Below are 127,843 nucleotides of genomic sequence, written 5' to 3' on the forward strand. Positions count from 1 at the left end.
CTGTGTACATTAATGCAATCATGGGGTACAATGTGCTGGTTTTATATACCATTTGACATTTTTTCTTTTCTTTTTTTTTTTTTTTTAGAGACAGTTTCACTGTACTGCCCTGGGGTAGAGTGCCGTGGCGTCACACGGCTCACAGCAACCTCTAACTCTTGGGTTTACACGATTCTCTTGCCTCAGCCTCCCCAGCAGCTGGGACTACAGGCGCCCGCCACAACGCCCAGCTATTTTTCTGTTGCTGGGGCTGGGTCCAAACCCGCCACCCTCGGCATATGGGGCCTGCGCCCCACTCACTGAGCCACAGGTGCCGCCCCCATTTGACATTTTTTCATCAAACTGATTAACGTAGCCTTCCCCTCATTTTCTTAGTTACTGTGTTAAGACATTTATACCCTACACTTAGTAAATTTAACATGTACCCTTATAAAATGCACTATGGGTGTGTTCCCACCAGTTACCTTCCCTCTACCCATCCTACCCCCTCCCTTCCCCTCCCTCTCCCCTTTACTCTTCTTGGCCTATAGTTGGGTACTTTCATATGAAAGCTATAAATTGGTTCCATAGTAGGGCTGAATACATTGGATACTTTTTCTTCCATTCTTGAGATACTTTGCTAAGAAGAATAAGTTCCAGCTCCATCCATGTAAACATGTAAGAGGTACATGGGAGATACATGCCTCCCAAGTAGCCTCTTTCTTTAAGGCTGCATAATATTCCATGGTGTACATATACCACAATTTATTAATCCATTCATGGGTTGATGGGCATTTGGGCTTCTTCCATGATTTAGCAATTATGAATTGGGCTGCAATAAACATTCTGGTACGAATATCTTTGTTATAAAGTGATTTTTGGTCTTCTAGATACATACTTAGTAGAGGAATTGAAGGATGGAATGGCAGGTCTATTTTTAGAGATCCCTATGTGATCTCCAAACCTCTTTCCAAAAAGGAATTTTATTTTGTTTAGTATTAGTATTTGTATTAGTATTAGTATTTGTATTAGTTTGCATTCCCACCAGCAGTGTAGAAGTGTTCCCTTTTCTCCACATCCACACCAACATCTCTGGTTTTGGGATTTTGTGATGTGGGCTACTCTTACTGGGTTAGATGATATCTCAGAGTAGTTTTGATTTGCATTTCTCTGATGTTTAAGGATGATGAGCATTTTTTCATGTGTCTGTAGGCCGTGTGCCTATCTTCTTCAGAGAAGTTTCTCTTCAAGTCCCTTGCCCAACCTGAGATGGGATCACTTATTCTTTTTCTTGCTCATATGTTTGAGTTCTCTGTGGATTCTGATTATTAAACCATTGTTGGAGGTATAACCTGCAAATATCTTCTCCATTCTGAGGGCTGTCTGCTTGCTTTACTTACTGTGTTCTTGGTGGTGCAGAAGCTTTTTAGTTTGATCGGGTCCCAGTAGTGTATTTTTGGTGTTGCTTCAGTTGCCCGGGGGGGGGGGGGGTGGGTGGGTGGGTCTTTATAAAATATTCACCCAGGCTGATTTCTTCAAGTGTTTTCCCTGCACTTTCTTCTAGTATTTTTATAGTTTCATGTCTTAAGTTTAAATCTTTAATCCAGTGAGAGTCTATCTTAGTTAATGGTGAAAGGTGTGTATTTATTTATTTATTTTATTATTATTATTTTTTTGAGACAGGTTCTCACTATGTCACCCTGGGTAGAGTGCCATGACATCACAGCTCATAGCAACCTCCAACTCTGGGGCTTAAGCGATTTTCTTGTCTCAGCCTCCCAGGTAGCTGGGACTGCAGGTGCCCACCACAACACCTGGCTGCTTTTTTGTTTCTGTTGTCATTGTTGTTTAGCAGGCCCAGGCTGGTGTATGTGGCCAGCACCCTAACCAATGAGCTATAGGCACTGCCTCGGCTATTTTTTGTTGTTGTTGCAGTTGTCATTGTTATTTTAGCTGCCTTGGGCTGGGTTTGAACTCACCAGCCTCGGTAGGCACCCTACCCACTGAACTGCAGGTGCCGCCCATAAATATAGTTTTAATTATTGTTTTTAGACTTAATAAATTTTATTAACAAAGAACAAATCTAAGTATTTTAATTAGATTTGTTATTTTAAATAATGTAATATTATTATAAGTTTGTAAGGATCCATTTGAAGGCCATTTTTCTCCAGAGTTAAGATGACAGATGCATTGGCCTGGCCATGTTACAATAAAATTGTTACTGTCTTTTAGTTATAGGTGGGTACCCATCTTGAGATTAATTAGATATAAAGTATGTCCCAATAGGCTGTTGTTTGACTGAAGCTTGAATTTTTTTTTTTTTTTAATTTTATTTATTTGCTTTTTTGTTTTTGTAGAGACAGAGTCTCGCTGTACCACCCTCGGGTAGAGTGCCGTGGCATCACACGGCTCACAGCAACCTCTAACTCTTGGGCTTACGCGATTCTCTTGCCTCAGCCTCCCGAGTAGCTGGGACTATAGGCGCCCGCCACAACGCCCGGCTATGAAGCTTGAATTTTTATAACATACACCAGATATAGAAACACTGAATTCCAACATTTGAATTAATGAGAATTAAAGTTTTTAGTGCACAATCAAAATAAAGCAGGTGGACCACAGTGATGGGGACAACTGGTGTGTGAGAGGAGAATTCCAAAACTCTCAGGAGAAAGCTCCTGGCAGCTCTGCTAGGAGTGTTGGAGCACTGTACCCCCATCCCCACCATCCAGGTGACCACCAGGCTTCTCCTGCAGCACTTACATAGCATTTACAATTTAGGGGAAGGAACCTTTATTTTATTTTATTTTATTTTCTTCTTCTTTTTTTGTAGAGACAGAGTCTCACTTTATGGCCCTTGGTAGAGTGCCGTGGCCTCACACAGCTCACAGCAACCTCCAACTCCTGGGCTTAAGTGATTCTCTTGCCTCAGCCTCCCAAGTAGCTGGGACTACAGGCGCCCGCCACAACGCCCGGCTATTTTTTGGTTGCAGTTTGGCTGGGGCCGGGTTTGAACCCACCACCCTCGGTATATGGGGCCGGCGCCCTACTGACTGAGCCACAGGCGCTGCCCCTTCTTCTTTTTTTTTTTTTTTTTTGAGACAGAGCCTCAAGCTGTTGCCCTGGGTAGAGTGCTGTGGCATCACAGCTCACAGCAACCTCCAACTCCTGGGCTCAAGCGATTCTCCTGGCTCTGCCTCCCAAGTAGCTGGGACCACAGGCACCTGCCGCAATGCCCAGCTATTTTTTGGTTGCAGCCGTCATTGTTGTTTGGCGGGCCCGGGCTGGATTTGAACCACCAGCTCAGGTGTATGTGGCTGGCGCCTTAGCTGCTTGAGCCACAGGCGCCGAACTGGGAAGGAACCTTTAATTGCCGGCATGAATTCAGGTGCCTTAAGGTGTGAAATACTGAGTGTTGGAGAAACAGCTTTTTCTAAAACTTTATCATACTTTTGTCCTTCGCTTAATAGCAGCTGCTGCATAGTTACAGTTATAACAAAGGGTACAAAGAGTTAATGATTGTACATCTCAGGAAACCAGGGTGCTGTTGTCTGTTACATAGTTGTTTTCAACTTTATTTTAGCTCAGTGTAGAGTTTGTTTTGATCTTTGGGGGAGGATTTCTTTTGCAGCTGCCCGCTGCTTTCTTTTGCAGTTTTCAGGGGCAATCACTGATTTATGTTAAGAAATTTGTTTTTGAGGGCGGCGCCTCTGGCTCAAGGAGTAGGGCGCCGGTCCCATATGCCTGAGGTGGCGGGTTCAAACCCAGCCTCAGCCAAAAACCACAAAAAAAATAAAAAAAAAAAAGAAATTTGTTTTTGAAAGTGTTAACAGGCATAGGCCTCCAATTCAGGAACTGAAGGTGCTACAGAGACAAATTCTTTGAGGGGCAAGACAAAGCAGGTTTAGGCAGATTAAAAATCTGAAGTCCACCAATAGCTACCAGCCTGGGAGGGTCAGTGTTTTCATCTGAGGTACGAGAGGAACGGTCCTTTCCATATTTGCATTCCTCATCTTTTTTTTTTTTTTTTAATTGTTAAGTCATAGCTGTGTACATTAGTGCAATCAAGGGGTGCAATGTGCTCGTATCATATACAATCTGAAATATTCTCATCAAACTGTTCAACGTAGCCTTCATGGCGTTTTCTTAGTTATTGTATGTAGACATTTGTATTCTGCATTTAGTGAGTTTCGCCTGTACCCATTCTAAGATGCACTGTAGGTGTGGCCCCACCCATTACCCTCCCTCCACCATAACCTCTCCCCTCCCTTCCCCTTCCTTGGCCCTTTCCCCATAGTCTTGAGCTGTAGTTGGGTTGTAGCCTTCATGTGAAAGCTATAATTTAGCTTCATAGTAGGGCTGAGTACATTGGATACTTTTTCTTAGATTCCTGAGATACTTTGCTAAGAAGAGTATGTTCCAGCTCCATCCATGTAAACATGAAAGAGGTAAAGTCTCCATCTTTCTTTAAGGCTGCATAATATTCCATGGTATACATGTACCACAATTTGCTAGTCCATTCGTGGGTGGATGGGCACTTGGGCTTCTTCCATGACTTAGCAATTATGAATTTGGCTGCAATAAACATTCTGGTACAGATGTGTTTTTATTTTTTTTTTTTTTGTAGAGACAGAGTCTCACTTTACTGCCCTTGGTAGAGTGCCGTGGCGTCACACAGCTCACAGCAACCTCCAGCTCTTGGGCTTACGTGATTCTCTTGCCTCAGCCTCCTGAGTAGCTGGGACTACAGGCGCCCACCACAACGCCTGGCTATTTTTTTTGTTGTTGCAGTTTGGCCGGGGCTGGGTTTGAACCTGCCACCCTCGGCATATGGGGCCAGCGCCCTACTCACTGAGCCACAGGCGCCACCCCAGATGTCTTTGTTATGTTGTGATTTTTGGTCTTCTGGGTATAAACCTAATAAAGGAATTATAGGATCGAATGGCAGGTGTATTTTTAGGTCTCTAAGTAGTCTCCAAACATCCTTCCAGAAGGAACATATTAGTGTGCATTCCCACCAGCAGTGCAGAAGTATTCCCTTTTCTCCACATCCATGCCAACATCTCTGGTTTTGGGGTTTTGTTATGTGGGCTACTCTCAAAGTTGTTTTGATTTGCATTTTTCTGATGATTAAGGATGATGAGCTTTTTTTCATGTGTTTGTAGATCGTGCGTCTGTCGTCTTTAGAGAAGTTTCTCTTTAAGTCCCTTGCCCACCCTGAGATGGGATCACGTGTTCTTTTCTTGCTAATACCTTTGAGTTCTCTGTGGATTCTGGTTATTAGACCTTTATCGGAGGTATAACCTGCAAATATTATCTCCCATTCTGAGGGCTGTCTGCTTGCTTTACTTACTATGTTCTTGGCTGTGCAGAACAGGTCCCAGTAATGTATTTTTGATACTGCTTCAATTGTCTGGGGGAGTCTTCCTCATAAAATATTTACCCAGGCCCATTCCTTCAAGAGTTTTCCCTGCACTTTCTTCAAGTATTTTTATAGTTTCATGTCTTAAGTTTAAATCTTTTATCCAGTGAGAGTTTATCTTAGTTTATGGTGAAAGGTGTGGGTCCAGTTTCAATCTTCTACAGGTTGCCAGCCAGTTTACCCAGCACCATTTGTTAAATAGGGAGTCTTCCCCTCTGAATGTTTTTAATTGGCTTGTCAAAGATCAAATAACAGTAAGTAGCTGGGTTCATCTCTTGGTTCTCTATTCTATTCCAGACATCTACTTCTCTGTTTTTGTATCACTACCATGCTGTTTTGATCACTATCGATGTATAGTACAGTCTCAGGTCTGGTAGTGTGATTCCTCCTGCTTTGTTTTTATTGCTGAGTAATGTTTTGGCTATTCGAGGTTTTTTCTGATTCCATATAAAACGAAGTTATTATTTTTTCAAGATCTTTAAAATATGACATTGGAACTTTAATAAGAATTACATTAAAATTATATATTGCTTTGGGTAGTATAAACATTTTAACAATGTTGATTCTTCCCAGCCATGAGCATGGTATGTTTTTCCATTTGTTAACATCTTCAGCTATTTCTTTTCTTAAAGTTTCATAGTTCTCTTTGTAGAGATCTTTCATGTCCTTTGTTAGGTATACTCCCAAATATTTCATCTTCTTTGGCACTACCTTGAAAGGAATAGAGTTCTTGACTGTTTTTTCGGCTTGGTTATTGTTGGTATATATAAAGGCTACAGATTTATGGGTGTTGATTTTGTAGCCTGAGACATTGCTGTATTCCTTGATTACTTCTAAAAGTTTTGTAGTAGAATCCCTAGTGTTTTCCAGATATACGATCATATCATCTGCAAAGAGTGAAAGTTTTGATCTATTCTGACCCTATGTGGATACCGTTGATCGCCTTTTCTTCCCTAATTGCGATGGCTAAAAATTCCATTACAAGGTTAAAGAGCAATGGAGACAATGGGTAACCTTGCCTGGTTCTTGATCTGAGTGGAAATGATTTCAATTTAACTCCATTCAATGTGATATTGGCTGTGGGTTTGCTGTAGATGGCCTCTATCAGTTTAAGAAATGTCCCTTCTGTACCAATTTTCTTTTTTTTTTTTTTTTTTTGTAGAGACAGAGTCTCACTGTACCGCCCTCGGTAGAGTGCCGTGGTGTCACATGGCTCACAGCAACCTCTAACTCTTGGGCTTAGAGCGATTCTCTTGCCTCAGCCTCCCAAGCAGCTGGGACTACAGGCGCCCGCCACAACGCCCGGCTATTTTTTTGTTGCAGTTTGGCCGGGGCTGGGTTTGAACCCACCACCCTCAGCATATGGGGCCAGTGCCCTACTCACTGAGCCACAGGCACCGCCCTGTACCAATTTTCTTAAGTGTTCTGATCATGAAGGGATGCTGGATATTATCAAAAGCTTTTTCTGCATCAATTGAAAGAATCATACGGTCCTTATTTTTTATTTTGTTTATGTGCTGAATTACATTTATAGATTTATGTATATTGAACCAGCCTTGAGACCCTGGGATAAATCCCACTTGGTCGTGGTGTATAATTTTTTTGATGTGTTGTTGGATTGTGTTTGTTAGGATCTTTTTTTTTTTTTATTCTTGGGAATTCATTGAGGGTACAATAAGCCAGGTTACACTGATTGCATTTGTTAGGATCTTATTGAGTATTTTAGCATCAATATTCATTAGTGATACTGGTGTATAATTTTCTTTTCTTGTTGGGTCTTTCCCTGGTTTGGGAATCAAGGTGATGTTTGCTTCGTAGAATGTGTTGGGTAATATTCCTTCTTTTTCTATATTTTGGAATGGGTTTAGTAATCTAGGTACTAGTTCTTCTTTAAAGGTTTGGTAGAATTCTGACGTAAAGCCATCTGGTCCTGGGCTTTTCTTTTTAGGGAGATTTTGTATAGTTGATGCTATTTCAGAACTTGATATAGGCCTGTTCAACATTTCCACTTCATTCTGGCCAAGTCTTGGTAGGTGGCATACTTCCAGGTATTGGTCAATTTCTTTCAGATTTTCATATTTCTGAGAGTAGAGTTTCTTGTAGTATTCGTTAAGGATTTTTTGAATTTCTGAGGGGTCTGTTGTTATTTCATCGTTACCATTTCTGATTGATGAAATTAGAGATTTTTCTCTTTTTTTCCTAGTTAGGTTGGCCAAAGGTTTATCTATTTTATTGATCTTTTCAAAAAACCAACTTTTGGATTTATTGATCTGTTGTATAATTCTTTTGTTTTCAATTTTGTTTAGTTCTGCTCCGATTTTGGTTATTTCTTTTCTCCTGCTGGGTTTGGGGTTGGAGTGTTCTTCCTTCTCCAGTTGCTTGAGATGTCCCATTATTAACTTCCTCTCTTTCCGTTTTCTTGAGGAAGGCTTGCAGTGCTATAAATTTCCCTCTTAGGACTGCCTTTGTAGTATCCCAGAGGTTCTGATAATTCGTGTCTCGATTGTTGTTTTGTTCCAAAAATTCGGTGGTTTCCTTCATAATCTCATCTATATATCACCCATCTATCCTTCAGCATAAGGTTGTTTAGCTTCTGTGTTTTTGTATAGGTATGCAGGTTCCTGTTTTTAATGAGTTCAACTTTTATTCTATGATGGTCTGAGAGGATGCAAGGAATAATTTCTATTTTTTTAAATTTGCTGAGGTTAGATTTGTGGCCTAGGATGTAGTCGATTTTGGAGTATGTTCTGTGGGCTGATTAGAAGAATGTGTATTCAGTTTTGTTGGGATGAAATGTTCCGTAGATGTCTGTTAAGTCCAGATGTTGAATGGTTAAGTTTAAATCTAAAATTTCTTTGCTTAGCTTCTTTTTGGAGGATCTATCCAGCACTGCTAAAGGGGAGTTAAAATCTCCAACTATTATGGAACTGGAGGACATCAAGTTGCTCATGTCTGTTCGAGTTTCTCTTATAAATTGAGGTGCGTTCTGGTTGGGTGCGTAAATATTAATAATTGAGATCTCATCATATTGAGTATTACCTTTAACAAATATGAAATGTCCATTCTTATCCTTCCTTGTTTGGTTGGTTTAATGCCTATTGCGTCTGCGAAAAGGATAGAAATGCCTGCTTTTTTCTGCTTTCCATTTGCCTGGAGTATAGATGACCATCCCTTTACCTTAAGTCTATATTTGTCTTTTAATGTAAGAAGCGATTCTTGTATGCAGCAGATATCTGGCTTGCGTTTTTGTATCCAGTCAGTCAACCTGTGCCTCTTTAGAGGACAATTTAAACCATTCACATTAATTGAGAATATCGATAAGCTTTTTGAGAGTCTGGTGGACATTTTTAATCCTTTTGCGACTGTGGAAGTTGGAATTTGATCAGAGTTTTCTGGGTGGGTTTACTTTTGTGGTGGAGGATTACGCTGGTCTTTATGGAGGATAGGTCTGAGAATATCCTGGAGAACTGGTTTCGTTATGGCAAAATTCTTCAACATGTGAATGTTGTTGAAGTATTCAATTTCTCTGTCATAAATGAAACTCATTTTAGCTGGGTACAGGATCCTGGGTTGAGAGTTATTTTGTTTTAGGAGATTAAAAGTCGATGACCATTCTCTTCTAGTTTGAAAGGCTTCAGCAGAGAGATCTGCAGTTATTCTAATATTCTTGCTTTTGTAGGTGATGGTTTTCTTTCGTCTGGCTGCTTTCAGAATTTTCTCCTTCATATTAACTTTAGTAAATTGCTTCTGATGTGTCTTGGGGATGTCTTATTTCGGTTGAGTCATGCTGGAGTTCTGAAACTGCTATCTGAATTTCATAATCTATTGGCATGTCTGGAAGGTTCTCCTTCATAATCTCATGGCGAAGAGATTCTGTACCTTGTGAAGTCACTTTGTCGCTTTTGGGGATCCCTATAAGATGAATATTGGTTTTCTTCGAATTGTCACAGTTCTCTGAGAGAGTGATCTGTTTTTGCTCTCCATTTCTGTTCCTCTTGGAGAGTTTGGGAATGTTCGAAAACTTTGTCTTCAATGTCAGAAATCCTTTCTTCTGCTTGCTCCATTCTGTTGCTGAGGGATTCTACTGTGTTTCTCAGATCTTTGAGGGCAGCAACTTCTTATCTCAATGTGTCAATATCTTTGGTCATTTGGTCTTTGAATTCTTTGAATTCTTGAGATATCTTTTGGGTTACTGCTTGGAATTCTAATTCGATTTTGTTTGCTATCCAGATTCTGAATTCGATTTCTGACATCTCAGCTATTTGTTTGTGCATGGGATCTTGTGCTGTGTCTGCCCCGTTGCTCCTTGGGGGAGTTGATCTACTCTGATTATTCATATTGCCAGAGTTATTCTGTTGTTTTCGCCTCATGATTGTTTTTCACTGTTGCCTCTGGCTGTCCTCAGAGTTGGGGAGGTGTCTCTCCAAGATTAGACCCCCAGCGGGATCACTATTGTTGCTGGATCTTTGTAGGAAGTGACCCTGTGTAGTTCCTCTGCAGCTGTCCCAGCTAGGGAGTTCTGGTTGTGGAAGCAGCTCCGGAGTGTGACACACCCGGATCCAGCACCAGGGCAGGGGGTAGTGCGCACGGTTCTGGGAATGCCTGGCACCCAGTGAGTTTGGCACAGACAGCCCAAGGCTCCAGCAGTCTCTGGCCAGGAGAAGGGCTTTGCGCAGAGGCAGGGAAGGCTCCGGGGTGCACGTGGCTACAAGTGTCCCTGGCCAGACGAGTGGGCTGGTGTGGGGGCAGGGAGGGTACAGGAGGGAGGGAGGACATGGGGTTGTGCGGTTCCCGTGGTTCCTGGTCAGGGCATGCTGAGGCCCAGCGGGTGCAGCTCTTATGGAGGTTCGGGTGGTGCCAAGACCAGGAGTTTGAGGTTGCTATGAGCTGTGACGCTATGGCCCTCTACCCAGGGCAACAGCCCGAGGCTCCAGTGTGCCAAAATTGGTCTCACTCTGCCCCTGAGGGTTAAGGCTGTAAGGCAGCTCAGTCCCCGCCTTTAGGCTGCTCAGTCACTAGGTTACTAGCTCCTGCCCGATCCTTGCTCTGCGACCCTGAGTGCGGAGCTTGCCAGGGCAGTTCTCTCACAATGGCTCCCTGTGGCCCACAGCTGAATACTATTAGCTCCATCCGGTTCAGCAGCTCAGTCTGAAGCCCTAGACAATGTCCAAAGTTCTCCGCACTCCTGGTCAAGCTCTCCCCAACGCAGTTCAACTGAGAGCCAAGTCCAAAAATGCCAAAACAGTTCACAGGTAAGGCCTTTCGGTTTGCAGTCTCACTGCTGCTTGTACTTACGGTTGCCGGTGGGATTAGGTCGATCAAACGCACACAACCACTTGCCAGTTTTCTACTGTTTTTGTCCTCCTTTGGGGTCCAGAAGTCCCTTGCTGACTCCCTGTATCCTCAAAGGGATGATTATAGACAGATCCCACCAGCCAGAGATGCCTGGAGTCTTATCTCCCCAGACTGACCATGCTCAATTGCGGGGAAGCTGTTACTCGTGTGACTTTTGTCTTAATTTAGTCATTCTATCAACTGTCCTGAATTAGGGTGAACGAATCAGAGGAGGAGTCTGCATTCAGAAGGGCCTTAGGTGACAGACAAGGCTAAGTTACTGGAAATCAAAGAAATGCAGTCAGGAGCAGGACTGGTGGCTTATCCCTGTTTTCCCAGCACTGTGGGAGGCCAAGGATGGAGGACAGCTTGAGACCAGGAGTTGGAGACCAGCCTGAGCACCATAGTAAGACCTCCATCAGAAGGAAAGAAGGGAGGGAAAAAGGCTGTGTTCCTCTTCTTGTAACTCCTTTTGGAATTCAGGGGAAGGGGTTCTTCTGCGGGAGCAGAAGGGGATAAACCCTGTACAGAGATGGGGAGCATGGGGGGGGGTATCCCTGTTTATGACTGGGATTTAAACAATCTCTAATTAGTTCTCAGAGAGTAAAGGTATCAATACGAATTTTAGCAGGCCTGTGAGCTGTGTAATGAGAAGGTAACTTTTCTCCCAGTTTTTCCCACATGGTGGCGTTAACAGTGCCTTCCTTGGGAAACCAACAAAGTGGGGAAAGCATTCTAACTGAGCAACCTGAACACAACAGCCCTTGTTTTTATTATAGATTTAAGCAGTAGAATAAAGAATTCTCGCTCCTTTGAGCCCGACCGTCCCATGATTTATTATCCCTGGTTAACTACTCCCCAACTGCACTTTCACTTCTTTGTTCCTCCAGGAATTTCCTCACCTTCTTACTTGCACTTTGCCCGTACTCTGGTCCCTGATCAGGCGCCACCTCTCTCAAACCAGCATGAAAAGTAAATGCACCAGAGTAGGATCAGTGGGAAATGATGAAATAAAGCAAATGAAATAAAACATGAAAGACAAAGAAACAAGAGACAGAGATGGAATTGAGAGGCAAAGATGGGATCGGGAGGTCTAGGATATTTTTCTCTATCACTGGCACCTGAGTGCCTGAACAGCTTTTTTTTTTCAAAAACCTCTCAGCGCTTTATTTCACCCTTCATTCAAAAATGTAAAAAGTGTTAAAAACATGTATTTCTGACCGAACAGGTTTTTTTTTTTTTTTTAATTTAAATTAAAAAAACATTTTTTTTTTGAGACAGAGTCTCACTTATTAACCCTCGGTAGAGGACCATGGTGTCACAGCTCTCAGCAACCTCCAAATCCTTGGGCTTAGATGGTTCTCTTGCCTCAGCCTCCTGAGTAGCTGGAACTACAGGCGCCCACCACAATGCCTGGCTACTGAACAGATTTATTTTTAAGGAGGCAATACAAAGTTGTTTTTCAAGGAAGTAGACATATTTTCAACTTAATTATGAGAAGAGAAACAGGCAGAAAATCGCAGGTAAATGTAATCTGTTATTACTGTGTGACCTCTAAAATATGGGTAATACGGGTGGCGCCTGTGGCTCAGTGAGTAGGGCGCCGGCCCCATATACCAAGGGTAGTGGGTTCAAACCCAGCCTCGGCCAAAACTGCAACTAAAAAAAAAGCTGGACGTTGTGGCAGATGCCTGTAGTCCCAGCTGCTCGGGAGGGTGAGGCAAGAGAATCGCATAAGCCCCAAAGCTGGAGGTTGCTGTGAGCCGTGTGATGTCATGGCACTCTACTCGAGGGCGGTACAATGAGACTCTGTCTCACAAAAAAAAAAAATATATGGGTAATACTACATATCTACAAGATTAGCTGGAAGATGGACGTGATTGCTTTCAAGTATAGCTGCGAAGTTAAAAGCCAAAGTTTTAAGGAAAACATGTTTTTCTTCTGCTGGGTTAAAAGTTGAAGCTTAGAGAAGATATGTTTTTATTTGTTGAGGAGGGCCAGTAGAGGGGGTTTCATCCCCTGGATGGTCCTCCCAAGCTGAGGGGGCCCTACCACCTCACAGCTGGCTCTCTACATTGGCCTAGCTCTTGGCGCAGAGATAAACAAGCTTGGCTAACTGATCTTGGTCTGGTCAATGCTATCCACAGCCCTGCTTGCCTGCTTCTGGCTTCGCCATCCTGAGTCCCTCTGGGCTCCTAGGGTTTTCGGGGACAATGGCTGAGTGTACTGAGTCCATAGAATTCCCCCTAGGGTTGGATGGATGCCCCCATCCTCCCCTGTTACCCCGTCACCTTGTCACCCAGAGTGTTACTCGTCTTCCCGTTACTCTGCTGGAGTGAGTGAGGCTGGGAATTGAATCGTTACTGGGATGCCCCTGGGAGCCCTGAAGCTTGGGCTGCTGCTAACAGGGACTTAGCTGCAGGGATGCTCCCAGTCTGCCTTGGCAGGCTGGCCTTGGGGTTGAAGGGAAGCTATCTCTTTTTCCCTTTCTACTAGATGTTCCCTTTGCCTTGTCCCAGGGAGGGGTAGGAAGGTAGGTTGCTGGGGAGGGTGGGGGCAGGCCTGGGGACTGGTCTGAGGAAGTGCACAGAGTCTCTAAGCCCACACACCTCTCTGGCCTGGGTCCTGAGGGGCACAAGGTGCCATCATTTGCCAAGTGGCAGACTTCCCCGAGGAAGAGCATGAGGTTCTCACACTGCACAATTCTGAGTCAGTATCAGGAAAACACAAACCAGCACATGAGCAAAGCCAAGCCTGCGCAGCTGTTGCAGGGCTGTCTACGTTCTTGGCCTTTGTTCTGGAAAAGCAATTAGGCATTCTGCCTGGTAACACACTTAGCCAAAGCCAGGCATATTGTTAAGTGCTGAGTCATAGTTATCTAGCACCTTACTACGATTTTAAGAGCTTTTTCTGACCATGAGATTCTGAACACTCGCCTGGGTTTGAGGGAGAGGAGTCTCTGCAGGCAGGCTAGCAGACCTTCACTGTGTGTGGCAAGGCCCTGAATCTGACTTTGTATTTTTAGATCTAAAACTCTGATAATTGTAGTGTGCTTAGGATGCTGGCTCTCCTGTCATTTGGGAAGAAGACTTGCTACAGTGCCACTTGTCATTTACTCAACCCTTTTCCTGAATCTTAGGGTCCATATCTATACTAGGCTAAAAGAAGAGGAGAACTTAGCCATCTTATTGTTCAAAAGTTCGGCCAAGGCAGGTGGATTGCCCGAGCTCATGGGTTCAAGACCAGCCTGAGCAAGAGCAAGACCCCATCTCTAAAAATAGCCAGGTGTTGTGGCGGGCCTATAATTCCAGCTACTTGGGAAGATGAGGCAAGAGAATCACTTGAGCCCCAGAGTTTGAGGTTGCTGTGAGCTGTGACACTACAGCACTCTACGGAGGGTGACGAAGTGAGACTCTGTCTCAAAAAAAAAAACCCATAAAATTTTCTATGCTGTCATTCAGAGCATTTTTAAATTCATTCTTTCATTCAGTAAGTATTCACTGAGCGTCCACTAAATGAGGAGCCAGAGCAGACATGCTCAGTACCCTCCAGGAGCCTCCAGGCAGCAGGGGAGAACGTTGCTGGCAGTCTGTGAGATGTGCAGATTGCTGCAGCTCACTAAGGACAGCTGGGGGTGAGATGTTGCCTTCTGAGTAATCTCCTGTCTGGGTTCCTTGTTCTTCATGCAGCCATGGAATTCTTAACAACCCCAGCTCCATTTCCTTACCTCCTTTTTTTCAGTATATAACTTATACTAGGGTCATCTGAATTGCAAACATGATTTTCCAGTTAAAACTCTTGGGCCCCTTTCATCATATAAGCAGTTTATATTCTTTTTGTGTGTGTGTGTGTGTGTTTTTCGGCTGGGGCTGGGTTTGAACCCGCCACCTCCGGTATATGGGACCGGTGCCCTACTCCTTGAGCCACAGGCACCGCCCGAAGCAGTTTATATTCTAAAAGAGATAAGCAGCTACACTCGGTTGTTTGGAATTGATACCGGAATTTCGTCTTCAGTAGGTTCTTGGTCTTAGTGATTTGAAGAATAAATCCACAGACCACAGATCAGTGGTAAGACAGGATTTCTTTACAGAAAAGAATTCAAAACACCGGGCGGTGCCTGTGGCTCAGTTGGTAGGGCGCCGGCCCCATATACCAAGGGTGGTGGGTTCAAACCCGGCCCCAGCTGAACTGCAACCAAAAAATAGCCAGGCGTTGTAGTTGTCCCAGCTGCTTGGGAGGCTGAGGCAAGAGAATTGCTTAAGCCCAAGAGTTGGAGGTTGCTGTGAGCTGTGTGATGCCATGGCACTCTACTGAGGGCCATAAAGTGAGACTGTCTCTACAAAAAGAAAAAAAAAACACAAAACACCAGAGCTCCTGGCAGAGCGGGCAAAACTGAGTCAGGAGAGAAAATTGCTCTCCCTCCCTGTCTGTCTGTCTGTCTGTCTGTCTCTGCCCGGGCTGTTTGTCTAGGGGTATATAGTCACATGGGGCCCTCTGAAGCCCCCATTTAGCGGGGCTTGGTAGTTACATTTAGCATGTCTGGGACTCTTCAACATATTTGGGATACTCAGTAGTTACATTTAGCGTGTCTGGGACAATGTGTCTGGGAGGTGAAGGAAAAGACTACAATGCCTTTTATTTCCAGGCCTAGGAAATTTACATGAAATTGACCAGGCCTAGAAAATGGGAGGTTCCCTGTTCAGCCTAAGGTGCTGGTGTCTCCCACCTTGTCTGGCCACTCTGGTACTGGAGCAGGGCCTCCCTGCCTAGCCACAGCCTGCTGGTTCCTCTGCTCCCTGCCACCCCATCAACATCACCAAGGCAGAGGCAGTTGGCCCACCCCCCAGCTCCACAAGCTGGCTGAGACGCTACTTGTCCTGTATCAGAATCATCAACTCTTAACTTGAATAACCCAACTAGATTTTTGAGTGTCTTTGTTTAAAACATACACTTTGTTATTTTCTTGCCTTTGCACATACTCTCTTTTCTGCCTTGATTATTCTTATCCCGCAATTATGTTCTGCCTGGCAAACTTCTATTCATACTTAAACACCCTGCTTAATGACTTTAAAACTCAGTGGCCCTCTGGGTGGTCCTGCCCAGAAGGTGGAAGTGATCTTGTGGCATGTGTGTTTGAGTTTGTCAGTTAAAACATGGCTAAAAGCTTAACGAAATAAGTGGAAAAAGTAGATGCATGCTAGAAAGAGAGCAAATAACGCCCCCAAAGGACCTCAGCAGACTTAAAAGTGTTCTCAAAGTAGATGGGGATTTTTTTTTTTTTTTTGAGGCAGAGTCTCAAGCTGTTGCACAGGGTAGAGTGCCGTGGTGTCATAGCTCACAGGGTAGAGTGCCGTGGTGTCACCCAGCAAAAGGACCCCTAAAGGTCCCTAACTGTCTCAGCCCACCCCCCTCCACTCAGGTTAATTCTGAGAACAGGTTTCAGAACAAGGAACAAAAAACTCCTAGCCATAGGTAAAACAGTGGTAGAACTTACCCCAACCCCCTAGCAATGGCTAAACAATGGTGGAAAGCTTACTCAAGCAAAATTTCCCAAGCCAAGTTTGTCCTGGTGTCAATTGCCACGATGTAGCAAACTCACTGTAAACCTGCCACATTGTAGCCCCCCTGACTGTAACGCTGTCCCTGAGCTAACCAGCCACGTTCTGCTTCTGTGTGCACCAGCTTGCCTGCCAACACGGCACAAAAAAGGTATAAAAAACAGCCTGCTTTTCTCTTCCAGACCGTTTGTCCTTTGGGCAGTGACCCGCCTGTGCAGGTGTAATAAATCACCATCTGATTTATATCTGAAGTGGGATCCGAGTCCTTCTTCCAGGTGGCAAATGAGTACAACACTGGGACTACAGATGCCCACCACAACATCTGGTTAGTTTTTCTATTTTTAGTAGAGATAGGGTTTCACTCTTGCTCAGGCTGGTCTCAAACTCGTGAGCTCAGGCAATCCACCTGCCTCGGCCTCCTGGTGTGCTAGGATTACAGACATGAGCCCCTGTGCCTGGCCTTGAGCTCCACTTTTTCTAGGCTACATTCAGACCTCTCCTCTTTCTGCACATTATAATCATTGGGGAACTTTGAAAAATATGAGTGCTTCAGCCCCAGCCCCACAATCAAAGGGAAGTACCATTCTGATGTAGGTTATTAAAGATGAGTTTTCCTTATCTTTGTCCTCTGTGTGAATGGAATCACCAGGTGTGTGCTCTCTTGTGTCTGGCATCTTCTTGTGCTCAGGGGTCGCACTCTATCACCTAGGCTAGAATGCAATAGCATCATCATAGCTCAGTGGAGCCTTAAACTCCTGGGAGATTGCTTGTTCTTGTTGTATGGTATTCCATTGTGTGAATATACTACCATCTTTTGTTAATGGGCATTGGGTTGTTTCTAGTGCTGCTATGAACATTCTAGTTTGTGACTTTTAGTAAACACGTGGGCATATTTCATCTGGTCCATGCCTAGTTGTAGAATTGCTGAGTCAGAGTTTGTATACCTCCAGTTTTAGTAGATGTGCCAGACAGTTTTCTGGAGGGATTGTATAAAAATCTGCTGTTGCATTTTGGTTTAACCTTGTTTCCCTCTAGGAATATTATCTCGCCTCCAGTTTAAATAGTACCTTCTATGCACCCCCTTCCACCTTAAAGGCAAATGTCTTACTTTCATCCTCATGGCTAGATTGAGGCTTACCAGCCAGGGACAGCAGGACTGAAATCCTAGCCCCCAGCTTCTAGTTTGTGCCTGCACAGACTTTATAAGTGTCTCTGTGTACTGAGCACTGTGCAGGGGGCAGTGGGTGAGAGAGAGGAAATAGAAGATTACATTTCTCCTGAAGGAGGGGAAGGATGGGAAGGTGACTTGAGAGGCACACTAACATTGTCCCACCTTCTCGCTGCACTCCCAGGTGTCTCCTGTCACAGGCCATAAGCAGCCCTGTGTGGATGGGCGGAGGCCAGGGGAGCAGTGGGAAGACACTCTGGCCCAAGCTCAACCAGTGAATCTGATAGGTTAGGTTGGGATGCCAATGTCCTTGGTTCTTTGCTCCCAGTGAGGAAGAATGAGCACTGGGGCAAGCAGTGACACAGTGATCACTAATACGAAGCAATAACACACACACACAGTTATTGCAGAACAAAAGAAAGTACAGCGAGAATACATCTTAGACAGACAGGACCCCCTCTGGGAGTGGAGAAGAGACCCCAAAGTCTGAGCACCCACCGTCTTTTATATGTTCACTAGTTTGTCCGCCTTTCCTCTCGCAGTATAGGCTGTTGTTTCCTGCCTTTGGGGTGGCTGACGGTTGGGGTTACACAACTAAATACTATGCATGTATCTTCCCCAGTCTTCACCTAGAACCTATGCTGGTCCAAATCTGCAATGTGAATTGTATGGTAAGGAGGCCCAGGTCAGTTTGAGGTCACCAGGGCTCCTCTCTGTGTGTTTCCACTAGGGAATAGTCCCTGGCCAGTTCTGCTTCCCAGCTGCAGTTCTGTTCCTACTCTCCACCCTTAGCCACTTCCCCGCTGCCTGTTTACCTCCTACCCGACCTAACAACCCAGTGCCCTTGAGCAGAGTCATTTAATCACCCTAAGCCTCAGGCACTGTGTCATGAGGTCCTGGGCTGTTTCAGTGCTTGTGATTTGTCAGATACCTTTTATAAACAAGGCACAGTGGGGATGTATGAGACCTGACAATTAAGTTCTCAAACTCATCCTATAAAAAGTGCTACAGGGCGGCACCTGTGGCTCAAGGAGTAGGGCGCCGGTCCCATATGCTGGAGGTGGCGGGTTCAAACCTAGCCTCGGCCAAAAAAAAAAAAAAAAGTGCTACATATACCTCGTTACTGAGTAGAACTATGGTCACCTTCAAAGTACTTCCCTTGGGAAGCTATGCAGGGATGCCAATGCCCAGTCCACCCTTCAAAGCAGTTTGGAACTCTTTTTCTGGAATAGCCATATTACCTTGGCTGTCATATTACCCTTGATGTCCTAAATCCCATCAAAGTGTCTTCTTTCCAATATTTCCTTTATATTTGGGTAAAGAAAAAAGTCACTGGGGGCCAGATCAAGTGAGTAGGGAGTGTGTGCCAATATAATTATTTGTTTACTGGCTAAAAACTCTCTCACAGACAGTGCTGTGTGAGCTGGTACATGGCCACAATTGCAGGAGCCATGAGTTGTTGGCCAAGATTGTCAGTTAAGATTTTCCTGTTTCTCCATTGATATTTACTTGGTCTACTATGCTTCTTATAGTTAGGCGACAATTTTGACACATAATTCTATGAATTTTTGCAGTGTTTCCATCAGTTCTGCTTGTACCTGGCTGCCATGACCTCTCTTCCTCAGGGACACTTTTCTCCCCTCAGAAAATCCACTAGTATGCTGCTGTTTTCATCATGGCATTATCCCCATAAACTTGGACTAACATGTTCCTGATTTCACTTCCATTCTTGCCAAGTTTAACAAGAAATTTAATGTTTGTTCATTGCTCTAATTCAAGCTCCAATGTTTTCAAGACGGCACACAAAACACTCAACAGCAATAATGAAGGACACTCAGCAAGACACCACCACATATGAGACACTGATACTCCAAGCTTGTGAAACCTTACTAAGTTGTTTTCTTGCTATTTTTTCTTGATACAAAGTCTCAAGCTGTCACCCTAGGTAGAGTGCCCATGGCCTCATAGCTCACAGCAACCTCTGACTCTTGACCTCAAGTGATCCTCTTCCCTCAGTTTTTCTATTTTTAGTAGAGACAGGGTCTTGCTTTTTTAATTTTCATTTATTTAAAGACAGAGTCTCACTTTATTGCCCTCAGTAGAGTGCTGTGGTGTCACACAGCTCACAGCAACCTCAAACTCTTGGGCTTAGGCCATTCTCTTGTCTCAGCCTCCCAAGTAGCAGGGACTACAGGTGTGTGCCACAATGCCAGCTATTTTTTGGTTGCAGTTGTCATGGTTGTTTAGGTGGCCTGGGCAGGGTTCGAACCCTCCAGCCTTGGTGTATGTGGCCCGGTGCCCTACTCACTGAGCTACGGGCACCACCCAGGGTCTTGCTTTTTTTTCACTCATGAGCTCAAGCAATCCACCCACCTTGGCCTCCCAGAGTGCTAGGATTACAGGTGTGAGCCACTGCACCCGGCCAAAACCTTACTAAGTTGTTTGTAAAGTGCTGCAATTGTAAGCGCATGGTGGCAAGTTCACGAACTTAATTATCAGACCTCGTGGAGTAGAAAAGGACGTAATCATCCCAACCTTCAGGGAACACACAGTTTCATTGCACAGGGAAACCTGCCCTAAGTAACAGAATATAAGGAAGAGCGTGGCCAAGGGAGATTTTGCCACTCTCTCCCATTTACTAGCAGGTTAAGTGATTGGACCTTAACCTTGGACACGTGATTTAGCCTTAGTTTTCTCATATGTAAACTGGGAATAGTGTAAAGATTAAATGAGTTAAGCTTTATGAAGTCGTCAAAGCAGTGCCCCCAGGAAGCCCCTCCCTGATGGTAACCTGCTCCCCTCAGATAGCATGCCCTCGGGAGCAAGGTGGTGTCAGGGCCAGGGTTTGCAGCCAGAGGGAGTACACACAGCTGCAGGAATAAGGGCAGCTCAGGGAGAAGGAAGAGCAGGATGTGGCAGTGAAAAAATGGAGGGTATTCCAGGCTTTAGAGGTCTGTTTTGGGAAGACAGAACCAGCCCAGTATGGCTTTTGAATACAGAGTGTGCCTGGCTGAGAGTGTAGACAGAGCTTGCAGGCAGTGTGGAGAAGTTATGAGAGCTCTGGGTGCTCCTCCTAAGCAAAGAGAGAGCTGGTAAAAATTTGAGAGTTGATCTACTGAGCTTTTTACACACCTGGGTGGGGCACAGCAGGCAGCCCTTCGTTTGCCAAAAACGAACTTTGTGCTCCCTCGGGTATGCTGGTGTGCAGGACAGAGAGCTCAGCCTTCTCAGGGCTCAGTACACTCCAATCTAGAGCAGGGCTTCTCAAAGCATGGTCCCTAGCTGCCCCAGCCACACCTGGGCGCTTGTTAGAAAAAGAGATTCTCACCAGGTGAATGGCTCACACCTATAATCCTAGCACTCTGGGTGGCTGAGGCAGGTGGATTGCTTGAGCTCAGGAGTTAGAGACTAGCCTGAGCTAGAGCAAGTCCCCATCTGTACTAAAAATAGAAAAATTAGGGCGGCACCTGTGGCTCAGTGAGTAGGGCGCCGGCCCCATATGCCAAGCGTGGCGGGTTCAAACCCAGCCCCAGCCAAACTGCACCAAAAAAATAGCTGGGCATTGTGGTGGGTGCCTGTAGTCCCAGCTACTCGGGAGGCTGAGGCAAGAGAATCACGTAAGCCCAAGAGCTGGAGGTTGCTGTGAGCCGTGTGACGCCACGGTACTCTACTAAGGGCAGTAAAGTGAGACTCTGTCTCTACAAAAAAAAAAAGAAAAAAATAGAAAAATTATCCAGGTGTTGTGGCAGGTGCCTGTAGTCCCTCCCAGCTACTCAGAAGGCTGAGGCAGGAGAATCGCTTGAGCCCAGAAGTTTGAGATTACTGTGAGCTGTGTGATGTTACAGCACTCTAGGGTGACATAGTGAAACTCTGTCGCAAAAAGAAAGAAAAAGAAAGAAAGGAATAGAGATTCTCTGACCCCACTGCAGGCTTCCTGAATCAGAACCTCTGTGTTTAATAAGCTCCCCAGTAATTCTCACTCACCCTGAAGTTGAACCACCAATCTTTTTTTTTTTGTAGAGACAGAGTCTCACTTTATGGCCCTTGATAGAGTGCTGTGGCATCACACAGCTCACAGCAACCTCCAACTCCTGGGCTTAAGCGATTCTCTTGCCTCAGCCTCCTGAGTAGCTGGGACTACAGGCGCCCACCACAACGCCCGGCTATTTTTTTTTTGTTGTTGTTGTTGCAGTTTGGCCGGGGCCAGGTTTGAACCCGCCACTCGGTATATGGGGCCAGTGCCTTGCCGACTGAGCCACAGGCGTCGCCCTGAACCACCAATCTTTTTTTTTTTTTGTGGTTTTTGGCCAGGGCTGGGTTTGAACCCGCCACCTCCGGCATATGGGACCGGTGCCCTACTCCTTGAGCCACAGGCGCCACCCTGAACCACCAATCTTAAGCATTGATCCTCAACTGAGGAAACTTTTCCCCCTAGAGGACACTTGGCAATGTCTGGAGAAATTTTTGGTTGTCAGAATGGGGAGAGCCGAGGGTACTACTGGCATCCAGTGGACAGAGGTCAGGAATGCTCCAAAACACTCTCCCATGCACAGGACACAACAAAAAATTACCTAGCCCAGAATGTCAGATGAGCAAGGATGAGAGAGGGCAGGGAATGCAGTGATTCCTTTTCCCCTTTATTCCAGATGTTCCATCCCTGGCTGCATGACCCAGGGCCAGTCCCCTCAGTTTCCCCAACCATGCAGTAAGGGGGTTGAAGACTGAGACTGCTGAGCTCCTGTCCTGTTGACTGCATACTTGGCTGGTGGCCATGAGAGAGGGCCTCATGCTAGGCCCCCTGTGATTAGTCCTCCTCCTCACTGGGTGGGTGATGTCTGCTTTGAGGGACTCAGCTCCAAGGAGCCCACTCCCTGGGGAGCGAGTGCTTCACTGGCTTCATACCCTTGTCTGCTTTGTGGAAGAGCTGGGCAAGCAGAGTGTCACCCTTTTTACTGAGCCTCAAACCTTTGCTTTACTTATACTCTAAATAAAGCAGTGGTCCTGACCAGCGAGCGACCGGTGGGCAAGGACTGTGGTTCTTCATGTCTCCCCGCTGAGGAGCCTGTGGGCAGAATACAGACTGGGCACCTGGACTCTGATTAGCCAGACTCCAAGTCCTCTGCCCCTGCCCAGGTCTGGCTGATCCATCAGGACAGGGAAGGACTTGTTTATTATTATTCCTTTTTTTTTTGAGACAGAGTTTCACTTTGTCACCCTGGGTAGAGTGTTGTGTGGCGTCATAGCTCACAGCAACCTCAAACTCCTGGGGTCAAGCAATTCATTTGCCTCAGCCTCCCTAGTAGTTGGGACTACAGGCACCCACCACAATGCCTGGCTACTTTTTAGAGACGGGGTCTTGCTCTTGCTCAGGCTGGTCTTGAGTTTGTGAGCTTAATCAATCTACCTGCCTTGGCCTCCCAGAGTGCTAGGATACATCTGGCTCCATTTTTGTTTTTTGAGACAAGAGTATCATTATGTCACCCTTGGCACAGTGCATGGCATCACAGCTCACAGCAATCTCTAACTCTTGGGCTTAAGCAATTCTCTTGCACAGCCTTCCAAGTGGCTGGGACTACAGGCGCCCGCCACAATGCCCAGCTATTTTTTGTTGTAGTTGTCATTGTTGTTTAGCAGGCCCAGGCTGGGTTCGAACCCACCAGCCCCCGTGTATGTGGCTGTGCTGTAACCACTAGGGGTGCCGAGCCCCATTTTTTTTTTTTTTAATACAAGCTCTGGCAAATTTGATTAAAGAAAAATTGGCATGATTTTTACTTTTCAACAGTCTGTTCTGTTGTCTTTTCCTCATGCTGTGCCCAATTCAATGTTATTGCCACTATAGTGATGAACACCCATTTGGCTAACATGGCATAATACTCTGTTTCAGATTTCCTCAAAGCTGGGCAGTTATTGGTGAGGATGATCAATTTCACTTTTCTGTTTGATCATCTTCAGAGTCTGCCTGTACCCAGCACGTACTTTCCACTTTTTATAATGCGTTGGAGCCTTGAGTTGATGGACTCCAGCGACTTTTTTGTCTTCTTTGTGTTTACCATCTTCCTGCCTTAGGTGCAGGATGGCCCCCAGCCGAGGCCAGCTGCCAGGACAGCCGGTGAGTGAGACAACTATGATTCTATTTCTTGAGAGAACACATGCAGTTCTGGGAGACACATTGGGGCAGACATCTGGAGCTCCCACACTGTGCACTATGATTTCAGGCAAGGCCTTGCCTACTCTTATTCTTGACTTAAACAGGTGAAAGGAAAGTCAGGTTCAATGAATTTGCTGGATTTTGGATGTACCATGGTGTATTACATCCCTTGAAAACCCACCCACAGACTGTCAACACCTGCTCTTACCTATGTATCTTGCCTTTTCGCTTTGTGAATTTAATACCTGCTACTAAATAAGGGTGGCAAATTAACACACTGCAGTAAAGCCTGTTTGTAATCTGAGATCCAAACCAAATTTTTTTTCTTCTCTGCCACACATGAGCAGAAGAGGAGTTGTCTTAGGCCATACAGTAAATTCACAAACACTAAGGAAAGCTGATGAGCAAAAAAGGGTCTGCGCATACTTTCATGATATCCATCCCACACCACAGATAAGCAAAAAAGTCCTCACAAAATCAGCATGTGGCTGTGGGCCACAGGTTGGACATCTCTGCCTGAGGCTTCCTCCTTGAATCAAGTACTAATATTCTTGTTATCTTGATGAGAATTGCAAGAGATACTATGTGTAAATTTCTCTTTGATTCCGTTACTTTGCCTTCTTCATGGGGATGATCTAGGTGGTGCTGGTGGGGCCATCATAATGCCTCTTGTCCTGGATTCCCTTTGCTTAGATGGGACTCCAGCACCAATCATTTCAGCCCTGTATGTCTGGGGTCAGTATGGTTCAGTTTGCTGTGCAAAGTCCAGGGAGATAACCGCCCTGTGCACACATCAGACGCGCTGAGTCAGCAGGACTGCAGTTGTAAATGAGCTGCGGGGAGTGGAGACCAGTGCCTGCAGCCCCCTGCCTCTCCCACAAGTGCCTGGAGTGTTGTGTGCAGAGCTGCTGAGCTCTGCTTCCCAAGGAGGAGACCAAAAGGTAAGAACATGGAGCCCTGGGGGATTACTGAAAGCACTGGGATCGTTGCCCAGAAAGGGAAAGCTGGGCATTTATATCCCAGAGGAAAGGGAAAACGGTGCTTTTCTGGCTTAGGTCAGATAAGAAGGGTAGTTTGTAAAGTTCACTTAGGCAGTGAATCACTCTTTAACGATCATTATACTTGCAGCTCTCTTGACAACATCATGCAGAATTTGTCTTATTTGCTTCTAGCACATATGCATTTGGCACAGATATTGGTGGAGTGCCTCACTGTGCCTGGGCAATGCCAGGGCTGGGCTGTGGGGCTCAGGGCAGTGACTGGGGTGGACACAGTCCCTGTCTTTCCGAGTTCCGGTTCACTGTGGTGGGATCTACTTGTCAGGTGGGCTGTGTCCATCTGCTTCTGCTGCTGGGGGCATCTCTGCCCTCTGCCTTTGCCTCCTCTCACTGTTCCCCATGGGCCCCTCTTGCCCCTTCTCAAGGGGCAGAATTTCCTGCCAGGGACATAAGGTCTTTCTGGAAATGGAAGACACCTGTGTAAGTTTTCCTCTCTGGATTCCTTAAATTAAGAGGGACTCATCCCTAGCTATTTCTTGCTTTGTATTAACTGTGGGAGGGCTGGTCCCAGCCACCCATCTAATTGGCTGACATGTGCAGGGGACTTGAGGCCAGGCACTCGTGGTGATTGGAATTGAAAGATGAAAGCCAGGACCTATCTGAACTGGAGATAAAATGCATACCAGCACATCCCATGCGTGTCTCCAGCTGGCTCAGTGGAGACCTTTGTAAACACTGAGACCTTGAGCTACATGAACAAAGTATGTAGGAAGTTCAAGGTTGGGCATGCTGGATGCGGGTCCAGGAAGAAGCTGGTGACGTTGAGAGATGGGGGTGGAGCTTGACTCTCTTGAAAGCTGTTGTGATGATCTCCATAAGGGGTGATGAGGGCTCTGGTCCAGAGGAGGGGGAGAGGCATTCAGCTCTCCTCTCAGAGGAGAGGGAGCTGAATCTGAGCTGTATCAGGACTTAGAGATGGACAGGCATGGAGGAAGAATCAGAGCTGGCTCTGGGGAGTTCAGCAGGATCACTGATAAATGGGATTACAGAGCCAGTTTTTCTCACTAGATTTCTACTGGGCTATAGGAAAGGAGTGGGAACCTCTCCCCCACCACATCTGTGTTGGAAGCTCTGTGACTGGACCATTGTGGATGGATATTTCAGGGAACAGCACCAGTGGCCCAATTCTTACCTTAGAGGGGCAGCTCTTGACAGGAGCAAACCCCAGGGCCTCTACAACCCCCCAGCAGAGTTCCCAATATCTAATGTGTAGCAAATAGAGGGCCCTCCTCCTGCCTTGGGTTTCCCAGATCAAGTCAGGGTGGTGCTGGGAAGTGGTCTGCCAGGGCCTCATCTGAGACACTGTGCTTTCTCCTCCTCCTCTGGGCCCTGACTGCGCCGCATCTGGCAGAACCCTCTCTGAGTCTGGCGTGAGGACAGAGAGTGTACTCAAGCAGATTCCTCTGAACATGGACATTCTGTGGGTTACTGTCCTAGAAATGTGGAAGATGAGGTGCTAGAGAACAGTGCCAGGCTGGTATCTTCCTGATACTGGTTTGCTGAGACTAATCTCTTTTTTCTGAGCCTTCTGGGGAAAAAAAAAAAAGGCATGAGAATCAGACCAATGGAAACATAGATGAGTTTATATGAAATATAATTGGCCATCTATAGACAGAAAGTAGATTCGTGATTGCTTAGGGCCCTGGGTGGGTGAGGCAACAGAGGAGGAACGGCTAAAAGTAGGGTTTCTCTTTGCACTGAGGAGAAATGTTCTAACATTTAATGTGGTTGTGGTTACACAACTCTGTGTATATCCTAAAACCATTGGATTGTACACTTTATTTTTATTTTTTATCTTTTTGGATTGTACATTTTAAATGAGTGAATTGCATGGTATATGAATTGTATTTCGATAAAGCTCTTACCTACACAGCTAAGATGGGTAGCCATGGTTGGGCTCCTTAACACTGAACTTGACCTACCAGAACTGTAAGCCTTCCCCTTAATCCTTCTTACGCTAAAGATAAGTTCCTCTCTCAAGAAAGAGAGCAAAGGGCTGAGGCCAACCATTCAGAAAAGCTGCTCCCCCTCTGAGAAGAGGGAGTCAGAGGGCATGGAAAGCAGCCTCTCAGGAGCCCTGTGGGGCATGCAGAAGCCAACCCAAGTTTCTATTGCCCTGGCATGAGTAACAATTTTCAGTACTTAGCAGGATTGTGGGAAATTTTGTCTCTTTTTCTATTGTTTTTGTATATACACACATACATATATATATATCATATATCTCATATGTATCATATCTCATATATATATATATATCAAATGTAAACAAAATCAGGCATTGGGTGGGAGAGATTGGGAATTGGAGACTCTGGTGTCCAGGCCTGGCTGGGTGGTCTCTGTTGCTGATGGCTCGGCCCTCACCTTGCAGGAGCCATGTGGCTGGAAATTTTCCTCGCCTCAGTGCTGGGCTTTGTCATCTACTGGTTCATCTCCCAGGACAAGGAAGAAACTTTGCCCCTTGAAGATGGGTGGTGGGGGCTGGGTACGAAACCTACAGCCAGGGAAGATGAGAGCATCCGCCCTTTCAAGGTAGAAACGTCGGATGAGGAGATCAATGTAAGGCACCTTGTTCCAGGTAGAGCTGGGCAGGGGGGAAGGTGGAGAAGCCCTTCTGTGGTTTCTTTGAGACTGGGGCTGGCTCTTAGGCTGGGATCAGGTAGGGGGTAGGGGCTCAGGAAGTGGTCCCTCTTGGGAGTTTTCCAGTCCATTGTGCCCCCTTTGGACAGGTGCAGGTTGCTCCCGAGAGCTATGCCCAGCTCACTCACTCTGTCTTTCCTTTCCCTTCCCCTATCCAAGGCCCAGCAGTGTCCAGGCAGGGGTGGGGTGGTGGTGCCAGCAGGACCAGCTTTATGCATCAGAGGTCACAGAAAGCAGCCTGGCCTTTTACTCTCATATACGTCCGTTGTACTTGCACCCTCTCTTTCCTGGTCTGTGATTTTTATCCCATCTGAGTTATAATGTATCATTCAATAATGTCCATCAGGGGTCTCCGAACCATGGCCTGCAGACCAAAGGTAGCGTCTGCTACCTGTTTTTGCATAGCTCACAGACCAAAAATAGTTTCTACATTTTTAAATGGTTAGGGTCAAATCAAGCAAATAATATTTCATAACATTTGAAAATCGTATGGCATTTCAAACTTCAGTGTCCATAAATAAAGTTTTTTTGAACACAGCCGTGCCCATTCATCAGCATGATGCCTGTGGCTGTTTTTGCACTATGAGGACAGAGTGGAGTAATTGTAGCTCACAAAGTCCAGAATATTTGTAATCTGGCCCTGTATAGAAAAAGTTTGCTGACCTCTGCTGTATAGAAACCTTGGTAAATTAAAGATGAATATTGTTTGTACATTTAAAAAATGAGAGGTGGGAGTGGCGCCTGTGGCTCAAAGGAGTAGGGCACCAGCCCCATATGCCAGAGGTGGTGGGTTCAAACCCAGCCCTGGCAAAAAAAAAAAAAAAAAAAAAGAAAGAGAGGTGGGCTGGGCAAAGTGGCTCTCATCTGTAATCCTACCACTTTGGGAGGCCAAGGCAGAAGGATTGCTCAAAGCCAGGAGTTTGAAACCAACCTAAGCAAGAGTGTGACCCTGTCTCTATAAAATATAGAAAAATTACCTGTGTGTGGTGGTGCACACCTATAGCCCTCACTGTTCAGGAGGCCAAGGCAGGAGGTTCACTTGAGCCCAGGAATTAGAGGTTGCAGTGAGCTAGGCTAAGGCCATGGCACTCTAGCCTGAGTGGCATAGCAAGACTCTGTCTCCAAACAAAAAATAAATAAATAAAAAATAAATAACTATACATATATGTAAAATATAAGAGTGAAAAGTAAATCTGAGGTCTATGGTGAAGGACACATAGGCAGTGGGAGTAGCCAGTGAATGATGTGGGAAAGTGCTTTGCCCCTACTAGAGTGTGGCGTCTCCGGCTCCAGGGTTTGTTCTCTTTCTCTGGAAACAAACTTAACCTTGTGCTCTGTCCCATCACCCTTGTCTCCTTGGGAACCTGAATTTTCCCCCAGGACTTACACCAGAGAATTGATAAGTTCCGTCTAACTCCACCTTTGGAGGACAGCCGCTTCCACTACGGTTTCAACACCAACTATCTGAAGAAAATCATCTCCTACTGGCGGAACGAATTTGACTGGAAGAAGCAGGTGGACATTCTCAACAGATACCCCCACTTCAAGACTAAGATTGAAGGTATGTTTTTATTTTTATTTATTGTTTTGAGACAGAGTCTCGCTCTGTTGCCCTGGGTAGATGCCATGGCATCATCATAGCTCACAGCAACCTCAAGCTCTTGTGCTCAGATGATCCTCATGCCTCAGCTTCCTGAGTAGCTGGGACTCCAGGCGTACATCACCATGTCTGGCTAGTTTTTCTATTTTTATTTATTTATATTTATTTTTTTATTTTTGAGACAGAGTCTCCCTATGTCACCCTCAGTAAAGTGTGGTGGTATCATAGTCCACAGCAACTTCTAACTCTTGGGTTTAAGTGATTATCTTGCCTCAGCCTCCCAAGTAGCTGAGATTACAGGCATCCGCTACAATGCCCATCTGTTTTCTTGTTTAGCAGGTCTGGGTTGGGCTCGAACCCACCACCCTCGGTGCACGTGGCTAGCACCGTCACCACTGTGCTACGGGTGCCAAGCCTTTTTTTTTTAATGTTTTTTTTAATGTTTTTTTTTTTTAATTTGGCCGGGGCTGGGTTTGAACCCGCCACCTCCGGCATATGGGACCGGCGCCCTACCCGCTGAGCCACAGGCGCCGCCCTTTAATGTTTTTTTTTAAAAACAGAATCTAGCTTTGTCACCCTGGGAAGAGTACCCTGGCATTATAGCTCACAGCAATCTCAAAATCTTAGGCTCAAGCAATTCTTTTGCCTCAGCCTCCCTAGTAGCTGGGACTACAGGCACCTGCCACAACACCAGACTATTTTTTTTCTTTTCTAGACACTTTTGCTCAGGCTGGTCTCAAAGTCGTGAGCTCAGGCAATCCATTTGCCTTGGCTTCCCAGAGTGCTGGTACTATAGATGTGAGCCACCGTGCCTGGCCAGTTTTTCTCTTTTTTAGTAGAGACAGAGTCTTGCTCTTGCTGAGGCTGGTCTGTAACTCCTGAGCTCAAGTAATTCACCCACCTCAGAAACCAGTGTGCTAGGATTACAGACCTGAGCCACTGCACCCGGCCTGAAAGTATATTTTCAAAACATAACAGAGGGATATTTGTCATAAGCATGGTCTTCTTGTATGATGTGATTTACAGTCAGACAAAGGAGGGAGACCAGAATCCGATTATAAGTCACTGAGGTGTATTTATAAATTAGAACCTTACCAGAATGCAAAAATAATATACCCCCCACAAATTCATAATCTTTAAAGAATAAGTTACTTATTATTTATTCATAATAAGTAATTTAAAAACTGAAGAATTACAGAATCCCACAGTGATATGGCAGTATTTTGAGAGGAAGAGTTAGACCTGGGGGCCAGGTGAAGTGGCTCATGCCTATAATCCTAGCACTTGGGGAGGCCAAGTGGGTGGATCGCCTGAATTCTGGAGTTCAAGACCATCTGGATTAAGAGCAAGATCCCATCTCTAAAAATAGCTGGGTGTTATGGCGGGTACCTATAGTCCTAGCTACTTAAGAGGCTAAGGCAAGAGAATCGCTTGAGCCCAAGAATTTGAGGTTGCTGTGAGCTATGATGCTAGGGCACTCTATTGAGGGCGACTAAGTGGCACTCTGTCTCAAAAAAAAAACAAACAGGCTTGATACCCATAGCACAGTGTTTACGGTGCCAGCCACATATACCAAGAGTGGCGGGTTTGAACCCTGCCTGGGCCAGCTAGACAACAAGGACAACTGTAACAAAAAATAGTCGAGCATTGTGGTGGGCGCCTGTAGTCCCAGCTACTTGGGAGGCTGAGGCAAGAGAATCTCTTAAGCCCAAGAGTTTGAGTTTGCTATGAGCTATGATGCCACAGCACTCTACCAAGGGTGACATAGTAAGAGTCTGTCTCAAACAAACAAACAAACAAGCAAACAAAAAAACATTTAGACCTGGGCATGGTCTCAGTCAGCCCAACCCCTTCTTGAGGTTTTGGAGTCCTTGGTATTGTGACTATACGAAACCTGGCAATCAAGATCCTGGGGATCTGTCCTTTTGTGTCTGGCTTATTTCACTGAATATAATGTCCTCAAGGTTCATCATGTGATGTGCAACAAAGTGAGACTCTGTTTAAAAAAAAAAAGATCCTGGGGAAACTTGTCCTGTCTGTCTGCAGCTTTAGCCCTCATGTCCCAACTACATCACGGGTTGCCTCATATAACCTCAGAAGGAAGAGAAAATATCTTTGAAAATTGTCTTGGGACGGTAACCGCATGATCATTTGTGTTGAGGTAACAGTTTTCTTAGTAGAAAAGCATTTTTTAACCCCAGAAAGATTTAGAATCAAATATGGAAATTTTTTTCTTTTTTCCTTTTTATTTATTTATTCATTGGTGGAGACAGAGTCTCACTTTATCACTCTCAGTAGAGTGCTGTGGCCTTACAGCTCACAGCAACCTCCAGCTCTTGGGCTTAGGCAATTCTCTTGCCTCAGCCTTCCGAGTAACTTGAGACTACAGGCGCCTGCCACAATGCCTGGCTACTTTTTGCTTGAGTTGTCATTGTTGTTTAGCAGGCCAGGGCCGGGCTTGAACCCACCAGCCTTAGTGTATGTGGCCTGCACCCTACTCACTGAACTACGAACGCCAAGCCAATAAATACTCTTAATTTTTTTTTTTTTTAGGACACATTAAAATTTGCTTTAATACTTCTTTGGGGCGGGGGGAACCACACTTGTAGTGAATGAACAAGAAACATTTTTATGCTATTATTTGTATCTACCATGCCATGAATTCATAGGGGAAGAGGTTCCAGCAGCTCAGGGAGGCACCTTACCATTTAATGTGACAAAGTGTTGACTGACTTCTGAATTCGTGGGAAATAGGTCCCAGCACCTTGTATCACTGTTACATGGGGTCTATTGGTTATCTTGTGTGCCCCTGCTGTACACATACTATGCCATGAGCTCATGGGGAATAAATAGGTTCTTGCTCCTAAAAACATGGGTTCACTAGTACTCCTGTGTGCTATGTTATATGCTTATTATGCCATGAATTCATAGGGAATGGGTTCCAGGAGCTCAGGCTCCTTTCCGTTAGTTCTCACAAAGTGGGCTTCTCTGGGTGGCGCAGGCTGGCACTTCAGTTGAACCCAGGTACCTTTCTCTTTGGCTTCCTTCTTTTTCTGATCATTTTCCTTCACACGTTTCAGGAAGCTATCTCGGCTCTTAGAGTGCTTAATATGCTTAATACGAACATTAATCCTCTTCGCGAGGATCTTGCCCTTAACTTGTTTGTTTACAACAATGCCAACAGCATGCTGGGTGACATTGTAGACTCTTCCAGTTTTGCCATGGTAACATTTGCGTGGCATGCCTTTTTGAACAATACCCATTCCCTTGATGTCTACAATATCACCTTTCTTGCAGATTCGCATATATGTGGCCAAAGGAACAACTCCATGTTTTCTAAAAGGCCTAGAGAACATGTACCGGGCGCCTCTCCTCTTTCCCTTTGTGTTTGTCATTTTGGTGAATTACTGGAAGATGGCATCTCCGGCTGAAAGGAACCAATACTCTTTAATTTTTAAAATTTCATTTATTTATTTTTAATTGTGGTAACATACATGTAGCATAAAATTGACTATCTTAGCTATTTTAAGCTGTAGCTCCATGACATTAAGTACATCCATGTTGCTGTGCAATCCTCCCCACCATCCATCTCCAGAACCTTTTCATCTTCCCAGTAACTTCCCATTTCCCCTCCCCCGGCCTTTAGTAACCATCACTATTCTTTCTGTCTCTGTGAATTGGCTACTCTAAGTACCTAGTGTAAATGGATCCATACACTATCTGTCCTTTTGTGTCTGGCTTATTTCACTGAGCATATTGTCCTCAAGGTTCATCCTGTGATAGTATGTGTCAGAATGTTTTTCCTTCTGAAGGCTGTGGGGAATAACACATTTTATCCATTCATTTATCAGTGAACACTTGGGTTGCTTCTGCCTTTGGCAATTGTGAATCATGCTGCATGAACATGAGTGTACAAATATCTCTTCAAGACTCTGCTTTCAATTCATCTGGGTATATATCCAGAAGTGGAATTGCCTGACCATATGGTAATTCTAGGTTTGATATTTTGATATTTTCCACAGAAGCTAAACTATTTTACTTTCCCACCAACAGTACACAAAGAGTTTCAGTTTCTGGGTGGTGCCTGTGGCTCAAAGGGATAGGGCGCAGACCCCATATGCTGGAGGTGCTGGGTTCAAACCCAGCCCCAACCAGAAACTGCAAAAAAAAAAAAAAGAGTTTCAGTTTCTTCCCATCTTTCCCAACATTGTTATTTTTGTAACATCTCATTGTAATTTTTGATTTGGATTTTCCTAATGATAAATAAATAATGTTGAACATTTTTTAGTATTTATGGTCCCCTTGTATGTCTTCTTTGGAGAAATGTCTGTTCAGGTCCTTTGTCCATTTTTAAAATCTGGTTATTCAAATTTTTGTTGTAAGGTATTTGCAAAAATTTTTTATTTTTATTTTTATTTTTTTTTGAGACAGAGTCTCACTTTGTCACCCTTGGTAGAGTGCCATGGTGTCACAGATCACAGCAACCTCAAACTTTTGGGCTTAAGCAATTCTCTCACCTCAGCATCCCAAGTAGCTGGGCTACAGGCACCTGCCACAACACCTGGCTATTTTTTGGTTGTAGTTGTCATTGTTGTTTGGCTGGGGCTGGATTCCAACCTGCCAGCTCCGGTGTATGTGGCTGGCTCCCTAGCTGCTGAGCCAAATATTTTCTTGCATTCTTTGTATTGCCATAATATTAATTTTTTCTTTTTTTGTAGAGACAGAGTCTCACTCTGTGGCCCTCCGTAGAGTGCTGTGGCCTCACACAGCTCACAGCAACCTCCAACTCCTGGGCCCAAGCGATTCTCTCGCCTCAGCCTCCCGAGTAGCTGGGACTACAGGCGCGCGCGCCACAACGCCCGGCCATTTTTTGGCTGCAGTTTGGCCGGGGCCGGGTTTGAACCCGCCACCCTCGGCACATGGGGCCGGCGCCTTACCGACTGAGCCATAGGCGCCGCCCCATAATATTAATTTTTTTTATGTGGATCTCTATGTTGCTCAGACTGGAGTGCAGTGGCTATTCGTAGTCAGGATCATAGCACACTACAGTCTCAAATTCCTGGAATGAAGCGACCCTCCTACCTCAGTCCCCTGAGTGATCAGGGCTACAGGCACAAAAACTGCACCTGCCTTATTAACTTCTTTTTTTTTTTTTTTTTTTTTGTAGAGACAGAGTCTCACTGTACCGCCCTCGGGTAGAGTGCCGTGGCGTCACACAGCTCACAGCAACCTCTAACTCTTGGGCTTACGCGATTCTCTTGCCTCAGCCTCCCGAGCAGCTGGGACTACAGGCGCCCGCCACAACGCCCGGCTATTTTTTGGTTGCAGTTTGGCCGGGGCTGGGTTTGAACCCGCCACCCTCGGCATATGGGGCCGGCGCCCTACTCACTGAGCCACAGGCGCCGCCCCCTTATTAACTTCTTATGTTGAGGAAATTGTGCATGTCTGGAATTTTAAATTTTTGTAATTTTTAAGAGAATTTGGCTTTTTCAAGTAACAGTTAAGATTTTAATTTACTAAAATTCTAGGAGTTAAACTGTGTGAAAGATTAACTAAAATTCTTAAAAAAGGAAACTGAAATTATATAATAATTAAAGGGGTGCCGTTAAGCAAGTTTAGAAATGCAACCACTCATTAATCAAAGAGCTGTAACATTTGCTAGATTTATAAATACATAGCATAAAATTTGTAAGCTGAACTGAAATGCTTACTGAAGAACTAGGTTTTTAAGTTTATAAGTTTAAGAATAATTTTAAAAACACAGATAACCTGTGAATATTCTCTTTTAAAACATGAAACCACTCTCAGGGTCCCTAGAGAGCGCACACAGGTAGACAGAGGTGGCAGAGAGTGCCTGCCACTGGCATGGTTGAAGTGCTGCCCTGAGGACTGTGAAAGCCTGAACTGGTGACCAGGCCTCCCTCCAGTAGACGCCTGTTTGTGCGATGGGGAAACTGCAGTTCCTACTTCAGAGAGTCAGTTGGTGGAGGGATAGCATGAAAGGATGGATAGAAACCTTGACCTAGAGCAGCCTGGTCAGGAGATGCCCTTGCCCTTTGGTTATCTGGAGGCTGGACTTGAGGGAGAATGGGATAGAGAAAAGCTTGAATAGAATCCAGTGGGGTGTATCCTGGAACTGGGCCTCTCCTGGAGCTCAGCCAGGAGCACTAAAAAACAAAACAAAACAAAAAAAGCAAACATCTCTGGAATGATGCTGTGGTCAAATTTGGACTCCTTGTGAGCATTGCTGTGGCTTTTATAGATTTTGCCATCTTCTGTTATGAGCCTAACAAGAGGATCCAAGCCAGTTCATCCAAGCCAAGTTACATTCAGTTCTTTCTATGTAATCTCCAAAGAAGTTGTTTGGATCACTGGCCACAAAATTGCCTGGCTTTCTTGAGTTTGACTTGGATCCCTCTGCTGTCCCAACTCTTCAGTGTCCATCCAGCAGATGGTGACAGGGCACTTCCTATACCTAGGCTTCTCCGGAGGCTGGAGACACACCTCAGAGGGAACAGCATCTCTGCCTTCACTGCTTTTGGCTGCTCCAAGACATTGACAGCATATGGCGAGCGGTGTTAAGAGGGAGGAGGCCCTGGGAGCTTTGTGAGCCCCACATTTTTCCTTCAAGTATAAGGGAAGGCTTCTTGGAGGAGGTGGCATCTAAGCTACAATGAGTAAGAGTTTGCCAAGTATGTAGGGCAAGTTATCTCAGGAGAAGGCCGTAAAGGGCTGTTTCCTTCCTGAAGGCTGCCAGCCTCCCCACATTGAGACCAAAGCCTTACCCCATTGGACTATCTTGGGGTTTCTCAGGACACTGGGTGTTTACAGTATAAAACTTCCCTCAGGGTACAAGTGTTCCAAAGGAGGCGATGTCTGGCATCGAGGTCATCATGGACTTACTCGTGTGGTTCTGCACATTTCCCAGGGCTGGCAGCCTGTTCTTGGCCCTGGTCCTTCCCCTGGGCTTGGGTTCAGCCTTCTCCGCCAGGTGCACACAGTGCTGAGTGGGCAGCCTCTGGTCCCCGGGGCCAGCAAACTTCAATTTGTCACCTTTCCTGGGCTCCCCAGCTGGTGTTGGGCCAGGAGGGCCTCCAACCCTCCCACGCTCTGCTTGCTGTTGTCCTCCCACCCTCCCTCCACATGTTGGACCTGTTCATGGTCCTCTGTCCCTACTCTGACCCCTGTGATCTTGGCTGCTCACAGCCCACCCTCACCCTACCCCAGTGCTCTGTCCTCATCTCTAGTGGCCTCACTGTTTGGTCTCTCTTTGGTCTCTCTGCCTCTGCCACTTTTTTGCTCGTTCTGTGATGAGCTAAGCCATGTCCTGGGCCTCCCATCACAGGAGACCAATCTCTATTCCCAGAGGGAGCTTGCAGGGGCTTCAGAGGTTCCTGAGTAAGTCCAACCCAGCACGTCCAGAGAGGAGAAAGGCACTTGAGGCACCAGATCCCCAGACTCCCACCTTTCTCCTTTACCCTCGGCAGGGACACCCTCTGTCAGCCCAGCTCTGCCTTCCTTAGCTCCCAGACTGTGAGCCAGCAGCCCTGTGACAGAGCGTTCTGCAAGTACCACAGGCCCATAGGGAAACCCACGAAGAGGATTTCCATCTACAAAAGAAAAGAGAGGACTGTAGGGTAAATTATGAAGTATGGACTTTTAAAAATGTCTTAGGTTTGTTTTTTTTTTAAGACAGAATCTCGTACTTTTGCCCAAGCTAGAGTGCCATGGCTCTCAGCCTAACTCACAGCAACCTCAGATTGCTTGGGTTCAAGTGATCCTGCCTCAGCTTCCTGAGTAGCTCTGACTACAGGTGCCTACCACAAAGCCCGGCTAATTTTTCTACTTTTAATAAAAACAGGGTCTCACTCTTGCTCAGACTAGTGTCCAACTCTCAAGCTCAAGCAATCTTCCCACCTCAGCTTCCCAGAGTGCTATGATTACAGTCATGAGCCACTGCACCTAGCCAAAAATATCTTAACTTAAAAAATTCAGAAGGTAATCCTAGCACTTTGGGAGGCAAAGGTGGGTGGATTTCCTGAGCTCATGATTTTGAGGCCAGCCTGAGCTAGAGTGAGACCTCATCTCTAAAAATAGCTAGGAGTTGTGGCGGGTGCCTGTAGTCCCAGCTACTCGGGAGGCTGAGGCAAGAGGATGGCTTGAGCCAAAGAGTTTGAGGGTTCTGTGAACTATGACACCATGGCACTCTGGCACTCTACTGAGGGCAAGAAAGTGAGACTCTGTCTCAAAAATAAATAAATAGGCTTAGTGCCTGTACCTCAAGCGGCTAAGGTGCCAGCCACATACACCAGAGCTGGTGGGTTCGAATCCAGTCCGGGCCAGCTAAACAACAATGACAACTACAACCAAAAAATAGCTGGGTGTTGTGGTGGGCGCCTATAGTCCCAGCTACTTGGGAGGCTGAAGCAAGAGAATCACTTAAGCCCAGGAGCTGGAGGTTGCTATAAGCTGTGATGCCACGGCACTCTACCCAGGGTGATAACTTGAGGCTCTGTCTCAAAAATGAATAAAAATAAAATAAAATTCAAAAAGTACAGAAGGAAAAGAGAGAATGCCATGAAAAGGGAGTCTCCCTCCCGCCCTGCCCCCATCAGAGACCAGAGAAGCTGCTGCTTGCTGTGCTTCCAGGGATGGCCCGTTCTCATACGCAAGCATTTATGCGTATATGTATTTTTTTTCTAATTTTAAACACAAATGATAATGTGGTAGAATTTGAATTAAAAATAATCTCATATCATGCAATATGTTCCAAAGGAGATGAGATGACCTACTAAAATAAACTTTAGAATAGGAGTACATTTAGCAACAGAGAAGGACACCCAGTATGTATTGTTAAATGAAAAAGTTTAGGTTCTAAAATAGAATGTATATAGGGTTCTATTTTTTTTGGTAGAGACAGAGTCTCACTTTATGGCCCTCGGTAGAGTGCTGTGGCCTCACACAGCTCACAGCAACCTCCAACTCCTGGGCTTAAGTGATTCTCCTGCCTCAGCCTCCTGAGTAGCTGGGACTACAGGCGCCCGCCACAACACCCGGCTATTTTTTGGTTGCAGTTTGGCCAGGGCCGGGCTTGAACCCGCCACCCTCGGTATATGGGGCCAGCGCCTTACCCACTGAGCCACAGGCACTGCCCAGGGTTCTATTTTTTTTTAAAGTGATATTTTCTAAGTCTTACTCAAAAGTTTGAACTGTCACAGCCAAGAGGAGCCTAAGTAGACATGAAAACTTGAATGTAATGTGGTGTTCTGGGTGGGTCCTGGGACGGAAAATAGACATTAGGTAAAAGCAAAGGAAATCTGAATAATACTTCATCGGTATGTACATACTAATGTTATTCAGGCTTAAACAAAACGAGGAAATTCTGCAATATGAGGCAACATGGATAAATTTTGAGAACATTGTGCTAAGTGAAATAAGCCGACACAGAAGGCCAAATGCTGTGGGAGTCTAGCTCTCTGAGGAACCTGAAATAGACCCTTGCTGTGAGCTGCAATGCTACGATACTCCACCCAGGGCAACAGCTCGAGACTCTGCCTCAAAAAATAAAATAAAATAGTCAAACCCGTAGAAGCAGAGACTAGAATGGTGGCTGTCAGGGGGTGGAAATATGGGGAAAGGGGCATTGCTAATCAACACGTCTGACGTTTCAGGTGTGAGCCTGGAGCCCACACTGAGTACCTCCTACTTAGGAGGCTGAGGTGAGAGGATCGTGTTTGCCCAGGAGTTCAAGACCAGTTCAGGCAACAGAGGGAGACCCTGTTTCTAAATTAATTAATAAATAAACAGTTTCTTTTCTTTTCTTTTTTTTTGGTAGAGACAGAATTTCACTTTATCGCCCATGGTAGAGTGCCGTGGCGTCACACAGCTCACAGCAACCTTCAACTCCTGGGCTTAGGCGATTCTCTTGCCTCAGCCTCCCAAGTAGCTGGGACTACAGGTGCCTGCCACAATGCCCAGCTATTTTATTGTTGCAGTTTTGGCTGGGGCTGGGTATGAACCTGCCACCCTCAGTATATGGGGGCCAGTGCCCTACCCACTGAGCCATAGGCGCTGCCCAAATAAACAGTTTCACATATGCCAAATGAATACATTCTGGAGCTGTGCTATATAACCCAGTGGCCATAGTTAATAGTGTGGTACTGTGCACTTCAAAATCTATTAAAAGGATGGATCTTATTTTAAGTTTTCTTACCACAATGAAATTTTAAAAACCAAGGAAATCTGAATAAAGTATGGACTTTATACTTACTGGTATAGCAATACTGGCTCAGTGCTTGTAGCTCAGCAACTAGGGCGCCAGCCACATACACCAGAGCTGGCAGGTTCGAGCCGGTCCTGGGCCTGCCAAATGACAGTTACAACCAAAAAATAGCTGGGCATTGTGGTGGGCGCCTGTAGTCCCAGGTACTCGGGAGGCTGAGGCAAGAGAATAGGTTAAGCCCAAAAGTTTGAGGTTGCTGTGAGCTGTGATGCCATGGCATTCTACCCAGGGCGACATAGTGAGACTCTGTCTCAAAAAAAAAAAAAAATAATAATAGCAATACTAGTTTATTAATTGTATGTAACAAATGGACCATACTGATGTGAAATGTTAATACTAGGTAGTGGAGAAAACTGGGAATGAGGTATCTGAGAACTTTCTCTACCATCTCTGCTGTGTTCCCAAATAAAGAATTTTGATTTTGATTTTGACAAATCGAAAGGGTCTCGCTCTGTTGCGCAGGCTGGAGTACAGTGGTGATATTGTAGTTTACTGCGGCCTCAAACTCCTGGGCTCAAGCATCCTCCTGCCACAGCCTCCTGAGCAGCCGGGACTATAGGCATGAGTCACTGTGCCTAGCACAAAACAGTTTGTTAAAAAAAAAAAACAAACTAGGGATGGACAACACAGTGTTCTCTTCAAATAGTGGGATCACATGTGATTTTCCCTCCTTTGATCTTTGCTTTCCAAGTATTTTACCGTAAGCATGTATTATTTGTGTAATAAATTAACAACAGAACATTGGCCCTCCTGGTGGAGAGTTTCAGGCATGGCCATACCTCACAGTAATGCTGTGAACACCCAGGTGCTCCAAGGCCCACCAGCTGGGAAGGGGCTGCTCTCTCTACACGGAGGCCAAACAGAGTCCAGCGGAGACTGTAATCCATTCACCTGCCCTTGCCTCAGAGAATAATCCCAGCACTGTACTTAAAAAAAAATCTTTCACTTTAAAAAGTTAAGTTTTATAATTAGACAAAGTTAAATGTTCTGTCAGTGTGTGTGGAAAAAGTTGTACATTTAATATATGTTCATTGTAGAAAAATGAGAAAGTATATATATATTCCCAAGAAGAAAGTAAAAGCACTGGCTTCTATATTGCTCAGGGAAAACTACTTTTTACATTTTTGGAGTTTATCCTCCCAGACTTTAAGAATTCACATATATACAACATAAATGCAGTATACGTGTACATTTAACAGTTTACAAAAAGTGGATCACACAATGTGTGTGATTTGGCAGTTTGCTTTGCCACCTGATCTGCTTTCTAGGTTGGATAAATATCCATCTACACTGTCATCATAAATGACCGTATGGTATTCCCATATACTGTTGAGCTATAAGCTATTTGATTAATATAGCTCTTGCTAAATACAGGGCTTCCCTCCACTCCCTGATTTTTAAATCATTGAGCAAGTGTTTATGGAGCTCTGTTGTGAAATCAAAACCATTCTGGGCTCTGAAAACCCAGCAGTGCAGGCATAGCCCTGGCCTGCCCTCAGAGCACATGCTGTAAGGTAGCCAGGAGGTGATGACAGTACCTTCCTTGCAGGTAGGTTGTGAAGGCTGAGCAAAGACACCTGTGTAGCCACACTGAGCACATGGCCAGAGTGCTTAGTACTATAGTGGGGGCTACCAGGGGTGTCAGCACCCATTTGGGGCTCTGGAGAGTCCCAAGCCTGCCCACATACCTTCAGGGCTGTTTCAGGACTGCTCCCTCATTAGCCTTTCTCCTCTCTCCCAATCCTGACTGTGCTCTCTCCCTCCAGGGCTGGACATCCACTTCATCCATGTGAAGCCCCCCCAGCTGCCCTCCAGCTGCAGCCCGAAGCCCTTGCTGATGGTACATGGTTGGCCCGGCTCTTTCTACGAGTTCTATAAGATTATCCCATTCCTGACTGACCCCAAGAACCATGGCCTGAGTGATGAGCACATTTTTGAAGTCATCTGCCCTTCCATTCCTGGCTACAGCTTCTCAGAGGCATCCTCCAAGAAGGGTATGCGGGCTGTGGAGTCCATGCGATGGCCGTGTCCTCTCCCTGTGTGGACCGGCTGTCCCACTGGGTTCTCCTTCTGGGGGATGGGCAGTGTTGGCCCAAGAAGCAAGGAAAGGAGAGGTCTGAAAGGAGTTTTTGTCCTGTGAAAGGGCCAGCATTTTAGAGCTTGGGGGAGCTTGTGAGCAAGGGACTTCAGTGCTGGTCAGGGCCTAGACTCTTGTGTTCTCTGCCCACTCAGGGGCATGTCCTCATCCGGGCCCTAGACTGTTTGAGGCCAGTGAGGCCAACCAAGGTTGCAGCAGCCCAAAGACATTTCACAGGGGCCAGCAGGACTGCTGCTGTCTGCTCACAGCCACCTCCACTAAGGCAGGTACAAGGCACATCGCCTAACGGGGCTGGGGCCTCCATGCCCTTGTTTGGGCTCCAGGACTCCTTTTTGCTTCTCATGAGCTTTTCTCTCCTCAACCTGGGGGAGACGTGTCTGAGGAATTTCACAGGGCACCTGAGAGCCCGAGGAATGACTTCCCTGTGATTCCAGTTTTCTTTCCCCTTTACAACTAGGGTTTGATTCAGTGGCCACTGCCAGGATCTTTTATAAGCTGATGCTGCGGCTGGGCTTCCAGGAATTCTATATCCAAGGTGGTGACTGGGGCTCCCTGATCTGCACCAACATGGCCCAGCTGGTTCCCAGGTGAGGTCATTTTCAGGCAGTGGTGGTGTATAGCCTCTTAAGAGGTGGGCCTCTGTTCAGGGTGGGTTACTGGCCACCCAGGGAAGAAGAGGGAGGTTCCCTGTCATCAGCTGTGCTTGGGGCTCCTGGACTCAGATCTCCCATTTGATGTAACACGGGACTGTGACTCTGGACCAGGTGCCTAGCCGAGAGGCCAGTGAAGGGAGATGAAGATCAGGGATTAGAACTTTCTGATGGGCTAAGCTCTGAGAGAGTCCTGACTGGAACTTTTTAGAAACTGTATTTTTCCCTTCAACCTCCCTTCTCCAACTCCTGAGACCGCTCAAGAGATCCAGGCACTGAGCAAGGCTGGCACCATGCTTGGCACCAGCCCCTTTCTTTCTTTCTTTTTTTTTTTTTTTTTTTGAGATAAAGCCTCAATCTATTGCCCTGGGTAGAGTGCCATGGCATCTCAGCCCACAGCAACCTCCAACTCCTGGACTTAAGTGATTCTCTTGCCTCAGCCTCCCGAGTAGCTGGGACTACAGGCGCCTGCAACAATGCCCAGCTATTTTTTGGTTGTAGTTGTCATTGTTTGGCAGGCCTGGGCTGGATTCAAGCTTGTCAGCTCTAGTGTGTGTGGCTGGCACCTTAGATACATGAGTTATAGGTGCCGACCAAGCCCACCTTTCCTGGGCCCCTCTCTCTGCCCTCAGACATGTGAAAGGCCTGCACTTGAACATGGCTTTGATCTTAAGAAATTTCTTCACCCTGACCATTCTCCTGGGACGGCGTTTTGGGGGACTTTTTGGCTACTCCAAGAGGGACATGGAGCTAATGTACCCCTTTAAGGAGAAGTTTTTCTACAACATAATGAGGGAGAGCGGCTACCTGCATATCCAGAGCACCAAGCCGGACACTGTGGGTGAGCACACTTGGGCAGTCTGCCCGGCTTTCCTTCTTTACAGGGTGGGGATACCTCGCCTTCTGCAGGGACACTGATCATAGGATGAAGCCTCTTGTAAGGAATGCTCACCTCTTCTGATCATTCAAATGCATTTTCTTGTAGAAGCAAGTTGATGGATGGTCATCACATTCCAGGCTAATCCAGCAACTCTGCTGAGCTGACTCAGTATCCACAGTGGCTTCGGCCCCTAAACCTGAGTCCTAGACTAAGAAGCAGTGGGCTGGAGGCGGTGAGGACAGGAGGAATCCCGGGGGGGTGGCAGCTCCAGGGCTGCAGGAGGAAGGGGAAAGGATGGGGCCCAGTTCCCTGTGGCAGTGATGGAGGGCCCAGCAATCATTTCTGCCACCAGGGTCCTGTTAAAGGATAATTTTAAAAAAGATAGAATCATGATTCTTATATGAATATAAAAGGAACAGTTGTCAAATATTTTATAGAACTCATTAACTCAAAAAGGAACCAACGAAATGTTAAAAAAAAAAGTTAGAAACCAATTAGGAACACTGAAAATAATTTGCCGATAAATTTGTCAAAATCCACAGAATAAAAAGTTAAATTGCCAGTGGACAAAATTCACTTGCTTCTCTATGAACAAGTATCATGTGCGTGACTATCAGTTTTTATAATCCATGGAGCTATAAAATAGCTCAAAGAGAAGAGAAGAAGGGCTCGGTATAGAATCAGGTAACTCTGGACGGATCCACTAGGCAACTCCCCACATCCCATGCAGAGGACACCCAGGGGTCATCTTCCCATGTTGAAGCCTCTAGATTTTGTGGTAATCCACGCTCACACACACACTGAGGCAGCTCATGACCATAGTAGTGATTCTTTATAAAACCCAGTTTTGTTGGTCTGATTTTTATAAAACACATGTTCCTTGTCAGAAAATTTAAAAGTGCCAAGAGCACAAATCAGAAAAGACATCATCTATAGCCTCTCCTCCCTCTCCTTCAGAAGGACTTGCTAACGTTGTGGTGAGGTGTTTTAATTTTCACAGCTGAAATACCCAGGTTGACAAAAAAAAAAAAAGAAAAAAAAAATTAATGAAATACCCAGGATGGCTCCACACCCAAGTGGTCTTGAGTGCTCTCTTTCCCACCCTCCTGGCTTTGGACAGATGATGGGCTTTGCCTGTTTTTACTCATTCTATGGCTAGAATCATAATCTCTCAAGTCTGGCTTCTTTGCTCCGTATCATGTTTGGGAGATTCACAGATGCTATTGTCCCATTCTTTTTTAATGACTACACAGTATTTTAGCTTATGGATGTACCAGTATTTATTTGTCACTGATCTATTTTAGACTTTTAGGTTCTCATTTTTCACAAATCAGAGGTTATAGACTAAAAATCTCCACCTTTTTAGAAACAGTATTCATATATATCCTTCTCATCTGGAACTCACCAAACCCGGGGTCAGAGACCCTTCATTTTGAAGGTATCTGTACATATACTGTATGAATCCTGTGAGGTGGCAGGAAAGTGGTGTCTCTGCTTATCAGATGTGGGGCCCAGGCCAAGGGTCAAGGAAGTGTGGTGCTTGAGCACCAGGAGTCAGGGCAGGGCTGTGCTGAAATGTGGGCTCTCTGCCACCATGCCGCACTACAGGGCCAGCTCCACACCTCAGCCCTGTTGACCTCACTCCCTTACTCCTTCCCATGCCAGGCTGTGCTCTGAATGACTCTCCTGTGGGGCTGGCTGCCTATATTCTAGAGAAGTTTTCCACCTGGACCAATTCGGAATTCCGGAACCTAGAGGATGGAGGCCTGGAAAGGTGAGACCCCCCCCATTCATTCGCCCCTGTTGTCCGGACCCTGGTCCCAGCAGCCACCTTCCTCACCACCCTCTTTGTCTTGTCTCTGCATGGGGTGCTCAGCAAGCTTTGTCGTTGCCTTTCTCACAGGCCCTCACCCTGTGCCCAGGGGAGCCCCATTTTTTGGATGTTAGGATTAGAATGTAGGGCTCCACTGCCTGTGTTCCTGTTGCTCAGCAGACCCCTGCTGGGGTCAGGGAGTCCACAGGGTGGTGGGTGCTCCCTTTTGGCGAGAGTAGCCAGGGCCTCTCTCCGTGAACCCCTGGAGAGCTTGGCATCCAGGCCGCATGACTGTATTCCCAGAGGGTGGCTGCAGAAAGACTGGAAAGGCTGTCACATTTCCCACAGTCTTAGTGGCCAAAGCCTCTGCAAAATATGATTCAAAGCCCCCTGGCCTGCCTTGGGCTTCACCAGGGTCAGCTGTGACCCATCTTCTCCAGGGCCCCTCCCTTTCTCTATTTAGTGAGGCACAGAAGACCAGACAGTGCTGGAGACGGGAAGGGAGAAAGGATCCCACTCTGGGCCTAGGGGCTCCATCTTAGCCATGCTCTAACTCCAGACCCTAGAACAGTACCAGGCTGTAGTGGGTGCCCAATAAGTAGATGTTGAATGAATGAGCGCTGAGAGTACATGCAAAGGACTGTGGGAGCTCAGAGGCAGGAGGATTCACTTTGTCTAAGGGGCAGAGAGAGGAAATACCTAGGAGAGAAATGCTGGATAGAGAAAGGAATATAGGCAAAAAGAAAAGCAATACAAATGCAAGAAGTGCTTGGAAAGAGTGACCCGTCCAGAAGCTGAAGCCAGTACATTTGGGCCAGCCTGAGCACTCATTTCACCAGGCAGCTCCTTCACGGGCCTCAGCAAACCCTTCCTCTGAGAACTGCTTCCCTGACCCCACATTCAGCAGGACCCAGGGGTTTATGGAACCCCTTTAGGGGTTCTGACTACCTAGGCAAGCAGTCTGGCCTGCTCCATGCATACAAATAGTAGGAGCCAGTTGTGAGCCCTACCAGGCTGCCCCTCTAGGCCACTCCAGCTCCTGGCCCAGCTACAGGGAAGACCAAAGCTTTCAGTGAGATACGCAGGATCAAATCTGTCTTCTAGAAAGAACAGTAAGTAGGCCGGAAATGGTGGGTGTAAGTTTTCAAGCTGAGGTCATGTCACGAGCCAGTGCGGTGAGGGGGAGTGAACCAGAGTGGAATTAGTGGGGAATGAGGAAAATACAGCACAAGAGAAGACACGGAAACAAAGGATGGGTGGGACCTTGAGGACTGACTGAGCTAATGGCTACAGCCAGCCCCAAAGCACAAAATCAGCTTTATTTTATAGTATCTGTACAGGGGTGTCCTGGGGGAAGTAGCATAGACAAAATGGGGAAATAGTGAAAGACTTGGGGCAGGACGCCCCCACTCTGCCCTGAGCTCTGACGACCCCCCAGTCAACCGCAAGAGACAGCGCTTGATGCAAAACGCAAGAGGATTTTATTCCAGCATGCTGGGGCTTGACTCACAACTCTTTTAGGAGCCGAGAAGTCAAGCCCTGAACAGCAGTTTCTACAAGCTTATAAAGGCAAAAACCACAAAGTAGGCGGGAGTAGCAGACATAGCAGGGGCTTTAGGGAGAGGTAGCAGGCATAGCAGGGGCTTTAGGGAGGGGTAGCAGGCATAGCAGGGGCTTTAGGGAGGGGTAGCAGGCATAGCAGGGGCTTTAGGGAGGGGTAGCAGGCATAGCAGGGGCTTTAGGGAGGGGTAGCAGGCATAGCAGGGGCTTTAGGGAGGGGTAGCAGGCATAGCAGGGGCTTTAGGGAGGGGTAGCAGGCATAGCAGGGGCTTTAGGGAGGGGTAGCAGGCATAGCAGGGGCTTTAGGGAGGGGTAGCAGGCATAGCAGGGGCTTTAGGGAGGGGTAGCAGGCATAGCAGGGGCTTTAGGGAGGGGTAGCAGACATAGCAGGGGCTTTAGGGAGGGGTAGCAGGCATAGCAGGGGCTTTAGGGAGGGGTAGCAGGCATAGCAGGGGTTTTAGGGAGGGGTAGCAGGCATAGCAGGGGTTTTAGGGAGGGGTAGCAGGCATAGCAGGGGCTTTAGGGAGGGGTAGCAGGCATAGCAGGGGCTTTAGGGAGGGGTAGCAGACATAGCAGGGGCTTTAGGGAGGGGTAGCAGGCATAGCAGGGGCTTTAGGGAGGGGTAGCAGGCATAGCAGGGGCTTTAGGGAGGGGTAGCAGACATAGCAGGGGCTTTAGGGAGGGGTAGCAGGCATAGCAGGGGCTTTAGGGAGGGGTAGCAGGCATAGCAGGGGCTTTAGGGAGGGGTAGCAGACATAGCAGGGGCTTTAGGGAGGGGTAGCAGGCATAGCAGGGGCTTTAGGGAGGGGTAGCAGGCATAGCAGGGGCTTTAGGGAGGGGTAGCAGGCATAGCAGGGGCTTTAGGGAGGAGTAGCAGACATAGCAGGGGTTTTAGGGAGGGGTAGCAGGCATAGCAGGGGCTTTAGGGAGGGGTAGCAGGCATAGCAGGGGCTTTAGGGAGGGGTAGCAGGCATAGCAGGGGCTTTAGGGAGGGGTAGCAGACATAGGGGCTTTTCCAGATAAGAAGAACTCTGGTTCATTACTCATCTATCTTAAGACAAGATCAGCAGTTAAACATTTCTTAGCTTTTTTCTTTCAGAACCAGTTACCGGTTATCTGCCTCAGCTCGGGGCTATTTCCTAGGACAGTTACAAAAGGTCACATTCTTATGGTAGGGGGCGAGGGGTGCTGCTACATATCTGGTCCCCCCCCCTTTGGATTTGGTAGTACTTTCCTTCAATAGCATAAACAAAAGACCTAGTTTTGGTTTTACAGTACAATGGAAAATGTAAATGACTTTAACAAAGACAGATCATCTTGTTAATGGTTTCCACTCAAGTTTGTTACCACATGACAAGAAGCAAGAAGGGGAGAGGAAGTTCATAAAAATTTGGAATCATTGGAACTCTCTCCAAACACAGTTCTTGGCTCCCTGTAAAGAGCAGAGTGGAAATAAACATCACAGCCCAGTGATTATCACATGAAGGGATGAAGTTTGAACTGTTTCAATTCTGTTGATATTTGTGACCACCTGGAGTTTTTATATGTGTTTAAATATTTTAGCTGTTAGAACTGATCCCAAAGAAATAAAAATGCAGGGCAATATTACATTTCCTGGAATTTATCGCAAAATGAAATTTTTATCACTCTATGCTAAACGTTTATATGTTTTAGACTTTTAAACCTGCGTATATAAGTTGTATCATGTGGGAAATTACTTTTTAAAGTTAGAATTAATGAAAATTGTGTATCAAGTAACTATATACAGCAATAGAATTACAGATCTGGTTATATTGTCTATATTTTAAGAAAATTAATTTTGGCAAGGTCTTTGACAAATTTATATACTAGGACTTGAAAACAAGATCTAAATATGCAATTCTTACAAACACATTGTGTACTCTTTCCCTTTTCTTTAAAAGATATGGTGATATAATTTAAAAGCACTGATTCCTTATGTTGTTTATTTTTTGTACTGTAATAATTAAATTTGTATCTAACGTTTCTACTTACATGATGACAGTTATGAAGATGAGTAACATAAACGCTATACCTTTTGTGTTCTCTTAAAAAAAAAAAAAAGAAGCAAGAAGGGAAAGATCACAAGGATCCCAGCATAGTTAACAAAACAAAGGAAGAACTGTGTGACTTAGTGGCTACTGCTTAACTTTGTTAGCATATGACTAGGAGAGGGAAGGGAGAGATCTCAAGGATCTCTGCCTAGTTAACTAGACAAAGAAAGGACTTGGTGACTTCTGGCAGAGGGAGCATGAAGACAGGAATATGGCTGTTCTGGGAACGAAGGAGAAGGAGTTGGGAGCTCATTCTGTGAATTTCCCCAGGCTGTGAGGGCCCTGCCAGTCTCAGCCGGCTCTCCACAAGGTCAGAGCCAAAGGAGATAAGGAAGCACTTGTCCAGCTTGCAGGAAGCCAGCTCACAGAGTTTGCAAGTTTATTCACACTGTTTTGTTTTCATTGACTGGTTTTCATTTTGTCCAAATCACATTTAAAAGGATGTTCACTTTTATCTCTATGCCACCGCTGTTGCCAGATATCCAGTATTTCAGAGAGGAGGGATTAAAGACTAAGAACACATTCTTGAATATGGAGATGTCTTCTGAGGAGATTTTTAATTCCTGGGAAGCCTCTTTTCATGCACATCCTTCAAGCATTCGTTTGTGATAATAACACTTCTCCCTGCCCTTCCTTTGCTCTCAGCCTCCCCTTTCTCTGCTCCTGTCTCCAGCTGCATCAGTTGGTTGCATGGCAGGGGTGAACCAAACATTCCTTAAAAATTGATCCTGAGGATAAAAACATAATTAACAAACTGCATCTAAATGGCTGAAGCAAACTGGCCATTTTGGTGAATTGGTTTCTAGTGACTCAGAAGCCCCGAGCTGAGGGGCCAGGCGAGAGGACCAGCAGGTGTTCTCTAACTCAGGCAGCAATGACAGGTGCAGGGCCTCACTCAATGATGGAAAGGGTGGAATAGAGGATCCAGGGCAGCCAGAGCTTGGTGGGAACAGGGAGAGGGAAGACTCCCTGGTGACTTGGTTCTTAGCTTGGCTGCCAGGCTGTGGAGATGCCATTCATCCAGCTAGGGAGTGGAGGACGAGGAGGGAGCCTCGGTGTGTGCACATGCATGTCTGAGCATGCCTGTGTGGGTGTGGTGTTAGAGGAAGGACTTAGGGGAAGCACTGAGCTCACTGTTGTCATGGATGTGTTGAGTGGGAGATGGTGGCAGGATGTCTGGAGATGTCTGCTGGGAAACTGGACCCCACATCTGGAGCTTAGATAAGGGGTGGAAATGCAGGAAGGGACTTCCACTATGTTCTTGGTAGAGTTAGTGGTTGGAGCCGTGGTGCAGATCTCAGGGAAAATGTGGACAGCCCCATCCAGAGATGCTGGGGAAGGCTTATTGGCTACAGAAGGAGGGAAAGGGAGAGAAGGAGAGTGTGCTTATGTCTAGGGGGACAGAAACTAGTGAGAATCCCCTACCTACAAGGTCTTGGCAGCCCGGGCAAATCAGAGGAGGAGAGGGCAGAAGCAGAAGACGACAACAGGAGCATGGCGAGGAGACAGGTGGAGGGAGAACCCTGGAGTGACAAGAGGGACTACGGGGAGGAAATGACTGACAAAGTCAGGCCCAAGGCAGCAGGTGGAGGGATACAGGGCCCAAGACAAGAGGCAGCACCTCCTCTGAGCCAGAAAAGCCTAACATCAGGCAGGGAAGGACGTGGGGAAAATTGCTGCCTATGGGACTTAGATGTCCTTAAAGAGGGTTGCAAGGAAGGTGGGTGACAGCGAAGGGGTCACATGGTCATCGGGAGCTTCCGGGGAAGTGTCAGTAGAGCTGGGAGAGCACAGATCCACGACAGACTGGCCGCAGGGCTGGGAGTCCTCCAGCTCTGGACACTCTGTGGTCAGGGGATGGGGGGACAGGAAGCCACAGGGCACTGAAGGAGTGAATGTCGTGGAAGCCATTAGCCAAACCTGGCAGGGGCACAGGATGTGACTGGTCAGGGAGCATGGGCGGTTAGTTAGAGCCTGGCCAGGTGGAAGACGAGGGCCAACGTCCAACTGAGCAGGCTGTCACATTAACGGGCCTGGATTTTGTATTGTATTTTAACTTTAACTGTTTAACATGTAAACTCCCACATGTTTACCAGAGGAGAGACAGGACAGAGTGCACAACTGCCAGAGTCCCAGTGCTCCTCAGCATAACTGAGACAAGGACCCTGGTCCCTGGACTCCCTGCCTTATCGGCTCATTGACCCCTACAAGCTTGTGGGAAGGGCTCTGAGGGAGACCCAGAAGCTGGGTCTTATTCCTGCATCCGGGAATTCCAAGCCCAGGCTGCCTCTGATGCGTGCCAAGTTCCTTAGGATTCTGAGGAGTGAGAAATTCATTGCCCTGGAGAAACCCAGGCTTCAGAACTGGGCCTGCATGGAGGGTAAGGCTGGGGGCATATGCTTCTTGGACCCCAACAAAATGGAGATGATAATGGCACCTGGGTCCCATAGGTTATTATTATTAAGAGGAAGAAATGAATTACATGCACATAAGGAACTGAGAACATGTGCCTCACATGTGGTCAGCACTCTGCATTCCCTGTCACCACAGTAGCTGGTGCTCTGGACAATATCACTCATCTTGCAGTGAGGGACGAGCAGGGAAACCAGATGGGCAAGGCCTGGCACTTGCACACAGCCTGAAAATGGTCGCTCTGTCTGTCATACAGCTGCATCAGACACTAGGAGTGGAGCTTTGTGTTCTGTTTTCCCAGGAAGTACTCCCTGGAAGATCTGCTGACAAATGTCATGCTCTACTGGACAACAGGTACCATCGTCTCCTCCCAGCGCTTCTACAAGGAGAACATGGGACAGGGCTTGATGGCCCAAAAGCATGAGCGGTGAGTCTGACCCAGCCCGAGTGTGGGCCTCTGGAGCAGAAGGCAGGGGCATGGCTAGTCTTGAACTCAAGGGAGGGCGACTGATAGCAGGATGACAGCCTTGTCTGTGGTGTCACAGGGGACCTTTGGATGAGGACACTAAAAGTCTGGGGTGTGTCTTCAGAGTTGCACAAGGATAGAACACCAGCCCTGGCTCTACATGTTCCTCAGGGCCTCCTGTGGCCCAGGGTGCTGGTCTGCTGTGGCACTGATGGTTCTGGGATTTCCAAATCCCACATGGGGACCTCAGGTGGCAGCAAAAGGAAAGGGAACGACAGTGGGAGTTAGAGGCCCATGTCCCTGCCTAGGTGGCCCTCACAGAATAGAGGGCCCTCGTGAGTTGGGGTGGGGGGGTGGGTGAGAAGACAGTTAAACCCGTGTCTGTCCTTTATGGCTTCATGTGGGTGGGCCAGGTGACCCCACCCCCAAACCCCTGAGCTCCCTATGGTGACAAGAGGGGTGCAGGGCCATAGCCTCACCCCTCCATGGGATCTATTTTTTCCAGCATGAAAGTCCACGTGCCCACCGGCTTTGCTGCCTTCCCTTCTGAGTTAGTGCATGTGCCTGAAAAGTGGCTGAAGTTCAAGTACCCGAAACTCATCTCCTATTCCTTCATGGCCTGTGGGGGCCACTTTGCGGCCTTTGAGGAGCCAGAGCTGCTTGCCAAAGATATCCGCAAGTTTGCGTCAGTGCTGGAGCGGCAGTGATTCCCATCCCACCCCAGTGCCCACCCAGCTTTTCCTGGGGAAGGCACCCCTTTTCTGTGGAGTTTTCCCTCCTCCCTTGCCTGTAGTAGGAGCCCAGATTCACCAGCTCCCCACACACATACTCCCATAGTAAGCAACATGACTTTGAGATAAATGATTTCATTTCTAAGTACAGCTGGAACCAAGTGACATTTGTGTGCCTTGGACCCATGTGGGCCCTCCCCTCCAGAGCTGAGCTGGCAAGTGTGCAATCTGTTGGAGGAGGGCTGCCCCCTGCTGGCTGGGGGCCACACTGCATGGGGTCGATCCCCAGAGGAAGAGTGGCACCAATGGTCACCCTTTCCCAGTGCCAGGCATTTCAGAACAGAGACCTCATAGATGAGGGACCCGTGGGGTAGGTCAGTGTTAAGAGGGGTCCAGGGGTGAGAAGCCCAGGCAGGTCTGCAGAGGGACACTAGGACCCTACCATGCCCTGCCCTGTTGGGATGGAAGGAGTCCCAGACTACTCTCAGGCACTCCACCTTCCCCACTCCGCCATGCTGGCAAGGGCCTTGCCCCCTCGAGGCAGTAAGGAGATATTGGACATAAGCCCAAAGTTGCACCCAGCCCCACTAGTCCCACCAGGAAGGAAAAGGCCTGTACTTCCTGCCACAGTCACTACTGTTCAAGGACCGTGGGATAGCCCAGCACCCAGCCCAGGCACCTCTTTTCCTTCTGTCCTCTGCACCAGCCAAACTGTCCACTCTTTCCTCCAAGGAGGCCCCGAGCCTTGCCCCTCCCATGCTGGAGAGGGCAGGCACAGATGAAAGCTAGACAGAGCCTGCCTAGACCCGACGCAACTAAAGAGGCAGGAAAGGCTGTATCTACCCGTTAGGTCCAGTATGCACTTTATTCGTGGTCCACTTTGTCCTCTTTGACCCTGACCCAGCCAGAGTGTCCCTGACACAAAAACACAGACCCACACAGGATGTGGAGGTGTGTGTGGCTGGTGGGAGCCACTGTAGGGAGCACCGCCCTGCTCCTCACACATCAGGCCTGGGAGCTGAGGGGAGGGCTCTGGGCTGGACTCCCACCTAGACTCCACATGAGGGTGGGGACATTGCAAGCTCTTTGGTCATCAGTTAGCCGTGTGTGTGCTACACAGCATGGGCAGTGTTTGGTGCTTAGTGGAGGCCTGTCCCTTGTTATCTGTTACAGTTTCAGGGCTGATCAGTCTGAGGGGCAAAGTCCAACACATGATCTTGACATCATCCCAGCTCCACAGCCAGAAGCCTGTGTGTGTGTGTTGGAGGGACTGGGAAACACGCAAAGCTGTAGGTGGATGAGGATAGGGAGCTACACGTGCTCCCCTCACAGCTGCTATCACCAGCACCCAGTGGCTCTGAGCTGGCAGTTTCAACCCTTTCCCCTTCAGCTAAAGGCCCAAGCCCCTGGTCTTTCTGGTTCCATCTTTTCAGAGCAGCAGGGCTTAAAACAGATGGAAAGAAGTCATGGGCTTGGTTGGGGCTATTCCAGCCACTTCTCCACATGTGTCTCCTGGGCTCCCTTGAGCCTGGCCCACCCTCAGGCCTCCTGGTGGGCAGCAGCCATACTGTCCGCAGGGCTCTGGGCCAAGTGGTCTCCAGGGAGAGTCCCACTGATGTTGTGGATGGCACCATAGGTCTGTTGCTGCTGTGGGGACAGGGCTGTCTTCTCCGAGGCCAAGCCATTCAGTATCCGGGGCACATAGGGCTATCAGCAAATGGGGGAGTTAGTGCTTGGTGGGAGGCAGGCACCGGATCCCATAATCCTTCCTCCTCAACCCCTCCTCCTTCAATCAGTATGATACAGTGCTTGTAAATACGTGAAGAAACAGCATCAGGCTGGGTGTGGTGGCTCACGCCTGTAATCCTAGCATTCTGGGAGGCCCAGGTGGGTGGATTCCCTGAGCTCATGGTTTTGAGCGAAACCTCATCTCTAAAAATAGCCGGGCATTGTGATGGTCGCCTGTAGTCCCAGATACTTGGAAGGCTGAGGCATGAGAATTACTTGAGCCCAAGAGTTTGAGATTGTTGTGTGCTATGATGCCATGGAACCCTACCAAGGGCAACAAAGGGAGACTCTGTCTCAAAAAAAACAAAAACAAAACCCAGCAATATCAACTTAGGATGTCAGAACCCAAAATATGCCACCTGCAGAACTTCCAGTAGCCAGGGCAAAAGAGAAAGCATAATTCTACAGCTCTCATGATCATATAGAAGGAAGGATAATAGTTCCCTCTGTTTCTCAGAAGAAATGAAATTTCCTGGTACTAGATCCTGGGAGAATTTCTCACTTGATAACAAGAAACAAGTCTGGCTTAGATGAGTCAGTGGGACTTACGAAATGCTGAAGGAATCTGTGAATTTCCTTCCCTTCCATTCCTGCCCAGACCCAGGCTGAGAATGAAGGCTTCACGTCGGGCACCTTTCTCCTTGCCTGGCTGGCATGGCCACAGGTGTGTCTCTGGGTGATGAGCCTTTCTAAGGACCTCCTCTGGGACTTGTGCAAGGACAGACACCGATTAAGAGTCCCTGACACGGGCAGCGCCTGTGGCTCAGTCGGCAAGGCGCCGGCCCCATATACCAAGGGTGGCGGGTTCAAACCCGGCCCTGGCTGAACTTCAACCAAAAAATAGCTGGGCGTTGTGGCGAGCGCCTGTAGTCCCAGCTACTCGGGAGGCTGAGGCAGGAGAATCGCTTAAGCCCAGGAATTGGAGGTTGCTGTGAGCTGTGTGAGGCCACGGCACTCTACCGAGGGCCATAAAGTAAAACTCTGTCTCTACCAAAAAAAAAAAAAAAAAAAAGAGTCCCTGACACCTGAGGGGCAGCCACTGCTGATGACGCTGGCCGTCGTCATGGCTTTATGTCTGTCCAGAAGGCCAGCAGTTACAGCTCTGGGATCCTGTAGCTCTGTTTTCCTTTCCCAACCCCAGCCTGGGAGCAGGACCCTGAGGCAGCAAGCAAGAAGACCAGGGAGGGAAGGCATCCTGGTGTCCTACCACTGCGTCTTCCTCTGAAGCAGGTACAAGGTTCATTTCTTGAATTTAGGGGAAAAAAATTGTTTTTTTTTTTTTTTTTTTTTGTGCTTGTCTGCTTTTTGAAACAATCTCACTCTGCTACTCCAAGTCGAGTGTTGTGGCATCATAGCTCATAGCAACCTCAAACTCTTGGGCTTGAGTGATCCTCTTGCTTCAGACTCCAAGTTGGGACTAAAGGCACCTGCCACAAGGCCTGGCTAGTTTTTATATTTTTATTCGAGATTGGGCGGGGGGGGGGTCTCATTCTTGACCAAGCTGGTCTCAAACTCGTAAGCTCAAGCAGTCCTCCTGCCTTGGCTTCCCAGAGTCCTAGGATTATAGGCAAGAGCCATCATGCACTATTTCTTTTTTCCTTTCTTTGAGATAGTCTCACTCTGTTAACTTTGGTAGAGTGCTATGTCATCGTTGCTCATAGTAACCTCAAACTCTTGGGCTCAAGAGATCCTCTTGCCTCAGCCACCTCAGTGGCTGGGACTATAGGCGCTTGCCACAACACCTGGCTATATTTTAGAGACTGGGCAGTGCTCTTGCTCAGGCTGGTCTCAAAACTCCTAAGCTCAAGGGATCTACCCACCTCAGCCTTCCATAGTGCTATGATTATAGGCATGAGCTGCTGTGCCCAGCTTTTGTACCCCAATTCCTGAATTCAAAGAAGAGTCTGTTTGACACCCTCACACAGGCATGTGTGTCACTGGCAAGCCACAGAGCCTTACAATGTTACTTTACTAAAGTCCCAAACTTTCTAGGCATTAAATATGCAGAGAAGGAAAGTGAGCAGGGAACTGAAACCAAGAAGGATGGGCACACACTGTGGCTGGACTACTTATCTTCTCAGTGTTTGAGAAGCTGGCACTATAGGCAGAAGCCACAACATCCAGGTAGTTTTGGTATTTTTAGAAAGGGCCTCACTCTTGCTCAGGCTGGTCTCAAACTCCTGAGCTCAGATGATCCACCTGTCTCTGCCGCCCAGAGTGCTGGGATTACAGGTGTGAACCACACTGTGCCTGGCAGATGAGGGAACTTCTGTCTTAGCAGGAGATGATCAAAGCACATTTGTCGGGGCCCACCTGGTTGGGACCATTATAACCAGAGCAACACAGGGCAGCAAGCACCCAGGGTTAAGCAGCATAGATAGCTTACTGTGAACGGTGGAGGCACACGGGCCTCTGCCTCGCTTCCTTTGTCACCTGCTGATTCTTCTGTCTGCAGATAATAGCAAAAACTTGCAGAGATAAACAAAACTGGTCTCCCCTAACTAACACCTTCCAAACAAAGACTATTAACACCCAGAATAACAGTACCAGCTGGCACCAGAGAGAGGATGGGGTGGAGGAATGCAAGGAACAGGGGTCGGGGAGGGAGAGAAGCTGCACACTGCACCCAACCACACCTTTCCCATGGATAAATAAAACCTGGAGCAGGCTGCTGCCGTGTTGATACAGAGAGGGTGGCCAAGGGGTGGAGAGTGAGCCCACAATCTTCTCTTGGATCCTGGCTGGGCAATGATGGGGAGGGGCTCTATTTACCTTGTAGTTCAGAGGGCTGAGGTGCTTGAAGCATCCAAAGCAGGTGTAAGCCACGCAGACCAGGATGGTGAGCAGCACCATCAGGAAGGTGAACAGGGTGGAAGGGGCCTTCATACCTGGGGAGAGATGGATGCTAGCCTTGGTGATGACATAGCACTCTACCAAGGGACTGCTGAGGAAGGGGACCACACCTGGTGCAGGAACTGTGTGTGATATCTCCCTCAGGCAGGACCTAACCTGCCATCCCCATCCCACCCTGACTCCAGCAGCTAGGATGGTGTCTTCACATCCAAGGACACACACAGTGACGCCCTGAACAGCCAGCATTACCCCTGGGCAGATTGCAGGTCCTAAGACACCCAAGTCAATGGCAACCTGCCAGTGTCCTGGCTGAGTCACTTCCCTCCAGCCTTCAGTGCCCTGAGCTAGGCAGGATGGTGGCTCTCCCCAGTCTGCCTGGGGCAGAGTCACATGTGTCTTTTCCCAAGAGTGTCAGTTTTCCCTCCTGCATGTCCCCACCATCTTCACACTATGAGGGATGAGGACCTGGGCCATCCACCACTTCTATGTGAATCTAGTTGGGTCCCCTGAACTGATAATGGGACCATTTTCACTCTAGTGATGTCTGGGACAATCCACCAGGCCTTCCTAGCTCAGGAGCTGGGCTATCAACACTATACCCACCTGGCTTCACTCTGGGGCACCACATTCTGACTGGATGCTATTAAAATAGTGAGGGATTTGACTAGCCGGTGTGGACGCGGGATTGTGAAGCTTAGGGCTGGCCCCCTGGGTCAGAAGGGCCCCTCACCCAGGCGCAGGAAGGAGAAGAAATAGAGCCAGAAGAGGCATAGGATGGGAGCAGCCAGGGCCTGGTTCACGGCAGCGAAGTGGATCCTCTTCTGCAGCTTGGCAGGGAGGTAGACGAAAAACAGGTTGTGCCGGTCCACCATGTGCTTGAGCAGGATATAGATGAGACCTGAAGAGGGTGGGGCTGTGAGCTGCAGACCTGACCTCTCAGCGCTGGCTCTTTTAGCCTGGAGCTTATGGCTGTTGCTCTGCCACTGAAACCACAAATTAGGCAAAGCGCACCTCCTGGCTGCTACTTTTCTAAACTTCTCCCCTCCTCCCCTAACTCTTCTATTCTTTCTGACCCCAAAAGAGTAGCAGTGTCTGTGATTCTGACACCATGGAGCACTGAGATTCCAGGATCCCTTTGAAAAGGCTGTCTCACACTCACAGTGTGGCCTCAATTCTCCCCAACCCTTCCTACACCGAGCCCTCTACCCAACAGGACTCCACACCCTCCTTTCTTTCACCCAGACTCACCCTGTACCCTCATCTCAGTCGACACAGGCCCAAGGGCCTTATTCCAGGGATGGCACAGAAGGTAAGTGTTGCCTTTCTATCATGCCAAGTGCTTTTTTAAAAATACATTTTTGTTGACAGTGCCCATAGCTCAGTGGGTAGGGCGCTGCCATATACACCAAGGCTGGCAGTTTCAAACCCAGCCCGGGCCAGCTAAAACAACAGTGGCAACCTCAACTAAAAAATAGCTGGGCGTTGTGGCGGGAGTCTGTAGTCCCAGCTACTTTGGAGGCTGAGGCAAGAGAATCACTTGAGCCTAAGAGTTTGAGGTTGCTGTGAGCTGTAATGCCACAGCAGTTTACTGAGGACAACATAGTATATACTATTTTTTTTTTTTTTTGAGATAGAATTGTCACCCTTGGTAGAATGCTGTGGCGTCACAGCTCATAGCAAACTCCAACTCCTGGGCTTAGGTGATTCTCTTGCCTCAGCCTCCCAAGTAGCTGGGACTACAGGCACCCACCACAACGCCGGCTATTTTTTTGTTGTAGTTGATTAGCTGGCTCAGGCTGGGTTGGTTTATGAGGCTGGCGCCATAACCACTGTGCTATAGGCACTGAGCCTACATTTTTGTTTTGAAACAGTTAATACTATAGTTTTATTATTTTTCTTTAATGTGCAAGAGAATATACAGAGAAAATTAAACTTCTTTTCCTCCTAAACCACAGCTATCACTCCCAACAGTCTTGGTTGTGTGTTTTCTTCTAGACTCTTCCTTTCATCTGCCTTTGGCCTTTAAAGTCAAACAGTCCTAAATTCAAATCCTGGCTAACAACATTCATCTTTAAAGGGGGGATAAAGTGGGACCTCCCTCAAGGACTAGATGAGAATTAAATGTGATTTTCCAGGCGAAGGCAGAGCCTGGCCAGAGCAAGAACACAGTGACTGTTTTGACTGTTCCTACAACACTGTCTTACTTGCTGCTAAAGGATCAGTAAGAATGATGTGGTCAAGCTGGCAGAGAACTTCACAGCAGAAGTCCTGAGGAAGGTCATGCTGGGAGGCCAATGGAAGGAATTCATTTAGCAACAAATAAAATGTGGTGTCACGTGTGGTTCCTTGGCAGCTTGTGATTCTTGTGGCTAGTGTTTTGGGTAAGACACTGGGTGGAATCAGCTGTCCACACACATACCCTGGGCCAGGCTTCAGGGCTACTCACCAAATGGTGCGATGATGGGGCAGGTGATGCTGTAGGCCATGATGACAGTGAAGACGCACAGTGTCCAGGCGTACATGGCTCCAAACTCGTACTCAAAGGCCTGGTTCTGGGTGGAGGAGGTGGTGAGGCATTCATGGGCTTCGTCTGCCCAGATGCCTCTCCTGCACTCCAAGTGGTGAGGGGAAGGTGGCCTGGAGAGGGGTCTTAGAAATAGGAGGTACCCAGCACCTTCCAAGGTCCTTCCATTTGCCCCCAGCCTGGCTCAGCTTCACTCTGTGCACACTCTAATGTCCCCAAACACAGTGACACATTTTCATAGTGTCCACTAGTTGCAGTCCTGTCTACCCAGCAGGCCTGTGAATCCAAGGTGTGGGGGGCAAAGATGGTTTGAGGACAGAATGCAGAGTAACTCCCCCCAGGCTCTGCCATCAGACTGGGCATCAGCTCTGCCCCTTCTGGCTGGGGGTCCGGGCCGGCTTAGCATGCACATCTGTAAAGCAGGGAGGCCAGTAGCACCTGTCTCAGGAGGAACCTGAGATTTTGGGGGGTTTTTTGAGAAGGAGTCTCACTATGTCACGCTCGGTAGTGCTGTGGCATCACAGCTCACAGCAACCTCAAACTTTTGGGCTTCAATGATTCTCTTGCCTCAGCCTCCCAAGTAGCTGGCACTACAGGTGCCCGCCACAACACCTGGCTATTTTTTGTGGCAGTTGTCATTGTTGTTTAGCTGGCCCAGGCTGGGTTCAAAGCTGCCAGCCCTGGTGCATGTGGCTGGCGCCCTACTCACTGAGCTACGGGCACCAGGCCGGGAAGTGAGAATTAAATAAAGGGCTGCAGTGCTTCTCCCATTTTCCTCTCACAGGACCACATGGCAAAGGAGAACAAAAGAGAACCTCACAACATCCAGTTCAGTGAATCTTAGAATAAATGCCTTAAGCCCAAAATAACTTTGATATCTGAAGTATTCCTAAGAATTCATGCAAATAGATGTCCATAGGAAGGGGGTCTGCTGCCTTTAGTTATATGTATATGTGAGTGCAACCAAACTGGATAAAGTGCAAAATTCCCAAGCCCTCTCCCAGCCTGCAAGTTACAGTGGTTTTAGGAAACCATGGCCACCAGGGCCCAGGTTTGAGAAACACTTGGCACAGTGCTTGGTAAAATGCTGAGCTTGGGGGTGTGTATGAGGGGCTCATGGGTGGGGGGAGGAAGTCAGAAGCACAGCCCTGCACCCGCTGGGTGGCACCTGCTTGATGTTCCTGCGGTCAGCAGCCGTCTTAGCCATGATCATGCGGAAGGTGTAGAGGATGAGGCCTGGCAGCCTCAGTAGCTCCATGCCATTACCAATGAAGGCCGAGGCAATGACGTAGTTCACAAAGAAGGCACCCTGGTCGGGCAGAAAGACGCACCTGGGGGGATGGGGTGGGGTCTGTGAGTGACAGACACTCTCAGGGGAGAGCGAGGGGCCTGGGCAGGTATGGAAAGACCCCGGAAGGAGGGCTTTCTACCTGTCCCTTTACCTAGCACACATCTGTGGAGCACATCTGTGTGCCAGGAACTGTTCTGAAAATGAAACAAAACCCAGTCCCTGCTTGTGGAGTTCATATTCTAGCTGGGGACACAAACACATACCCAATCTCCCAGGGTTCTGAATGTTCCAGGGGAGAATGAAGCAAGGGGGTATTATACCATATTACAGGGGCTCAGGAGCAGCTTTCCCAGGAAGGGATGCAGAAATGTGAGGAGGAGGAGTGAGTTGCCCAGAAACTTGGAAGAGTGTACTCCAGGCAGAGGGAACAACAGATTATAGCTCTGAGGTGGGGTATGTGCCATATCCAGGGACCAGCAGAAGGGTAAGGGGTGCTGGACAGCAGTAGGCTGCATAGAGAATATGAGCCTGGGGGCTGGCCAGTGCAGGCAAGCCACATTGATGATGGGGTGAGGGAGTGGAGGTCGGGACCACGCTGACATCACTGCCATCACCCTCGTGGGGGTGCAGTGGAGGTGGTGGGATGTGGCCTGATTTTGGATCTACCTTGAGATAGAGCTGTCAGGTTTTACTGACAATCTGGATGAGGCACGCAAGGGAAGGAAAGAAGACAAGGTGAACTTCGAGACTTTATGACAGAGCAGCTGGGAAAATGTGGAATGGGAAAAATTGTAGGAATAGCAGATCTGGGGATGAAAGTGAGGAGTTTGGGAGCAGCGCCCAGGGCTCAAAGGAGTAGGGCACATGGCCCATATACCGGAGGTGGCGGGTTTAAACCCAGCCCCGGCCAAAAACTGTAAAATAAATAAATAAGTGAGGAGTTTGGTTTGGGGCAGCTAAGGTCTGTGAAGATGAGCAGAAGTTGAAGCAGCCAGGCAGATACAAGGGCCTGAAGGTGCACGTCAGAGTTATAAATGTGGGTGTCGTCTGCACATTTTAATTCAGTAGTCACTGAGTGGCTCTGAAGCCGTGGGTCCAGCTGAGGTCACCTGGAGAAGGCATGTGGCTCTTAGAGACATAGGCTGAGCCCTCAGGTGGCCAAATCTAGAGCTGGGCCGATGTGAAAAAACCTTCCAGGGAGACTGAGAAGAGGACACCATGGGATGAGGGAGCCCGAGCTGAGTGGGGCTAAACTTGTCAGCTGTGGCCAACAGACCACAGAAGGTGAGGACTGAGAGCTTGCCATCAGATCTGCCAATCTAGATGTCACTGTCAACCTAGATAAGAACTGGTTGGGTACACGTGTGTATCTGTTGTGGTTGCCAGCCCCCAAGTCATCAGCTTACCCAGCAAGAACTCATTTAAAATAATTCACTGCATCCTTACAGAGAGGCATAGGCAGACTTCTCTATAAACAGTCCTTTGAGAAAATCAATCCTTGGCCTTCAGGCCTCCAGTAAGACCTAACAGCTGGGTGTGGTGGCTCACAGCTTTAATTCCAACACTTTGAGAGGCCAAGGTTAGAAGGACCACTTGAAGGCAGGAGTTCAAGACCAGCCTGAGCAAGAGTGAGAGCCCATCTCTACTAAAAGTAGAAAAATTACCCAGTGTTGGGTGGCGCCTGTGGCTCAAAGGGGTAGGGCGCCAGCCCCATATGCCGGAGGTGGCGTGTTCAAACCCAGCCCCGGCCAAAAACTGCAAAAAATAAAAATAAAATATATATATAGATAAATAAAAATAAAATCTATATAAAAAAAAAGAAAAGAAAAATTACCCAGTGTTGTGGTGGGCACAGGAGGCTTAGACACTTAGCTTGGGAGGCTAAGACAGAAGGATCACTTGAGCCCAGGAATTTGAGGTTCTGTGAGCTAGGCTGAGGCCATGGCACTCTTTCTGGGCAACACAGTAGGACTATGTCTCAAAAAAAAAAAAAAAGAAAGAAAGAAAAAGAAGGGCAGTGGCTATAGCTCAGTGGGTAGGGCGTCAGCCACATGCACCGAGGCTGGCAGGTCTGAACCCAGCCAGGTCAGCTAAAACAACAATGACAACTGCAACAACAACAAAAAATAGCCAGGTGTTGTGGTGGGCGCCTGTAGTCCCAGCTACTTGAGAAGCTGAGGCAATAGAATCGCTTAAGCCCAAGAGTTTGAGGTTGCTGTGAGCTGTGACGTCATAGCACTCTACCCAGGGCCACAGCTTGAGACTCTCTCTAAAAAAAAGAAACAAAAAGAAAAATCAGCTGGCATGGTGGTGTGCACCTATAGTCCCAGCTACTCAGAAGACTGAGTCAGGAGAATCACTTGAGCCCAGGTGTTAGAGGTTGCATTAAACTATGACACCACTGCACTCTAGCCAGGGTGACAGAGCAAGACCTTGTCCCTCCCCTCCCTGCAAAAAAACCAAACCCTAATGTATAGTGCAATGGGGGATAAGGGTGAATCTCAGCTGTTTCTTAACTAGCTAGGTAACCTTAGGCAAGTTATTCACTATCTCTAAACCTCAGTCTCCTTATCTGTAAAATGGAGATAATTATAGTATCTGCCTAATAATTTGTTGTGAAGGTTAAATGATAAAAAGATGAATAAAGTAAAGTAAAAAAAAAAAGATGAATAAAGTATTTAACATGGTCTCTTTTAAAAAATAATAACTACTGGTATTAAGTGGGTGTGATATTATCTTACAATATTACTAACAAGGACACATCAGCACTAAGTGTCAATTCCATTCTCCTGGCGAAAATAATCCCCAGACCAAACAGTCAATCTAGTTGTCATGTTTAATTACTATCCTCCTTCCCCTCTCTCTGGCACCCCTGAGACCCAGCAGTTCATTCTCCCTGAGCAGCTCTGTACTAAGTTTCAAAGAATGAATGAGACTGCCACTAATTGAGTTTTGGCCTAAAGAATTAACCCCATTTCTGCAACCACAGCACCAACTGGGGCAGCTCTCACAATGTGTAGTGGGAACCTGGGAGGGGTGGTGGCCCTGCCCTGGGCCCTGCTGACTGGGGGAGCAAGACACCTGTTAGGAAGCACAGACTACTGCCCCCCGCTCCCCACTTCGACTGTGGCCCAGCCCAGCCCTGTGGGACTCTCATCCAGGATCACAGCTCCAGAACCCAACATGGTTGATACTTACTCCAACCTAACAGAGGCATCCACGGAAGTTTTGTCAAAGAGCCACCGGAAGAAAAAATCCAGACTGAAAAAGAAATGAATTCTCTAAGAGTTTATTTAGAACACTCCATGTCATCACTACACACACTTCCATTTTTTTCTACTCTAAAAAACAGACTGATTCGGCTCAGTGCCTGTGGCTCAAGCCGCTAAGGCGCCAGCCACATACACCTGAGCTGGCAGGTTCGAATCCAGCCCAAGCTTGCCAAACAACAATGACGGCTGCAACCAAAAAATAGCCCCGCGTTGTGGCGGGCACCTGTGGTCCCAGCTGCTTGGGAGGCAGAGGCAGGAGAATCGCTTGAGCCCAGGAGTTTGAGGTTGCTGTGAGCTGTGATGTCACAGTACTCTACCCAGGTGACAGCTTGAGGCTCTGTCTCAAAAAAAAAAAAAAAAAAAAAACAGACTGATTCTTGAGATTTACATCCACAATGCCAGATACCACAGCGTGACCTATCAGGGCCTGTTTTTTTTGTTTTTTTTTTTTGAGACAGAGTCTCAACTGGTCACCCTTGGTAGAGTGTTGTGACATCTTAGCTCACAGCAATCTCAAACTCTTGGGCTCAAGTGATTCTTTTGCCTCAGCCTCTCAAGTATCTGGGACTATAGGTGCCTGCCACAACACCCGGCTATTTTTTAGAGATTGGGTCTTGCACTTGCTCAGGCTGGTCTCAAACTCCTGAGCTCAAGCAATCCACCCACCTCAGATCAGGGCATTTTCTTTTTTTTTGAGACAGAGCTTTAAGCTATGGCCCTGGGTAGAGTACTGTGGCATCACAGCTCACAGCAACCTCTAACTCCTGGGCTTAAGCGACTGTCTTCCTTCAGCCTCCCAAGTAGCTGGGACTATAGGCGCCCGCCACAACAGCCAGCTATTTTTTTGTTGCAGTTCGGCAGGGGCCAGGTTTGAACCCGCCACCCTTGGTATATAGTGCCCTACTCACTGAGCCACAGGCACCGCCCAGATCAGGGCCTGTTTTAAGAGAAACATCCTTCCTTGAGATATGCGAAGGTCCTCAGTAAGTTTTGCTTTCAAGCTGTTGTGTTTTTTATTTTTAAAATAACAATCATACTTCCAGAAAAACCAATAGATCAGCAAAACTGGGTTATAAGTGGGTATAAAAGGCTTAGGTATTGTCAGAGATTGATATCCACCCTCACCAGATGTGTCTATGATTTGGAATTTAGAGCAGGAGATGGTGGTGTGTACCTGGTGAGACCCAGAGAGGGCAGGATCAGCACCATGAAGATCAAGAATATGTAGACTTTGGTCATCATGATCCGGTTTTCCCCTGACCTACAAGAAGGCAAGAGGTGATCATGCACTCCCTGTCCCCCAAAGCTCCAGGTGCCCCAGGGAGGCCTTTCCTATGTACCCATTGTCCTGGTTGAGAGTCAGAGACATCCTTCTTGGGATGGGTCTCAAGGCTCCTGGGCACTCACTTGGTCCAGTGAGACTCCAGCAGGGTGGAGTAGTAGACGATGGTTGGCAGCAGGGCCGAGAAGGACCACAGCAGGAGGGTCGGGAAGAATTGGCTGATGATCGGGTTCTAGGAGACAAGGCCCACAGCAGAGAGAGCTAGAAGGGCACAGGCCACATGGCTCCAAAGCCATGACCTGTTGGCATGGTGGCCCAGTGGACCTGTGGGGTAGGGTTTGATCGTCTATGCCGTCCCCAAACCAGCACTGTGCCAGGTACAGGAATGTTGGCAGAATAAATAATAACAGCATCTTATACTTAGATAGCTCTTTATAAATAAGAACAGCATCTTATACTGAGATAGCTCTTTACAGCTGAGCGTCACGTGTCAGACTGAGCCGATTAGAGCCTGCTCCATTCCCTGAAGCACACCGATGACTGAAGACTGCACACTTAAGACCTGGCTGGGCTGCTCTACAGCTGACCTGCCCTGGTGGCTCCCGCAATCCAGCTGTTCCCAACCCTGTGGATGCTGGTGGTGCTTGTTATTGTAATTACATGACCTGAATCACTTCACTGATTAAATAAACATAAAAATAGAGAAATTTTTCCTTGAAAACTAAGTTGGATACTTCAGAAATACTTGATAAAGACCAATTTCTACAAAATGTTGTTGAATTAAGTATAAAAGATCAAAAGTTATGATCTCTAGGAAGTTTCCATATTCAGAATGACTTCATAAGTATCTTTAAATTTTTGCCTTACTTTAATGAAACCAACACTGAAATCACAAACAATATAATAAGGATACAATTCGTGCAAAAAGAACAAGGGGAGTTCTCATCAGCAGATCCATCCTCAAAAGAACAGGCCTTGTCACTACATCAAAATGAATGTTCATCTGCATTGAATCTAAACAAAATTGCTTAATATACACTTGGGTTTAAAAAAAATATTAGATATGGAAGCAGGAGTTTCAACTACACATCAGCTCATTTGATCATCACGACAGCAACCTAACGACTGTAACAGGGCAGGTGTTTTAACTCCAATTTTGAGATGAAAAACTCAGAATTCATTAGCTAGGGAATCGCAAAGCAAGGATGAGGAGGGCCTCCTGCCCAGCGTGCTCTCCCAGAGGATGCCTAACCCAGTGCCAAGGAGAATTGGAGAAAAGAAAAAAGATTTAGGGAGATATTTCAGTGAAGCTAATTATGAGAAACCAATATCTCTTTAAGCAGATGCCAATTTAAGGAGTGTTTACCTGTTACTGAATCATCTAAGATTTTTGAAAATCATCCATTACCTATATATTAGTAGAATAAATGACTTTATAATAACATTGTCAGGAACTAAAACGTAAAAGAATCACAATCCTGCCACCCCAATCAATGAAGCTCTTTTTGTCCCTTCCTGTCCTGTCCTCAGTGTCCACCGTTCGCACAAATCACTGGCACAGCACCATGACCATGGCCTAGACCATGACCACGGCCTAGAGACGGTTCTACCTTCTGCCTCCATCATAAGCCCCATGTCTACCACAAACTCCACACAATTTTTTGGACTCACTCTTCTGTTTACAAGTCTATACAATTTTTAATGCACGCTTAATATTCTACTGGACTGAATATACCTCATTCAATTTAAAAGACCCCCGCTGTTGAACATGTATTTACATTTTAAACTCCCCCCCCTTTTTTTTTTGTATTACTAGTCAGACATTGTGATAAACATGGCTGTGCCTGCTCAGGGATTAAAAATCACAGAAGTAAGCTGAGCAACATGACTTCCTCGTTCAGTCCCTCCACACTCCTAGGTCCCCATTCTTCCCCCAGCCACCACCCTCTTCTAGCCAGCCCTCTTGCAATGGGCCTTGCAGAATGGTCACTCACATTCAGTGCACGGATGGGTTTGGTGACATTGAATTTGTCCATGGTAGATAGGATGATGGAGGGTGTGGTCAGGAAAAACAACCCCAGGAAGAGAATGAAGTTGATGCCCAGCCACTGTAGCCACCAGCGGAGGCCCTGGATAGACAGGTTCTTCCTGCAAAAGAGGGTAGGACAGGGACAGACCCCCAAGGTTTATCTCCCAGCGTCCATGGCTTAGGTGGCTCAGAGGGTAAGATTCTTTTTTTTTTCAGACAGAGTCTCACTTTGTCACCCTGGGTAGAGTGCCCTGGTGTCATAGCTCACAGCAACCTCAAACTCTTAGGCTCAAGTGATTCTCTTGCCTTAGCCTCCCAAGAAGCTGGGACTACAGGCGCCTGCATAACGCCTGGCTATTTTTTTTTTTTTTTTTTTTAGAGACAAGGTCTTACTCTGGCTCAGCCTGGTCTTGAACCTGTGAGCTCGGACAATCCACCCACCTTGGCCTCCCAAGAGCTAGGATCACAGGCGTGAGCCGTTGTGCCTGGCTCAGAGGGTAAGATTCAGGCCGGCCAAGAGACCAGCAAGGGAGTCTGGTTTGAGGGCTCATTTGAGGTTTGAGAAACCTCAAGTTCTCTGTACTGACCTCAGCTACAGGAAGGCCAAATCTCAGGTTCCCATGAGCTCAGAGGGAATGGTTATTCCCTCTGACGTGGCTTCCCTGTTAGATCCTGGGGGCCAGAATCTACCCAAAGAGATGCTGCGAGCACCCAAGCAGACCAAACACAGCTCCAACATGCTTTCCTTAAACATGTCTGCAATGCTTAGTGACTAATGACACATTCTTCCCAATAGGCCCACAGGCTGGGGTATGAAGAGGAGAGGAGGAGGGACAAAAGAGCAAAGGCACAGCTGGCACCTGCCTTGGACTCACACCAACCAAGAACAGACCCACAAACTAACCCTAGATTTAGGAAGCCCTATGAATCAGGGCAAAACCGTCAGGGGCTGACCCTGAACAGTGGAGGTAAGCCCCCAAAGCTTATTCTGTGCAAGGAACGGGACTCCCTCTGGGGGTGCCACACTTACGGCATTGTGCTCAAGGCTCACCTAATGGCCCCTGAGCCCCTGGACATGGCTCAGCAGTGTGTCCCCAAGTGAAGGCTGCACTGTCCGATATGGCAGCCATTGGCTACACGTGGCTACTGAACTTCTGAAACATGGCTGGTCTGAATTAAAAGGTGCTAGGAGTGTTTTATACACGTGAGAAGAACATACCATGAAACATCTCAAACTTTTGAAAAATCAACCACATGTTGAAATAACGTTTTGGATAATTGGGACAGATAAATTACTAAAATTCCAACTATTTCTTTCTACTTTTTTAACATGGCCACTAAGAAATTTAAAATTACGTGTAAGCTGTGGGACTGCAAACTAGTACAACCTTTTTGGAAGGAAGTATGGAGAAACCTCAAAGCACTCAAGCTAGACCTCCCATTTGATCCTGCAATCCCATTACTGGGCATCTACCCAGAAGGAAAAAAATCCTTTTACCATAAGGACGCTTGCACTAGACTGTTTATGGCAGCTCAATTTACAATCACCAAAATGTGGAAACAGCCTAAAGGCCCACCAACCCAGGAATGGATTAACAAGCTGTGGTATATGTATACCATGGAATACTATTCAGCCATTAAAAAAAATGGAGACTTTACATCCTTCGTATTAACCTGGATGGAAGTGGAAGACATTATTCTTAGTAAAGCATCACAAGAATGGAGAAGCATGAATCCTATGTACTCAATTTTGATATGAGGACAATTAATGACAATTAAGGTTATGGGGAGGGGAGGAAAAGCAGAAAGAGGGAAGGAGGGAGTGGGGTGGGGCCTTGGTGTGTGCCACACCTTCTGGGGACAAGACATGATTGCAAGAGGGACTTTACCTAACAAATGCAATCAGTGTAACCTGGCTTATTGTACCCTCAATGAATCCTCAACAATTAAAAAAAAAAAGAGAGAGAGACAGACAGACAGACACACGCACACGCACAAATTACATGTAAGCTCACAGTAATGTCTGGTGGATAGTCCTTGAACAGAGGAAGGTACTGGGTGTGGACACCCAGGCGGCCACATAGAGAGCTCAATCTGGCACCCAGACACAGACAGCTACCAATGCGTATAGATGTCCCCTGAATGGCAGGTCACACCTGTAGTCCCCTTCAGGAGCCCAGGCCTCTTTCCCCCACCTTCCCTGACCTGAGAACTCACCAGCAGATGTCCTCGGGGTAAGCAGCGAAGGTGACTGTCCACTTGGAGGTGCAGAGCTCCCTGCTATGGGAGGACGGCTGGGGCTCACCTCTGCAGCGAAGGCCTTGACACTTGCAGGCATTGAAGTCTTTCAGGATGCTGCCAGGAGACCCAGAAATGGTCAGGGCCGAGCCCACCCCAGGTGCCACATACATAATGGCAAATGCAGATTGAGTAAGAGTGGAGCCTTACAGCACAGGCTCTTTGCTTTATTATTATTATGACTTTATTATAGTTGATGCTATGTAAGAGGTGTCATGCTTGGCATACTATATAGAGGACTTGCAAGCAAGGGGTTGCTATTCCCATTTCACAGACAGGAAACTGAAGCTAACACCCCAACACACCACTCTTGCTGGGGGCCATTCCCCTCCACCCTGGCCATGCCTGGAGCTCTGATCTGAGCCTTCTGCCAGGTCTTGGCATTCCCTCCGTCTTCCACAGGCTGGAGAAAAGTGTCAGACCATGTTACACACTGCCTGTTTGCAAACTTCCCTCCCCGGGCCTCCCACCTCTATCCTCAGCATGTCGATGGGCTGCCGCATTGCCCCTCTCTAGCCTCCCTTGAGGAACCTGCCAGTCTCTACTCCTGTATCAGAACGCCCTTCCTCTTTCCTCCTGCTCTAGCACCTGCGGTGAGGCGGGAACCCCTCTGCAGGGATGACGGGGGAAGGGGCCCTGGCTTGGCCACCTCCTTTCTGCATCCCTGTCCCAACCTGCCCCCTGCAGCTCCCAAAGCATGACAGCACTGTGTGAGCTTAGAGGCCCAGGCCAAGGCAGTTTATGAGAAGCCACTCCCCAGGGCTAAGACCCCCCCCAGCAGTAAGCACCAGGGTGCTCCAAGGGTCTCCCCCACAGCTTTTCATTTGTGGGAAGATGGGGAGTCCACAAGCAGAAGAATGTGTGGTTCCAGAGTGGATATATGGAAAGGAGGGTGCACCCATCCTCCTGGCAGAATCCTGACACACAGCCGGTGGGACAGATTCTCTAGGACAGCTGGGGCCAGACCACATCAGCCTAAGAGGGGGCTCCTGGCAGTGAGTGTGGAAGGCTGCCCCCCAGTCACACCTGGATCAGGAGACAGACATGCCACAAACCAATCCGCTGTGCCACCTCCACCCAAGATGGACAGCAAGTTATCTCAACAGGGACAGGGCGTCATCTGAGAGGGCTTGGGACACACTCACTAGGTTGCCATGGACTTCTCCTGGAAGGTGACAAAGGCCATTCCCAGGGACTGGTCCTGGACATGGCTTTCCTCCTCTGTGATCCTCTCTAGCAGCCTGTCCTTTCTGCGCATGTAGTAAGAAGTGGCGTCCTCCTGCCAGAGACACATTCCCTTGGGATAACGTGGCCCTGCACGGGTGTCAGGGCACCCCGTGTCAGTACCCACACTTCAGGGGGCCGGGAGGGGTATTGCCCTCACCCACTCACACCCTTGCACTTCCCAACAGCAGAAGTGGCCGCAGGGCTTGGGGTTGATGAGGGTCCGCTGGCCTGTCTTCACCTGCAGGTTTGTGTAATAGGCCAGGCTTTTCTCAGCCTTTTTCCTGCAGAGGTGGGAGCAGGAGGCGCAGGTTTCAGACTCGCAATCCTGTGGCACAGTCCCCACACCCACAGCTCAACATCGGTCACCAGGAGGGAAGGGGGAGCCAGCTTTCTGAAGAGAAGAGGGCAGGACCTCCCTCCACCCTTCCCAGCTGGGGGACCCCAGGCCATCCAGGAAGGAGGTGGCATTTGAGGTGAGGAAGCGGTTAGAAAACTCTGGGCCCACCCACTACCTGACGCACCTCTCCACGCACAGGCGTATGAGCTTGGCCACGTCGTAGCACAGCTGAACATCCACCACCTCACACGTGGGATATGCATCCCTGTGGCCAAGGAGGGAAGGGGGCAGAAAACACCATTGGAAAAGACAAGATCCCCGGTAGGAGACACACCTGCGTCTCCAAGGGAGAGGGTGGCAGAGCAAGCTCACTGCTCCTTTCTGCGCCAGCAGAGACCTCTCTTCTCCTTGTCCTTTAATTTTCAAAAGGTGGAAACATTGAAATTTAATAGACAGAGTCCTTGTTTTTGTTTTGAGATAGAGTCTTACTCTGTCATCTCAAGTAAAGTGCTATGGCGTCAGCCTCACTGACAGCAACCTCAAACTCCTGGGCTCCAGTAATTATCCTGCCTCAGCCTCCCACGTAGCTGGGATCACAGGCACCAGCCACAGTGCCCAGCTAGTTTTTTCTATTTTAGTGGAGATGGAGTCTCACTGTTGCTCAGGCTGGTGTCAAACTTCTGAGCTCAAGCCATCCTCTCACTTCAGCCTCCCAGAGTGGAAGGATTATAGGAGTGGGCCACCATACCCAGCCCAAAGAGGCTTTTTTTTTTTTAAGACAGTCTCATTATATTGCCCTGGGTTGAGTGCTGTGACATCACAGCTCACAGCAACCTCCAACTCTTGGGCTTAAGTGATTCTCTTGCCTCAGCCTCCCAAGTACCTGGGACTACAGGCATCTGCCACAATGCCTGGCTATTTTTTGGTTGCAGTTGTCATTGTTGTTTTAGCAGGCTTGGGCTGGGCTCAAACCTACTAGCCTCAGTGAATGTGGCTGGCGCCCTACTCACTGAGCTACAGGCGCCAAGCCCCAAAGAGGTTTTTTTTTAATATTGTAAAACTGTCTAGGACTGACAAGTTTATATCCACTTGGCTTTCAATCAGCTGGCACTTCACACAGAGAAAAATGAACATATCAGTTATTCCCTCTGACCACCGAGAAGGTCAGATTTATTGCTTGCCCTAGGTCAGTATCTATCTTGGGCCATCATGGAGATCCTATTTAGCTGGTAGCCTTTTTGAAGGTCACAGACCTTTCAGAGGGTCTAAAAAAAGCAAAAGACTCTCAGACCAGAAAATGCCTACACACATAGTAACAATCAGCACTGTCACTACTGGCCAGGTTTTGTTAATATGCTAACTTAATTGATCTTTATTGTAACCTATGAAGTTTTGTTCCCATTTTATGGATGAGTAAGCCAAGGTCCCCAGACCCAGAGTTTAAGTACCCAAAGTCACACAGCTAGTGAGTATCTGAGCTGGGAGGTAATACAAGCAGCCCTACCCCAGGGACAATGCCCATAGCTACCATGTGATGTCTCCACACTACATACACAAAATTGTACATAGAACTCCCAGGAATTCCAGAGCCGTGCAAATTCCCAGCTACTATGTGCCAGGAATAGAGTCTGGTTAAGTTTACATATATATATATATTTTTTGAGATAGTCTCATTATGTCACCCTTGGTAGAGTGCTATGGTGTCACAGCTCACAGCAAACTCTAACTCCTAGACTTAAGCGATTCTCTTACCTCAGCCTCCCAAGTAGCTGGGACTACAGGTGCCCACCACAATGTCTGGCTATTATTTTTGTTGTAGCTGTCATTGTTGTTTAGCAGGCCTGGACCGGTTTGAACCCGCCAGTCCTGGTATATGTGGCTGGTGCCCTAACCACTGAGCTACAGGTGCCAAGCCTATTTACTTATTTATTTATTAATCCTCTTTTTTTTTTTTTAGACAGAATCTCACTACTCTTGGTAGAGTGCAGTGACATCACAGCTCACAGCAACCTCAAACTCTTGGGCTTAAGTAATTCTCTTGCCTTAGCCTCCCAAGTAGCTGGGACTACAGGCACCTGCCACAACACCTGGCTATTTTTTGTTGTAGTTGTCATTGTTGTGCCATTGCTGAAGCTGGCCTGGGCCGGGTTCCAACCCGCCAACCTGGGTGTATGTGGCTGGCGCCATAACCACTGTACTATGAGCACCAAGCCCATTTTTTTTGTTTGTTTTTGAGACAGTTTCATTGTGTTGCCCTCGGTAGAGTGCTGTGCCATCACAGCTCACAGCAACCTCAAACTCTTGGGCTCAAGTGATTCTCTCGCCTCAGCCTCCCTAGTAGACGGGCCGGCAGGCGCCTGCCACAATGCCCAGCTATATTTTTTTCTTTGTTTGTTTGTTTAGCAGGCTCGGGCCAGGTTTGAACCACCAACCCTAAGATTACATTTTAGTGAGAGAGAGAGTTCATAGACAAGTGAATCATTCAATTAAATAACAGACAACTTCCATTCCCAGTAAGATCTGTAAGGAAGAGAACTCCAGATTAAGCATCCCTGCCAGAAGGCAAATTCACACATCAATCCCCATGGATTGCAACTGTGTTGACTAAAAAGACCTAAAATAGGGGCAAGTGCTAATCATTCAATGTTTTGTATGGGAATGAGGGGACTCTTTTTTCTTCAAGGTTGCACATTAAGTGTTACTATTGCATCCAAATGTGGCCCAATAGACAACTTTGAAGAGTTGTTTCAAAGAATAGAGAAAAATGGATTGGCACCTATAGCTCAGTGGCCAGGGCGCCAGCCACATACACTAGGGCTGGTGGGTTCGAACCCATCCCAGGCCTGCCAAACAACAACTACAAAAAAAAAAAAAAAAAAATAGCCGGGTGTTGTGGCAGGCACCTGTAGTCCCAGCTACTTAGGAGGCTAAGGCAAGAAAACCACTTAAGCTCAAGAGTTTGAGGTTGCTGTGAGCTGTGATGTCATAGCACTCTACCAAGGGTGACACAGTTAGACTCTGTCTCAAAAAATAAAATAAAGAACAAAGAATAGAGAAAAATGATTCTGGGCTTGGTGTGGTGGTTCACACCTATAATCCCAGCACTTTGGAAGACTAAAGTAGGAGGATCACTTGAGGTCAGGAGTTCAAGACCAGCCTGGGCAGCACATTGAGACTCCGTTGCTACAAAAACAAACAAACAAAATCAGGCTTGGCGCCCGTAGCTCATTGGTTAGGGCGCCAGCCACATGCACTGGAAATAGCCAGGCATTATGGCGGGCCCCTGTAGTTCCAGCTATAAGGGAGGCTGAGACAAAAGAATCACTTAAGCCCAAGAGTTTGAGGTTGGCTTGACGCCTGTAGCTCAGAGGCTAGGGCGCCAGCTATATAAACCGGAGCTGGCAGGTTCGAATCCAGCCTGGGCCTGCCAACAACAATGACAACTACAACCAAAAAAAAGGTGGGCGTTGTGGCAGGCACCTGTAGTCCTAGCTACTTGGGAGGCTGAGGAAAGAGAATTGCTTAAGCCCAAGAGTTGGAGGTTGCTGTGAGCTGTGACGCCATAGCACTCTACCCAGGGCAACAGTTTGAGACTCTGTCTCAAAAAAAAGAAAGAAAAGGGCGGCGCCTGTGGCTCAGTGAGTAGGGCACCGGCCCCATATGCCGAGGGTGGCGGGTTCAAACCCAGCCCCGGCCAAACTGCAACAAAAAATAGCCGGGCGTTGTGGCGGGCGCCTGTAGTCCCAGCTGCTTGGGAGGCTGAGGCAAGAGAATCGCGTAAGCCCAAGAGTTAGAGGTTGCTGTGAGCCGTGTGACGCCACGGCACTCTACCCGAGGGCGGTACAGTGAGACTCTGTCTCTACAAAAAAAAAAAAAAAAAAAAAAAAAAAAGAAAGAAAAAATCAGCTAAGTATGGTGGTGTGCACCTGTATTCTCAGCTACTCAGGAGGTTGAGGCAGGAGGACTGCTTTTGCCCTGGAGTTTGAGTCTGTAGTGAGCTGTAGTGAGTACCACTGCACTCCCAGGCTGGGTGACAGAACATGGCCATTACTCAAAAAAAAAAAAAGCTAAAGAAAATCAAACAATCTCCTTTTCACGGGAAAGCCTTTCCTCCTTAAGGCTTTCAATTTCCGTGAAAGCAATTCCTGCGGAAATTGTTGGTAGAGATGGTCCAATTGTTGGTAAGGAGTTTCTGCCAGGGAGAGTCTGGGTTCCAACACAGAATGCTCCCCCAACAGACACCTGCTAAGTGGGTGGATGAATCAATAAACACATAAATGGCCTTGAGGTCCTTCCACCCTGAGACTCCAGCTCACTTGGTGTAAATGCTCAGCTCACTTGTCTCTTATTTTGCAAAGCTAATACTGAGAACACTGGGGTGAACCATTTTCTTTCCCTGTGTGCTCTAAGATGTTTATTTGCACCTATACTCTGGTCCATACTCTAGAAGGTGCAGTCCTGTGGGGCGGCCATGGCTACCGGCAGAAGATGGGTCACCCAGGCACTGGTCCTGCACAGCACCAGCAAAGCCGGCACGTGGAGCCACTTGACATTTGTGTGGCAGGGCCAGGTCCTTCTCAGAGCTCACCTGGACACCCAAGTAAAAGATGGAAGGCATCCCCCTAAAGTCCTTATACCTGGAATTGGGGAACTCAGCCCCCTCCCCTCCTGCCCCAGCCCTGGTTACCGGAAGTGGCTCTCCACAGCCTCCTTCTTGGCATCTTTGGGGAGTCCTGTGATGAATAGTGTCCGCCTTACCTGTTGGAGAAACACACCAGGGAGAAGTCACTGGGACAAAGCCCAGTAGGTAGGCCCAGGTTTTGTACCCTGTTAAAGCCTCCTGAGAGAAAACCGTGGGCAAGCAGAAGGCTCAGGTTTTCTCCTCCTATGGCCTGGTAGACCCAAAGCATGTTATTCATGCATCATCCAGGCTATACAAAGAATCTCTTTCTAAAGAAATTCTAGGATCCAGCTCTACAGCAGAAGACTGAGAAAGAACCCAAAAAAGGCAAGTGACTCAAATGGGGTCACAAGCTAATCAGAGAAGGACCCAGGTCTGGGATCAAGTCGTAGAAACTTCCCTTGCCTGTTAAGTTGTGGGGTGCAGGCTGCTCTCAACCCAAACTTCTTTCTTTAGCCTCAGTCCAAATATTAAAATAATCTACCATGAAATTAAACAAACAGCAAAAAAAAAATAATGCCAGGTGTGAGCTCAAATACGTAAGCCAGACTCTAGAGCAGTGGTTCTCAACCTTCCTAATGCTGTGAACCTTTAATACAGTCCAACGGGGTCGCGACCCACAGGTTGAGAACCGCTGCTCTCGAAGGACTTCCCTGAGCTCAGCTGTCATGGCCCAGGGCATGAGCCTCGGAGGCCTTTTTTGCCCTACTCCCACTTGATCCCTTCCCAGCAGGTGTCCCACCCCAGCCACTCACCAGGCTCTCCTCCTTGTACTTGATGGACTGAGTGTGGTGCCGCATGAAGCCCACAGTCAGGAAGAGGTAAATGACAGCAAAGATGGTGTGCAGCCAGAGGAGGTCGTTGCTGAGGGGCAGACCTGCCGTCAGGGCTGGGGCCTGGCTGCCCTCATAGGGCTTCATCGCAACAGGTCCCTCCCACAGAAGCAAGTGGCCAGCACCCCCCAGCCCCTAGTGGACACTTCAGAGAAGTCGTTCCAGTTCCAAAAACAAGCTCCAGATCCATGGGGCCCACTGGGTCTCATCAATTCCCCCCACAAAAAAGCAGCTGCTTATGGTGTGTTCATGTCCATGGCCAAGCGACATACAAGGTGCATGGGGCTTTCAGACAGCCAGCTCTGCACCACCTCTGGCCTGCCCCAGGCTTGGGAAACTGCCTTCTCCCTGGTCTTATCCACCACACCCTAAAATATCCATACTCACTCAGTCTGCAGGTTTGCTATTGTCGTCCTGCCGAAACTGTAAGGGTCCCTGTCTGCAGAGAAGCACCGACTCTTAGTTCCAGGGTAACAATTGGGAAGCAGGAGGGAACTTAATCAGGCTTGGCTTATGGACCATGGGGAGGAGGAGCATGATACACCCAGGCCAGTCTTTTCCCAGCTACACCATCAAGGCCTCTGCTTTACTCCAAGTTGCTCCCTGAAAGCTTCTCAATCTACCATGGAGGCAAAATCTAAAACTGAATTCATCTTAGTTTTTTTTTTTTTTTTGACAGTCTTAAGCTGGGTAGAGTGCTGTGGCGTCACAGCTCACAGCAAACTCAAACTTTTGGGCTTAAGTGATTCTCTTGCCTCAGACTCCCAAGTAGCTGGGACCACAGGTGCCCACCACAATGCCTGGCTATTTTTCGGTTGTAAGTTATAAGTCATTGTTGTTTGGCAGGCCCGGGCTGGATTCGAACCCGCCAGCTCTGGTGTATGTGGCTGGCACCCTAGTCACTGAGCTACAGGCGCCAAGCCTAAAACTGAATTCATCTTACTTTGAAAAAACTAGAAAATTCCTCCAGAGTTTTTACCAAAACCAAGGCTGGGCATCACTGGACAAAAAGGGCGGCGCCTGTGGCTCAGTGAGTAGGGCGCCGGCCCCATATGCCGGGGGTGGCAGGGTTCAAACCCAGCCCTGGCCAAACTGCAACAAAAAAATAGCCGGGCGTTGTGGTGGGCGCCTGTAGTCCCAGCTGCTCGGGAGGCTGAGGCAAGAGAATCGCGTAAGCCTAAGAGTTAGAGGTTGCTGTGAGCCGTGTGATGCCACGGCACTCTACCGAGGGCGGTACAGTGAGACTCTGTCTCTACAAAGAAAAAAAATATGTAGATTTGAGATGGCCCTTTGGAAGCTGTCTTCCCACAGCTGCCCACAATGCCACACTCTGATTGACTGAATCAGACACATTCTGGCTGTACTAATTGTGACCTCCTAATTTTGAGTAAGAGCAGAAAAATATAAAACACTCTCTGAAAGCTCTGGTTCTATAAAGCTTGGGCAGTGTTTCCTCTTGTTTAGATAGAACCAGAAATTGTTATTAGGGGGCCCAGATCTTGTCCCAGGTTTGGGGTAAATTCTTCTCTGATCTTTAATCAGATAGAAAAGTTGAGAAAGTCACCCTGAGATCTTCCCAGATCTGAACTGGAGCACGGCACCTGGGGTGCTGGCCACCACCTCAAGTTGTGTTCCCTGGGACTGCCACTCTGCCTCCACCACAGACAAGGGTGAATAAGAAGGTGGTTACCAAGCAAGTTTCCTGAGAGGTTGACGGGCAGGATGACACACAGGGACAGGAAGCTGACCACCACCAGCAGGAAGATGATGTGCCTCTGGAAGGACAGATAGTGGATGGCGTCCTCCCCACACCACTCCAGGATCTGGTCATCACTGGCCAAGATACATGTGGAATCTTGATGAGCACAGGTCTTGGCATGGACTATCTCACTTAACCCTAGCCACAATCCTACGAGGTGGTTCCATTATTAGGCCCACTGTTTTCTTTTGTTTGTTTGTTTGGTTTTTTAACATAGGAGAAAATAAAGGTACCAAAAAACTAACTTAACTTTCAAGATTGCACAACTTATAATAGCAGAGGTATGACGTGAACTCCAGAGCCCACTCTCTCAGCCTCTACACCATACTCTGGGTGAAGAAACTGTCATCACTCTACTAGGTGACACTGGAAACATTTGTGCCCAAGGGATACATGTTTATGTACATGGGTGAGGTGCACACGTGCAGTGATCCTGGTGATCCTATTCAGAATGAAGTGGGGACTGTGTCTAGCCTCCGGCCCCACCTTTCTCCCAACTTCCTCTCAGGTGGGCTGGGAGATCCAGGTAGAGCCAAGGTTTTGAGTAAGTCTCAGTCTGTCCTACTGTCCCTGCATCCTCCCTGTGTCCCTGCCACAGCCCAAGATGGGAGGTGACCTGCTCCACCCTTTCCTGTCCTCCGAGTGCTATACTTGGAGGCTCTGGGTCAAATGGAAACCCAGAAAATCCTGTGTCCAGCCAGCCAGACTCTGTGCTCTAGAGGGAGAAAGGGCAGGATGCTTTGCTCTCTCTCACTCTCTCAAGAACCCTGCTTCTAGAAGGCTGGGCCCACACTGCACTGGGGAGAGCTCAGAGCTACTGTATAAAAAGGCAAATCTAAAAGATGTCAGTGATGGCGCCTGTGGCTCAGTGAGTAGGGCGCAGGCCCCATATACTGAGGGTGCTGACTTCAAACCCAGTCCTGGACAAACTGTAACAAAAAATAGCCGGGCATTGTGGTAGGCGCCTGTAGTCCCAGCTACTTGGGAGGCTGAGACAAGAGAATCACCTAAGCCCAAGAGCTGGAGGTTGCTGTGACCTGTGATGCCACGGTACTCTACCAAGGGTGACAAAGTGAGACTCTGTCTCTTAAAAAAATAGTAATAAAATAATAAATAAAAGATGTCAGTGTGGGCTTTGTAGTCAACTGTGTGAGTCACCTCCCTCTGGGAGGTCACATGGCTTACCTGAGCCTAGGACCTCAGGCAAGGACAGGAGCCAGTACCTACCACCCCAACTTAGCGGGGACTCAGCAAAGATAGTGAGGATCGGACACCTAATGCACATGGCACCAGGAGTGCTGAGAAGTATACTTGTGAATATGAGTCCTGTTTACCATTTATCTAGAGGACAGAGCTGGCTATTAACTATATAGTTCCTAGTTCTAAATATATTCCTCTCCTGCTTCCTCCTGCTCCAGACCAGAGTTCACAGACTGTCCTGCCAGGCCCCCCTGGGAGCAAGTCCTACCAAGCTGGACCACTTACAACATGCTCCCACGTGGATTAGTTCCTATGAATTACGTCAAGTATGTGCTATCCCCAGCCTCCTATTACAGTCGGGGAAACTGAGGCCAAGAGAGAAGGCCTTATTCAACATCCTATAAGCACCATATTTCAATTCTAAGATAATCCTTCCCAGGTTTCAACACCTCTGAAATGGGGTACACACCACAATTACCGCTGATGGTGGCTTAACTAGCAGCATTTCCTTGTTCCTAGTGCTACGTAAAAGAATGTGCCTCTTATGGCAATGGCTCCTTAGAGTGGATGGAATATGGCAGCAGGTGTCACAACCAAGACACACTCACATTAGTTCTCAACTGTTTTAACCAAACGAGGGGAGTGTATTTTACTTCTTCAATTTTCACTAATTCAAAGACATGTAAACATGCCTAGAATAGCTTCCATCCACATTTAATCAATGTTAAATTTTTTTTTTTTTTTGCAGTTTTGGCCAGGGCTGGGTTTGAACCCACCACCTCTAGCATATGGGTCCAGCGCCCTACTCCTTTGAGCCACAGGCACCACCCAATTTTAAATATTAAGTGGAGTAAGTTCTACCTAAAGCAAAAAAAAAAAAAAAAGGCTTAATTAGTTTGTGTAGCATCATGAAAGGTGAACATGCGATTTCCACTGAATATGTTAAATGAATAAAGTTCATCACTCCCTGCAAGAACCCTGAAGTTCTTTCGGGAAGCCCTGAGCTCCAGCATGGAGGCTCTGGTCCAAGAGGCCTCCCTCCCCAGTGCTCCTGACCATACCTCAGGGCTACCGGGGCTATCTTTATTCTCAGCCCCCACACACTGCTTTGAACTTAAATGGAAAAGTATCTAAGAGATCCCCTCTTAGGATCAAGCATTTTGGCTCTCTGGCCAAACACCCAAACTGCCCAAGCAAAAGTCCTGGGCTGTACTCACTGTAGGCGGAAGATGGCGGTCAGCCAGGGGCAGCATCCCTGGAAACAGAGAGAAGAGAGATGGGCGTCCAACCTCTGTGTCTGTGGGAAGCAGATGTAATCTTTGTCTTTGACATTAAATAACCACTTGACCTTCTGCTGTATAAAAACAGTGCTTTTGTCTCATATTCAGCGAGCAATCCCTTGTCCAAAAAGGACAGTATCCACATGCTCCTAGTCTTTTGGGATATGTACCTGATAATCTTACTAAAACCTCTCAAGTTTTGACAATTTGATGGTCAAATCACAAAACCCAGATCAAGAGGTGACGAAAGCTCAGGGCAGCACCCTAGAGAAAGTAGGGTGGCCTTTTCATTATTTCAAAATGACTAAGAGGTGGGAAGAGAGAAGAAATAGCCCGAAGGATTGGATGGCTCCCTGGGGTAAGAGTTAGAGAGGGGGAAGGGTGTCTGTAGGTTTTATTGTTTTATTGTCCTTCATATCTCTAAAGCCGGGCTGTCACCCAGCTGGGAACGACAAATATTTGTTCATATTCATTCAACAACGACTAAGTACCTACTAGGTATCAGGTGCTGGGGAACAGGGATGGATAAGACAAGTATCCTGCCCACATTTGGCTCATAATCTAGCAGGCAAGTGAATAATTAACTGTCATACAAAGCCACATGTGTAATCAGAGACAAGTACTAAGGAAGCCCAGGGGATTCCATAGCCCCTTCTGTCTCTGAGTTCACTGAGTCTCACAATCCCAGGTCATCCCACTGCCCTGTCCCCTATTTCCCAAGTTCAGGTGCCTTTGTTGATGCCGAGAAGAGCTTCTCCCAATCATTACTGCTAATCTCTGCCTCCTACCCCAGCCATAACCACAACTGTCCCTTAGATACCAACCAGTTCATTTTCAAAGTCTTGTTGCCCTGAGGAGGAAATCGAAGACAATCTCTGAAATCTGGATTCACTAGAGACACAAAAGGAAAAAAGTGACAGATAATTCTTAAAAAAAAAAAAAAAAAGAAAGTCAAAACACTATGTCCAGGGTTTTGCTGCCTTTTCGAGTTCAGGACCAAACCTACCAGCCCTTAATGGTAGGGAGAAAATATAACTCACTCTGTGAAAAATAGAGACAAGGACGATAACCATTCCTAGGTAGAGTATTAAACTCTACGTTATACAGAATGAATAACACGGGGTCAGTACCTCCATAGATCACCTCTGTGCCCCACCCTCAAACTTCAGCAGGGTGACAGTCTACCTAACATGACTTTCAAAGTGTTGCCTGTTTATAGCATATTTCCTAGGCCAGGCGAGGTGGCTCACTCCTGTAATCCTAGCACTCTGAGAGGCCGAGGCAGGTGGATTGCCTGAGCTCAGGAGTTTGAAACCAGCCTAAGCAAGAGCAAGACCTCATCTCTAAAAATAGCTGGGTGCTGTGGAGGGCGCCTGTAGTCCCAGCTACTTGGGAGGCTGAGGCAAGAGAACTGTTTAAAGCCCAAGAGTTTGAGGTTGCTGTGAGCTATGACACCACAGTACTCTACCAAGGGCACAAAGTGAAACTCTGCTCCCCTCACCAAAATGCAACATATTTCCTAATATATCAAATAAAAATTGGAATAAGGAGTAGGCAAGCTGGCTATAATCCTAGCACTCTGGGAGGCCGAGGCCGGTGGATTACTTGAGCTCAGGAGTTCAAGACCAGCCTAAACAAGACTGAAACTTAGTCTCTACTAAAACTAGAAAAACTAGCTGGGTATTGTGAAAGGTACCTGTAGTCCCAGCTAGTTTGGAGGCTGAGGCAAGAAGGTCGCTTGAGCTCAGAAGTTTGAGGTTGCTATGAGCTATGATGCCATGGCACTCTACCCAGGGTGACAAAGTGAGACTCTGTCTTACTCTGTCTCAAAAAAAAAAAAAAAATTAGAGTAAATACTATTTTTTATCAACTCTAAGACACCACTGGTTGTAAAGTACAAAATCATTTCCTCAATCACTAAGAAAGAAAAATGCTGCCAAGGGCGGCGCCTGTGGTTCAGTCGGTAAGGCGCCGGCCCCATATACAGAGGGTGGCTGGTTCAAACCCGGCCCCGGCCAAACTACAAAACCAAAAAATAGCCGGGCGTTGTGGCAGGCGCCTGTAGTCCCAGCTACTTGGGAGGCTGAGGCAAGAGAATCGCTTAAGCCCATGAGTTGGAGGTTGCTGTGAGCTGTGTGAGGCCACGGCACTCTACTGAGGCCATAAAGTGAGACTGTCTCTACAAAAAAAAAAAGAAAAAAAGAAAAATGCTGCCAATTAAACTATGATCATCTTTGATAGATAATAAAATGCATCCTAATTTCATAGATAGGAAAATATCAAAATGTACATTGTAGAGCTGAAAAACAATAGCATTCTACATTATAGCTTTTTTTTTTTTTTTTTTTTTTTTTGCAGTTTTTTGGCCGGGCCCGGGCTTGAACCTGCCACCTCCGGTATATGGGGCTGGCTCCCCATGCCCTTGAGCCACAGGCGCTGCCCTATATTATGGCATTTTAATCATAGTCTTTCTTTTTTCAGATTTTTATTGTATTTTATTTGTTTGTTTATTTATTTTTTGAGACAGAGTCTTATTTTGTTACCCTTGGTAGAGTGCTATTTCATCACAGCTCACAGCACCCTCCAACACTTGGGCTCAAGTGATTCTCTTGCCTCAGCCTCCCAAGTAGCTGGGACTACAGGTACCTGCCACAACGCCCGGCTATTTTTAGAGGTGGGGGTCTCACTTCGGCTCAGGCTGGTCTTGAAACTGAGCTCAGGCAATCCACCCTCCTCGGCCTCCCAGAGTGCTGGGATTACAGGTGTGAGCCACCACACCCAGCCCCTCAAATTTTTTTTTTTTTTTTAGAGATGAAGTCTCACTCTGTTGCCCAAGCTAGAGTGCAGTGACGAAATCATAGCTCACAGGAGCGGCTCCTGTAGCTCAAGGAGTAGGGCGCCGGTCCCATATGTGGAGGTGGCGGGTTCAAACCTAGCCCAGGCCAAAAAAACAAACAAACAAAAAAAAGAAATCATAGCTCACAGAAACTTCAAACATCTGGCTTTAGCAATCCTCCTGCCTCAGCTTCTCAAGTAGCTGGGACTACAGAGAAGTGCCACCACACCCTGCTATTTTTTTTTTTTTTTTGGTAGAGACCAGGGACTCACTATGTTGCCCAGGTTGGTCTTCAACTTCTGGCCTCAAGTGATCCTACCTTCACCTCCCAAAGTGCTCCGATTATAGGCGAGAGCACAACACTTGGTCCAGATTCTTTCTTCTGAGTACTCCCTAAAAACACCCTGTTCATTGTGAATTTGAGGCTTTACAATAAGTGAAATTTCTGCTTTTTTCTATTTTCCATCCCACTTCTAATGGCATAAAACATAACAGTATGTAATTTTCAAAGCATTGCAGAGACAATGTCTCATTTGTTCTTCAGTAACCCTGTGGGGAAAAGAGGGCACAAGACGAAGATCACACGGCCAGGGAAGTGGAAGGGCCTCTCAACCACCAGGGGCTGCCTGTGTACTACAGCACGTGGCCCTTCTTTAGGCTGAATGTGATATAACCGCATCCAATATCCCAAAAGGTTTTCCGCAATGGCCCAGGTCACCACGACAGGCTTTCAAAAAGGCCAGAGCAGAGATGATGGAGAAGGAAGGTTCACTTACAGGTACACCTCCTCTTCTCACACAGGGGCCACAAGAATGGAGAGTCTGCCTGGCAAACCCTGCGGGAGGCATGGGCAAGCAGCTGAGGCTGTCCCTGAGTTTCCCCCACTCGCTTCCTGTTGCTGCAAGAAGGTGCTAGGGTGTGAGGAGCACCCAGCTGAAGCTGGAGAGCCTGGTTGTGCAGATCTAGAATTCACTTTCACCCCCCAGGTGACACCAGCAGGAAGCCAGCAGAGCTCAGGCTAGAACTGGAAGGACCTGAATCTGGCTGAGGGAGCCTGGGCATTGCAAAGGACTCATTCAAAGCCAGCAATGACCAAGCAGGAGGCTGGGCAGCTAACCCAGGGCTCTGCTACCTCCTTAATGTGCCTCACCCAGGCCCTGGTGTGAGGCTAATGAACTTCAAAGATAATAGACTTACAAATACTCAAGATGAGAAAGAAAATGGGCATCCTCCTTAGCTGATGATGAAAGCCCTAAGTATCTAAAGCAACTAGCCTGTAGCCAGCATAGTTCATGACCACGGCCTGGCCTTTGATTTTTTGTGAACCAAGTGAGGGTAATAAGGCTGACTAGATGGGTCTGTGGTAAGGAGAACGGAGAACACAATTTCTAGTGGAACAATCTAGGTCCCCATCACATATAGGCCCTGCCCACACAGAGAGTATCCTAGGCTTCTAGCCCATTCCAGTGTCACCAGAAACACAGCTCACACACACACACACACACACACACACACACACACACTCATCTGCTAGGCAATGTGTCTTTTTTACCTGTCTGCTTCTGACACCAGGGCGATGCGGCCATAATCCCAGAATCTTCTTCTTATGAAGGAAAACACCAAGATTAAAAGCTAAAAGTAGAAAAGAAATCAAGTAAAAGCATATTGGATGGCTTCTAGTTAGAAAAGACAGCTGTCTCAGGGGCAAAGCCCATCTTCCAAACTCAGCAGTGCTATACGAAAATCATTCAGGCCCGGAGGGCCACCAACACTGCACAGCTTAGTGGCCCCAGGCTTTGCTCACCAGCTTCACCAGCTCCTGTCACCTTGCCCCAGCCATCAAGGCTGTCAGCACTGCTGCCAAGGTAGCCCTTAGCGCTCCTATTCCCACACATCAGCCCAGTCCTTTGGTCTCAAGGCAATACTACAAGGGCCTCCTCCCATCTCAGCCTGATTTTCCTTTAGCAGCTGCCAAGCAGAAAAGCAGGTCTGAATTCACAGCAGTCCTGGAGACCAGCTCCCTTCTTCACTTTATATAGAATTTAATTTTATTATTTTTATTATTTTTAGAGATGGGGTTTCACTCTATTACCCAGGCTGGAGTACAATGGCACAATTACAACTCACTGCAGCCTCAAAGTCTGAGTTCAAGTAATCCTCCTGCCTCAGCCTCCCAAGTAGCTGGGACTATAGACATGTGCTGCCATGCCCAGCTAATTTTTATATATATTTTTAGAGCTGGAAGTCTCACTATGTTGTCCAGGCTGGCCCCAGATTCTTGGCCTCAAGCAGTCCTCTTGCCTTGCTCTCCCAAAATTCTGGGATTATAGGAATGAGTCACCATGCACGGACAAATTTTATTTTTAATTACAGAACCAAGGCAGCAAAGCCTCCCAAGGCTGAGCCAGAAATGTCAGATTTTTACTTTGAGTTTGACTGCTAGAACAGAGCATGTTGGTGACAATGCCCAACAAGGGCTCTGGACTGGCTTGGTCTCAGTAAGGTGGGACACCTCAGCTGGTCTGTGTGCCCAGTAGAAACACAGGGGGTTGGACTAAAGGTTCCTCTAAACCCCTGTTAGCCCTAGAAATCTGTAAATTCTAAGCTTGGCCCCTGTAGCTCAGTGGGTAGGGCGCCAGCCACATACACCAGGGATGGCAGGTTCAAACCCGGCCCAGGCCTGCTAAACAACGACAACTACAACAAAAAATAGTCCCAGCTACTTGGGAGGCTGAGGCAAGAAAATCGCTTAAGCCTAAAGAGTTTGAGGTTGCTGTGAGCTGAGACGCCACAGCACTCTACCAAGGGCAACTTAGTAAGACTCTGTCTCAAAAAAAAAAAAAAAAAGTGGGACCACACCTATGCTGCACCTTACAAGGGTACATGTGAAATTTACTAGGTGTAGAATATAAATGTCTAAACACAATAACTAAGAAAATGCCGTGAAGGCTATGTTAACCAATTTGATTAAAATATTTCAAATCATAAATAAAACCAACACATTGTACCCCATGATTGCATTAATGTACACAGCTATGTTTTAATAAAAAAAAGAAAACCTGGGGTGGCACCTGTGGCTTAGTGAGTAGGGCCCTGGCCCCATTTACCAAGTGTGGCAGGTTCAAACCCGGCCCCGACCAAACTGCAACCAAAAAATATCCAGGCGTTGGGGCAGGTGCCTGTAATCCCAGCTACTCAGGAAGCTGAGGCAAGAGAATCACCTAAGCCCAAGAGCTAGAGGTTGCTGTGAGCTGTGACGTCACTGCACTCTACCATGGGTGATAGAATGAGACTCTGTCTCCCCCCCCAAAAAAAAATCTGTAAATTCTACACTGTCCCCTGCCTCCCTACAGGTCCACCTTAGTAGGTGCTCTGCTGAGTTCCTGCCTCTCTCCCCTCCATGAACAGCTACGGCCCCTTGAGATCAAGGAGTTGGAGACACACATGTTAATAATCATACCTTCTGACCTGCTCTGGTCAGAAACTGGGGTTTTATATATTTATTTCGGCTGAAGTTGTCATTGTTGTTTAGGAGGCTTGGGCCAGGCTTGAACCCACTACCTTTGGTGTATGTGGCCGGTGTCCTACTCACTGACCTACAGGTGCCGAACCAGAAACTGGGGTTTTAAAGGTGGGTTTTGAGCCAGGCCTGGTGGCTCACACCTGTAATCCTAGCACTCTGGGAGGCCAAGACGGGTGAATTGCCTGAGTTCACAGGTTCAAGATCAGCCTGAGTCAGCGTGAGACCCCATCTCTAAAAATAGCTGGGTGTTGTGGCGGGCACCTGTAGTCCCAGATACTTGGGAGGCTGAGACATAAGGATCGCTCGAGCCCAGGAGTTGGAGGTTGCTGTCATCTCTCATCTCAGTGAGACTGACGCCAGGGCACTCTACAGGGCTACAAAGTGAGACTCTGTCTCCAAAAATAAATAAACAAATAAAAATAAAAGTGAGTTTTATTTTTCTGAATCCAGAGGACCTGAACCCCAGAGGCACTGAGTTCCTGTGGCATATTCTTAGGATGAATCAGGAAGCTGTTGATTTATTTTCAAAGGCATATGAGTCATATAGTAGGAAAAATCCGAAGCTTGTTCAGGAGGCGCCTGCCCTTACTGCCCACAGCAGCTGCTGTCTTGGAATGTGTAGTGTGGAACATCTCCCACACATCTATGCTTTCCAGAACCCCCCTCCTGGACCCCTGTAACTTTCTGCAATAAAAATACACCCCCATACTCCTGCCTCCTCCTTCCTCTCAACCAAGGCTGGCATATATGATAGTGCTCTTGACCTACAAATGGGTTCTAGCTCCAAGAAATGGATTATGTGGTACTTAGCACTTTTTCATGAAAGCAAAGCAGGTATAATGCAGGTTCCCACATTAGCCCACAAAGAAGCAACAATGTAACAAAAGTCTAATGCAACAATTTAGATCTTAATCCTAGGCAGGAAGAATAGGAGAACACTCTCACTCTCCTCCCTTTCCATAAGCATTTTTGGTGCCAGCAAACTTGTGTCTAATACTGTCCTTTCCTACCTCCCAGGGCTCTTTCCCCCAGGGACTGACACTCTCATGCTACCCAACTGCCCCTTCTCAGGTTCCCCACCCAGGCCGAGTCTCCAGCCCCAAGCAGTCCAAGCCCCCATCTGTCCCTGTTCATTCAGAGACAGCATCCAGAAGGACACAGCCATAGAGAAGATACACCTTAATTCCAATAAATCTCAACTAGCCAGTGTTCAATCTGTATGGGACAGAACGACATGTTTCAAGTTGAGAGCCTGGTAGCATGGTAGTGAACCACCTGCTGAGGTCGGCACTGAGAATCAGCTTCTGATTCTTAAAAAACCCCAGGGATCCTTGGGCAGCGCCTGTTGCTCAGTGAGTAGGGCGCGGGCCCCATATACCGAGGGTGGCGGGTTCAAACCCAGCCCCGGCCAAACTGCAACAACAAAAAAAAAGTAGCCGGGCGTTGTGGCGGGCACCTGTAGTCCCAGCTGCTCGGGAGGCTGAGGCAAGAGAATCATGTAAGCCCAAGAGCTGGAGGTTGCTGTGAGCCGTGTGACGCTATGGCACTCTACCGAGGGCAGTAAAGTGAGACTCTGTCTCTACAAAAAAAAAAAAAACAGGGATCCCAGATGGGAACAGAGGATGACACTTCAGAATTACAACTTCTCTGGTTCTAGTCCATACTCTGTTCACATCTCTCATCTCTGTGAGACTGACCTTTCCCAAGGGGTCTTCAAGACACTAGAGGCTGATAGCTCTACAATAATGGTAATAGTCAAAGGCACAGCAAGGTGTGCCCTATACATGCATGGCCTTGTCTGATATTCTCTGAAATTCTGCGAGGTAGGAATTATCTCCATTTTCCACGTAAACTATGTAACATGCCCAAGGTCACAGCGCTGAGAAGCAGTAGAGTTAGGCTTTAAACCAGGTATGGCTGACTCCTCACCTGAGTTTCCCAAAAGGGCCCGGGTGAGGAATTTAAACAAATAACCAGAGGGGCAGAGGTGGGGGAAAGAGGACACGATTCATGAGAGTTCTCACCAGAAAGCAGCTGACATCTATCAGCAGGACAGTAGGAATGCCACCAAAGTTGACTCCCTGGAGCACAGTGCTGTTTTTGGCCGAGTTGTAGCAGTAAGAGTCATTGGCTTGGTCCCTGAGGCCCAGCTGCTCACGAATGGACACTGCCTTGGACTGCCACAGCTCCAGGAACAGGGAGTTGGTCATCATTCTTGTCCTCCCTGGAGAACAGGGCAAGGCAGATGGTCAGGACTCAAATTCTCCTGCAGTTTCCCCAGCCAGCGCTAGCAGAGCCGAAGGCAGGTGTCTCCCCCAGGGCCTTGTGGGGCACAGGAGCCAGCAGCAAGGAATTGGGGCAGATCAGACGCTGGACCCCTGCGTGCCTGGCAGTATCCACAGAGAATGGTTCCATTGTGAGAACAGTCTGAGAGTGTCAGATGGTTAGAGTGGATGCCTCAGCAAGGACACAGCAGTCAGACTCCCTAAAGGAAGTGAGCCTGGAGAAACGGGGGGACAGAAGCTGCTGAGGTAGCTAACTTAAGAAATCCTGAAGGAGGGCGGCGCCTGTGGCTCAGTGAGTAGGGTGCCGGCCCCATATGCCGAGGGTGGCGGGTTCAAACCCGGCCCGGGCCAAACTGCAACAACAACAACAAAAAAAAATAGCCGGGCGTTGTGGCGGGCGCCTGTAGTCCCAGCTACTCGGGAGGCTGAGGCAAGAGAATCGCGTAAGCCCAAGAGTTAGAGGTTGCTGTGAGCCGTGTGACGCCACGGCACTCTACCAAGGGCGGTACAGTGAGACTCTGTCTCTACAAAAAAAAAAAAAAAAAAAAAAAGAAATCCTGAAGGATTCTGGGCTTGGTGGCTCACGTCTGTAATCCTAGCACTCTGGAAGGCTGAGGTGGGTGGAATGCCTGAGCCCAGGAGTTGAAGACCAGCCTGAGCAAGAGTGAGACCCCATATCTAAAAATAGATGGGCATTGTGGGTGCCTGTAGTCTCAGCTACTTGAGAGGCTGCGACAAGAAGATCACGTGAACCCAAGAGTTTGAGGTTGCTGTGAGCTACTACGATGCTACGGCACTGTACCCAGGGTGACAGAGTAAGACTATCTTAGAAAAAAGAAATCTTGAAGTTCCTCTAGCCTCAAGTACCACTGCTGGGAAAGTAACTCCTGAAGAGGCTCTGGGAAATCCAGACTACGGGCAGGGGAGAGGGAAAAGGGACACAAAAGCAGGGAAGTCATGGGTTAGACAAATGGGGAAGAAGGGGACAGTGAAGTACACACAATGGTCCCTCTACATGAGCCCCAGGCAAGATGTGTTCACAGAATGTCAGAGCTGCACCACAGAGATGGGCCTATTTGATATACTTGGAAACTGAGGCTCAGAGGTTTAATAACCTTCCCCAAGATAAAGGAGCTGGTCAGGGCAAAATGGAGGCCCAAACCCAGCTTCCTGACTCCCAGATGCCAGTTCTCTTTTCACTACGTGCCCCCCCCCCCACTTCTTTTGTCCTTAGGTCATTGAGAAACTGAAGAGGGTGACAGGAAGAAGACAGAGCAGGGAGTCCTGGGGGGTCTCCTCAGGGAACCCAGGTCCCCCAGGCCCACCCTCTCACACAGCCCTTCCCCCTCCTGGGTTCCTGGGGTCTAACTGGAAGGTCCAGTATTTCCAAAGCAAATACAGCTCCAGGCTAGATTGCTGACCTTCCCTTCCTGAGGCTCCTGGCACCCCTGGTGAAGCTAATAAAACTCTACAGTGTCTGTCTTGGGCACCAAAGGTCCACGAGTATTTAGAGCCCAAGTTCTGACCTGCTCTTCACACTGTCTGTGGCAGAAGGGCCAAGAAAACGCTTTTCCCCCTGTTCTTTTTTTTTTTTTTGAGACAGAGCCTCAAGCTGTCGCCCTGGGTAGAGTGCTGTGGCATCACAGTTCACAGCAACCTCCAACTCCTGGGCTCAAGCAATTCTCCTGCCTCTACCTCCCAAGTAGCTGGGACTACAGGTGCCCGCCACAATGCCTGGCTATTTTTTTGGTTGCAGCCGTCATTGTTGTTTGGCAGGCCAGGGCTGGATTTGAACCTGCTACTTCTGGTGTATGTGGCTGGCGCCTTAGCCGCTTGAGCCACAGGCGCCGAGCCATAGCCCCCTCTTCCTTAAGCACCTGCCTCCCCAGATCTGATTCCTAGGATTCCCAGGGGACATGTACTAAGTCTGGTCTTTCTGCCTGTTACAGGACAAAATTCTTGGGGACAAGAAGAAACAGTATAGAAACCCCAACAAACATTTGGACTGGCTGGTGGTGCTGCTGGGGTGTGGTGTTGGGAGGTGATTTCCTATAGTACTGGGGTCCATCTGTCTGTCTCTCACACATACGTGTAGGAAGTACAGGAAAACTGGGTGGCAGGCCCAAAGGCCTGAAATCATTCCCCCAAAGGCCAAAGTCACCTTTTTTTTTTTTTTAATATATATTTATTTTTTATTTATTTATTTATTTATTTATTTTTTGTGTGGTTTTTTTGGCCGGGGCTGGGTTTGAACCCGCCACCTCCGGCATATGGGACCGGTGCCCTTCTCCTTGAGCCACAGGCGCTGCCCCAAAGTCACCTTCTTACCCCTATAAGAGACTTAGCAATGGCTAGAGGTAGTGGAAATTATGATGGCAGAGCCAAGGAGCTGGCAGTTCTGAACAGTCACAGAAGTTAGCTCTGGGACACAGATGTTCTTGTCTTGCCTTTAAACCCCACCCAGTGGCACCACCCTAATAGAACATCCCAGACCAACACTGCTAGGCCAACAACTGCCTCTCCTTCTTGTCCCCATACTAACCAGATGCCAGGGGAAAGAGGGACTATGGAGGGCCCAGTGGAGAGGGTTTCACTGGAAATGTCTCTGGCAAAGGTAGAAACAGCCCTCGACACCTCCCAAGCTCCTGGGGGCCAGGCCTTGGACTTGACACTCATTTCCTACAGAGTTCTCCTGACCCCTGGGTCCTGGGACACCAGAGTTTCCTGAAGGAACACAGTTGCCCAATGACGCATGGGGAGCTATCCTTTTCCTTCAGTTTAAGGGTCTGGATGGAAACCTTTTGGCACCTCCCCACCAAAAGGTCTCAGAACTCACACATACATACAGAGATTTTGCCCAGTGGGGTCCCTCCTGCTCTGGATCTCCCCCATTCTTCAGTGCTCCCATGTACCACTCCACTCTGCTCTCCTCAGCCAGTACCAACTTGTGGCTCCAGCCACTCCCCCTCCTCTACTGGCTCAAGGGCCTGCTGGGTCAGAGGGCCCTCCTCTCTCCACAGAAGCTCAGTGGTTGTAAGCTCAAGGTAGGACCAGCCAAAGACCTCATGTGGGCCCCAAGGGCTGCTGTTGCTGTAGGGATCCCCAAGGTCCCCTAAGGACTAGAAACAGGAAAAGGGAACGGCAGAATAAACAAGGAAGGTTTGAAAAGTGAAGTGGAAAGAAAAAACATCTCCATAAAATGCTCACAGAAAGAGCATTGTCTCTGAAAACGGGAGGGTGTGGTGGTGGTGCTGGGGGTGGGGGTGGGGGGTGGGACATCCTAGGAAAGTACTGATGGCTCCTCTTCCCCCTTCAGCCCCAGTCCCACTTCCAGAATCATTTTCCTCTTGCTAAACAGGCTCCCCTGGGTGGTTTCACAACCCTTGATAAGGGGAACTCAGGGATGTCTGGCCAACAAATGCCACCAGGCTAGGGCCAGCCTGGAACTCCCTCAGTCAGGTGGCCTGTTTGCCCCAAGTGAGCATGCAGCTTTGTGTGCCTCAGTCGCTCTCAAGACTCTTCAGCTCAGTCGTAGCTGTCCCTGCCTGTTAGGCATGTAAAGTCCAGATCCTGCTGAAATATCTCTGTCCCTCTGGCTTTTCAGCAGGCAGCCCCAGACAGGCTGTGAAAGGGGAGCTGGGAACACAGCCATCATGGGGGAGCCCTGCCAAGCTGAGGAGAGGGTGGGGGAGGGAGGCAGTATTGGGGCCTGAGTCAAACCAGCAACAAGGCTCAGAGTGGCCCGGCCTGGCGATATTCAACCTGGGTATAAGTTAATTTCTAGCACTCCTCCATACATCTTCTAGAAGCTCTCCATTCATCACCTCATTCCTACCAAATACATTGGGTAAGAGTGTAAGAGGGGGCGGGCCTGTGGTTCAAGGAGTAGGGCGCCGGTTCCATATGCCGGAGGTGGTGGGTTCAAACTCAGCCTCGGGCCAAAAAAAAAAAGAAAAGAGTGTAAGAGGGTAAGAAAGCCAAGAATTACTGCCGAGGCCCAGGAACTAGGGTGAGCAGCAGATGACCTCAGACCCCCAAAGCAAAGGTCAATTCATGTACATCCAAGAGTCTGGCTGTAGCCAGTGGGACAGGCTGAATCCAATGGCTGGTCTCAGACTTGTCAAGGAAGTAACCATCACTGCTAATCCACTGTGCATTTGAGCTGGCAACAAGGGCAGGCCCCTGCAGCAGCCTTGACTACCTCTTCACCCCCTTCCCAGCAATGACAGCAGAATGCTGAAGGAACATCTGTAGCCCCATACAAATTCAATGTGTTCTTATCATCACCAAATCTACCAAGCAAGATTAGAGGCAGCTCTAAACCTTCTGCCTCAGGAGCTCACTCTGATTCTACAGATGCAGAACAAGTTTGCAAAGTAAACACAACTTCTCTTATGGCTCCACCACCCAGGGCCAGGAAACTAGACAATTTTTACCTGTACAGACATCAACCCAGGAATACCAAAGACATGATATAGCAACTGTGTAAAATGGGAGGCACTGCTGTTCAGCAGCTATGGGAACAAACTCTGGAGTTAGGGTCTCAGCACCACACAGCTTAGCAAGTGGCTTACCCACTCTGCGCTGGGCTTCCTTCTCTATGAAATGAGGACACAGATTTTCTCTCTTAGGATTGCTGGGAAACAATTCCTGACCCTCCTGAGCAATCAAAAACTGCTTGCTTCTAAGTCACCCCTCCAGCTAATGAGAAGCGCGCAAGGGCAGGCCCCCACCTGATGACTTCTCTGTCAGAGCCAGGGGAGACCTTTGTCCCAACGCTAAACAAAGAAGAGTGAGTGAAGGGAAAATGGGGCATTGCTTCTTTTCCCATCCTCCTTAAAAGCACAGCAGACTCCAGGGCATCCTGACAGGTGTCAGAGTAGGAATAAGGAAGACAGTGGAGCATGGGGTGGGGGTAGGGATATGGATAGCTTCTTCGCAGGGAACGACCTGTCTTTCCCTATCCCCAGGGGGTGTCTACAACCCCACAGGAGTCAGTGGCCAGGAAAGGCCTTAGAAGGCCTCCCACAGCAGCCTGTACTGGTGAGCACCATTCATTCACTTAAAAATCAGGAACTCTCAACAATACAAGAGCAGGGACACAACTGCTGAGCTTCAGAGCTGGAGGAAGTTTGGAAGTAATTTGGTTCACCACGTTGTCGCCTCCTGCCCTTGAGGCCACCCCAGAGTCTCAGGTAGCCAGTCTTCTCAGGTATTGGAACCATCTGTGGATGTGGTTTCCTACCTAGTGCCCCTCCTCCTCCCCACCTCTCCCCTTCCCCCCGACTCCCCCCTCAGGACTCCGCCAGGGTAGCGGGGAATGGTCGCCGAGGGACAGGTTGTGGGTGGTTTCTGCCTTCCCAGCAGCAGGGGACTCAGGCACCCGGCCCCTTTCCCAGGCTTGCCTCGCAGGGAGTCGGAGAAGGAAGAGCCCCACGGCTGCGCTCCTGGTTGGTCTGGGAGAGGGCAGACTCCCGTCGACAAAGCCCAAATTGCCCAGAGGGAAGAGGAGGGATCACTTGTACCAGCAAAAAGCTGGAGCCCAGAAGAGAGAAGTCCGGAAAAGCTGCCAGGCAGTCCCGAGGAGCGCGGGTCCCCTGACAGATCAGTCGCACCCCACCCTTCCCCACAGACACCCCGCTCGGCGGTGGAGCGGCGGAAACTGAGAACCGCGCCAGGCACCCGACACATACTTAGCGCTCCGGCGGGGACCCCCAGGCCCACACATCCGGGGGAAGCAGGAGGCCGAACCCCAGTCCCACGTTACCTGCGGCGCGGCCGGGGAGGGGACGGGCAGACCTGGCCGGCGGGGCGGCGAACCCACCGCCGAAAAGTTACCAAGTGAAACTCTGCGCCTTCTGCACATGCGCAGAGCTGCGCCCACCGATTGCCCAATTTGGAGCGTCCACCCGCGCCGGCGCAGCCCGGACGCAGCCGGCTGTGCTGGGGCTGGTGCCGCCCGGCGGTTTTCCGCCCTGCCGGGGCCCCGGGACAACTTGATCAGTCCTCCCAACTTCTCCCAGCGGGAGACAAGCCCGGGCCTGGGGCCGAGGGGGGCGCTGCCGGGTCGGCCTCTTCAGCCTCCGGGAGACCCGGGCCAAGCACAGGGTGGGTGCGCGGGGGGTGCGCGGGGAGAGCATCTGCAAACGCTCGCGACTGTGCTTTGAACTCCCGGGACGAGTTCTTAGGCGCTCCGTGGGGACTGGGGACGGCAGGGGAGAGAACGAGGAGCTCCGCTGGACATGGCGCGCACTCGGCTCCAGGCAGTCTGGGGTCACCCGGAGCCCCCTGCAAAAGGCCACGGCTCCCCAACACCTATGAGGGCCAGGACCGTGAAAGCCCGGAGAGTCTCCGTCCTGCCCTCAATGGGGGTCGCAGCATTTCCAACGCTTCCTGGGACCCAGCTACTGCCCAAGTGAGGCGGCCAGGGGCACGGACTGCAGCCCAGCTCGCCAAGCGCGGTGTGTCTCCCGGCTGGGTAGCCGGGGCTTCCAGTGAACCAGAGGGCTCCCCAACTGGACTGCAGGTTCGCTGAGGGCAGGGCAGGCCTCCGCATGCCCGATGCCGGATGTGCACTGCGCAGAATGCAAGGCAGGATTCCAGGGGCACTACACACCAGCGCACCTTCCCCGGCAAACTACCACCCTCGGCAGACCTTGGTCTTCCCATCTGTGAAATGAACGATTGGACCAATCCAGTCCTGTCAACACTAAACGTCCTGACTTCTGAATAATTTCACCCCCTGCATGGACAGCTTCGCAGGTTCTCTGACCTCTCTTCCATTTCTGAGCTTTTTATCTTTTACTGTAATGATAAAAATATCCTCCTTGCCTCCCTGTCCCTGATTCCAGCACCAGCCTCTGGCTCTCCAGGGGTGGGGCTGGGTTTCTCTTCCTGCCTCTATCAATTCTTTTCTGTCCCATCTGGCTTCCTCCTTCTCTCCCCCTAAGCCTCTAGCCGCTGGTCCTTTCCTAGAGCTTTTCCTCTGCCCCTCTCCCCAAGCTCTACCCTAACCCTCCACAGCTGTGCCATCTCCTCTTCCCTGCTCTGTCACCTGCTGCTGCCAAAGAGCCGCACAGGGTCCTGGGTGTGGCCCCCTGGACTTCTCCTGGGCTCCTCAGACTCACCCTGTCCACCTGCTGATCCTTATCCCTTCCCTGTCCCAACTGTGCCACCCCCTGACTGGTCTGTGCCATGGGTCCAGGGAAGTGCAAGATTCTGGCTCCAATAATCAGCATCATGGAGCCACTGAAAAGAAAGCAAGAGAGATGGTTTCAGAGAGGGAAATAATTTTTTTTTTTTTGTTGAGAAAATTAGTGTTTTTATTTTTTTATTTTTTTATTTGTATTTATTTTTATTTTTTATTTTTTTTTATTGTTGGGGATTCATTGAGGGTACAATAAGCCAGTTACACTGATTGCAATTGTTAGGTAAGGTCCCTCTAATTTTTAAATTTGTTCTTCAGTAAATGTATTCAAAATTAAGAGAAGGCATTGATGGATCAGAACATGTGCTGATATAGCCATAGCCTCCCCCCCCACTTTTTTTTTGGAGACAGAGTCTCACTTTGTCACCCTTGGTAGAATGCTGTGGCATCACAGCTCACAGCAATCTCAAACTCTTAGGCTTAAGCAATTCTTTTGCCTCAGCCTCCCAAGTAGCTGGGACTACAGGCACCTGCCACAACGCCTGGCTATTTTTGTTGTTGTTGTTGCAATTGTCATTGTTGTTTTAGCTGGGCGTGGGCTAGGTTCGAACCTACCACCCTCCGTGTAAGTGGCCAGCACCGCCCTTTTTTTTTTTTTTTTTTTTTTGTGACAGAGTTGCTCACAACCACCTCAAATTCTTTTGGGCTTAAGTGATTCCCTTTCCTCACCTCCCAAGTAGCTGGGACTACAGGTGCCTGCCTGTTGCTGTCCACTGGCCTAGTCAGAGACATGGAGGCAGACACTACAGACGAAATGAATGATTTATTAAGGGATGGCTTGTGCTCGCTCAGGTTCAGCAGCAAATGGCCGTTCTTATTTACATTCTTATATACCCAAAATCATCAGATAGAAATAATCCAAGAACAAGGAAGACAAAAGGTAAAGATGCCTTATCAGAGTTAATACAGCAAAGTATGTACACACCTTTCTAAACCAAGAATATCTTATTTAGAGATAAACAACAACGGAGATGAATCACAAAGGGCTGGGTTATCTGTTCTGTTTGCCTACAAAAACTGAAAGTTTTTGTGTAAATAGAGGTAGGGGATTAAGTGCAACTGTCCATTGCCTGAGGCAGATGCTCTGTCTCCAGCTACTACTTGGTGAGAGCCCTCCAGGATATTCTTTCCTTTAAGTCATGACTGCCTGCATTTTTCAGCAAAGCTGCTTATGTGAGCTGGGGGAGAATATCCCCCAAAACTCATACCTAGAAATGTCCTTTCTCAGAGTCTAGTATCTTCAAGGAGCACAGATGAGACTGATTCACCTACAAGGGTGCAGTGGACTGTGCTCCTTCACCCACCACAGTGCCCAGCTATTTTGTTGTTGTTGTAGTTGTCATTGTTGTTTAACAGGCCTGGCCCGGGTTCCAACCCACAGTGCTATACTACTGTGCTACAGGCGCCAAGCCTAGCTATAGCCCTTGTTATGTCAGTGTGTAGAGTGCTTGTAAAATCACTATTAAATGTCCAGTAAAAGTATGGAAGCCAGAGATTATTTTTATTTCATAAAGAAGGAAATGAAAGTTTAAGGATATCAAATTTATAGCTAATAAGGGTTGTGTAGACTTGCCGATAACCCAAGATGTCCATGTTCCAGGCTGAGATGCTGCATCAAGTTCACAGCTTAAAAGCCCCTGTAATCTTGGCATTCTAAAATGTTGTGAACATTTGCTCCTTTTGCCCAAAATCCAAAGGAGCAACTCACATTCTTGTAATATCAATGATGATTTTGATAACAGTTTTTTTCATTTTGATGCAAGTAGAACTGAACTAAAGTCTAATCACTGTGCCCAGAAAAGTCAAAAAGTCAACAACAATAACAAAAAGATTTCTCAAACTGAGAGGCCAGTTGATCCTAGCTTCCTGTGTTACTTAACCAAGACTCTTACCAAGTCTTGGCCAACTCAAGCTCTTTCCTTGGTTTTATAATCAGGTTTACCTATAGAACTTTCTGCTTCCTCCTCAATTAGCAGAGCTTTGGTTAAAATAGAAAATTACAAAAGTACCAAATAAAATGTGTTTTACTCATGTCTTGCAAAGCTTGTTACCTGGGATGGGGACATCAACCTACACTTGACCTCACATCTTCGATGAAAACTCAGCCTAGAACCAGGACAAGGAGAAAGTGACAAATTAGGGTTTCTACCCTTAGGTTACAGGGCCTCCACATCTAAGTGCTTAGGACATAGTGCAAGCAATAATATGAACAGAGAAGACTGGGCAGGGGCTACCCAGGGGCCAAGAAATCTCTCTCATGGAAAGCAAAAATTAAGTGAGCTAACTTCTCATAGGAAACAAATTTGAGCTCAGTGGAAAGCAGAGAGCTTGTGCCTATCAGCAGTTCAGTAGTCCCTAGTTCTCCATGGAGCCCTGAACACTTAAGACACAGAAGTCAGCAGCCTCAGTGGCTGCACTGGGCACCTATGGCTCCAGCCTCCTTGGCACGGGTGCCCCATCCGAGGCACAATCGCACTTCTGCACCCTCATGTTGGGCAGGCTGACCACCTGGGGCCTGTTCCTGTCTCCCTCTCTGATGCTGACGATCACAGGCAGCGAGGCCACCTCCAAGGGGATGCACTGTCGCGGCCCCAGAAACGGCCACTTGGATGTCAGGGGCTCTGGGAGCTGCTGGCAGGTGCCCACACACTCAAAGGCCAGGAAGCCTGGGGGCTCCAGGACCCAGTGCTCAGCCCACTTCATCCCCTGCAGGTCAATGTACATCTCCTGGCAGCAGCAGTGTGTGCTCTCGGTCACTGGCACGTCAGGGTCACAATCCCCCTGAGCTCTGTGTGGGCAAGGACAGGGTCAGCGGTCAGCTGGGAGGGCTGAGATCAGGGCATGTGGGAAGGAGATTTATGAGCCATCTCTCATTATGTTCAGTAATGTTCAGGATATGGCATGGGTAGCTAGAAATAACTAAAAAACATTAATAACTGATACTTACCCAGGCCCTCCTTAGAGCCAAAGGAAGAATTTTTTATTTTTTATTTTTTATTTTTTTAGAGACAGAGTCTCACTTTGTCGCCCCCGGTAGAGTGCCATGGCCTCACAGCTCACGGCAACCTCCAACTCTTGGGCTCAAGCGATTCTCTTGCCTCAGTCTCCCAAGTAGCTGGCATTACAGGCACCTGCTATAATGCCTGGCTACTTCTGTTGTTGTTGCAGTTGTCATTGTTTTAGCTGGCCCGGGCCAGGTTTGAACCCACCAGCCTCGGTTATGTGGCTGGCACCATAACCACTGTGCTACAGGTGCCGAGCCCACAGTCTTATATTTTTATTTGCTAAATCTGGCCACAGCCAGAAGAAGAAAGGGAATGTGTTTTGGGAGACAGTTTACTAAGGGCTGAATTGTTTTCCAGCAGGAGGGCAGTCCATACCCTTTCTTATGCAGAGAAAGAAATGGAGCTGCTCCTCCTACCTCTGTCCCAGGTCAGGCTTGGGCTGCTAAAGTGGGCTCAGAACCAGAGCTTTTGTGTGTGGGAGGAGAGGGGAGCAAAGGAATGAGGGATCAGTATCCTGGACTCGGGGTCCATTTGGACATGGCCCTGGGCCCAGAAGTAAGGGCATTGTGGCTGGCCATCCTGGGGAGATGGATAATAGAGCTTGAGGTGGGAAGGCAGATGAGGACAGGGACGTTGTACTCACAACCACCCTCCTGCCCCTAATCCAGTTAGAGGCCAGGCTGCCAGGTGAGGGCAAGGAGAAAACATGAGATCAGAGGTCATCCTTGCTAAAAGTCCAGAAGTGGAATTGCTTTCAGGTGAGAACACAGCATCTGGGGTCTCCAGGGTGGTTGCTGTTCCCTTCCTGGGCAGGGACATCACTGTGAGTGCTCAGGAAATGCCCCCAAGACCAGTCCCAGATGCCCTGAGCTGCCCCAATCCTGTACCACTCACCTCCTTGACACTGGGGGCCCATGTGGTCCCTGGGGTTTCCAAACATGTCCTGGGTGGACCTTGCCTGCTCTCCTAGAGCAGTTGAGACTCGTGGATCCTCAGAGCCAATCTTTCTTGAGGATCCCTGGGAGAGGACTGGAGAGAACAAAGCAGGAATAAGGACCCAGGTAGATTCCATTCATCCAGACTTTTCCTAGTGAGAATGTGTTCAAACCTTGAATCATATCATTCACAGTCACTAGCAGTGTGGCCTCAGAGGGGTATGTACCCTCTTCAATATGAGTTTCCTCCTATAAAATGGGATTAATGTTCTTTTCCCACAGTGTTGGTATTAATGGAGATACATATACAGAGCGCCTAGCACAGTCTGCAGGTATAAAGTAGGCATGCGATAAATGGTAGGAGTCTTTTATACTGTTACTAATTATTAAAATGTTTAACTTTTGGGCGACGCCTGTGGCTCAAAGGAGTAGGGCACCAGCCCCATATGCCGGAGGTGGAGGGTTCAAACCCAGCCCCCGCCAAAAACTGCAAATAATAATAATAATAATAAAAAATACAATGTTTAACTTTTTTTTTTTTTTTTTTTGTAGAGACAGAGTCTCACTTTATGGCCCTCGGTAGAGTGCCGTGGCCTCACACAGCTCACAGCAACCTCCAACTCCTGGGCTTAAGCGATTCTCTTGCCTCAGCCTCCCGAGTAGCTGGGACTACAGGCGCCCGCCACAACGCCCGCCTATTTTTTTTTTGGTTGCAGTTTGGCCGGGGCCGGGTTTGAACCCGCCACCCTCAGTATATGGGGCCAGCGCCTTACCGACTGAGCCACAGGCGCCACCCAATACAGTGTTTAACTTTTAAAAAATGTATGTTGGCTCGGCGTCCATAGCTCAGTGAGTAGGGTGCCAGCCACATACACTGAGGCTGGCGGGTTTGAGCCTGGCCTGGGCCTGCTAAACAACAACGACAACTGCAACCAAAAAATCCTGTGTTATGGCGGGCACCTGTAGTCCCAGCTATATGGGAGGCTGAGGTGAGAGAATCGCTTAAGCCCAGGAGTTTGAGGTTGCTGTGAGCTGTGATGCCATAGCACTCTACGGAGGGGGACATAGTGAGACTCTGTCTCAAAAAAAAAAAAAAGTATGTTAACATTGTTTTTTAATTTTGGTTGTGTAATTAATACAAATATCACATCATTCATCAGAAGGGAAGAGAAATGTCAGTCTCCTTTCTTTTGTTCCTTATTTGCCCATTTTACCTCTATCTGTGCTCCTGTAAATAGATACATATTTTTCCTGCCACGCAAATCTTACTAATCTTTCAACATGGTCGATACCCTGTTTTTTCTAATTATAATTTTAATTTATCACCATAATTGTATTTTTTAAACAGAACAATGAAAAGTCTCCCACCCTCTAGTCTCCTTTCTAGAGGCAATGGGTGATCTTAGTTCAGTTGATTCTAAAGGGCTTATTGTTTTCTGATTTTCAGCCTCTTTTGAAATCAGAATTTGTAATTGCTGTCAGCCAGGCAGCAACCCGGACACATTTGGGTAAGAATCTTCTGATGATACCTGGTACATTGGTCTCCTAAAGCTGCCATAATGAAATGCCACAGACTAGGTGGCCTAAACAGACATTTATTTTCTCAGTGCTAGAGGCTGGAGGTCTGACAGGCAGAGTTCTCTGAAGCTTTTCTTCTCAGCTTCCCAATTGTAGTCTTCTCACTGTGATCTTACCTGTCCTTTCCTCTGTGTGTATGTGTCCAAATTTTCTCTTCTGATAAAGACACGAGTCATATTGAATTATAATCTACCCTGATGCCCTCATTTTTTTCTTAATTACCTCTTTAAAGCCCCTATCTCCAAATACAATCTCATTCTGAGATATTGGAGGTTAGGGCTTCAATATATGAATTTTGAAGGGGCACAATTCAGCCTGTAAAACCTGGTCAGATGAAGAGAGATTCAACATCAAAGAGCTTGAGGAAATACGGTAGTTTCTAGACTGAGTGTCCCTGTTACCCAGGCTGGAGTGCAGTGGCTATTCATCATATTCACAGGTAGAATCATAGCACACCACACCCTCAAACTCCTGGGCTCAAGTGATCCTCCCAAGTAGCTGGGATTACAGGGGTGTGGCACTGTGCCCAGCTTGTATTTCCATTCTTGGGAACTGTGTGTTTATACATCATGTCCATTTTTCTATTGAGTTGTGAGTTTTTTCTATTTGTATATTAGGGACATTAGATTTTTCTGTGTTATCTGCACTGACAATGTTTTCCACCAGTTTACAATTTTTGTTTTGTTTTTTGTTTTTGAGATAGTGTCGTGTGGTTTTGCTCAGTTGCCCAGGTTGGAGTGCAGTGGCATCATCATAGCTCACAGCAACCTCAAACTCATGGGCTTAAGCAATCCTCCAGGCTCAGCCTCCCCAATAGCTAGGACTACAAGTATTCAGCATTCATTACCACATCTAGATATATTTTTTCTTTTCTTTTCTTTTCTTTTTTTTAGGTAGAAGCAAGGTTTCACTATTACCCAGGGTGGTCTTAAATTCCTGCCCTCAAGTGATGCTCCTGCCCTGAATCCTAAAAGGTCTAGGATTACCAATGTGAGCCACCAAACCCAGCCTAATTTGTTGTTTTTTGTTTTTTTGTAGAGACAGAGTCTCACTTTATGGCCCTTGGGAGAGTCCCATGGCATCGCATAGCTCACAGCAACCTCCAACTCCTGGACTTAAGCGATTCTCTTGCCTCAGCCTCCAGAGTAGCTGGGACTATAGGCACCCACTACAACGGCCGGCTATTTTTTTTTTTGTTACAGTTTGGCTGGGGCTGGGTTTGAACCCGCCACCCTTGGTATATGGGGCCGACGCCTTACCAACTGGGCCACAGGCACTGCCCCCTAATTTGTTTTATATGGGCTGGGTTTTGCCATGCTCTGTTTTTATTGAATTATGTTAAATGTATAGATTAATTCAGGAAGCATTGGCATCTTCTTCTTTTTTTTTTTTTTTTGTAGAGACAGAGTCTCACTTTATGGCCCTCGGTAGAGTGCCGTGGCCTCACACAGCTCACAGCAACCTCCAACTCCTGGGCTTAAGCGATTCTCTTGCCTCAGCCTCCCAAGTAGCTGGGACTACAGGCACCCGCCACAACGCCTGGCTATTTTTTGTTGCAGTTTGGCTGGGGCCGGGTTTGAACCCACCACCCTTGGTATATGGGGCTGGCGCCTTACGGACTGAGCCACAGGCGCCGCCCCATTGGCATCTTCTTAAGGTAACAGTCTGCTGGGTTTTTTTTGAGACAGAGTCTCATTATGTTATTATGTTGCCCTCGGTAGAGTGCCATGGTGTCACAGCTTACAGCAACTTCAAACTATTAGGCTTAAGCAATTCTCTTGCCTCAGCCTCCCAAGTAGCTGGGACTATCGGCACCTGCCACAACGCCCAGCTATTTTTTGTTGCAGTTGTCATTGTTGTTTAGCAAACCCAGGATGGGATGGAACCTGCCAGCCTCAGTGTAAGTGGCTGGCACCCTAACTGTCGAGCCAAGCCTTTTCTTTTTTTTGAGACAGAGTCGCACTTTGTAGTGCTCCGTAGAGTGCTATGGCATCACAGCTCACAGCAACCTTAAACTCTTGGGCTTAAGTAATTCTTTTGCCTCAGCCTCCCAAGTAGCTGGGACTACAGGCACCCGCCCCCGGCTATTTTTTAGTGAAGAGGTCTTGCTCTGGCTCAGGCTGGTCTCAAACCCATGAGCTCAGATAATCCACCCACCTCAGTCTCCCAGAGGGCTAGAATTACAGGCATGAGCCACTTCGCCTGGCCTCCAGTTTGCCTTTGTTTATTTATCTTACTTACATCTTATATTTAACTTGTTAAATCAATTCCTAGAGAGTTTATGTTTCCTATTTTTATTGAAAATGGCTGACTCGGTGCATTCAAACCTAGCCTGGGCCAGCTAAACAACTACAACAAAAAAAATGGCCAGGCATTGTGGCAGGTGCCTGTAGTCCCAGCTACTTGGGAGGCTGAGGCATGAGAATCGCTTCAGCAGCTCTCAACGTGTGGTTTGCCACCCCTTTTTAACAATGAAAATACATTGCAGCATTAGGAAGATTGAGAACCACTGGCTTAAGCCCAAGAGTTTGAGGTTGCTGTGAGCTGTGATGCCATAGGCACTCTATCAAGGGCAACATAATGAGACTCTGTTTCAAAAAAAAAGAGGCTCAGCGCCTGTGGCTCAAGAGGCTAAGGTGCCAGCCATATACACCTGAGCTGGCGGGTTCGAATTCAGCCCAACCCACTAAAACAATGACGGCTGCAACTAAAAAATAGCTGGGTGTTGTTGTGGGTGCCTGTAGTCCCAGCTCCTTGGGAGGTGGAGGCAGGAGAATCACTTGACCCAAGAGTTGGAGGTTGCTGTGAGCTATGATGTCACAGCACTCTACCCAGCGTGACAGCTTGAGGCTCTGTCTCAAAAAAAAAAAAATTATCTTTTATTTCATGGTACTGCTTTTTTTTTTGGCTGGGGCTGGATTTGAACCCGCCATCTCCAGCATATGGGGCCAGTGCCCTACTCCGCTGAGCCACAGGCACCGCCCCATGGTACGGCTTAATTATTGTTTGTGTCATTGAAGACTTGGTTTCTATTTTTACCAATTTTGAACCCAATCACTTTACTAAATGTTTTTATCATTTGTAATAGGTCTTAGTTAATTCTCTTTCATTTTCTAGGTACAAAATCTTACTATTTGCTAATAATGATCTTTTACTTTATTTTTTATGAGACAGAGTCTCACTTTGTCACCCTCAATAGAACGCCGTGGAATCATGCTCACAGCAACCTCCAGCTCTTGGGCTCAAGCAATTCTCTTGCCTCAGCCTCCCTAGTAGCTGGGACTACAGGTGCCCACCACAATGCCCAGCTGTTTTTGTTTTTTTTGTTTGTTTTTTGTTTAGCAGGCCCAGCCAAGTTGGAACCCACCAGCCCCAGAGCATGTGGCTGGTGCCCTAACCACTAAGCTACGGGCTCCCAGCCTAATAATGTGAATTTAATTCCTCTTCTTCAGAATTTGTTCCTCTGGTTTCATTCTACTGTGTAATTACATTATCTGACAGTACCGCCAGAATAATGTTAAATAAAAGTGATAATAGTAGATAGCATTGTCTAGTTTCTGGTTTTAGTAGGAGCGTTTTATTGTTTCCCCATTGTAAAGTATGAGCTTTACAGTTGAACTTAATACAATTTTATTATGTAAGGAAGTATTCATTATAGGAGTTTTTACAAATCAAGAATGGTATTGAATAATACCAATTTGGCAAGTATCTGAAGCAGTGAGAACTCTCATATATTGCTGGTGAGAATAGAGAGTGCTACAGCACCCTAGAGAATTTGTTAGTATTTACTAGTTAAGATACCACATTATTGGGCTGGGCACAGTGGCTCATGCCTGTAATCCTAGCACTCTGGGAGCCTGAGGAGGGTGTATTGCCTGATCTCACAGGTTCAAGACCAGCCTGAGCCAGAGCAAGACCTCATCTCTAAAAATAGCCTGGCATTGCAGAGGGCACCTGTAGTCCCAACTACTTGAGAGGCTGAGGCAAGAGAAATCACGTAAACCCAAGAGTTTGAGGTTGCTGTGAGCTGTGACGCATTCACTCTATTGATGATAAGAAAGTGAAATTCTGTCTCAAAAAAAAAAAAAGAAAGAAAGAAAAATGATACATTACCCTCAGATCCAGCAGTTCCTTTCAGTTGAACAGAAATGCATGCAGAAGAATGATTAGAGCAGCACTGTTTCTTTTTCTTTTTTTTGTTTTTTGAGACAGAGTCTCACTGTGTCATCCTCAGTAGAGTTCTATGGCATCACAGTTCATAGCAATTCTCGGGATTAAGCGATTCTCTTGCCTCAGCCTCCCAAGTAGCCGGGACTATAGGCCCCTGCCACAATGCCCAGCCAATTTTTTGTTGTAGTTGTTATTGTTCAGCAGGCTCAGGCCAGGTTTGAACCCGCCAGCCCCAGTGGCATGGAGGCAGAGAGCAGCATTGTTTGTAAGAGTGCAAAGCAAAGCAGCTAAAACACGTTCATCAGTTTGGTGCCTGTAGCACAGTGGTTACAACGCCAGCTGAGGCTGGCAGATTTGAGCCCACCCTGGCCCACTAAACAACAATGACAACTGCAACCAAAAAATAGCTGGGCATGGTGGTGGGCACCTGTAGTCCCAGCTACTTGGGAGGCTGAGGCAAGAGAATGGCTTAAGCCCAGGAGTTTGAGGTTGCTGTGAGCTATGATGGGATAGTACTCTACTGAGGGTGACATAGTGAGACTCAAAAAAAAAACCAAACAAAAAAACATATCCCTGAACAATGTAACAGACAAATAACATTTAGTGTTGTTACCTGAGTTATTGAACCAGGTTCTTGTCCACCTAAGTGGAAGAACAAATTCACTGACAGAGAGAGGAAGAGAGGAGAGAGACAGAGAAAGTGCCCAGGAAAGAGAGAGAGGGAACAAGTGAACCAGACGCTTATTAAGGGCAAGTAGGGAAATTCTTTTATTGAGAGAGAGAAGAAAAGAGAAGAGCAAAGCCTCTTTCTGTTGGTCCTAAGCGGGTTGCCAATGAAAACTAAATGTTAAGGGGATATGTTGTCTAACCTTATCTACTTTCTTTGTGTGCAAGGAAGTGGAACCTATGTTCCTTTGTTCTTTTATATCTTAATTTCTGGTGCCAAGTGTCTAAAGTTAAAATTCAATCTACTGTATGTCATGAGACTTCTACAAAGAACTGGTCACAAGTCTCCCTGGTTATTTATGACTCAGAGTAAATGCCTTGATGTGGTTCAGAGCACCTGCCCTGCTGCCTTTTGTCTCTGGACTGCGTAAGGGAGCGTGTTCCTTTAACACAGCTGACTTGGCTTCCCTGTGTCACTCTTCTTGTCTCCATCCTCCTCCCTCCGAAAAGGAAGCCCTAACTGCTGTCACGGGATAGGGGCTGGGGCGATGATTGATCTGACTGCTTTCAGAGTGTTAAAAAAAAAAAAGGGTGTGGGGGTTCTACAGGGAGGTGGCTGTGATAAGTGGAAAGAAGTATTTTACAGGTTGCAAAGCAGATAGGGACAGTGGACGGGTCCTTGACATGAGGCCAAATATTCCATGGGTGAGTCTTTGAAAAAAACACAGAAAAAAAAGCAATTAGTGATTGCGGTCAAGCAAGCAGGAGCACAATGTACACAATAGCAAACAGAAAGGCTAAGAAATATGATGACCATGATTCCCACTACCAAGGCTCAGCCCCATCCCCATCCTGGGAGCCAGCAAAATAAAGAGGAAAGATTCAGGGCAGCATTCTGTGGCTCAAGGAGTAGGGCGCTGGCCTCATATATGGGAGGTGGCAGGTTCAAACCCGGCCGAGGCCAAAAACTGCAACAACAACAAAAAAAAGAAGAAAGATTCAGATCAAAGAAATCCTATGTTCTCCTTTATGCCTTGAACTGTATCTTTAATTTGTTTTATTTTATATTTCACCAAATTGGAATTATCTGATAGATTAAAACCATGAATACCTTTGAAATTGTCACACGCAAGATGATTTTTTTTGTTTGTTTGGGTTGTTTTTTTTTTTTTTTCGTAGAGACAGAGTTCACTTTATCACCCTCAGTAGAGTGCCGTGCATCACAGCTCACAGCAACCTCCAACTCCTGGGTTTAGGGGATTCCCTTTCCTCAGCCTCCCAAGTAGCTGGGACTACAGGCGCCCGCCACAACGCCCAGCTATTTTTTGTTGCAGTTTGGCCAGGGCCGGGCTTAAACCCACCACCTTGGTATATGGGGCTGGTGCCCCACCCACTGAGCCACAGGCACTGCCCACAAGATGATGTTTTAATAAAAGATAATCAATAGGAGGGCGGCGCCTATGGCTCAGACGGTAAGACGCCGGCCCCATATACCGAGGGTGGCGGGTTCAAACCCAGCCCCAGCCAAACTGCAACCAAAAAAATAGCCGGACGTTGTGGCGGGCGCCTGTAGTCCCAGCTACTCGGGAGGCTGAGGCAAGAGAATCGCTTAAGCCCAGGAGTTGGAGGTTGCTGTGAGCTGTGTGAGGCCACGGCACTCTACCAAGGGCCATAAAGTGAGACTCTGTCTCTACAAAAAAAAAAATAAATAAAAAAAAGATAATCAATAGGCTCAGCACCTTAGCTCAAGTGGCTAAGGTGCCAGCCACATACACCAGAGCTGGCGGGTTCAAATCCAGCTCGGGCCTGCCAAACAATGACAACTACAACCAAAAAATAGCCAGGCATTGTGGCAGGCAAGCTACTTGAGAGGCCGAGGCAAGAGAATCGCTTGAGCCTAGGACAGCACTCTACCCAGGGCGACAACTTGAGGCTCTGTCTCAAAAAAAAAAAAAAGAAAATAATCAATAGCTGTTCAGTTTTCTAATATCACTTCTCAAATCTACCCTAATTCTACACTTAAAGCAGAAATAGCTCGTGAAGTTGCATTTAATGATTTAACCATTGCACATACTAAAGAGTTTGCTTCTACATTGAGCTTTATAAACATAGCAGATATTACAAAAAGAGATAGAGCTATATATTCACCAGGGATAAATAAAAGTATGTTGCTGTCACATGGAGAAGAAAGGTTGATTTCTCTAGTTTTCCTTGGCTTTAATTTTTGGAGGCATTTCTTCTGGGTGAGAAAAGGTACTCATCTCCCTAGTGAACATGGGCCTCCCCAAGCATATGCAGGGATATAGGAATAGGCTTGGAGTCCACATAAAAGGACCATCCATGAGGCAGTTTCATGTGACCGTGAATATAGGGCATAAGGCATCTTACAACTTGGTCTGGCACTTCTGTGTAGTGTGAGCTACACCCAAGAAAGGTTCACATTCTGCACTGGGTGTGACTGTAATCTGATGGAAACATGCCTTCTCCCTTAAAGTTTTGAATGGTTCCCCAAGTGTATATATTTTCATATTTTATAGTCTTATTAATTTGTTTGAACAGGGTGCCATTTCTCAAGAATTGTAGAGGAGAGGAAACTCCTACTAAATACTTGTTTTACCTAAGTCCCACCTGCTAGACAGAAGTGAGAAATATTCACAACATCTTAGGCAAGGTAAGTCCACACATTTTGATTCTGATGAAAGGTCAGAGGATCTCTCTGGAAGTTGTCGATTCAGAGGACTTAAGGGAGGAGGGCAAAGAGGAGATAAGGCAGTCTGTAGGCCAAGTGCAGTGGCTCATGCCTGCAATCCTACCATTCTGGGAGACTGAGGTGGGGAGATTGCCTGAACTCACAGGTTCAAGACCAGCCTGAGCCAGAGCGAGACCTCATCACTAAAAGTATCTGGGCATTGTGACAGGCGCCTGTAGTCCCAGCTACTTGAGAGGCCGAGGCAAGAGAAATCACTTAAGCCCAAGAGTTTGAGGATGCTGTGAGCTATGACGCTATGGGACTCTACCAAGGGCTACAAAGTGAGAATCTGTCTGAAAACAATAAATAGGCTCAGTGCCTGTAGCACAGTGGTTATGGCACTGGCCACGTGCACTGAGGCTGGCAGGTTTGAACCCAGCCTGGGCCAGCTAAACACGACGACAACTGCAACAAAAAATAGCCTGACATTTTGGTGGGTGCCTATAGTCCCAGCTACTTGGGAGCTAAGGCAAGAGAATCACTTAAGCCTAAGAGTTTGAGGTTGTTGTGAGCTGTGATGCCACAGCAGTCTACGGAGGGCGACAAAGTAAGACTCTGTCTCAAAAAAAATTAAAAATAAAAATAAATAAATAAGTAAATAAAAGGCAGTCTGTAAAAGCAAAGGCTTGAAAGATTTTTAGGCTTTACTTTCCTTTTTGTCTTTTTTTTGAGACAGAATCTCCTTTTCTGTTGTTCCAGGATTCCAGGATAGAGTGTTATGATGTCTGAGCTCACAGCAACCTCAAACTCTCTTGGGCTTAAGCGATTTTCTTGCCTCAGCCTCCCAAGCAGCTGAGACCACAGGCACCCGCCACAACTCATGGCTACCTCTGGGTTGTAGTTGTCATTGTTGTTTGACAGGCCCAGGCTGGATTCGAACCCACCAGCTCCGATGTATGTGGCTGGCATCTAGCCACATGAGCTACAAGCGCTGAGCCTCTTTTTTTTTTTTTTTTTTTAAATAGACAGTTTCACTTAGTCACCCTTTGTAGAGTGCCTTGACGTCACAGCTTAAAGCAACCTCAAACTCTTGGATTTTAGTGATTCTCTTGCCTCAGTCTCCCAAGTAGCTGGGACTACAGGCGCCTGCCATGATGCCCGGCTATTTTTAGAGATGGGGGTCTCGATCTAGCTCAGGCTGGTCTCAAACCTATGAGCTCAGGCAATCCACCCACCTCGGCCTCCTAGAGTGCTGGGATTATAGGCGTGAGCCACTGCACCTGGCCCTCCTCTGTCTCTTTCTTTACTCAGGTGTGGTGGGTCCAAGAGTATTTCTTTACTGAGGTATGCTATATGTTGTGAAGCAAGACCTCTTGTCTGGGTTATAAGTTCTAAAGCTACTCCTTTTCTTTCAGTGACATGTAAATTAAATTCCTGACCCATAGGTAGACGTAGACTTAGGGCCAGAGCTTGAATAAAAGCCCATGGTAGTTGCTGAAAAGCTGTCTCTTCCTCTGGCTCTCAGTCAAGGCAGGGAGTCCCCTTCTTTTGTGGTCATGTTAATAAGGAGTATAGTGGGCTCGGTGCCTTTAGCTCAAGCAGCTAAGGCACCAGCCACATACACCAGAGCTGGCGGGTTCAAATCCAGCCCAGGCCCACCAAACAACAATGACAGCTACAACAAAAAAATGGCCAGGTGTTATGGCAGGCTCCTGTAGTCCTAGCTACTTGCGAGGCTGAGGCAAGAGAATCGCTTGAGGGCGGCGCCTGTGGCTCAGTGAGTAGGGCGCCAGCCCCATATGCCGAGGGTGGCGGGTTCAAACCCAGCCCCGGCCAAATTGCAACAAAAAAATAGCCGGGCGTTGTGGTGGGCGCCTGTAGTCCCAGCTGCTCGGGAGGCTGAGGCAAGAGAATCGCGTAAGCCCAAGAGTTAGAGGTTGCTGTGAGCTGTGTGATGCCACGGCACTCTACCTGAGGGTGGTATGTGAGACTCTGTCTCTACAAAAAAAAAAAAAAAAAAAAAAGAATCGCTTGAGCCCAGGAGTTGGAGGTTGCTGTGAGCTGTGATGCCACAGCACTCTACCCAGGGCAACAGCTTGAGGCTCTGCCTCAAAAAAAAAAAAAAAAATGAGTATAGTGGACCAGGCACAGTGGCTCATCCCTGTAATCCTGGCACTCAGGGGGGCCGAGGTAAGCAGATCACCTGAGCTCACCAGTCTGAGACCAGCCTGAGCTAGAGTGAGACCCCTTCCACCCCCACCCCCCCACCAAAAAAAAAAAACGAAAAAAGAAATAGCCAGGCTTGTAGTGGGCGCCTATAGTCCCAGCTACTTGGGAGGCTGCAGCAAGAGAATTGCTTGAGCCCAGGAATCTGAGGTTGCTATGAGCTATGATGACACAGCACTCTACCCAGGGTGACAAAGTGACACTCTGTCTCAAAAAAAAGAGAGAAAAGAAAAGAAAGGTGAATGGATCACCCCCCTATCTTACCCCAGTGGATGTCCCACCTGGGAAAGGTAAATGGGTCACCCCCAACCCTTACAACAGATGTCCAACTCAGGACAGGGAATGTCCCAACCCCCACCTTCCTGACCCCCATTCGCCATTACCTTCGTTTGGATTTCTTCTGGGCCTGGTTGGAAATCTTACCCCACCTGCACCCAGGTGGAATAAAGCCATTTTAATTCCACAAACTGGGCCTCCGTTTTCCTTTCATCTTGTGCCTCTGAATAATCTTTCATCTTTGGCTCCATAACAAGAAATAGAAAAAGAAAAAAAAAGAAAGGAAGGGAGGGAGGGAGGGTAGCTGGTAACTCTCAAAAACTCATGTAGTTGGGCGGCACCTGTGGCTCAGTGAGTAGGGCGCCAGCCCCATATACCGAGGGTGGCGGGTTCAAACCCGACCTTGGCCAAACTGCAACAAAAAAATAGCTGGGCATTGTGGCAGGCGCCTGTAGTCCCAGCTACTTGGGAGGCTAAGGCAAGAGAATCACCTAAGCCCAAGAGCTGGAGGTTGCTGTGATGCCACGGCACCCTACTGAGGGTGACAAAATGAGACTCCGTCTCTAAAAAAAAAACAAAAAAAAAAATCCATGTAGTTGTTTTAAGGTCTTGGGTTGTGGGAACCAGAGGATGAGGTCTTTCTTATCCTTCCCAAGGGCTCTTTTTCTGTGGGATAATATTAGTCCCATGTAATGAACTTTTTTTTTTTGAGACAGAGTCTCACTATGTCGCCCTCAGTAGAGTGCGGAGGGCATCACAGCTCACAGCAACCTCAAACTCTTGGGCTTAAGCAATTCTCTTGCCTCAGCCTCCCAAGTAGCTGGGACTACAGGTGGCCGCCACAACGCCCAGCTATTTTTTGGTTGTAGTTGTCATTGTTGTTTAGCAGGCCCTGGCCAGGCTCCAAACCACCAGCCTTGGTGTATGTGGCCAGCGACTTACTCACTGAGCTATGGGCGCTGAGCCATAATGAATTCTTTTTTTGTTTTTTTAATAACATTTATTTTATTTATTATTATTATTTTTTTAGCAGTTTTTGGCCGGGGCTGGGTTTGAACCTGCCACTTCCGGCATATGGGGCCGGCGCCCTCCTCCTTTGAGCCACAGGGGCCACCGGGTATTGAGAGTCTTGATGTAAAGTATGCAAAAGAAAACATTTTTTTTTTTTTTTTGGCCGGGGCTGGGTTTGAACCCGCCACCTCCGGCATATGGGACCAGCGCCCTACTCCTTGAGCCACAGGCGCCGCCCAAGAAAACATCTTTTAAATCTAAACCTGTGAACCACAGAGCCTCTTCGGGAATTTGTGATAGTAAAGTACAGGGATTTGGGATGATGGGATGTAAGAGTTACTGCATCAGTAATAATGCACAAAACTTGGACAGCGCCCATAGCTCAGTGGGTAGGGTGCCAGCCACATACATCCAGGCTGGTGGGTTCAAACCTGGCCTGGGGCCAGCTAAACAACGACAACTGCAACAACAACAACAATAAAAAAAGCCAGGTGTGGGGGCCTGAGATGCCGCATCTCTGGCCCCCGCCCAGTGAGCTGGGACGCTAGGTTTCCCGGCCCAGCCCATGAAACTGTCTGGAAGCAGACCACTGAGCCAGTTTACTCAGGGGTAGGTCTTGATCAGGTGTCAGGTGCTGAAGCACCTTACAAGTCACAGTCAATATTAGTAGGAGCCAGCATCTCAGCAGCAATCTCTCAGTAGCAGTCTTAGTAGGAGAGTGCCGATCAGGCGTCCTTGGAGCAAGCAGAGCCAAAGGAGGAGCCCGGGCTAACGTCTCCCAGAGGTCATCCACGGCCGCCTGCGCCACAGGTGCGGAGACTGCTTACCAATGATGTACGTACTTTTGTGCTCTCATGCATCTCACTAATGGAGCCAATCATGTCAAATCCCTTCCCCAATCCCTTATTACCAAAGTATTTCTCACAGGTGCCTCCGACAGGTGGGCGTTGTGGCAGGCGCCTGTAGTCCCAGCTACTTGGGAGGCTGAGGCAAGAGAATTGCTTAAGCCCAAGAGTTTGAGGTTGCTGTGAGCTGTAATGCCACGGTACTCTATCAAGGGCGACATATCGAGATTCTGTCTCAAAAAAAAAATATATATATAGTAATAATAATGCCCAAGTCTTGTACGAGTCTCTGTTCCCTGTTAGGCTTAGGCGCCCTCAAAATGTGAGTATTACAAGGACTATTGCAGGCAACGAATAGCCACTGTGTTTTCAGGGGAGCCAATACTTCTTTATTTTTACTTTATCACCCTCGGTAGAGTGCCGTAGTGTCACAGCTCACTGCAACCTCCAGCTCTTGGGTTTAGGTGATTCTCTTGCCTCAGCCTCCCGAGTAGCTGGGACTACAGGCACTTGCTACAACACCCCGCTATTTTTTTGTTGCAGTTTGACAGGGGCCGGGTTCGAACCCACCACCCTCAGTATCTGGGGCCGGAGCCCTACTCACTGAGCCACAGGCGCTGCCCCCAATACTTCTTTAAATCCTTCTGGGACTTCAGGCCTGAAGGGATATTGTTTCTGGTTTGTAAAAGGGTTGGGTCTTTCAATCTTATCTATACCGACTGTGCATGTTTTGCCCTACCACTTCTCCTTCAGCCCACACAATAGGGTTTACTTTATGGTTCAGCAGAGATAAACAAAGAGCAGTTGTTAGATTAAGGTCAACATATATTATAGTTCCTACCTTGGTTAGGATGTGTCTCCCTGTGAGTGACTTCGGACTTTGTGGCATGATCGGGAAGGCACAAGAAGATGACAGTCCCTCCCAGTTGCAGGTCAGTGGCTATGAAAAATATCTAACTAAAGGTAACCCAGACACCTCTTGAACTGTTACTGAGTTGGAGGAGGTGCATCTGGGATTAGAAAGGAAGAGGGAGAATGCAGCTCCTGTATCCAATAGAGAGTTAACATTACGGCCGTCAACAAACGGGAGCACCTGGGGCTCGTGGGCAGTGATGAAATGTGCCGGGGTCATCGGTGGAAGCCCCCGGTTCTGCCAATGGTCCCCAGAGGTTGGGGAGGAGTCTCCCCACTCAGGCCTGTGACTCTGAGGACAGGCTGTCTCCAGTGGTTTTCTCCACAAGTGGGACAGGAACCTGGTGGCCATTTATTGCTGATAAGCTGGTGTCTCTTAGGATTTTGCTTCTTAGAATGTACATCACTTTGCTCTCAGTGAAAGCATTCATTCCTGCCTCTCCTTGCCCTTGCCAATCCTCCTGCCTATTTTAGGGCCATAACCCAGGCTGTTGCCTTCCTCTTTTCTTTCTTTTCCTGTGCCCCTCTCTCCTCCTGCTCCTGGTTGTAGAAAACAGAGGTAGCCACTTTAAGAAGTTCCTCTACATTCTGATTAGGGCCCAAGGCCTGTTTTTGTAACTTTCTCTGAATGTCACAGGTAGCTTGGGTGATGAATTTGTCTTTAAGAATTGGCTCTCCCTAGGGCGGCGCCTGTAGCTCAAAGGAGTAGGGCACCAGCCCTATATGACAGAGGTGGTGGGTTCAAACCCAGCCCTGGCCAAAAACTGCAAAAAAAAAAAAAAAAAAAGAATTAGCTCTCCCGGTTTGGTGCCTATAGCACAGTGGTTATGGCACCGGCTGGTGGTTCGAACCCAGCCTGGGCCAGCTAAGCAACAATGATAACTGCAACAAAAAACAGACGGGCATTGTGGCAGGCACCTGTACTCCCAGCCACTTTGGAGGCTGAGGCAAGAGAATCGCTTAAGCCCAAGAGTTTGAGGTTGCTATGAGCTATGATTTCACAGCACTCTACAGAGGGTGACATAGTGAGACTCTGTCTCAAGAAAAAAGAATTTGGCTTAGCACCTGTAGCTCAGCAGCTTGGGCGCCGGCCACATACACCAGAGCTGGCAGGTTCGAACCCTAACTGGGCCAGCTAAGCAACAATGACAACTGCAACAAAAAAATAGCTGGGCGTTGTGGCCAGGGCCTGTAGTCCCAGCTACTTGGGAGGCTGAGGCAAGAGAATCACTTGAGCCCAAGAGTTTGAGGTTGCTGTGAGCTGTGATGCCACGGCACTCTACCTAGGGCAACATAGTGATACTCTCTCTCCAAAAAGAAAAAAATTAGCTCTCCCTCATAAGCATTAGGGGAGAGAAAGGTGTGTTTTTTCAGTGCCTCCCTGAAAGGCTTTAGAAAGGCTGAGGGATTTTCATCTCTCTCCTTGTACTATTGAGGAGAATTTCAAGTAATTTTTTTTTTTTTTTTTTGAGACAGAGCCTCAAGCTGTCACCCTAGGTAAAGTGCCATAGCATCACAGCTCACAGCAACCTCCAATTCTCGGGCTCAAGTGATTCTCTTGCCTCCACTTCCCAAGTAGCTGGGACTACAGGCGCTGGCCACAATGCCCAGCTATTTTTTTGGTTGCAGCCGTTATTGTTGTTTGGTGGGCTTGGGCTGGATTTGAACCTGTCAGCTCAGGTGTATGTGGCTGGCGCCTTAGCCGCTTGAGGGACAGGCGCAGAGCCGAGTTTCATGTAATTCATAGGGAGGTTTTTTGGTCTGGCGGAGCCCTTTCTGTAAGGCACATGTGCAGATGTCTGTGGTGCTGGTCCCCTTACCAGGATCCCATTCAGGGTCAAGAGAGCCTGCTGGTGCCCTAGTGGGTACCCAATCTCTTTGTGCAGGTGTCATATCTTCTCTTATATAAGCCCCATAGAAATCACTACCGAATTCTCAAGCCACCTCTAGGACACTGGTCCTCTCTGAAGGTGTTAAGGTTTGATCATAATAACATCATGTCTGTCCATGACAAATCAAGATACTGTCTCAGTCAGACCTTCCAAAATGTCTATATACTTTTTAAGGTTATCAGGAAATTTGCTCAGATCAATTTTTTATTTGCCTTAAGTCAGTTAGAAAAACAGGGGTATACACCCTGGTCATTAATCCTGGTCTGGATTAATTAATTAACACTCTCAGAGGGGTGTAAGAAGGAACAAAGATGTGGAGGGGGAGAAATGCCCCCTCAGGCCCCTGACTCATGCCTCCCTTCTCTGGGGCTGTAGAGGAGATAGAAGCTGTGAAGAGACTGAAGTTGTGGTGGTGGTCCTGGATACGGGGCCAGGATAGCTTCTTTATTTTTATTGTTGTTTGTTGGTTAGTTGGTTTTTTTGGAGACAGAGTCTCGCTTTGTCATCCTCCGTAGAGTGCTGTAACATCATAGCTCACAGCAACCTCCAACTCTTGGGCTCAAGCAATTCTCTTGCCTCAGCCTCCCAAAGTAGCTGGGACTACAGGCACCTGCCACAATGCCTAGCTATTTTTAGAGGTGAGGTCTCACTCTGTCTCAGGCTGGTCTTGAACCTGTAAGCTCAGGCAATCCACCCGCCTCGGCCTCCCAAATGCTAGGATTACAGGTGTGAGCCACTGCACCCGCCCAGGATAGCCACTTTGACACTGGAATAGTTAGAGACCTCTGTGAGTAAAGTAGTGGGGCTTACTCTGCATTTATTATACAGTTTGGGATTGTCCCTCAGGAAAAAGAAAGCTTGTACACATGGGACTTTTATCCATTTTCCCTACCTCTTACAGTACAGCCTTAACTGTAGGATGGTGCTGTAATGCCCTCAGTTGGCCATTGTTCACCATCTACTGAGGACAACAAAGTGAGATTCTGTCTCAAAGAAAAAAAAAAGAGTCCTCTCCACTGGGCTGTATCCTGACCCTTTGGATACAAAGGGTATCCCTGTTAACCATCAGGGACTTTATATTGTGGCCGAATCTCTGAACAAAAGAAAATGAGACGCTTTTTCTTCAAGGATTGTGGGTCAAATTGATCCCAAAGGGTCAGGATACAGCCCAGTGGAGAGGACTCTTTTTTTTTTCTTTGAGACAGAATGTCACTTTGTTGTCCTCAGTAGAGTGCTGTGGTGTCACAGCTCACAGCAACCTCCAACTCTTGGGCTCAAGAGATTCTCCTGCCTCCTCCTCCCAAGTAGCTGGGACTACAGGCACCCGCCACAATGCCCGGCTAATTTTTGGTTGCAGTGTCATTGTTGTTTGGTGGGCCCAGGCTGGATTCGAACCCGCCAGCTCAGGTGTATGTGGCTGGCGCCTTAGCCGCTTGACCACAGGTGCCGAGCCTGGAGAGGACTCTTAATGGAAGCATTACCCATCTGTGGGAAAAGCAGATGGCTAGTGTCTGAATGGAGGGATTATTTTCCTTCCTTTCCACCGACATACCAGGCCCTCAAGGGATCCCCTGAGGGCTCTGGTTAACCTTTGTCCTGGTGGCATCAGAGGTGAACCTCAGCCATCTACAGGAGCAATCCAAGGATTAGCGGCCGTCCTCAGCAGGGGAGGCACTTGCTTGGATTTGCCACTATTACCAGCATAGTGCCTTGTAGAGGACGCCAAGTGCCAGACAACCTCTGAGCAAGATGATTTGCAGCTGGGGGACAGACCCTTGGGCGATTCGTCCACAGGTGGTCCTTGTGGAGAAAGAGCGGAGCCCATGGTGATCCTTAGGCATGCAATCATTATCTAATATTCCCCTCATCTGTCTTGTGCTGTGTCAATAAAAGGCTACTCGGAGGTTGTTCAGGGCTATCCTGCAAGCAAGGTTAGCCTGCCTCCTGCAAGCTCATACTTCTAATCCATGTCAGGTCTGGTTCCTTCCTGCAGCGATCGAGTCTAGGGCCATAGGGGCCACTAGGGGCTGCTGCGACAGTGCCTGGCCTCCTCAGCTCATGCCCATTTAAATTGAGCCTGAAAGCAAGCATTAGGAATAGGAGGACCAATAGTTTGCATTTGCATGCGGTCCCACTAAATGAAGGCTCTGTCTCATTCTTTTCTGTATTTGTCACTGAGCATACATTAAAATACAACCGGCAGGGCTATGAGGCAACCGGCCTGCAAAGTGGGAGGGGTTCCTGGGGCCCAATTGTGTCAAATGAGTTGGCATAAAAATACCATCTCATACGAGGGAAAGCATGAGGCCTCTCTAAGGGTCCACTACATGTTAGGTGCTCCCCACTTCCTTTCATTTGACCTCTGGCCCAGACGCCACCAGGAAAGACAGTCCAATGACAGGACTCACGATGTCAGGGCACTGCCATGATATAGTACATGCCGCAAAAACTCTACAAGTAAAGAGTAACCTATGGGGGCTTCAACCTTCCCAGAAGGGCTTAAATCCATTTTCTATGAGAGGGGAGTTTCATATGCCTGAGGATATCAGGGATGGGAGTAAGGTGGGGGTGTCTACTAAACCTTCCTCCCACTCTGAAAACACACATTTTGCTATGTAATAAAAGAAATCCTGCACTGGGCGCTGTGGCTCACACCTGTAATCCTAGCACTCTGGGAGGCCGAGGAGGGTGGATTGCCTGAGCTTACAGGTTCAAGACCAGTCTGACCCAGAGAGAGACCTCTTCTCTAAAAATAGCTGGGTGTTGTGGAAGGTGCCTGTAGTCCCAGCTACTTGGGAAGCTGAGGCAAGAGAATTGCTTGAGCCCAAGAGTCTGAGGTTGTGGGTGGCACCTGTGGCTTAAAGGAGTAGGGCACTGGCCCCATATACCAGAAGTGGTGGGTTCAAACCCGGCCCAGCCAAAAAAAAAAAAAAAAAAAAAACTGCAAAAATAAATAAATAAATAAAAAAGGAGTCTGAGGTTGCTGTGAGCTATGATGCCAAGGCATTCTAGAGAAGGGGTACAAAGTGAGACTCTGTCTCAAAAAAAACCCCCAAAATAAAAATCCTGTCTAGTGGGATTGGGTCCTAAAAGAAATGGACCTGCCAAAAATTCTGGGAGTACTGGGAAGGAGTCTGAGGATGATTCAGTTGGCAGTTCCAGAGAGGTCTGGATTTCCTGCTGACCGGTACTGTCAGTCCTCAGTGCTTGACCCTGGTAAGACAGCAGAAACAAAGAGTTTGGGAATTTCTCCACATTCCCTTAGAGTGTGCCAGGTCAGAAAGAGAACGCTCCAGGCAGAGGAAGAAAGCAGAAGGCAGATGTGCCAGCTTACCTATCCTCTGAGGGAAGGTCTCCTAGCTGGCTGGCCAAAGATGTTACCCAAATTATTGAACCAGGTTCTTCTTCTCCTAAGTTGAAGAATGAATTCATTGACAGAGAGATGGCAAGTAGGGAAAATCCTTTGTCAAGAGAAAAGAAAGGAAGCACAGGCTCAGTGCCCGCAGCTCAGTGGTTAGGGTGCCAGGCACGTACACTAGGGCCAGCGGGTCCAAACCTGGCCTGGGCCTGCTTAACAACAATGATAACTACAACAAAAAAAAAAAATAGCTGGGTGTTGTGGCGGGCTCCTGTAGTCCCAGCTACTTGGGACACTGAGGCAAGAAAATTGCTTAAGCCCAAGAGTTTGAGATTGAACTGTGAGCTGCGATGCCAGGGCACTCAACCAAGGGCGACATAGTAAAACTCTGTCTCCAAAAAAAGAAAAAAAGAGAGAGAGAGAGTGTGAAGCCTCTTTTCGCTGGTCCCGAGCAGGTTGCCAATGAAAACTAAATGTTAAGGGAATATGTTGTCTACCCTTATCTACTTTCTTTGTGCGCAAGGAAATGGAACCTATGTTTCTTTGTTCTTTCATATCTTAATTTCTGGCGCCAACTGTCTAAAATTTAAAGTTAAAACTCAATCAACTGGGGCGGTGCCTGTGGCTCAAAGGAGTAGGGCGCCGGCTCCATATGCCAGAGGTGGTGGGTTCAAACCCAGCCCCAGCCAAAAATTGCAAAAGAACCCCCAAGTCAATCTACTCTATGTCATGAGACTTCTACAAAGAACTGGTCACAAGTCTCCCTGGTTATTTATGACTCAGAGAAAATGCCTTGACATGGTTCAGAGCATCTGCCCTGCTGCCTTTTGTCTCTGCACTGCGTAAGGGAGCGTGTTCCTTTAACACAGCTTACTCAGCTTCCCGGTGGTGTCACTCTTCTTGTCTCTGGACTGCGTAAGGGAGTGTGTTCCTTTAACACAGCTGACTCGGCTTCCCGTGTCACTCTTCTTGCCTCAGTGTAGTCCTACACTGAAACACTCCCCAGCAGAGCATAGGAGCCAAAGCCATTCATAACATTGGGAACACCACAAACAGAACATTGAACAAAAGAAGCCAGGCATAAAAGATGTATGTGATGGGCGGCGCCTGCGGCTTGGTAAGGCGCCAGCCCCATATACCGAGGGTGGCGGGTTCAAACCCGGCCCCGGCTGAACTGCAACCAAAAAATAGCTGGGCGTTGTGGGGGGCGCCTGTAGTCCCAGCTACTCGGGAGGCTGAGGCAAGAGAATCACTTAAGCCCAGGAGTTGGAGGTTGCTATGAGCTGTGTGATGCCATGGCACTCTACCAAGGGCCATAAAGTGAGACTCTGTCTCTACAAAAAAAAAAAAAAGATGTATGTGATTTCATTTACTTAAAATTCAAAACTGGCTCAGTGCCTGTGGCTCAAGCGGCTAAGACGCCAGCCACATACACCTGAGCTGGCAGGTTCAAATCCCGCCAAAAACTGCAAAAAAATAACAAATAAAAATAAATTAAAAATTAAAAAAACATGCAGAACTAAACCAGAGTGTGTAGAGATATACTCTTGCTTTCTTGGGAAAGAAAAAAAATCATTTGCTAACAGTGATCATTCTGCTCCTTGTTTCTAATATTTACACCTCTGATTTCTTTCTCAATTACTCATTTTGAGTATTTGCAGTCATTGTGTGTTTAAAAAATACCCTCAGGCTCAGCACCAGTAGCACAGTGGTTACAGAGCCAGACACATACACTGAGGCTGGTGGGTTTTAACCTGGCCTGGGCCTGCTAAACAACAATGACAACTGCAACAAAAAAATAGCTCGGCATTGTGGCAGGCACCTGTGGTTCCAACTACTTGGGAGGCTGAGGCAAGAGAATGGCTTAAGCCCAAGAGTTTGAGGTTGCTGTGAGCTGTGACGCCACTGCACTCTATGGAGGGCGACATAGTGAGACTCTGTCTCAAAAAAAAAAAAAGAAAAATACTCTCAGGCTGGGTGTCCCTAATTCAGTGGTTAGGGCCACATGCACTGGGGCTAGTGGGTTCAGACCTGGCCCAGGCCTGCTCAACAACAAAAAAATAGCTGGGTGTTGTGGTGGGCACCTGTAGTCCCAGCTACTAGGGAGGCTGAGGCAAGACAATCACTTGAGCCCAAGAGTTTGAGGTTGCTGTGATCTATGATGCCACAGTGCTCTACAGAGAGAGACAAAGTGAGACTCTGTCTCAATTAAAAAAAAATACCCTCAGGCTTGCAGAGAGGGTATTTCTTTTTTTCCTTTATTTTTCTTTCCTTCCTTCCCTCCCCCTCCCCCTTCCTTTCTTCTTTCCTTCCTTTTTTTGAGACAGAGTCTCATTTTGTAGCCCTGGATAGATAGAGTGCCTTAGCATCATAGCTCACAGCAACCTCAAACTCTTGGGCTAAAGCGATCCTTTTGCCTCATCCTCCAGAGTAGCTGGGATTACTCACACCTGCCACAACACCCAGCTATTTTTAGAGACAAGGTTTTGCTCTTGTTCAGGCTGGTCTCAAACTCCTGAGCTCAAGCAATCCACACACCTCGGCCTCCCAGAATGCTAGAATTAGAAGCATGAGCCACCATGCCCGGCCCAGAAAGGGTATTTCATATGGAAATCATGAGACAGTCTATGTGTCCCCACCATATTCAGAACCCACCAGAGTCCTGGAGAAGGTGCATTCTGTCCTTGACCTATCCCACTACATGCTGCACTCCAGTCCCAGGACCTCACCCAGACCATCTGTCTCTGTTCTAGGTAACCACAGGGCTTCCAGGGCTCCAACACCACCCAGTGCTGCTGGCAACCCAAGTGGGTCATCCTCTGGTAGATCAAGTGGGTACCTCTGGCTTCTTACCCTCCTAGGTTCAGGCCTACTAGTGTGTGAGGAGCTGCCCCCAGCTGCCCAGTGAACCTAGGGAGGTTTGTTCTCTTTCTGGCTTAAGTTACACCTCAGCTCCACCTGCCAGTGAACCACTTCCTGATGGGGAAAACATCCTGAAGGTGAACAGCAAGGGTGAGCATTTGATTCCCCCACATCTCTGTAGCCGCGTAAACATGCACACAGTCTCATGCTCGTACCCAGAGCACCCGTAATTCCACAAGTGATACACTGTCCCTGCTCACACTCGAGCCTCCTCCATTTCCACACCTTCTAAGTAGCTCAGTCTAAAAACCGTCTTTCCCATTTTATATTTATTTATTTATTTAGACAGAATCTCAAACTGTTGCCCTGGGTAGAGTGCTGTGGCGTACCAGTTCACAGCAACCTCAAACCTCCAGCTTAAGGATTCTGTTGCCTCAGCCTCCCAAGTAGCTGGGATTATAGGTGCCCTCCACAATGCCTGGCTATTTTTTTGTTGTAGTTGCCATTGTTGTTTGGCAGGCCGGGGCTGGGTTCAGACCACCAGCCTCAGTGTATGTGGCCGGCGCCCTAGTTGCTGAGCTACAGGTGCCGAGCCTTCTTTCCCATTTTAAAGAAAAGACTTTCCAGGATTCAGAAAATGACAAAGAATCACCGTGTTAGGTGGAAGGATTGTACACAGATTTTTTTTTTTCTTTTTCAAGTGTGGGGGGATTGTTAGAAGTATTATTCTCTTATTTGCCTCCCAAATAAAAAATGTTCAGGCCGGGCGTGGTGCCTCACGCCTGTAGTCCCAGCGCTGTGGGAGGCCGAGGTGGGTGGATTGCCTGAGCTCAGAGGTTCGAGACCGGTATGAGCAGCAGTGAGCCAGAGTAAGACCCTGTCTCTACTAACATCAAAAACAGCCGGACGTTGTGGTGGGCGTCTTTAATCCCAGCTACTGGGGAGGCAACAGGAAAGAGAATCACCAGAGGAAGAACATTAAAAAAAAAAGAAGAAAATGAATAAAAAATGTTCAAAAAAGAGGGTGGCACCTGTGGCTCAGTGAGTAGGGCACTGGCCCCATATACAGAGGGTGGTGGGTTCAAACTCAGCCCTGGCCAAACTGCAACGAAAAAATAGCTGGGCATTGTGGCAGGCGCCTGTAGTTCTGGATTCTCAGAAGGCTGAGGCAAGAGAATCGCCTAGGCCCAGGAGGTGGAGGTTGCTGTGAGCTGTGATGCCACAGCACTCTACCGAGGATGACAAATTGAGACTCTGTCTCTTAAAAAAAGTTCATAAAAGAGAAACACCCTGGCTCAGCTCCCATGGCACAGTGGTTACGACGCCGGCCACATGCACCAAGGTTGGTGGGTTCAAACCCGGCCGGGGCCAGCTAAACGACAGTGACAACTGCAACAAAAAAATAGCTGGGCATTGTGGTGGACACCTGTAGTTCCAGCTACTTGAGAGGCTGAGGCAAGAGATCACTTAAGCCTGACATAGTGAGACTCTGTCTCAAAAAAAAAAAAAAAATTACCCTTGCCCCAGTTCACAGATTGTTAGTGGGAGGAGGGGGCAGTTGCACTACCTGGCTTGTGCCTGAGTTTCCTTATCTGTGAGGCGGGGACATCTCTATACCATGAGCTCCCAATAAGGACTACATGAGTGCCAGGCAAGAGCACAGAGTCATCTCAGCCAACAACAGGCACCATCAACATCAGCTCCTAGGGCCTGGCTGCAAATGCTTCCTTCCTGGCCTCTTTTCTTTCTTTCTTTCTTTTTCTTTTCTTTTTGGGACTGAGTCTCAAGCTGTTGCCTTGGGTAGAGTGCTGTGGCATCACAGCCTCACAGCAACCTCCGACTCCTGGGCTTAAGCGATTTCTCTTGCCTCAGCCTCCCAAGTAGCTGGGACTACAGGCACCCGCCACAATGCCCGGCTATTTTTTGGTTGTAGTTGTCATTGTTTGGTGGGCCGGGGCTGGATTCGAACCCACCAGCTCTGGTGTATGTGGCTGGCGCCTTAGCCACTTGAGCTACAGGCACTGAGCCTGGCCCTCTTTTCAAAATCCTGCCTCTCCCTGCTTCACCCAACTGACCGTTAGATGGCCTGTAGAGGGAGGTTCAGTGAATTGTCCAAGCCCACACAGCTGGTGAGTGGTACATGCAGAACTGAACTTGGGACTCGCTCTTGCCAGAAAGGAGATAGATGACCTGGAAAGTGGTGGGTCTTTATTCCTGCCTTGTCCCTGCCCTCCTCCAGGGAAGATTAGGCCTGCTCTGGGGAGACAGGGAGGGCCCAAGGTCCACATGGGCCCCCAGGCCCAGGGTCAGGGAGGTTGGTGATGCAGGATTTGGGTGATGCAGGACATTTGGGGCTGGCCTTGGGGCATTTCCTGAGCACTCACAGCAATGTCTGATCCTGCCCAAGAAGGGGAGAACAGCCACCCTGGAGACCCCAGAAGCTGTATTCTATTTTTTTTTTTTGAGACATTCTGACTATGTTGCCCTTGGTAGAGTGTCGTGTCATCACAGCTCACAGCAACCTCAAACTCTTGAGCTTAAGTGATTCTCTTGCCTTAGCTTCCCAAATAGCTGGAACTATAGGCGGCCGCCACAACACCAGGCTATTTTTTGTTACAGTTGTCATTGTTGTTTAGCTGGCCCGGGCTGGGCTCGCAGAACCTGGATTCTTACCTGGAAGCAACTGCATTCTTGGGCTCTTAGCTTTTGTTCATCCCCACCCACGGAGGCCCAGTATGACCTGTGACCCCCATGTTTTCCTTTGGCCCTTACCTGGCAGTCTGGCCTGTGGTTGAGGTCAAATCTTGACCTTTCAGAAGCAGGAGAATGGTGGTGGCCTTGGAGCCCCACTCCCGCTGCCCACCTTAGAAGCCCGCACCACTCATCTCCTCACCAGCTATGTCCTCAAGTCCAGTCCCAGGGCTGGGTGGTGATGTCTGCTCATTCTCCCATTCCCTGCCTTCAGAATGATTTCAACATTTTTCTTTTTTTTTTGTAGAGACAGAGTCTCACTTTATGGCCCTCGGTAGAGTGCCGTGGCCTCACACAGATCACAGCAACCTCCAACTCCTGTGTTTAAGCGATTCTCTTGCCTCAGCCTCCCGAGTAGCTGGGACTACAGGCACCCGCCACAACGCCCGGCTATTTTTGGTTGCAGTTTGGCCAGGGCCAGGTTTGAACCCGCCACCCTCGGTATATGGGGCCGGCGCCTTACCGACTGAGCCACAGGTGCCGCCCCGATTTCAACATTTTTGACTGCCCACCTGTACCCCATCCGCTGGCCGAGAGCCTAATTCCTTCTTCTGCATAACAAAGGAGGGGGCTGCCCTCCCTCCTGAGGACTAATCAGTCCACTGTAAACAATCATCCAATCCACATTTGCTTTCTTCTAGCAGATCACTCAATTATTTTATTAGCCCAGTAAAACCCTTTAACCCACCTGAAATCCACATTCAGGAGAGAGGTCTGTATTTGCAGAGGGATAATAGGTCTGGGAGATTTGACCTCAGTCTGTCTCTGCTGATCTCCTAGCCCTGGCCCACACCCAACCATTCCTCTGAATTAATGGCATCTCACCGAATCTCCAATCCCTGGCCAGAAAGGGCCTCCCTGAGTCTGAACTGCATGTTCTAACACCTGCAGGTCTCAGAAAGAGCCTGGGCCTCCATCTTTTCTCTCCTTTATACTAAGTGGTGATTTCCTACGCCACTCATTCACCAAGGCCTCCCAGGTTCCCACCCCAAGCCTGGACTCTCCACTGGGCACTAGAGCCGTATGTGTATATCCCAGTGTCCCTCCACCCCTGCTCTCCCCATCTCAGTGCCCCCAGGGAGGCCTCCAGACCTAGGGGTCCTTCTTGATTCCTCCCTATGTCACAACCCTCAGGATCCATCCCAGTGAGTTTCCTTGGTCTCACTTACATCCCTTTGTCACCCTCCTTCTTCATGATTGTCCCCTCCTGTTTTCATTCTCCACCCCCATAGTCAATAGCAGTCCGTGATGAACTTAAATCAGAACATATACATATATATATCATTTTATTTATTTATTTATTTATTTATTTTTGGTTGGGGCCGGGTTAGAACCCACCACCTCCGGTATATGGGCCTGGCGCTCTACTCCTTTTTTTTTTTTTCTGAGACAGAGTCTCACTATGTCACCCTCAGCACAGTGCTCTGTCATCACAGCTCACAGTAACCTCAAACTCTTGGGCTTAAGTGATTCTCTTGCCTCAGCTGGGACTACAGGCGCCCGCCACAACACCCAGCTATTTTTTTGTTGTTGTTGTAGTTATCATTGTTGTTTAGCAGGCCCAGGCCGTGTTCAAACCCGCCAGCCCTAGTGTACGTGGCCGGTGCCCTAACCACTGAGCAATGGGCACCAAGCCAGAAAATGTATTCTATTATTAAAACCCTCCAATAATTAACTCAAAATGGATCATAGACCTAAATGCAAAGCACAAAACCATAAAATTCCTAAAAGATAACATAAGAGAAAATGTAGATGACTTTGGGTTTGGTAATGACTTTTTTTTTTTTGAGACAGAGCCTCAAGCTGTCACCCTGGGTAGAGTGCTGTGACATCACAGCTCACAGCAACCTCCAACTGCTGGGCTTAAGCGATTCTCTTGCCTCCGCCTCCCAAGTAGCTGGGACTACAGGCACCTGCCACAATGCCCGGCTATTTTTGGTTGCAGCCGTCATTGTAGTTTGGTGGGCCCAGGCTGGATTTGAACCTGCCAGCTCAGGTGTATGTGGCTGGCGCCTCAGCGGCTTGAGCTATAGGCGCCGAGCCTGGTAACGACTTTTTTTTTTTTGTAGAAACAGAGTCTCACTTTATGGCCCTCGGTAGAGTGCTGTAGCCTCACACAGCTCACAGCAACCTCCAACTCCTGGGCTTAAGCGATTCTCTTGCCTCAGCCTCCCGAGTAGCTGGGACTACAGGCGCCCGCCACAACGCCTGGCTAGGTAATGACTTTTTAAGGGAAACACCAAAGGTATGGCCCAAGGACTCTATCAAGAGAATGAGAAGCTACAGACTAAGAGAAA

The 127,843-nt window shown here is 47.9% G+C and overlaps 2 protein-coding genes and 1 long non-coding RNA gene across 7 annotated transcripts; 2 read left to right on the forward strand and 1 right to left on the reverse strand.

Annotated features, from left to right (window-relative positions):
* The first annotated feature begins 24,398 nt into the window (after positions 1–24,398).
* EPHX1 (epoxide hydrolase 1) lies at positions 24,399–52,022 on the forward strand. The gene is made up of 9 exons (XM_053604057.1): positions 24,399–24,547; positions 27,033–27,220; positions 28,682–28,862; positions 40,950–41,177; positions 41,739–41,868; positions 42,564–42,772; positions 44,477–44,585; positions 50,970–51,095; positions 51,640–52,022. Exons 2-9 carry the CDS (start codon positions 27,038–27,040, stop codon positions 51,839–51,841), a joined length of 1,368 nt encoding a protein of 455 aa, XP_053460032.1. The 5' UTR covers positions 24,399–24,547; positions 27,033–27,037; the 3' UTR covers positions 51,842–52,022.
* A 683-nt stretch (positions 52,023–52,705) lies between these two features.
* TMEM63A (transmembrane protein 63A) lies at positions 52,706–95,008 on the reverse strand. Of its 5 annotated transcripts, none has more exons than XM_053604040.1 (23): positions 94,931–95,007; positions 88,903–89,102; positions 84,908–84,987; positions 81,344–81,410; positions 80,457–80,494; positions 77,971–78,113; positions 76,668–76,719; positions 76,203–76,311; positions 75,454–75,524; positions 70,951–71,031; positions 70,587–70,710; positions 70,348–70,481; positions 69,122–69,259; positions 66,870–67,023; positions 65,001–65,107; positions 64,768–64,854; positions 63,520–63,582; positions 60,199–60,361; positions 58,953–59,058; positions 57,237–57,404; positions 56,426–56,541; positions 56,040–56,102; positions 52,706–53,572 (listed from the first exon to the last, which is right to left on the reverse strand). In XM_053604040.1, exons 2-23 carry the CDS (start codon positions 89,089–89,091, stop codon positions 53,405–53,407), a joined length of 2,421 nt encoding a protein of 806 aa, XP_053460015.1. In that variant the 5' UTR covers positions 89,092–89,102; positions 94,931–95,007; the 3' UTR covers positions 52,706–53,404. The 5 variants fall into 5 exon arrangements, with proteins under 5 accessions (XP_053460015.1, XP_053460014.1, XP_053460011.1 ...); XM_053604039.1 differs by having other exon boundaries at positions 80,457–80,536; XM_053604036.1 differs by having other exon boundaries at positions 53,419–53,572; positions 56,040–56,541; positions 80,457–80,536; positions 94,931–95,008.
* Positions 57,398–58,845, forward strand: LOC128595448 (uncharacterized). The gene is made up of 2 exons (XR_008382934.1): positions 57,398–57,815; positions 58,502–58,845. It is a non-coding gene; the product is annotated as an uncharacterized LOC128595448 (long non-coding RNA).
* Positions 95,009–127,843: the final 32,835 nt, after the last annotated feature.

The sequence above is a fragment of the Nycticebus coucang genome, chromosome 10, assembly GCF_027406575.1.
Source record: "Nycticebus coucang isolate mNycCou1 chromosome 10, mNycCou1.pri, whole genome shotgun sequence".
In the NCBI taxonomy this organism is placed as follows: Eukaryota; Metazoa; Chordata; class Mammalia; order Primates; family Lorisidae; genus Nycticebus; species Nycticebus coucang.

Bases quoted from the DNA above. Each gene is read 5' to 3' on its own strand.
- TMEM63A (XM_053604036.1), bottom strand. From the start codon at position 89,091: ATGATGACCAACTCCCTGTTCCTGGAGCTGTGGCAGTCCAAGGCAGTG. The intron at 71,032-75,453 runs GTAACCAGGGCT...CCTTGGCCACAG, and splicing joins GCTGTGGAGAGCCACTTCCG to GGATGCATATCCCACGTGTG. The intron at 67,024-69,121 runs GTGAGTTCTCAG...CCTCTTTTGCAG, and splicing joins TACCCCGAGGACATCTGCTG to GAAGAACCTGTCTATCCAGG.
- EPHX1 (XM_053604057.1), top strand. From the start codon at position 27,038: ATGTGGCTGGAAATTTTCCTCGCCTCAGTGCTGGGCTTTGTCATCTAC. The intron at 41,869-42,563 runs GTGAGGTCATTT...CTCTGCCCTCAG, and splicing joins ATGGCCCAGCTGGTTCCCAG to ACATGTGAAAGGCCTGCACT. The intron at 42,773-44,476 runs GTGAGCACACTT...TTCCCATGCCAG, and splicing joins CACCAAGCCGGACACTGTGG to GCTGTGCTCTGAATGACTCT.